General features: G+C 41.3%; 2 protein-coding genes and 1 long non-coding RNA gene across 14 annotated transcripts in view; 2 read left to right on the top strand and 1 right to left on the bottom strand.

Annotated features, from left to right (window-relative positions):
• Positions 1–66,932, top strand: part of SPTLC3 (serine palmitoyltransferase long chain base subunit 3) — a 175,073-nt gene extending 108,141 nt beyond the window's left edge. For 9 of the 10 annotated variants that reach the window (XM_080588398.1, XM_080588394.1, XM_080588395.1 and 6 more), the window contains 11 exons: positions 13,298–13,489; positions 15,028–15,182; positions 15,909–16,057; positions 26,540–26,664; positions 28,851–28,944; positions 39,553–39,658; positions 46,965–47,184; positions 49,321–49,447; positions 62,880–63,015; positions 63,981–64,110; positions 66,462–66,932. In XM_080588398.1, the coding sequence (XP_080444524.1) occupies positions 13,298–13,489; positions 15,028–15,182; positions 15,909–16,057; positions 26,540–26,664; positions 28,851–28,944; positions 39,553–39,658; positions 46,965–47,184; positions 49,321–49,447; positions 62,880–63,015; positions 63,981–64,110; positions 66,462–66,575 (1,548 nt within the window). In that variant the 3' untranslated portion in view covers positions 66,576–66,932. The other variant, XM_080588392.1, reaches the window with a different exon arrangement.
• Positions 66,933–83,025: 16,093 nt separating this feature from the next.
• Positions 83,026–97,375, bottom strand: LOC308193009. Of its 2 annotated transcripts, XR_013949305.1 has the most exons (4): positions 97,240–97,373; positions 94,112–94,346; positions 88,854–88,937; positions 83,026–85,694 (listed from the first exon to the last, which is right to left on the bottom strand). It is a non-coding gene; the product is annotated as an uncharacterized lncRNA (long non-coding RNA). The 2 variants fall into 2 exon arrangements; XR_013949304.1 differs by lacking the exon at positions 94,112–94,346 and having other exon boundaries at positions 97,240–97,375.
• ISM1 (isthmin 1) lies at positions 96,237–140,077 on the top strand. 2 transcript variants are annotated; one of them, XM_080587151.1, is made up of 7 exons: positions 96,583–96,715; positions 97,194–97,675; positions 119,683–119,919; positions 128,889–129,156; positions 132,109–132,252; positions 135,046–135,135; positions 136,772–140,075. In XM_080587151.1, exons 1-7 carry the CDS (start codon positions 96,706–96,708, stop codon positions 137,287–137,289), a joined length of 1,749 nt encoding a protein of 582 aa, XP_080443277.1. In that variant the 5' UTR covers positions 96,583–96,705; the 3' UTR covers positions 137,290–140,075. The 2 variants fall into 2 exon arrangements, with proteins under 2 accessions (XP_080443276.1, XP_080443277.1); XM_080587150.1 differs by lacking the exon at positions 119,683–119,919 and having other exon boundaries at positions 96,237–97,675; positions 136,772–140,077.
• The last annotated feature ends 4,102 nt before the right edge of the window (positions 140,078–144,179 follow it).

The raw sequence follows: 144,179 nt of genomic DNA, 5'->3' as shown, positions 1-144,179 counted from the left end.
TTGAAGGATGGTTGTTTTTAACAATTCATTTTAATATCCCTTCCTATAGAGTTGCATGCCATTTCTGAGTACAGTTGTGCTCTCCTGAAATCTGTTATTCTGCTGTTCCATTTCCTGCTTTTCCTAAGTCCCTTGATTCCTACCATTTTATGATCTTATGATCAGTATAAATGAAAACTTTGAGTTAAGATGCCCTAATGTCTACTTAAACTACTTCCAAGTAGTGTTTTCAGTATTATTTTTTAATTTGGCCCACCGCAACAGGGGAAGAAGAAATAATGTTAGAGGTGAGAGAGAGAGAGAGAGAGGCTTGTGAAGTGTCCATATCTGTTTTTTGTTTTTGTTTGTTTGTTTGTGTTTGTTTGTTTGTTTGTTTTGTTTTTTTGGGGGTTTTTTTTTTTGTTTTCCCATTAGTGATGGAACTATTCATCTTGCGTGTCCAGAAACTTCTACTCCAGAAAATTACAATTTGACTACCACGTCTCTCACTTTCCAGATAGGCAAGAGAAAACACTGACCAAGGCTTGGCATGTTCAATACAGGCGCTGACTGGTGGGTTGTTACATGTCTATGTGTAATTTACTCCAAGAACGGCCAAAGAGATGAGTTACTGCTGTCTTTCCTTCTCTATGTGGATCTGGATCAGTTTAAATTATCAAGGTCAGATTTTCCTGAAGCTTTCAGAAAAGCTTATGTCTTGAAAGACCTCAGTTCTTCTGTCAGGTTGAAATTGGTCTATGAATTCAAAAGCTCTTAGAGGGGTACTTGCAAACAGAGGGGAAACATGAGAACATAATCCATTGTTTTCTTAGAAAAGTTTTAAATTTTTCACATCCAAAAGCTAATTCAGATGAGTTTTTGCTGCTTGTCGTGCATTTGAAAAGGCACCTTCCTTTGAACCAAACAAAACATGTTTCTGTCACTCCTTTCTTTCAGTGTGCTTACACCTGACTTCTGTCTCTTGAATTTCTGGTGTTCTTTTTCCTAATCCTTCTCTCTTCAGCCAAGAACCACAACTCCCAGATGTTTGCCTCTGGCTAGATGTGTATCTGCTAATGAAAATCAGTACCACATGTTGGGATGAGGACTTCCCTTGTTGTATATATCTAGACTTCTATAAAACCTGAGGAGAACATTTATTTAAAAATAATTTCTGCAAATGTAGAGGAGGGAGGTTCAGATGAGAGAATGCAAGCCATTCTGATCTTCAGCATTGCATAATTAGTGGAACAGCTTATAAAAAGAATTTTATTGCATGATGTACTGAAAATAATCATGTACAATTTATTTCTAGATTATTTTTTATTAATATTCAAGTAATTGAAGTAGAATACATTTCACTATGAGCTCTAAGATTGAGTTAGCCAATTTAATAATGGTTAATGAATGTCATTACAATCAAATAGGCATTAAGAAGTCACCAAGGAATGGATCATCTTTTCAAATTATACCAGGAAGAAATTGGAATTAGTGGGAATAGAGTGCCTCTTGGAGGACTTATTGTACCACCTCTCGTATCCTGGAGGAGTCCTGTGATTTCCTCACAAGTACAGAGGTGGAGATTACTCAATCATAACAGATTGAAATCACCTTTTCTTAATATTAAAAAAATAAATAAAAATATAGAAGCATGTTACTGTTTCTGCTGTTTTTTAGAAACAAAACAAAAAAAAAACTGAAGAAAGCAATTCATTGTAATCTGTGAAAATACACAGCTTTTCTGCATTAGGGCACAAGTGTAAAAAATATTGTATCGTACTGTATTTGTGCCTTAAATGGATGTAAAGATTCTGCAGAATCGTGTCAAGTTTCTCTCTTAGACTTTTTGCAGTATTGTGATAATCTTATTTATTGCTCAGGTACCTCTATTAAGATATTTTAATTGCTTACCTTCTCATATTTAGCTGTCTCACTCAACTTTTCAGTATGTAACCAATGTATTTGTACCTTATGAGAAGCTGCAAGTGTAGAATTTGTTATGGTATGTTTCTTCTCACTACTCTTGTGCTATGAACTGCGGGATTTGAATATAGTCAGTGGTAATGTAAACTTCACAGTTTTTCCCTAGTTCTGTCTCTTATTTAAAAAATATAAAAATAAAAAATTGGAAAACCACCTCCATTTAAGAGGTTGACGTTTCTCTGAAATACACATTTTATTCTACAGAATATTCTCCATAGTCTACAGAAATGTTTATTTCCATTTTTGTAGTACTGAGTAGTACCATGTCACACTCATATCTTAATTAGTCAGCAGTTCTGTTTCTGAAGGGATTTCTTGCTGTAGTCTTGAAAGCAACACATGAAGAACTTGTGTAAGCTTCCTATAATTGTATTGTTTTTTCTGCATTGCTTACAATTTCAATACATATTTTATGCAGTGGTACTCATGTGTTTGATCATTTTCTAGATCATTTTTCCTCCCAGATATTTTACAGCAATGCTTGATGATAGAGGCCTTGCAGCCTCTAAGAAATAATTACATTGGGACTGGTATTGTATACCATCTTGTTCAGATTTTTTTTTTTTCAAAAATGTACTGATTTGAGTTTGTTAGCAATGAATTTCAACTGCAATCCACCTTTGGTGGTGTTCACAATTTATTCAAGTGTTGACTAATAAAAATTAGCCTGTTTTCTGTACATGTTGCATCTGGGCAGCCCTGATCAGGGAAGAAGAAAAAATGTACGTGTGGGTGCCTTCGCAATAGCACAAGCCAGATTGTTTAATCATGACACTTAAGGCCAGATTGTGGTGCACAGTTGATTCTAGTCACTTCTCTTGCAAAGAAATCAAGAGGCTATCACAGGATGTGTGGGAAAAAAAAAAAGTGTAATGAGTAATTTGGAACAATTTAGGAAGTATATTAAAAGTATGAAAAGGAGTAAACAGGCTACAGCTTGCTTGCATAGTTGAAATGGTGGAAGCCATTCCTATAAAACTGTTTAAATATCCATGTGGAATATAGCAAGTTGAATTTTTTTTTTTATGGTAGGTATTAGTATTATTTTAAAAACAAGATAGGAGTTTTGAAAGAAAATGACAGACCTTCAATAAAATCTCACTAGTTGGTGGATCCAGGTTACTCTATAAACTTCTGGGTTTCTTGCAACATAACTTGGACTGCAACCGATCTATCCTCATGTCATGTTGTTACATTAAATGATACACTGATGTGATCATGTATGCCAGTTCTGATGCTGGCTTTGGTATGATCCATCCCAGTTTAATTATGCCATGAGCACTACTGCCAAGTTGCCTAACTATTGTTTAAATGAATTCCTTTTGTGTTGCTTAAGACAGTTTCTCTTGTGTTTTAAGGTGTCAAGCTATTCATTTTCTCAACTTTTTTCACCTCGTGATATAATGTGAGACTATAGCCACCTTTAGTGATGGTTGTCTCTCATCTTCCTTAAATTCTTCTATCCTAAAGCTCTGTTTTTTTATTATAAAAATAAAAAGGTTATTTTGAAACCTTTTTTTTTTTAACTAGAGCTCCTTTTGGATGCTCCATTTGAATCCTATTCTAGCTCGCAAAAGGACATTGTCTACCAGTTTTGCTTTGTTTTCCTACTGAGCTTTTAATTACCCTACGAAGTTAGCAGTGCATCCTGGTTGCCTCTTTTTGTTCTAGAGAAAATCTGTTTTTTCCCCATCATTAAATCTCTAACTTTTCGATTCTGGTATTTCATCTCTCTCTTTCTTCTTTGTCCATGTTATGCTAGGAGATTCATATTTAAATACCATTATAAAAAAAATTAATTACCTTGGAAGATATGGCATAAATAGTAAAATTTGTCTGATTTCATTAAGAAAATTGTCTGATTGTCTGATTGCATTAAGAAAATTGGCGATGATTTTCTATCTTCACTTTTCTGAGATATGATAGATAACTCCTTGCAATAACAGGAATGTCTTGCAGAGCACGTTTTTGACTTAACCTGTGCATTGCGTTCAAAATAAATGGACTAATGTGCAAATTATTCTAATGATACAACTTTGAGGTAGGAAATGTGAATGCTGTAAATTGTGTTCATGATACTTTCATAAAGGACCCAGTATTCGGTGCCTCCCAGAAGTCTTCATCAAAACTGGTTCTGTCATCTTGGGAGCTAAGGGTGGCCTGAGACTTTCTGAAGCTTTAACACATTAAGTTTGAGCCTTGTTGCATATTTGGCATGGGAAGTCCAGGGACACATCCATTTTGATAGGAAATGAGTCTCATTATTAAGCTGTTTCTTCTTGTCTCCTGTACAGAATCCTGGTCCCGTTTGAAGCCACTGTAGTTTATAATGGGAAAGCACTGGGATCCAACACTGATCCAGTCATGCAAGTTACCGCACAGCATTTGGGAGTTGGACCCGATGATCTCTTGAGGTCCTTTAAAACCCCTACAATTCTGTGATTCTGTGATCTGTCTGTTCACCTGTAATGTTTTCCTCACAAGGGAATTTTGTGGTGAGAGCAATGTGATGATAGTGAAAACACTTTCTGGTGTTTTTTGCAAAGTCCGTATGTGGGAAGCTGAACTGGTGGATTGCTTCACATAGATTTTTAGCGTAGAGCCTGCACTGGGCAAAATCACTAACAGTATGGTTAGATAATATCAAGTATCTTTCTATTCAGTTACATTTTCAGTCACAAAAATGTGTAGAGACTCCGCTGAATGACTTCCTAAATGATAAATCATTTGTGGAAGGAATTTCATATGTTAGTAGATCACCACTAGTGTTGCACAGAAATGGAAACCCTTTCAAGTAGTACCACCTTTGACCCTTGTTTTTTTTGTTTTCTGCCATTCATTCTTAAAGCCAAAGCCATGAGATATGAATGATAGGGAGAGATTCTGAAGTGGCCAGGCAGTGTGACTCTTGTAGTTCACTATGAGCTTTAGAAATAATAGCAAACGCTTGCTGCAATTCGACGCTAGGAACTATGCCAGAATTCCTGTAACCTAGGCGTCTCATCTCGTTCTTTTGTCTGATTCAACGTGTCTGGCTTTCTACTCTGTAATTGCTGTAAGGTTAGGAAATACCTTCTGGTATGTGTAAGTATCTCCCTGGTTAGTGAACTTCACTGTTATGTCTCTAGTAATTTAAAATTATTAAACTTCATCTTTGCCCTCATCCCTTCCTAGTTATATTGAGTCCACTTTGCATTCTCCAGCAACAATGGCAAGCAGAGTAATAGCTGTATCAGGCCTTTTACATACTCCTTTTTAATTTTAATATTTCTTGCTATTGCTTGTAATGTACAGATATAAAGTCATTAGAAGAATGTATTATGTGATTTTTTTTCCCTGTGTACTGTTTAATGTGTCTTAGTTGGTACTTATCTGTTTATACAGCAATTTCAGAAACCTACAGCTCAAAGCAGTGTTTTCTCAGATTTGTATCCTGCTCCTTGTCCCCATCATCACATTGTGCTTTCATGGTTTGCTACTGGCATGAAAACTCTCCAAAGAAATTCTTGTGTGTCCCAAGTCTGCGTGCATGCATCTAAACTTCTCTGCTATAAAGATATGTATGTGGTTTTTCTTTTGACAAATACTATAGTACTACCTGTACTGTACTATAGTACAGTAATTTGACTTACTGGACTAAATTCATAACAGATGGAAATTTGCGGATCCATAGATTTTTGGGAAAACTGCACACAGTTTACTTAGTAGTTGCAAATAACCATTCATTGATGCCAGAATGTACAGTGCCTGTAATGTGTGCAGGGATGGAAATACATATCCCGACGCACCAGGCTAAGAGGCAACTTGAATAAGGACGTCTGCATAAAAACTTATAAAGTAAGATGATGAAATGTTCACCTTTCAAGTTCATCTCTGCTCTAGTTTAGACCTGTTATGACTGTTGTTTCCAAACTTTTGCCAATTTCTTTTCTTCCTAAACCTTATGAGTAAGAATTCTTTGTCTTCTAGCTTCCTATGTTGCATTCAAAAGTATTATTTTATCTCTTTTTATTCCTTATACTGTACAAGGAAGCTGTTTCTAAAATGCTCCATGGTGCCCAACACTAGCTCTAATTTGTGATAATGTTCTAGGGGAGGTAACTAGTGACATATAAGGTGAAACTCCAATTCATTTTGTTGAGAAAAGGCTGAAGTCAATTTGAGTATTAATATGCTATGAGATTTTCTTCTGATATTAAGTAGCATGTATTCTTCATGTAGATTATTGTTCTTACTACAGGCGATATATCTGATAGAAAGGGAATTGTAAAATTGAATATGGAGCAAGTGTTCTTCACAGCAAAGTACTTAGTCCAAAATCTGTGTAGTAAGGATTTTTTTTTAATTTTATAACAATGTTTTCTATTTAACAGTATATTTTGAATGATCCTGTCATTCACTGCAGTAGTTTTGTAATACTTATGTTATAGTTGTCTTTGCAGGACTCCATTAATTGTTGCTGTAAGAATTTATTACAAGGTGAATATCTTGGAGTTCCACTTGTGCTTAACTGAAAAAGTGGTGCAAGTTTGGGAAGTGAAGACCACATCTTCTCATCCCTTTTTTTTTTTTTTTTGCTATTTGCCCATAGTATGCTGTCATGAATTTGTGCAAGGAAGCTGGAAGTTCTCAGTTAGTCATTAGATATAGATTGCAGTTGGTTGGTTGGTTTTTCAAGTGATTTCACTGGTGAATATGAAAAGTAAGGTGAAAGGACTCAAGCTTTGTACAAGCACAAACTGGCAGAGCAGAACAAGCAGCAGCTCATACTGCTTACAGGGAGCAAACTTTTCAGTTTCTGAGTTGTTAGATTCTAAATCTATAGGAAGTTCAACAGCATATGGATTCCCAAGTTGCTCTGAAGGTGTCTTAAATTTCCTAAGTCTTTTGGACAGTCTTGGACATTTTGCTCTGTCTTTAGCAATTGCTTCACTACCAGGTGTATTATTTTTTTTATAAATTTCAGTGGAAATCAATAACCAGTCTAAACAAGGATTCTGCAGACACAGGAGTAATAACAAAAGTGTGGGTTTTTTTGTTCTGTTTGTTTTTTTGGTTTCTATTTACAGTTTGTGTGAAAATTACACTTTCTTGTGGTTTGATCACATTTTAAGAGGCTGTGGCCTTCATTTTAGCACCTTCTAGACATCAGTTTCACAATTATTTTTAATTTAAGGCTTGTCTGTACAGCTCAGTAAGCTGTGAGCTCATTGTGTAGCCATTTTTTTTAAATTTTTTTTAGAGACCTGAACCCGTAAATTGTGAAATGTATTGTAACAGAGAAGAAACAACATGCTTACAGTAAAGGATATCATTACCAATAACTGAAGAGATTTGTGAAATGATCTCAGTCTGACAATATTATATTCATTATAGGAAACTTCTGATTTTCATAATCTGTTTTCCTTTTTCTTTTCCTGAGGACTGCATGCAGTCATTAAGTATCCCACAGTCTCTAATGGATGCTGAGGTATGGTGTTTCTGGGAGAAAGCAGTAGTTGTAGTAGGCTCGTATGGAACAGTTTTATTCTTTGAGACCCAGCTTTCTCATGACAATGTTCTTCAGGGTACAGAGTTGCACACCAGCCACTTCAAACTCTAACTATCCAGTGGCAAGCTCTGGGTGGGATTCAGGCTGACCTTACCCTTCTCGTGGCTGAAATGTGACGCTGTATTATCCCATCTTCAGCTTCTGCTCCAGGAGGGTACAAGCCTCTATAGGTCCTGTGTCCTGCCTGCCATCACCATGTGGTTGTCTCACACATCCTAGGACTCCTAAAATCACCTGCATTTAGAGTCATTCCCCAGATTTTTTTTCCAGTGTTAGGAAGGAAATGTCTGTTTAGAACTAAACCATCTGCAAGCAACCAGATGGTGCATCAGTGATTATCAGTCTGTGCTCCCATCAGTTCTCGGCTGTAGCAATGCACTGTCACAATTTGCTCAGGATTTCAGTGGGTTCCTGAAACCTGGCAGGTACTGAGCAAATGTGGCTATCATTTGGTTCATGGTTTTCAACATCTACACCTTTCATATTCATGTCTGTCACAGAAGTTTTATATGGATCACTCAGCTTGCATTGCCTTTTTTTATATAGGTTTTATGCAACAATGTGATAACATCTGATCCAGAAACAGATTAAACTTTCTTCTTAAACCGAGTGAGAGTAAAATAAAGTTTCATCTGTTTCTGGATCAGTTTTTATTTGTTGTGGAGAATTTATATTAAAATACAGACTTTTTTTATTCTCCTAGTAGTTTTGCTTCAAGGATATAGCTATCTGTGCCTACTACTGCTGTATTGGAAGTGACCATAGCAGGGCACACTTTTTTTTTTAATTTTTTGAAAGGGGTTTCAAAAAGCAGATTACAATTTCTGGATTTCTTTACAGCATATGTTGCCTCTACAGAACAGACTTGTGTGAAAACATGAGCACTTGGGTCCTCACAGCTCCAGTCACATGGGTGTATTCCTAACTTATGCTGGTGTAAGTGGTTACCTCTTTGCCAGTAAATTATTCATGGCCAGCACACAGATTCAGTAGTGTCACACTATGCCCATGTTGTTCAGTCCTAGCTCTCCACTTCGACATGATTCTGGCTCATGTTGACTAGCACTCTCCCAGAGGCTGCAGGACCCAAATGAAATGAAAATGTCCTTCCTCACTTTCTGGGTAGTATAAACAAATATTTAAGTACTATTCACACTATTGCATAGATATATTTTATTTTTCTTTCCTAATGGAAATCTCATATTTTGTAACTCCTCCTTTTAAAAGTGTTGCCAGAAGCGTGCTTAGACTTTCACATTAGTTTACGTGATTCTAAAAGTACTGTTAGATTTGTTGTTAGTGTTAATTTCTCCATTTTAAACCTGAGGGGGTTAAGAGGATATTCTTCATGATAGAAAAGATAGAAATTGTTTCAAAATCATTTTGCTAACTGCAGAATATGGGGATATAAGGTGTATTGCATTTAAAGCTGTTTTTATTGACTGTATTGGCATCGCTCCTGTTGACTTCATTGCCATTAAAATCTTTCCCAGGAATTCTCTTGCTGTGAGTATCTTACTGGAAACCACTTTGCAACTGTGGTTTAAAGCTGCTGCCAAATCTGTCGACATGGATTCTGTATAACTGTGCTGCACACAGAGTTATGAGCTGGAGCTGCCAGTATGACCTTCGGTTGCAAGAGAGCAAAAGGCAGTATGTTCTAGTAAACTAAATAGACTCAGCACAAGGAAGGTGCATATTATAATCCTGATTGTGCTGTTGGTTTCTGTGAAGCTGATGAAATCCTAGATTTGTCAATCTCAGTGGTAAAATATCTGTTCATTTTGAATTTCATCTATAGCCTCTCTTTCTTGAGTGTCTTTATAACTTGCATTGGTGGATTCCTAGCATTTGTGCCTAGAAAGTACCCTTTCTTTGTTGCAGACTAGTGAGTGACTTTTGATTTGGAATACTGGCAGAATTTTTTTAAGAAGCCAAGAAAACTTGGATTAGCATATCACAAAGTACATTCACTCAAAATTTGTAAAGGAATACAAAAATAAAGCTGCTGAATAACTCTGGGCTGCTGCTTAAATTGGCATTTTCACCACAGAAATGAAGGGTTATAAATAAGATACAAATTTTGAAAAGGTGAGCAAGGAGTTGCAGAGAATGAAGTCCTCCAGGGACTGGAGCTGTGCTTTCACAATTTTTACCAACAGTCTGGGAAAAAAGGGGTGAGGAGAAATAGGTGATAATAGGTGTTGGCAGTACAGAATTTTTCAGGGTAGTGGAAGATAAATTCTGGATAACAACAATCGCAGAAAGTTCTCATAGTAACATTTGATAAAATGGTAGAAAAAATTACATGTCACTAAATAAAAAGCAATACATGAATTGGAAGAGGAAAATGATCCTAAAATGCAAAAATAGCAGTGTGCTCTAAAAGAGGTGTTTATTGCAGCTAAGGAAGGATATACTGTAATCACTAGGGATATTTCTGGAACTGAACTGTTGGAAGAAGGCAGATAGAATGTCAGAGATCTTGACAAAAGCAACAGAAAACAAGCCAAAGCATCATTTCCCAATGTGTAAATTGACACTGTGCCCTCCAGTGTAGTGTGTAATTTTAATTCCCTTACCCTGCATTACAAAAAGGTATTATTGAACTAAGCAGAGTGAAGAGAAAGTTGAGCATTATAAAATAGATTATTCATTTTTTTCCTATGCAAGAAGAAAGATTAATCTAGTCTTAAATAGATTAAGATTCTTCAGTTTGAAAAGGACAAGTGGAGAAGCAGAAGTCATTTGAGTAAGGAGAATGACAGCATAATTTCTCGAACAGAAAAATTGAATAGAGGGCAGTGGTCAGAAAGTAAATTATCAAGTGAAATTTATCAGTCATATAATAAAGAAATATTTTTTTTAAAGATGAAATCAATTATTGAAATTCACAGTTCATATCCACACTATTTGTGGGTTCAAAAGTGAACAAATTCATAGTTATCCCCTGATGATGCAATTAATTAAATGTGATGACAGAGTCTTAAGTTCATGAAACATCCAAGCCACAAATTGTTGGAAGTTAGGAGAATATACTCAAGAAAGCATCATTCCCTATTTTTGCTTCTAGAATCTTTGCCTTATCTGCTAGGACTGGTACAGGCAGGGCACTAGAAAGCTCCTCTTTTCTACAGATGTTCTTATGGATAGTAGTATAGTTGCAAGTGTACAATTCAGCAGAACACCCAGTGTGTAACTAGTGATCTCTGAATCGCTGCAGGCATTTGTAAGAGATGTTGTATTGGACTGTGGTGCCAGCAATAACCCAACTACATCGGCCTTTGCGGTCTAGGTGCTTAAAATTCACTGTCTCTGATTCCACCTCTTTCTTTATGATAACATATAAAAATCTAAGAGTAATGTAATGCAAAATGCCAATTCAGTATTCATCCACTGACCATTTAGGTTGACTTAAGTTGTTGAACATCATGATCAGTCAGTCCTACCTTTTCCCCAGTGCCTGGATTTGAAGTTCTGCATAAAAGCATCCCAATAATCTACTCTCCAGAAGCAGCAAATCCACTTACTTAGGTTATTCCAATGCTTGCACTCTCCTATTTTATTTTATTTTATTTTGTTTTGTTTCATTTTATTTTATTGTATTTTCTGGGACTCCATGAATGGATGAAATGCCCTCTGTTTTCCCCACTTTAGTTTTTAGATGAGATGTCACTTTTTCTGAATTTGTTTTCCCAGCCTTGCACTATTTGAAGACTGTTGGTTTTCATCGTTCATAGACTGTCATGTTTTAGAAAATTTGGGTCACCATTTGACGTCGTGTTCAGTGCTTTATTCCTGTTTATGTGCCATTTACTACTAGCTGTTTGTATTAAGAATAGAAGGTGATGATGGTTACATCTTTAAATATATATACCATACTGACTGTATAAACCAGGAGCAGCTGAACGCAGAGCATTTTGTTGCAGAAGAGAGTTTCGCAATGCAGGACTCTGATATAAGCCAAAGCTTCTCTGCTCCTTTACAAATAAAATATATAACTGTAAAGTGTATATTAATAAAATTGCTAAACATCATGCTAATTCTCTCTTCTGGACTAAGGTTCATTATCACATCACCACAGCTTGCCAAACTACAACGTCAATGGAATTGCCATAGATGACCATAAGTATGCTCTTAGCCTGTGGCAAACATAAGGTAATGGGGCTTAGCTTAGTCCTTGATGGAATTTTTGTGTCGTAGCGTACACACAGCTCTTGTGGCTTACCTGAAATATGACTTGACCAGGTGTTTAACTCACTCTCATAGAATGTTTTTCATGGTAAATGGGTTGTCCTAAAAGAATAATTAGCTTTAGGTAGAGGTGCCTGTGCAGAATTGCTTCAAAGGTCTCCAGTCACAGGGAGAGAAACAGCTCTGCGTTCCTTCTCCCTCACAGGGTAGTAAGTCTTTCCAAAGTCTGTATGAGTTTCTGTTCACCATCACCCTGGAATTTTTTTCCTTTTTTGGGTTTCTACAAAATCTTTACATTCTACCTTTATTTTGCATTTTTTGGGAAAACACTGTAAATCCAAGATTGGACAGCAAGCTACAATTGAAATCAAAATCTTCTGAAGATAAAGGCAGCTTAATGCAGTATGCTAGGTCTAGCAAGTGCAGTGAATTTATGGTTGTTCTTAATATAATTACTGTATTTCAGCTTGCTGCATTGCATAAATAATCTTTTATTTTGGCTCATCCAACCCACAGGCAGTAATGGATTAATACTATTTCTTCATATGATTGTAGACTTTGCTTTAGAATATGCTCAAAAATTGTCCTTTTTTAACAGAAGGATTACATTTTTTATTATTTTTTGAATTGGCAAGTTGGACATTACTAGAAATTAACAGGAAAATGCCGTCATATTTTGTGGAAATAAGGGGTTACTTCTATTTCAAAGAACAATCTGATAAACATTCTGAATATAGGTTGGTCTGAAAAGATTGCAGTTGAAAACTTGAGCTTCTTTCACTTGAGAACTGCCGAAGTTTTAGAATATTTTAGAGACAAACTAATTTTGTCCACACATGGTTGTAAATTTCTAGGAGTCAGTCACAATAGCATGATAAATTCCAGCAAACAAAGAGTGCGCATTTGTCCGTGTGTGTTGCCTTTTCTTTTTTGTCGTTTTGTAATACCCTTAGAAGTGTGGAAGAGGTAATTGAAAGTATAATTAAAGGCATTTTTGGAATTGGAACAGAAGTGGAAGGCTGGGATCATTGCTGTTTTGGGTACTTCCTCAGATCTGAAGAACAGTATGGTGAAGGTGCCCTATTTTAGGCAGGATTTCCTGTTTATGGGTTAGCTGCTGTAGCGGGTTACACAAGCCTTCCAGAAGCAGCGTCAGGCCCAGTGTAGGTGAGTTTTCAATGCCGCCCTTCCCTTTTTATAGTTTGGTCTTGCAAGAACAGAGTATTGTGGTTTGCATTTAATCACCTTTGAAATAATTGTCCAATTAAACAATAATATGTTGCCAGTCTTTCATAAGTTTCCAGTGTTTCAAAATAGACAAGGGAGTGGTGCTGAAGACACCTGCAATTGAAGACATTGATGGAGAGGAGAGAAAATGGAATATATTTGCAGTGCTCAGTAGCACCAGCAGTGTTAGAAGCCCTCTCCTTCAAGTACAAATTGCATTATCTGATATGGTGAGAGGTCTAAATGCCTCTCCTGCTTTGTTGTATATTAGAGGAAAAGATTTACTTCAAGGTTTACGGTTTTGGTATAAACTTTGATCAGCTGAAGTGTTATTAATCACAAGTTTCTGTTCTATATTTTCAGAAGAATGGTGTGTCAAATGGAACTCTCTACAAAAAAACATTTATTGAGCACTTTGAACAGGCACCAATGTATGTTGCAGTTCTTACTTTCGTGGGTTTTGGAGTGGGCACAATATTTGGCTACCTGCGGGATTTTATGAGAGCCTGGGGACTAGAAAAACGTAACATTGCTGAAGAGAGAGAACAACAAAAAGTACGTATAAGAAAGTATGTATGTATCCACAGCTGAGTTTTCCACTGCTTGCAAGTTATATAGAATAACCTAACAAAGTAACAAGTAAGACATCTTTCATCTTGGAGAAGAGCACTGTGTTAGGGATGAGAGGAATGAGACACACTGCAGTATCATTAAACACATCTGTATGAATATGTACATATATACATATATAAAAAATCATATTTTTTTTATCTTGCTCTAAGAGTGTCAGAATACTGTCAGCAGAATAGAATCTCAGTGTCTTAGTTCAATTCACAGAAAAAGAAGACTCAGAAACCCCTTATTGTTAACTATATCATCTCTCTATATCTCTTCAACACCCATCTTTCCTTGTGCTATCTGGTTGTCTTACCTTGTCCTTTCTAGCAATAGGCAGAACTAACGTCTTTGTGATTGCTCACTTATGTTTGTCAAACTGCTGGTCACAAAGCACTCAGGAATCATTGTCCCAGCATAGAGTCAATGGCGACTGAATTCTTGTGAGTCCTGACCTAGAAACATTTTCAGTCTGCATAGTCTTATGTAAAATTTGCACCTCAGCAAGTTCAATTGCATTCTAACTTCATCTAGATTTTTTGCTGCTCCACCTCCTCCGTGCTGTTTGAACTGTGACTTACTATAGCACCTGGCATAATAGAGGAAAAAGGTAAATAGTGTTACTGTTCCTCTTACAGATAAAATTCCCAAAATAATGTTTTCTGATTTGGCTTCTCAAAGATGCATGCACTACCAAATGAAATATAATGGTGCAATCCTTATATGAGCATTCTCTTGGAATATCTTTTTCAATTCACTTATTTTGGCCATTCATGCACTATTTTGATTTCAGACATACTAGTTAAATCTTGACACCATCCACCATGTATTTACATGCTCAGTTAATTCTCCAGTCTTCTACATATGTAACTACATGCCATGTTATTTTACCAGTCCATTGTATCTAATGTCTAACACGGCTATATTTCTGTTTCATATAAAACTTTCTGTTGATTCTGTACCTTTCTTTTAGTTTAATTTTCAAGTTAAAATCCATAGACAGAAACTAATCATCAGACAAACTCATCGTCATAACTGTTTGCATGTCCAGCCTAGACCAATAATGCCCAGACCATTTGGACTAATTTTAACCTAACATAGCCAACATTTAGTGAAATACAGTGAGATATTTCTCTGTTTTCAATCTGCTCTGCACATAGCAAAATGTTCAATTTGAAATGTTTGGATTCTCCAAGTGAGAGTATCATGACTTCATTTCGAACATTCCAAATATTGGAGTGGAGAATTAGGCCAACTTGTGGACCATATTAAGTTTGTTGTTTGTTTGTTTTAAAAAAAAATAGTAGTTCAAGGTAATTAAATATATTTGCTGATTGGAGTTGTGACATAGGAACATGTGGTTGTTATAACCCTCTGTTTACTAATGAATCATTTTTTACTTTGTAATGGGAATGACTTGGGTTCCTTAGCAGAGATTTTTTCCTAGCAACATAACCCTGTGCATGTTTTCAAACCAGGATTTTGTGCCACTTTATCAAGATTTTGAGAACTTTTACACCAGAAACCTCTATATGAGAATACGTGATAACTGGAATCGTCCAATTTGCAGTGTCCCAGGGCCGCAGTTTGACCTCATGGAACGTGTTACAGATGATTACAACTGGACATTTAGGTGAGTCAGTTTACACTCTGCAGGTGTCAGCTTCTTAAGAATTAATCCTGATACATCTGCAAAGCACAGAAAGGTGCATCTAGCCCATAATACCTAAATCCTAGATATATCCGTTGGTGCTTTTTTTTTTTCAAAATCAACACAGTTCTGACTATCTGTCCCTTTTCTTCTGAATATTGTTTGGCAATGCAATGTGGAAGGCACTGAACTCTATCAGAAGTGAGATTTGTTTGACTATGTCAGCACAAGTAAAACAGCTTATGCTTCATTTATAACAGATCTTTAGTCAGAATATTGCAACTAAGTTTGTTGTATCCCTTGGTTAGGATTTAAATAATAATTTCTTGCATTGCATAAGTGCTCCTTCTAACTTGCATAGTGAGTCTCTGGCAGTGAGTTTTAAGCAGTTTACAACTTGAAGATTTCAGTATATCACAACTGTTATTGAGTTAAATGATATGAAAATTTAACATATAGACAATTTGTAGGTTGGCTACACTAACAATGATTTTTTTGGTTTGGTTGGTTGGGTTTTGGTCCATGAAATTGCCATTTCACCTGGCAAAAAAGGGAAAGGCTGGAAAAACTTGTAGGATGTTAATGATATAAGGATTGTCAATTCCAAATATGAACCTGACAGTGGAACAAAATTTGGGATTTTTTTTCTTTTTGTTTAGTGAGCGTGGGAGGGTTGCAGCATTCTTTAAAATTTGCTTTGATTTATAGGTTCACAGGAAGAACTATCAAGAATGTAATCAATATGGGTTCTTATAACTACCTCGGCTTTGCAGAAACAGAACCTAATGCTTTGAAAACTGTAACCAAAGAGTTACAAAAGTATGGAACAGGAATCTGCAGTACCAGACAAGAAATGGGTGAGTAAACAGCTAAATGGCCATTAAAGTTTCTGTAACTGTATGATTTTTTGTACAGGTATCTTGAAGGAACTGGAAACTTAGAGAATTTTAATCATATCAACAAGTACTTGTTTGACTATTAACAGTGATATTTTATTAATTATCATGTAAGGATTTTTTTTCAAAGGAGAAAGTATTACTCTTAAATATTACTCTAAAAATATTACTATTTTTTAGAAAAGTAAAAATTTCCAGTGTGCATGTAAGGAAGAGAGTCCGGAAGGTTTCATCTCACTTTTTTGAGTTGATATGTCCTTTAAGAAATAAATGTGTTTTCACTTTCTAGGCTGCATGTGGTGTTATCTTCAATCCTATATTTTTATACAAATCCTTTTACCAAACCATTATTAAATGTGGATATGGTTATGCATTTCTAATAGTGCAATCAGCCTGCATTTCAGAGAAAGCAATTTCCATCCACGAAACTCAGGAGGAGGTTTCCCTTTAGGCTTTAACTTTCTTGGGAGCTGTCAAAAGAGAACGGTAGGCTTCACAGCATGGAGAAGTCCTTTATAGACTTATAGACTTTTTTTATCCAACAACCTGATTTTTTTTTTGCATTTTGTATCTCTCGATGCAAATTTTTTTCCTTCCAAAATCTCATGAAAAACAAAAACTTTCTCATTTCTTTCTTTTATTTTGTCTCATTTCCAGACCAAAAAAAAAAAAAAAACAAAACAAAACAAAACAAAAACTTGTCATTACTTATCTTGTCATCATGGTTTGATTTTCAGTAATAAAATTGTCATTGACAACACACTAGGAGGGTTTAGAGATTGACCCTACTTTCTTTTTGTAGGTGACCCATGTGGTGACTGCAATATATTGTTTAACCTGAATTGCATGCATGCTTGAAAGTTGTCACCACTACTAGTCATCTAAGGTATTCAAGGAACATTTCTCTGTGTCTTTTTGCCTTGAATTCTATTTTGTCTGAGAATGTTTTCGGTTGTTTTCAGTACTTCAAAGAATATGTCTGGTGTTTGTCGTTCTTTATCTTTTGCTTTTGGAATTCTTTGATTTGGAAGACTTGCAATGACTTTTAGCTTATCCTTAAAAAAAAAAAAAATCTGTCTTCAAATATTAAGTCATAGAATCATTTCTGTTGAAAAAGACCTTTAAGATCATCAAGCCCAACCATCCACCTAACGCTTCAAGTCCACTGCTAAACTATGTCCCTGTGCACCACACCTATGTGTCTTTTAGATTTTACTGCTTATCTCCATCTAGTCTGTTTCAACAGCCACAGTGTGCAGATTTCTAGGACTTTATCTGAATTCCTGTTCAATAATCCTGAAGTGAATTTTAGGGAGCAGATGCGATGAGAGGATTTATCAAAATAGAGAAGCATTGTGTTAAGACCTGGCTTAAGTCACATGGAGGAGCAGTCATAGCATTTTCTCCCAGGCAGCTAGTAGAGGTCCTGTGCTTCTGTGGTCAGTGGAGAGACCAAAGTGCTGTGCAGAGCAGTTCTGCACAGTGGTTACTTCAGTGGCCCTGGCTCTGCTGGAACCTATCTCCAATAAATTTATAAAACAACTTAAGGAAAATAGCTGCTTGTTACCAGTGTGGATACCCTCTTTCTTTTCCCCACGTGTGCTGCTTCTTCATATTCAAGCAGATTTGAAAAGTTCTGTCTAAATTTCTTCCTTTGCTTGTTTTATAATATATGCATACTCTTAGAAGAAAGGGAAGGGTTTGCTCTCTGAAAGGTTTCTTCTTTAATTACGTGCCATCTTCATCTTAGTAAAATAGAACAGAATGATTTTGTTCTTGGGCAGATAACATTTCAAAACGTTAACTTGGCCACGCAAAAATAACTGAAGTGAGGTATGAATACAGTCAGCTGTAGGAGCCTGTAGACTGTAAATTGACTATCCTAATTCAAGGAAGCACTTAAACATATTAGTAATTTCAACCTAATTGGCTTTAAATGTGCTGTTCTGCTTATGTGCATTTAAGGGTCTGGCATGCTCAGGGCTTTACCAAGATCTCTTTCAAAGCAGTGATAGGTTTCTTTTTATAAGAAGGATCATTCTGCTACTTTGAGAAGATTACAGAGAGAGGGGAAAATAAAAAATTAAAAAAAAAAAGAAAAGAAAAGAAACACAATGATTGAGTGATGTTTGAAAGAATACATGATGATAAAACTGTCCTCTGTGGTCTAAACTCCCCCTTTCCTAACTGTGCAGATTGTGGAATGTTGTCACATCAGAATGTTGTTGCAGGCAGTTTGCTCTCAGAATAAGTTAATATGAAAGTTTTAACATATCATTTTTATATTTACAAAACACTATTTTATTAAGGAAATGTAGTGAATGTAAAACAGTTACTGTCTCGGAAAAGTAACTTCAGACTGTGTCTAAACATAGTTCAGAAATTAACTTCAGTGAGAACTGTGAAGCCCTGCTCATGTTTTCTCTAAAATAATTTTCTCTAAAATAATAATCCATACGCCAATTGAACAGACATTCCTGGTTAAGTACAAAAGCATAGGAACCTGATAAAAACAGATCTGACCTTCTAAATTTGCTCTCCATGAGAAGATTCTAGGCTTTTTGCACCATTTTTAATCCTGTGTTCTTTTTTAATTATACTAATAATAAATCACTTTCTTAACATAACAGTGTAATTTAAGACACATTCCTGAGGCTTTTGTGGGACTTGCAATCTGAAAGAAAAATATTTTTTTTCTTTTTTTTTTAGCCCAAGCAAACTGTCGTCCCTTAGGAACAAGATCTTAGGCTTATAAGTAGTAGTTCTGTGAAAGCATTAGCTGCTTGTTTGGTCAGAAAACAAACAAAATACTAGAAATAATTAGGAAGTGAACAGAAAGTTAACCATAGAATCTCCATATGCTACTATATAAAAGCATAGTTTGCTGTCATCTTAAGTACTTTGCGCAATTTTGGTCAAAAAGATTCAGCAGAACTGGAACGTGCCAGAAAAGGGCAAAAAGTATCATCAAAGGTCTCAAACAGTTTCTGGGTAAAGAACTACTGAGCTAACTGTCTTCAGCTGTCAGAAATGCCAGGCATTAGGCTTGGAAAGAGCCCGGGGGGAAATTACAGAAGTCTTCAAACTGATGTGTGACATGGAAGAGTGGACAGACTTGGCTGTCGATTCTCTTGCACTACAAGACTTACAGGACTTTGTATGAAGTTGGTAGGAGATTTCTATCTAAATACAGGAGGCAGCTCTTCAACCAGGAGTCTTGCAGACCTGAGGAACTCATTGCAAATAAGGTTTTAGATGCCAAAACTTAACACTTCGTTGAATTCCAGGAGACACAGGCTATGTACAGAGCAGCACCATTGATAGCTACAAAAAATACCAGAACTCTTATCTGATTAAGGATATCCTTTTGCTGAGATTAGTTAGAAGCTGGGATGCTATTTTTATGTATATATGTGTGTATGTATATGCTTTTCCTGCTTTCGTTCTTCACCAGACATTGATACAAGATGACTGTCAGATGAAAAGTAATGGGCTAAGGGGACCTTTCATGTGGCACAGTGCATCTAATACTAGTTGCTTAGCACTATTTTATGTAATTAGTTTAGTATTATTGCTAATGTGCGTATGACTATTGTTGTACAATCATTAACACTGGACCTGTGGACTAGCAAATCATGATACAAATTTGACTTGAATCAGGAATGTGCACATATTCAGATTTCTATAAAGTTAGACATTATGATAAGGGTAGGGTATAAGGAACCAAGGAAACTGTGTTCATAAGGTTAGTAACCCGTCTGTCTTCAGCTTTTCTGAGGACACAAAGGTTAAAAAGAAATTAAGGGAGGAGACTTGAGAAACCAACAAGAAAGTGGGGCACATATACTTGGAGCATGTCTTCTTAGAGCAGTAGCTTGAGTGAATGTGTGAAAGTGGCTATCTGCGGATGGCAAAAGATTCTAGCATCATGGTCTGCTTAGAGGTGAAAGACTTTTTTGTTCTGCAGGGCATATGTGATGGAATTAGTCCCTGAAGGATTTTAAGGGTGAAAATCTAAGTATAAGTGGAATTCTTTAGGAATGTTCAGAGGAGGTGGAGATGTAGAATGAGGACCTTCTTGGTCAGAGGGACAGGCTGGGAGGAATGATAAAAGCATTTGTGTACAATGGTAAGAGCGTTCTGAGGGCATCTGGGAATGGCAAGGTTAAACTTACTGAAGCCAGAGGAAAAGATGTTGCATTAACTGTCTGAGGTGTCAAGGGAGGATACAAGAGAGACCTGCACCCACCATACCTGACAAAACTGACCATGGGCGTAATTTAAATTAAAATAGCTTTTTGCCAGCAGCAGTCTCTTACAGGTGCAGAAAAAGTCCATTTTTCATTTGACTAGCTTTTTTAGCATTTGACTAGGGAATCAATTTGGACAGGAAAAAGTAGGAAGTTCTGTTTTCCACTGTTACAGGAGTAAAAATTGGATCTGAGGCAATAATTTTTGAATGCTGAAGGATCTAAGTAACTAAAAACCACCTACTCAAGTAACTGGAGTACTCAGAACATTTAATTTCATGGAAATAATTTCAAGCAAACTAACAAAAAACTGTTTTATTTGTTTTAATCTTCTCAGAAATGTTATTTTTAGCATAATAAAAACACTAACAAATAGGTATCCAAATAAGTTAGAAATAGCATGTATTCCCTCTATATGGTGAAAAGAATGACAGCTTGAATGTAAAGTCTTTTCCTTCCTTGCAAATCAATGCATTTTAATGGCTAGAGTGGGAGTTGGCCACTGCTGGAGACAGGCTCACAAGCCTTTTGTCTGAGCACATCCTGTCATTCTTATGTTTATGGTCAGACTTTTCGATGGAATGTAACTTCAAATTAAGGGGAAATTATACAAATGTCTGCAAAATGATTATTTAAAGCTGTTTCTCGCTTGCTGATTGCAGATGAGAATAAAATCGGTAATTTAAAACTTTTTTTTTTTTTAATAAAGCAGATTATTGTGCCTTAACCACTCCCAGGCTTATTGCCAGGGCTGTGACAGGGCTGTCACGTGAGCAGCTAGTAGTTCTAGTGCTCTATTTATCTAACTCACCATGATTCCTTATGGAGATGATATACATGAGTAACAGGAGCAAATGTATCATTAGTGCTATTTAAGCAGCCAAGCAGGATTACTGCCTTTTTGAAATCCTTCTCCTGTGATTAAGTCTTGGACCAAAAGACAAGACGGAGCCTGCACAGAACATTTGCAGGATGATTCATTCTGGAGGGCATGGTTAGGAGCTTACCTTTAAATGCCGACCTTGCACTTGGTTGTATGGTTTTTTGTTTGTTTGACGATTTTTGATATTTGATTATCCAATTTCTAAAAAGCAGATCAGAAAGCCTGTGCCAACATTTAAATTACAAAGGTAGCTTCATCCCCTTCACATCCTTCCGTTAGGTTTTAAGGCCTAATAGGAATTTCTAGTAGCAAATTCAAGAAGGTATAAATAGTTGTTTTTTCTTTTATACCATTTCATAGCTTTAATAAAAGCAAGGGCCCGTTTTAAACTCAGTACTGAACACACAGAGAAATAAATGGTTCATTTTTCAGTTAGGAGGAAATGATAAGGAACTAAAGTTCCTATAGTTCAGAGTTTCCAGCTAGAAACTTAAGGAAAAAATGCGGTCATATTAAATGAGAATTAGTGTGTATGTATATTTCATAATCTCAGCTTTCTGGTAGGACAGAGTATAGATTAGGAAACAGTTAACAAGGAATTTTCCTTCTTTGTCATCTGCTACCATCATTTTCCTTTTTTTGCCTAGCCTCCCATAAATAACTGATGCAACTTACAATCAAAGGGCCAGGTTTGCTTCTGGTATTTCACCACTGCACAAGAATGCTTTGTAAAGCATGATTAAGCTCCAAACGGTCTGATTTCCAGCAGGTAGAACTGAAGGCATCAGGAGTAAATAAGGGTTGTGTGGTCTGTTTTAAACCTAAAAGATCTCCAATATATAGTGTTATCTATGTATGTACAGATATTTATACAATTAAGGTGCTGCTGTCCATTCTCTGGCACTAGACAGGTCGGACTTCAGCTGCGTTTTTATAAAGGTAGACAAAATCCAAGAAAATGAGAAGATCCAAACTAAACTAGAAGTTTTGTTAAAATCAATCTCTTTTCTGAGAATAAGTAAGTAACACGGGTAAATTATTGGATCTGTGACACCTGTGTTATCTTTTTGGTATGGAAGCCCCATGAGCAAAATTAAGAATATGTGAACACTTTCCTTTATTTCAAATGCTTCCTCAAACCCCACTTCTTTAGGGGCTCTTTCATACACACGCAGTCGTAAATGAGGCATTTGCATAACACTGCTATGTGCTCCTCTGCCTCTCATCACTGCGTATCATCCAACAAGTTTAGGCTTTGCTCCTCTAGTGGGCTCTGTGTGACAGTGATGCCATCTGGATCATCCAGTTTTGTAGAGTTATGTGAAAAAGTAATACACTTACTACATCTTCTTTCTTCATCTTCCAGTAATAACTTATTTAATCTTCCTTTGTAAAAATGTGTATGTTTCAGTAATTTTTTTTTTTTTTTATCTCTGACAAATACCTTACCAGAATGAGTTTGTGACCTGAAGTTTCTAGTGTGGCAGGGACGTTTCGGTGTCTTATTTTGTTCCCCATGCAGCTAAAGGTACCTCTGACAAACCATCATTTTCATAGAGTAATGGTTCTTATTCTCATTGACAAGTCATATCAGGATTCCCAGTTGCTGTTCATATGTGGAATTGACTTTTATGGGAATCTGTTCTTTTTCTTTCAGTGGCTTCCTGTTTTTATCAGTGTACTCAGCTAGCTTTTGTTTATCTTGAAGCAAACAGACATTTTCCTTTATTCCTTGGGTTTCAGAAATCAAAATGAGAAATTGTATTAAAAGATACTGCTGCCAATATTCGCAGTTTAACCAGTACATGTCATTGGTGTGTAAGAACCTGAAAAACTTTATTGGGCAGAGTGAACAGTGGTATTACCCGCCACATTCAAGCTGAAGGAAGTGTCAAAGCTCAATAATAAAATATGTGGACTGGGGGAAGTGAATTTTCAAGCTTTTTGTATCCACTAGACTGACCGTGACTTTCAGTCCAAGAGCGTGGGTAAGACTATGAAAACCTGCCCCAGCAGAGTATGGTTTGTGTTCCCTGTCCCCAAAATGCAGTGGCAAGTTAAGGGAAGGAACTAGGTCACCAGCATTTGAAAAGGAGGGGATTTACTTTGAAAAGGGTGGGAATCTGCAGAGGCAGCTAATATTGTGAAAGTTCCCACTTTTGTTAAGATCTTTGATTTTACTTTCCATAACATCTATATAATCTTGAAACAAAACACCTGCTGTCCTCTATTGCATATAATTGTTCACGAGGGAGGAATAACTTTCAAAAGAAACTAATTTGTCTCTTAAAGGTGCAGGTAGGTTTCTCTTTTTATTTTTTACCCTAAATCTTTCACAGTAGGATGATGTATATTTAGTTATATCCCATTTCTTGGGTCAAACCAAGCTGTAGTCAATGTAAAAATAAAAAATCAGAGCAAGTAGAGTATGGGGAAAAATTTCTAATGTCTGTATTTATGTATAGGACAAGTATAGAAGGTATCCATTTACACAGTGTACCTGTGTATTAATAACGATATACCTAGTATACCAATTTGCATTCACTAGGTCATGATGCTGGTCTGAATCCAGCACAATAGAAAACGTTTTCATGGTTCTGATACCTGAGTTGGTACTGATAAGGTTGTGTTTAATGAAGACCACTGTAATTACTGTCTTTCTTATGTAGCTTGAGACATAGCAGCTTGTGTCTGTGGGAAGTTCCTTCAAATCAGATTCGCATCAGTCTGGTAGTGCTGCTTGTGCTTTTTGGGGTTGTTTCTGTGACCAACTGGGAGTGCTAGTGGACAAGTCCTGTTCCAATAAAGCACATCTATTCTCTCATTTTTCCCCCAGTGGAAATGGTTGTGATATAATTGTTGCAGTTTACATGGTGCCCAAGGAGTGACCTGTGATGGAGAAATCTTCTGATGTGATTAAATAATTGCATAACTCATTAAATAAATACCCCTTTTACTCTAAAACTGGGAAAATGCACTCTGGTATGCTTTTTCAGATCTGTTCTTCCCAATGTATATGGCTATCACTAACCTGCCTCTGTCAGTATGGGTATTTATCATATTGCTCCTCCAACACCTCACCTTACCCACCTACCACCTACAGTATTCCCATTCTGATTAAAGTAATTCAAACCTAGGGCTGATTTTGCAAATCCTTGTCATTCAGGTTTTGGTGTTGCTAAACCAACCTCTATTGATTCCAATTTGTAGTCCAGGATTTGTAGACAATAGTGATATATGGTATCATCTGTGTTCAATGTGTTAAGGTTAGTAGATAATAAGTAGGAATAGGTCACTTTCAGAATGTCTGATTCTTCCGCATCACGCAATCATTAAAAATGGGTCAAAAGTGTGCTGTTCCTTTCTGGTTCATCTAATAGATGTTTGACTAGAATAATTTGTAGTGAGTCAGGCACTCCTCATTTGTAAAAACAGAAAACATGTTGCAACCCCAAAAAGCAATTTAACTCCACCCCAGTAGTTTCAGATTTACCCCTGGTAGAGTCAGGGACAGTTTTCTCATGCTTTAAAATGACTGCCTTGCAAAGCATGCACTGCTTGTTTCTCATGCTTTCACAAACCTACTTCTGATTCAGTATGTCAACACAGTGTGGTTGGCTCCAAAACTTTCTTTTCAAACCTCATCTTCCCTTCGTCTGTCCATAGCCATCCAGTGACAAAATAGCATCTGCAAGGAGCACTAGTGCAGTTGGAGGGAAAAAATAAAACACAGAGCTAACTAGAAATATACCCTGAGACCTACTGGGCTTACAAGTCAAGGCATAGAGCCTCCCACACACGTGGTTGTGACCTGTCCAGCAGACAGCTCAATTCTGAAACTGTTTTTGTGTTTTGTGGAGCTCAGCTACTAAGCACTGGCTGTTTGCAGGGCTGGCACATATCCATGCACATTCTGGGATCTACAAATACAAAAAGTAGCCATCCTTGAGGAGCTTCATGCACAGTCGAGCTTCATGCACAGTCAGCTCACGTTTACTGGAGGTTCTAGATATTTAATGAGGAAAAACTAACAAAACCACTACTTTTCAGCTGCAACGGCTGAGTTAGTACTGCTGCTGCCATTTTGGTTTTGTTGTTTTTACTGAGCTTCCCTCCATGAGATAAAGGTAAGATCATCTTCCTAACTTGACATTCTTGTCAAGGCACTCAGACAAGCTTCTGCTTTCCTCCATTCTTCTGCCCTTTGGCCATCACAGTAAACACAGATTTCTTATTCTCATTAATTGTAATTCATTTTACCTATATTATTGTGACATTGATTTGTGCATCTCAAGTGAGGTGAGATGTTCACTTCCTCAATATTTTCTTCTGTTCCCTGTTTATTCATAGGAGAAATGCTGTCAGAATCCACAGGCCACTCTTTTCTTTCCCGTGTATCACCCTGTAAGAATTCCTCTTGCCTTGCTACCTGCAATGCACAGCCAGCCAAAGACTAGAGAGTTGGCAAGCTGAGATGATTCATTACTGTTCAAAGTTAGTTGTTATCTTAATCTCTTTAACACTGCTCCCCTGTTTGTTCCCCTTTGTATTTTGTTGTCCTCCTTTGTGAGTTGGTGGGGAAAGATACTGCTTTTGTTGGACAGCTGGAGCACATTTTTGATTCAGAGCCTCCAGGCAGTAATATTAGATAAGTAACACGCAATAAAGAAGGCTCTCCAGTTGTTGCCTTGGCATTTGTTTGACTGATGAGAGGGAAGAAAGAAGAATGGCTATCACTTATGAAGAGTGACATGGCTTCTACCTTTCAGAGTACAAAAAGACGGAGAAAGCTTTCATTTGTCTATCCATATAACATCATCATTAAAAATTTTGTATACATACAGGCACACAAGAAAAAAATGGAAGAATTTAGTTGTAATTTTCTGCTTTCTCATCCAAAAAACACTCAAGCATGTTCAAGTTGTTTGTCCTACGCTTCCTGTAAAAAGGAGGAGGGCTTTTTCCTCACTGAGGGAGGAGTAGGGAGAGGAAGCAGAAAATGACTCTTCAGGATAAACTACATCAAAAGTTGTTGCTGTGGGAAATGGAAGCTTTTTTTTCCCCCAAAGCAACTGCTTTCCTACCTTAACAGCAACAATATTTTTAGCACTAGTAATAGCTTGTTTGCATCCTTGCTTTTTCTTGTTTTATTCCACATGCACCAGATATAAATGGAAAAACTTAATTAGAACTAAAAAAAAAAAAAAGGTTAATGACAGTCTTCTCGACTGTTCTTTTGTATGTTTTATGTCCTTAGAATTAAAAACTTTCAGTCTAATGAGATTTAAGCTTCTTTGTATATTTCTGCAGGTACCTTAGACAAGCATGTAGAACTAGAGAAACTCGTGGCCAAGTTCCTTGGTGTAGATGATGCTATGGTGTTTGGCATGGGATTTGCAACAAATTCAATGAATATTCCAGCCCTTGTTGGGAAGGTGAGTACTTCCTGAAGGAACACATGGAACTGTTGTTTATTAATTGTTTTAACAGCAGTATTCTGGGCAAGCATTAAGCGGAAAGGCTTGACTGAGAGAAAAAAAGCATGATATTGGGAACCCCTGGGTCATAATACTGATGACTTTGTGGCTTGAAATGTGCTCCTTTGTCATATTTTCTAGCTCTGGGTGTTCCTATCACACACATCTAGCATCTGGTTAGAGACCCACTTTGTTATCCAGATTCTCTTAACCAAGTTACCTCTTCCTAAAAAGTGAGCACGTTGCCTCCCATGTCTCAGGTGTTGTTGGATGAACTATTTGGGACTGTTTTTTTTTTTTTTTTTTTTTACTTACTTGCACATAAATTGAGCAGGAATAATTGTCCAGATGCCTATGGTGAAAGATGGTGATTAGGATAATTTTTTACAAACCTTTCAGAAAAGACATAGAACAGTGTTCAGCATTCCTGATTAATGGATCTCTGGCCAGCCCCTGCAAAGAAAGCTGGCTGTGAATGCAAGTCAAAAGTTGAGGCAACGTGGCAAAAGTTGGGTTCTTATTTGATGTTGAAGGAACCTCATCTTTAATTTGGAGTACCTAACACAAAGGCATGAAAATTTATCATCCCATCCCTCACAACTCCTGACATAACAAGCTGATATACTGTGCCATTAGCTGGGAAAGTTGGTATCACCTCTTCAGGTCAGACAAATGTGAAACAGTATTTCCCTCTTGGTGGAGATGGAATGAACTCACTGTGTAGTGTATGATCAAGATTTCTTCTAAAGCACCAGGCAAGAGGTGAAGTCACTTTTTCACTCGTTATTGAAGAAGAATCCAGCTTTCACAATAGACTTCTAAAATACATATGTACAAAGATGGGGCGGGGGGGATGTTTCTGCTGCCCAGGACTTGAACTTCAGTCTGCAATGTTGCTGGAAGAGTTGTCCAGTAATTTCATAGGAAACAGATAAGGACTAATAGAGGTAAACTTATGATATTGTAGACATACATAACAGCATAAAATAACTTTCCATCACTTAGCTCTGAAATGATTTTCCCTCACTTAGCTGGCCTCATGTGGAGACTCAGGACTTTTTTGGAGGTGGGATATTTAGATACAAGTGGCATAAAGATATTGCTATATGTATTATGTAGAATATAAATATAGTATATATTAATATTATATATCATTATGAAGTGTTATGTGTTGCAAGTATTATGTAATTACCATGTGTATGGGAGATTTATTCTTAAATTTCCCCTATAATTAGCCTAGCAGCTAGTATTTTCTTGTCAAGATGCACATACCTAACTCTTACTGCTGATGCTGTATACTAGTATTTAGGCAGATCTGTGTACATATCTCTCATCCAAGGCATAATCTGTGTTTCCAAAACAAGTATTTGCCTAATGTTGTATTGTCTTTTGACTGGGTAATGAAACAAAACAATACAAGATGTACAATAGAAAGGAGAACTAAATTAGGGTTCCAGCTTGAATTTCAGCTGTGAATGCTGACTCTTGTTGATATAACATACAAAGTTACTTCTCCTGCATTTCTTATATTCCAAAAAGAAAACAAGTTTTCATCTGAGTTAATTAATGAAAAATATACTACAGGTGAACTGTATATTCATTTACTAGAGGGAGAGATTCTACCTGGTGCCTAGGCTCCACTTGTGTCTTAATGGAAGTGGAATTTATGCAGCAGCAATCCAACCTGATCTTATTTCTGTAGCTCAAAGTGTTGATGTCAGTCCAGCCTCAGCATTGCTCCTCCTTACATTAGTGTCATGCAGCAACTTGGGGTGGTTGGCTGTATTTTTCTTGAAACACATCATAGACTTTAGACAGATGATAGAGGAACCTACATCACTTGATTTTCCTATAAAGCAGTTGATCTCTGTTAGGGTTATTCACCACTTTCTAGTTACAGGAAATATTTGGCCCCTTTGCACCTCCTGGGAATTCCTGAGAATCCAGTTTTTTTTTTCTTTCTGCCTGCCTTTGCAGTGGGTCTTTGCTCACTCATAAAAGTGGCAGAAATTCCAATTCACATATAATACTTACAGTTTAATTGGTGCAGTGCTATATTATAGAGATAAATGTATGCTGAAATACACACACTTGTCAACAGCCTCCCAGTTCATGCAGATGCTGATTGTACTCCTTCTCCACAGGGCTGCCTCATTTTAAGTGATGAGTTGAACCACACTTCCCTCGTTCTTGGTGCGAGGCTTTCAGGTGCTACTATTAGAATCTTCAAGCATAATAGTGAGTATTGAAGTTGGAAATGTTTAGAGACAGAGATGTTCATACCTCAAAGGCAAGAGTGCTTTCTTTCAATGCATGCTCTGCTTTCTGTTCCCAGATAATGCTTTTATCCAGGCACAAGAATTAACTGTTCAAGATTAAATGATTTTCGATGGGGGAGAAAATAACAGTGTAAGATAATAATTGCCATTGTGCATGATCTGGGACATCAGGTTGGATCTTAATTTTTGACATCTGGAGTCTTAACCTCCTTGTTGTCTTTTTGACATGCTGAGTGACTGTGTGTTGGCATAAAGGTTGTATTGTTATTGTCACTACAGCAAAATAGTGTGCACAAACTTACAGAAACGTACTCTGTGTTTCCTGCCTCTGTTTCTAGCAGGTTCAGTGCAACCAGAGTTACATTAATGTAACATTCCTTTGAAACAGCTACCCTGAATTTCTGGGGGGGGGGGGGGGATTATACCAAAGATGTAGATGGTTACATTAAGAGCATCATCCAAATATTCTTTGAAGTATAATTTTAGTATAGAAATCACACTAACGCAACGCATTAACTTTGCAATCACATAATTATCTTCTAAAATACTCATGCTTTTTAACTTTTATTTAGTTAATGCTGCTGTGGTCACAGTCAGAGACACTGTGACTGGCTTTGATGACAAGAGCTTGTTCTTTTCCCTTAATCCCCATTGCGATTCCCCTTTACATCCCTACTGCTGCCACCAGGCAGTGATTGCAACAGAGGTTGAGAAGCTAGAGGAGTGGTGAGGAATGAGAAAAGAGGTCTGATCACCTTTATTAATAACTAATACGGTCGCTTCTCTTTACTGTGTTGTGTTCAGCCCTGAGGTGAGCAAAAATGAATTATACATATACTGTAAAAGGCCTAAGGATCACTTGGAATGAAAAGCACACTGTAATTATAGTACAAGGTGTTGTTATAATTAATATCTATTCATAATTTGGGTAAGAAGCAATTCCTGAAGATCATATAAGAATTAATGATTGTGTGTATCAGAATGTTTTTACAAAAGTAATTATTCATGTATTAGCCTATGGCAAGCCCCAACTTGTTCCATTTCCACAAATTTAGATATGCTAGGCATGGTGCTCTACCGGTCTTCTCTCAACTCTTCCTTAGTTTGTTTGGTACCTTATCCCATTCAAACTTAGGTTTGCATTACACTTTGTGGGATGATCTATCACTACCCAAATCCAAATATTCTCAGCTTCTCCACCCATCTAGTGCCGCATGCAGCACAGCTGGCTTGTGCTGCTTCCCACAGCATTTCAAAGAACATTCCAGTTTAAGGAGTGTATTTCTCTCAGCTGCTAGGCAAGCAGTGAAGACATCACTTTGGGCTGTCATTCTCACTTTAAGAAATTCAGTCTTTATCCATCCCTCAATATTTCATTCCTCTCCCAAGAAGCCGTTACCAACCAGCCTTTACTTGAGCTAATGCCAAATGAAAGTTGATGTTCTTTTGTGAATAATGTGTGACCCTAGAAATAATAGTTACTGGTCCAAAAAGCATCAAACCAGCACTGGAAAATTTAGACAGTCCCTTTGAGGGTCTCAGCAAACATCAGTGGAAGCCCAGTCAATGTTGCTTAGGAAAAGCTCATTGTTTTCTAGGTTAGAGATCTGATCTGCCAAAGTCAGTCTTGTATGCTATTTCTGAGTTAACAGCTTAACTTATTTTTCAAAATGAAACTGTGAAAATTTTGCAAATACTCTTTGAAATTTGAGTGACATCTTTTTTCATCACAATTTTGTAGCCCTGGAGTCTTATCCTAAGTGGCACTTAGAGAGCACTTTGTGTGAAGAAGCTTCACACATTCTGGCTTTTTCTGTCAGCCCACTGTGAACCTCTCCATGTTTCCATGGTTAGAAAGTTTCTTACTTTCATTTATTTATTTATTTAATCATACCCATGAGTCATGCATCAAGAAATCATCCTTGTCCAAAACCAAGAAAACTACTTGGGAGCACCTAATGAAAGTGATCGAAGGTAATTTTAAAAGGATTTAAAATGTACTTCTTTAAATAGTAGCTAGTAAACTTACAAAAGTTACTGCTACAGAAGATTGTGGAAATGGACAGGAGCTTCAAAAGGGATTAGAAAAAATCACAACCAGAGATCCATATGTGGATATTAAAAAAAAAAAAATCATCAGGGATGTGTCTTTTAACATCCCTAAAATGTCAGTTGAGATTAATGGAGGAGAATGAGGGGAAATGACCATACAAAGCGCCCAGGCTAAATAGATCTCTGATTGCCACCATCAGAGAACAAATACTGGGCCAGATGGACCTTGGTGTGTGGGATCCCCCTGGCACTTTGTGGAAGAGAAGCAGAACATCCTTCAGATATCCTTGACCACATCTGTAAGAACAAGTCAAGTCATACTATCCATTTCAGGTACAATTGTCACCTGCTATCATCAGCAAAGAAAAAAACATTGTTTTGTAGCTTTTAAAATTATATGCAGAAATACATTTATGAGCCTTTTGCTTTGGGGAAAATAGGATGTGTGTTGGGGGAAGAGAGCAGTGGAAATGATAATCTGGCAGGACTGGCTTTGTGTAGGGTGCGCAGTTTCACACAAAATGAAGCAGACAGTATTGTTCTCTATGGATGTGTCAGAGTAGTATAATAAAAGTCAGTAGAGCAAATGAATGTAAGGGGATACATAGCCTAAACTACCTTCTTATGTTGGGAGGGTTCTTTTCAGCTGAATAGGTACTTGTTTGTTTTGTTACATCAGAGTTGTGTTGCTTGTGCTCCCAGATGATTATTCTCACTCATGGATATACAGGATATATACTGGTGTGCAAACACATGCCCAAAATGTCCAACTATGTTAGTACTGTCATTGTCATGCTTACAAACAGGAATTAAGCCATTATCTGTGTCATACTGCTTGATGAGAAAATAAGGTTCCTTATGCTGAATTGGCCCTGTGGATGAATAGAAAACTTTGTACCTTGAGTTATCACCTGAAGAACTTTGATAAGCATTAATTTCAGCATCAGGTAGTCATGCGTTTTGTCTTTTTAAAATCCTCCTCTGCATTCTCATAGAAAAGGTCAATACCCTCCACCTCCTCCTTTCCATGGAGAGGGGTTTGATGTGTGCCTTTTCATATAAAGAAATCAATGATCCTTTAAAGAGCTTGGCTCCTGGCATTAACTGCAGGATGTTACTGTGTCAAAGGCTTGGCTAGGGCCCTTTGTTGAGTGGTTGGAACAATTTTCCAGCAAGGCGCAGAAGAAAAGAGTAAATCTGAATCCTATCCCAAAGAGGATTAGGGCTTAATGTGCTTTTCTTTCTGGCTTGTAAGTACAGAGCCAAGTTGTCCGCTGGCATGAGTTGGCTCATCTTCTTTGGAGCTGTGCCGAGTCCCACTCGCATGCCACTTGACCCAGTATTGCCCTGCGCTACAGACAACAGACGGGATGCCAGGCAGTACCACCGCTGGTGCCTGAGACACGCTTTCTGTGCAAGAGATTAAGCAAACAAAAAAAAAGTTTAAATCAGGCAGCAGGTTTTGAAGTTACCTTTCTACTATTAGAATGCAGCTTGAGTAAGCAGGCTCTTTCCACGCTCCTTGTTGCTTATATCAGCCTCTTTTGAAATGCTATGTAATACCTTTGATAAGGCTGCCTCGAACATATTTACTTTGGCTCTGACTTCCTTAGTTGCATATGTATAGAAGAGACACTGGGAGAAAGGTGAGGTGTGAACGTTTGATGCAGTTATTATAAATGGTTATCAAAACGAGGAGGAATAATTATGTAACAATTTAGCAAAGCAAAGGTATATTTTCTGAACCAGCTGCTTCCTGAATATTGTGCAAAAACATGAACAGGTGTGTGCTGGTAGCCTCCCTTTCTAACAACCCTAACACTGTAAATCTCTCCCCTCCTTTTTTTCCCCTTATAATAGTAAAACTATTTTCAAAGAAATCATAGGAAATCATGTTTTATTACAAAAAGTATTTCACAGAAAATAGAGCAAAAACTGCTATTTTAAATCTACTATTGCTACACATTCATCTTTCAAAGGCTGTTATGTAGGTGAGAAGGCTTTCAAACCTTAAGGTGAATAATAGAGCAAAAACGAGATGTGAATCTGTAAATCTATTTTTATTTGGACGTAGGAATGTGCCCTGCATCCTGACTGCAGGTGAACAATCCCTTCCTTGTAAACAGACAGGAATTTACAGGCTTGGATTGAGAGAACTGCACAGGCACATGCCTACAGGTCATCCAGGAGAGAGAAATTTAGGAGAATACCCCAGTCCTATAACTGAGAAGTACTGAACATCCCCTTCCTATGGGCTCTCACTAGCAGTATTTCTAGTCTTCGCCCTGCCAGGGTCACAGCAGTGTGCCACAAGGTATTTGGCCTTTAAAGGATTTCTGCTCCAGGGATCTGTGAGGTTTTGTGGATGTTAGCAGCAAAGCTCTGCTCCCTGAAGCCCCTGTTCTGAGGAGTGGGGGTAGCAGTTCTTTTTTAATTACTATTATTTATTCAATTGGATCACAACTGAGATCCTTGGGTTACATGTCCGTGCAGTTGGGCCTGATTTGCACCAGGATCTTTCCCTGTAGGTGGGGACAGCACGGTAGCACAACACTCAGGAAGAGTCCCACAGCCGTGTGAGGCCAGTTGGTGACTCACAGCTTTCCTGTTTCCTGAAGGTAGTCATAGCAAAGACTGAAACCTCCCCTCCACCATCTCCATGGCATTTGGGCAGTAACAAGGCCTTTCTAAAATTTCTGCTCTACATCAGCCAGCCTTTTTCCAGTCTCACTGAGTATCACTTAGGTTGTGCTGCCAGTGGAATGAGCTGAGGTACAGAGGCAATCTTGGGGTCACCTGCCACATCACTAGGATGTTTGTTGCTTAAAAATAAACACTCTTTTCTCCATTTTCTTTTCCTTTCTATTTATTCCCAACATTCTTCTGTAGAAATAATACTTTTAGAACATTTTTTTTAACCCAGTAGCAGGAGCTTTAAATCTGACTAGGTTTAAGATGGAATTGATTGGGTTAATAGATAGGAGTTATAGGTTGCCTTTCCAGACAGATTGACTAAGAAGGTTTGTATCAGGCCTTGTTTCCTGGGCAGTGATTTGTTTAGAAAGCTAGAAAAGAGCTGCATTTCCATCCTTGAAGTGAAACTGTGCAATGAGCACGGCCCAATGGCCAGTGTGCAGTGGGAGGAGGGCAGGAGACGAAGACATCTCCCCACCTCCGCGGCTGTAGTGGCCTGGCTTTGGTTAGGTGTGTGCCAGCAGGATGTTATCCCTACCACACCTGTGCTCTGGAGAGCCTCTCCCACCCTCCCCAAGTGACCCATGTGGATGTCCCTTCAACTATGTGGGGTTACACTCGTGGGTGCTTTTGTTTTCTAGTCCTGGGAAAGATTGACTTACCGCCTGTTGTTTTTGTATTTCTAAGACAATCTTTTATTTATATCATAAGTTTTAAAGCACTTTTTCAGAACCTCTGACCTTTTTCTTGGATAAATATTTGCCAAAATCTCTTAACCTTTCCAATAAAACTTGAAAACCAAAACCAAGCAGCTAACCATTAATCAGTTTGCGATTTTTATCAAGGGTTTTCTGTCGCAGCAATTCTGGGCCGTATACTAGCGTCAGGTGAGAGCGTATCTTTGTTCATTCAGTGAACAGATGAGGGTGTTCCTGACTAACTACATCCAGGTGAATTCTGTTCATATTAGCTTGTATGAGGACATGCTGTACGAGACTTAGGATTTGTTTGTTCTTTCTTGTTCTACTGCATTTTTGCCTTATAGCATCAAGCAGCTAAATTGCAGTCACATTTTCAGGGTTAGATTTGCAATTGCTTGAGCAACCTGTGAGAATGTCGTGACTACTCGCAGAAATCAGGCCACAGGGGAAAAGAAAATTCCAGTTCTCTTCATTGCAAAGGCACTTCAATGTGCAATCAGAGTAAGTGATACTATGAGGAAGGAAGGCAGTTGCGAGGCACAGCCGAGCACCCTGGGTAGATGAAAATCTAACCTCAAATCTGGTGCTTGAATCCACATCTGAAAAGTGAGGATCACGGTGGTACATTCCTACCTCCTCCTCATGGACATTGCAGGAGTGTTGTGAAAACAGTGAGGGTTTTTGGGGGTTCTCACGGCTCAGGTGTTTGATAACAGGTATGTGTCATGCAGGCATGAGCTGTTCAGGTTTCCATACAAAATCGTTCCTGCTTGGACAACAAGTGAATTTGTTATTCCAGATCTGGCATTTCTTGGTCCACTCAGTCAAACTAAAGCTTTGGAGTTTGGATGTGTGTGCCACAAGGATGCCTTAGAGAAAGCACAGCTGTCTGGAGTTGTAGTTAACACTGAAAGGGTAGCAGAAGGCCCTAATGTTCCAGTGCAAATATATTCTCTAGCTAAAAATTTAAAAAAAAGAGGGGGGGAGAATACAGTTACATGCCTTTAAGCAAGTAAACAAATAAAGTGGAGGGGAAACAACAGGGAGAAATTAATAAGTAAAAATTAGTCAAAAATCTGTATTAGTAAAAAAAAAAATTTGCAGTGGCTTCATATGAGACAGGTCCTTTTGTGGTTTTTTTTTTTTTCTTTGGAGGTGTAATTGGTCCTTGAATTTCAGAAGGGAGGGCTCTGTTCTAGCTATTACAGAGCAGGATGAAAGGCACATTAACCACTAAGGTTTTGTCCTGTTTGAAGCCTCTGGCCACTATCAGAGACAAGATTATTGCGCTAGATAGATCGACCGCAGCCTAATCCAGTTTGACATGTATTTCCCTGTGACACATACAGACGCTGCCACAGAGAGAAGACTGGTATATCCTGCTCCTAGTGTGCTGTGTCTGCTTTTGCCCTCTCTGACTTGAAAAAGCCATGTCTGACTTGCCACGTGTGAGCAGGATTTTTTCCTGAGCAAGTGCTATTTGCTTACACCCAGCTGTGTATTTCTTGGGGTTAAGGAGGGGAGTCTAAGACTGTTGCTGTGGCTGCGGTATCTACCATCTCCCTATACCACCCACAACCATTCCAAACAAAAATAATCCAAGCCGTGATTTCAGGCAAATGACTCCAAGGACACTCTTTCTGTTCAGAGCTGTGCCAGCAGTCAGAGACTTTTCAAAGTCTAGTTTTCACTAGAATGAAAATTGAAAACTTCACTTTTACAGTCCCACAGGTGACGTTTAGATCACTGAAAGCCTTGCAGTGGTTTCTCTTTGCTCTAGGGATTTGGAAGGAGGGGCAGCATCAGAGCTAGGCACTCGGGTCACCAATGAGAGGACAGTGACCAGGAAAGGTATCAGTGGGGGGAGAGCAAGAGAGGAGAGGCAGAAGCTGCAGCAGTGGGGAGCTGGTTGCGTGGGAGACTGGGAAGGGGCAGGTAGCCACAGTGTCTGCATGAACAACTTGCACAAGAGTGCAAAATGTGAGAAACTGACAATGAGAGTGGCAAGTGCAATAGGAAGGAAAGGAGAATGCGATAAGGGTAGTGGGAGCCTTTTTATTGTAATTAAAAAGGATTCGGCTGACATCACGCAGGAGGTTTTCAGCCCACGCAGAGGAATGGTGATGATGTCCCCAGCACTGTAATGTGGGGCTGAGGGGTGGAGACACCGTGTCTACCTGTGAGGAGGAGGCACATCGTGCCTGGGAGAAGGCAGGGGCCCTTGCAGGAGCCTGGAGTCCCACCTGCACTGGAGGCAGCATGACACACAGCCCGCCCAGGTCCAGGCTCGCCTTGACCCACTGGCAGTTTGTGGTGTTATTTCTGCTGAAGTAACTCTGAAGGATCCCAAACAAGGGTTGTGCAAGTCTCTATTAAATTCTAAAAACTGCAGTGATCCACAGTCCCTGCTTAGGAAACCTTATCCTCTAAATCCAAACAATATTTCAAAGGGATAAGGTGGAAACTGAGGCAAGGATAAGTTTGGTTGTGCTTTGAGTAATTAACCAAGTGAAATTCCTACCACCACCTCCTGGGCCTGGTGAACGGTCATTAGCCTCTACCACTGAAAAGTCTGGGCTAGTGATGGTCAAATGAGGAAGGACAGTTATTTTCCCCATAACTGGTTATTCAAGATGGACTTGTGCAACATCTCCCTCCCCCAGTCTAACCATATTTAATGGCCAAATAATTTGGTAGAAGAAAGTCATCTGGGGTTGCACTATTTCCTGAAACTGAATACATCCCACTGTTTGGAAAGTCCATGCACACAGAAAGCATATTTACTTTTTCTGAATAACAGAAGCTGTCTTCTGGAGGGCAGATTAAAGGCAATCGATTTTCTTCTCCTTTCAATTCCCCCTTTTCAAATGAAATACTACAAGTACAGAGTAAAAGGTTCAGAAAAATTCATTTGCACCTAAGCAAATTATGTGTTGGCTGTTACAGGCTTAAGAAAGTCACCCATATGTGTTTTTCAGAACGAGACATTAAAAGCAGAGTGAGATAGTCCTGATCCTGCAAGCAGGCATGTCCTTAACTTCAGCAGAACTGTCGTGGGTAAAGTCAGGCAAGCTCCTGCCTTGGAGAGGTTCTTCTACATCTGCAGTCCTGCATTCTACACTCATTGGGACAGAGGATTTATTCACATCCATGTACTTTTTCAAATAGCTTTTTAAAAAAAAAAAAAAAAAAGTGATATATGTTTCATAACTCTCTACCCTCTCCTCTTTCTTTTGGTGGACTTACGTGAAAACAACTGAATTTTCAAGCTGTGATTTCAGCTTAGAGGTTTGGTAAGCTGACTTTTCCAAAATCTGGACTGACAAGTAGACAGAATACTGAATTGAAGCACCCTGCATGATTCAGAGGGGAGTTTCAAAAGTCCCAAAGGAATTTAGATGACAAAGACAATTACATTCAGGGGAGAAAAGGAGGTGCCTAAATTTGAGTTCAAGACTGAATATCTTACCTCGTTTTTGTAAACCATGAACTTTGTCATTCTGCGGAGTCCTTTAATTCTCAGAACCGAAAAGGATTTCTGAATATTATCTACCCAGAAGAGAAGGTGAGCAGCTCTCTTTCACGAAACATGCTCAGTGGGGTTATAAATTCCCTTTTTAAAGCACCAAAGAACTTTTATTTCCTTTATTGCCATCTAGTGGAAACTGTGCTGTCTGCATTGCGTTATCCATAAAAGCATTTCCATCTGGGAACCCATCCAGTTGTGCAGGTGATTGCACAGTTGAAATAAGGGCTTATCATTTATGTGTTGTGCTGTGTAAGTTATAGCAAAGTCTTGCTAGGTCAAGAGATTACACTGTAAGGTGCAGAGTGGCACAGATTGTTCTGAGAAACGCACCTTTCACTGAGACCAGGACCTCAGCAAACATCAAGGTACCAAAGTGTAAGGGTTCAGGTCATATCCTGGCCATCTCTCAGCTCACAGGTTATTCGTGATGGACAGGTACTGTGCAAACCACCTGGTTCCAGTCAGGTGGAAACCAGGCTGTAGGTCAACTTTAATATAACTAAGGTTTATTTGCTTCAGCTGGAAGAATTATATTTTAAAGATTAGTTTTTTGCAATTTGAGGTAACAGTAACTAGGTTAAAGATGTGTTGCTGAAAAGGTGGGGTTATATCAGGAAAAAATGCCGTTCATTTTCCCAACCAAAACTTTGAGCTGATCTCCAGCATTCCATGGGGTAGTGTGAGCCTCTGTAAGATGTTCTTTGAAAATGTTTTGAAATGTCAGTTCAGATTCCTGAAAAGTACCGTTGTAATTCATTCTGAAGAGAGTTCATCCACGTGCAGACACCAGAACACTGATTTCAGCTCTGCACTGAGTCACATTTTGATCTGACTCTTGTTCCTGTGATTTTTTTCTTCTATGTTTTTGAAAACTCCAGTGGCTTTCTTTTCAGCATTTTATTAGATTATCTGCACTTAGACCTTGAGAAAGCAGGTAAATTTCTAACATTGCTCCAGGCCTCCTTATATCAAGGTCTTGCCAGTTCCAAGTATTTTGGCATCTAATTAGCATATCCATGCTGCGTACTTGTACCCACTTGTCTCTCCCTTTCTCATCAACAGTCTTTTGCTGGCTTTTCTTCCTGAGAAGGACATGATTTTTCTTGCTGCTATCCTGATGTGCTTCATGCAGCCTGATTCAAGCTTTTGCTGAAGCAGTGCATGTGATTCATGAGCCTTTGGTGATGCTGGAAAGCAACTGAATATTCCCTATTCCTATTCAAAAGCCTTGCGATATGATGAGTATCAGCAACCCCTACAGAGAATTGCTGCAATTAGTCTCAGTACTTAAGCAAAGTGGTTAAATTTTGTCTTTAAATAAAAATGTGTGCCAAGAATTTTTAGAAATTTCCCAGAAGGGGTGCATAACTGAAAGCATTTTCTAACTCTACTTATCACAAGATTGCATTCAGGCAAATAAAATCAATTATTGGTTCTTGCCTGCCAGCAAAGGAATTTTATCTTCAGAATACCTTTTTTAATGTGATCTTTTTCTGTAGGAAAAAGTAGTAACCGGTAGAAAAACAAAAATTTAATTTGAAAAATCTTTGTTAATATTTTCCTTTTTCCTTTTACTTATTTTTAAATAAAGATATGCAGAGTCTCGAGAAGCTACTAAGAGATGCAATAATATATGGCCAGCCTCGAAGCCGCAGAGCATGGAGAAAAATTATCATCCTTGTGGAAGGCATTTACAGGTATGTGTGTTTAGGAACATCAGTACTCTATCATTTCTGAGGACAGAATGATATATTGATCATCAACTTAGGTATCTGAAAGAAATCTGAAATGAATGGAGTTTACAAGAACATCCTCAGTGATCTTATAAAGCTGGTACTTTTCATTCAGTTAGTACCCTGTGGCATTACTCACTTCAGTTAGGTCCTGCGTGTTGTTCTGAATGTTGATTTAGTAAAATCACTGTGGAGCAGGATATGTACTGTGAGAGCAAGATAGATCATCAGCTGGTGTATGTTGTCACAGATGTGATAAAATTCATGGAGCTGTAGTGGGTGAGGAGTTTTGCAAAGCTGAGTTTTCCAGAGTTATGTGTTATGCACTAGCAGATTAAAAGACAACTGTGTCATTCCTAGTTAAGTTTTTTCTGCATGCCCAGTTCTTACCCAGCTGTTGGAAATTAATACCTCAAACTAAACACAGGCCAAGTGATACCAGCACCTTTCCAGTTATCAGTGCTGGATATAATGGACTCAAACTTTAACAGGAAAAACAATAACAAGACTGACTTTCAAAGAATTACATAGTGGTATTTCATTTCAACCTCAGTCCCTGAAGGAATTTGAATGAAAGGAGGTGTCTCTGAGAATCATCAGGTAACATCATTATCAGTGTAATTAACGAGCTTCCTAGTCAGATTGTTCCAGTTCACTAGTGGTGCATCTTACACCCAGCCAGAGGGAGAAACCATCGCCAGAGTTGGACAGCAGAGCAGAGGCGCCAGCCAGGCTCACCACCTTGGGCTTCATCCTGGCAACTGCTCAAGTCAGAAGTAGGTTGCTGGGGAGGTGGCCATGGGGCCAATGGACAGCACGGAGGGGGAGCCACTGGAGTCTTCAGAGGTTGGGCAAGGAGCTGGCCAGCAGGAGCACAGGGAGAGCTAGAGATTTTGAAGGGGAGGGAAGGGCTGAAGAAGCAGGGATCTAGGCAAGGCTACAGTGCAGGTGATGAGAGGGGGTGAGTAGGAGAAGGATAGGTTTAGGAGTAGCAACTCTAGCACTAGAGAGAAGGGAGGCAGGACCAATCGTTCACAGGACGTGACATGGTTTATGAAAAGAACCTTAAACTTTATATGCAGAGATTATTTCATGTGTTACTGAAATATAGTCGCTGCAGATGGACAGTCACACCATTTTATTGAGAAGTGGTAGTGCAGTTTAGCAGATCAGTCTTTTTCAGAAGATCTCTTATACAATTTCATGTCATCACAACTTCATAGTAATCAGCACTTTCTTTTTACCTAACATTTTCCATCTGCAAAGAGAACAAATCAGTCCTTATCTAAACACCTGTCACTCAGAGCTGAAACAGGTCAGCTGATCCAAAGCAGGCTGAACGTCCCCTTTCAACCAGAATAAACAGAGCAAAACTGCAAATAAACATAGCTTGGCACTACTAAAAGAAAGCTCAGATTTAAGGACTTTGATCATACAGAAATTAAGTGGACCACCAACATTTTACTGACAAATACTCCCATCAGTTACATGGCCTGCAGAAAATGCTCCAGCTGCTGAGCTTTTTTCACTTTTAAATCCTTTGCTCTGGATATTGACCACTAGGGAGGGAGACAGTAGATTGGTGACCACAGAGGCATAGATCCATTTAAGCAGTGGGACAAACCCACTGTCAGATAGTTGCAATACTCGCAGCTGTATTTCCAGATGTATATTTGGTATAGGGCATTGTATTGCTTTAGTTTTTGCTATTGATTTTCAAAGAAGATTTCATTCTCAAAAGTTTGCAGATCCATCTGTTAGGATGTGAAATACAAACATGTTAAACCTTAGATAACCACACCAAAAAGGAACTTTTTAGAGAGGAATTGGTGGTGGTACATAACAGTTCATAAGTCACCACTTTTCAATGGGATTTGACAATCAAATTATGTTTTATTTCTTTAGAGTCTCAGCCCTAGTATGTTGCTTCCTTCTGATTGCTAGAGAAATATCAGGCACACAGAATCAGATATTATGCTTCTTTGTTTCTACTTCATTTATATCACACTCACCTCTAAAGAGCTGAACAGTTTTAAGACCACTCATGTCCTGAATGTCAATATTTGTGAAAGGCATAAAGTAAATAAATAAATAAACCCACAAAGTTCAGCTCTCTAATGTCACTGGAACAAGCTCCAGCAGTAGCTAGGTTGGTTGGTTAGCTGTTTTCCTAGTCTAAGCAGATCAGAAATTGAAGATTGTGGTTTGGTTGCAAAGCAAATCTGCTCTGACTTGAGGGAGAATGCCTCCACACCCCACCGTGCCATATCCCTGCCATCGCTGCCAACCCAAGACACAGGCAGCTGGTCTGTCCTTACAGAGCGGCTGGGAACAGATTCACCAGCCATGTAGTCTAAGTAGCTAGTAACATTTCAAATGCAAAAGAAAAAGCTGGAGAAAGACATATTAGAAGTGCTCTTACTTTTTTTGTGCACATGTTCTTTCCTTTCTTGGCCCCTGATTTTAGAAGGACTAAAATTTTCCAACCCCAATAATGGCTAATGTTAATTCTCTTGCAGATTTGTCAGATGCCAAATCAACATTCATCTAGAGGATTTAAGAGGAGGCAGACTTTTGTTAACGTATTCTTCTTAAAACAGTTAATATTGCCTTTTTTTTCTTTTTTTTTTTTTTTCCCTCCCCAGGACTTAAAGAAGTTTTGCTCTGGGGACAACTAATACAGAATTTAAATAACTTGGTCAGAGCCATTCTCCAAGTTAAAATATCTTGACTTGCAAGTTTGGCTTGGCAAGTGTTTATAGAAATGCCTTTTCCAGAGATGCAAAAGAAATGCTAAGCTTTCCTATTTTAAATAAATATTGTTAAATGGGACACAATCGTTGTAATACGGTGAAGTCGATGATATGGAAAAAATTTTGCCTTCTGTTTGCATTAGGGGTATGTTAAAGTGTTTACTCTGCTCATATGCCTGGAGTTACCAGCTGGCAAAATTTGAAAAGGGTCGTTGTTAGCCAACATGAGCATTTCTGGAAATCAGACTTGCGTTTGAAACCATAAGCCACAGATTTTGCTCGGTTACAACCAAAGGCAGAATTGGCCCCTTGACTTGGGAAGCACCCAAGCTACATGTCAAATAAATAGCGATAAGTATATGATTGTTTGCTTTTTAATGTCTCTAGCATCTTAAAAAGAAAAAATATCATCAGAAGTAAATGTAACTACTAGTGAAAGCTAGTTCTTAAATTGGACTAGCCTAGGAGCAAATATATTTCATTTTCATTCCAAACAGAGAGACCATCCAGCCATCAATCTTCAGTACAAAAAGCATGAACAAGTTTTGGCAGTGTCCAGGGCATAAATTAAAGTGACTTGCGAAATCATATTTCTATTATTTAAATATCCAGCTAATGTTTTTCTTGGCTTCTACCATTTCCAGTTCAGGATTAATCAGTTACAGTGTTCTTACACGGTTTGTGGTAGACTTCTGCTCTCTTGCACACATATTTACCTAGGAGTCAGATAGGCTAAGGACGAGGGCAGGAGTTATGGGGCACCAGAAACTGATCGAAACAGATTTTTTTCCCCTGCTTTTAATTTAATTTGGGTATATTTCCTTCCAGCTCAGAAAATAGCTCTCTGATCAATTGGATATTATCCAGTGCCTTTTCATGTGCACTAGAAGTTCCTGGGGATTCAGTGCCAATACCATAAGAAATTTATCAGGGTTATTTTTTATTTCCTGGGATTAGATGACAGGACTTCAGAAAAGAATGGGGTAACATTTAATGTCTTTGGCCAGGGACCAGCATTAAAGGTTAACATTTCTATCATTTCAGTGTATGGGGTTGTATTTGAGGGCAGCGTTAGAGGGTTTCCCTAAACTATTGCTCTAAACTACAAAACGGAGATTGTAGCATGAATGTCCAAGGTTTATATGAGAAAAAAATCCCTAAAGTAAATATTAAAATGCAGTGCATGTATTTTGGGAGCAATAGGTCAGGAAAGAAAGAGATTTTCCCAAATGCAAACTAGCCTGATAGTAAACAGACAAGTTGTCAAATGTTGAAAGGACAGTGATACTATAAGGCAAGTTTAGGGAAGTTGAGTGATGCAATTATGAAGATGATAGGTTGAATATTGGTAAATCACTTTTTCTGACAGAAAAAAAAAAAAAAACTTTCAAATTACTGTAACATAGTAGGTTGTAGAAAGCTCTTTTCCTGAGAAGTTTCAAAAAAAAAAAGAAAAGGAAAAAAACTGCCAGTATTAGCAAGTCTGTATTCCAGGAGAGGTGACCAGCACAAATACACACCTCCTGTGTCTCAACGCACCTGCGTCTAGAATTCATCAGCTGCATCAGGAAGGATCTCAGGTTTGTTGGGATTGAACCAAGCCTCAAAATTAATTGATTCCCCAAATTTTGGGTTAGCTCCTCATGTCTGGAAGCAGATTCAAAATGAATGCATGCTTAAGCTCTTCTGCCACTCTCTGAGCAAGGGAGGTGAGGGTCAGCTGCAATCTAGAAGCTGTATATCCCTGCAGCCAAGCTAATAATTTCTACTGTGAGACAGGATGTAATACCACATAATGCTTATGTCTGGCCTGGGCAAAGCCAGCTTACGTTCATCTGCATACAGCTCTTTAGACGTGCACTGTGTGCTTGAGCAGATCTGGAAACAGATCAATAGCTTTGTAAAAGTGACGCAGCCAGACTGAGACAGAGAGATTACAGTTCACTTCTGGTTCTCTGGTTTAAACTCAGTTGACAGCAATATTTACTGAAGGATTCAGTAAACTTTCCATTTGGGCTACCCAAGGGGATATACGAAGCAAGTTTTATCTTGCAGCAATTCTAAACAGAGGGATGTTCATATCACAAGCCATCTCCCAGGGTCAAATGACCAAGAATCAAAGAACTGGGTAGGCACAGAAACAGCTTTCATCTCTGCCATCAGGAGGATGGAGGCCAGTTCAAATGGCAGCACAGAAAATGTACCTGAAGCCATCAGGGCTTTACCTATTCCAAGGATGTTTCAAAGCCATGTTAGGATCTCTGTCAATTATTGCAACATTTGTGTCAGCAGGCATCTTTAAAAAGCACTAACTCATCACTGAAAATGGCAAATATGCAGTGTTTGCATAAGCTCTGTATTTTTAATTTACCATTTTTGCTCTTTTTGAAGTTAAATGCTTTATCTCCCACCTGAATCTCCATAAGCCAGCGTGCTGTGATGCCTATGTAAATGTGGAAAAACTGTAATTCTCCTTCTCTGTCTAGCTGGTCTCCCCAGCTGTTGCTGGAAGGCGCAGGGTGGGATGCCTGTTCGTTTCCTACAGAGGAGCTCCTCGGCCCCACACTTGCTCTCTGACCACTCAGCCAGCCTACAAGCTGACCAGGTGGCCAAAAGCTGCCCTCCCTAGCATGTAGGATGCTGCATGCCCCAGCACAGCCAGTGGCTCGGTATAATTTTTAGCTGACTAATAGTTTGACTCTGGGTTATGTGAGGACTGCGGGCTCTGTCCTTGTACTCATTAGGAAAATAGCTGTGGTGGTTCAAGTTCCTTCTCCCTGAGCTGTCAAGTGCCACTTGGCTGCTGGAGCGGCTCTGTCCCCAGCACAGGGTGACAGGAGGGAAAGCTCAGTCCTCGGAGCTTGCAGCACAAGCCTGTCCACCCTTTGCTGCAAGCAACAGTGATGTTGATACACACACCCATAGCTGCCTCTTTTAGGGCTAGGCAAGATTTGCCAGCAGTCACCTGATGGCCAAAAATGTGCATCCAGGTGCACGCAGCCAGGCTCTCTGAGCCTGAACAGCCCAGGCAACCTGTGTCCCTGGCTGCTCCCCAGCGCTGGTCTTTCAAACTCATGCAGGCTTGCCGATGGGCAGGGAACAAATATCTCCTTCAAAACCAGGCTGTTTCCGAGCTTACTCAGGAGACCAAAGGATGAAAAGGAGGGCAAAAACTGTCAGTATTGTCCCAAGTGTCCAAAGCCCCTCCTGCCCCTTTCTTGCTGCACAGTGCAGCTTGAGTGTAAGGAAAAGAATCTGTGAAAGTCACCGGTCCAGGATCAAAAAACTGCTGAGAAATTATGCTGATGACACTGCTCTTTTTTCACTTGCCATTTGGGAACAAACTTGACATTTCTGCCTATCTGAAGCTCTTGTAGCACATGCAGTTGAATACGCTTTAGGTAGTAGCCACAGAGCACTGCTTTTCCTGGCACATGGCGCATTCACTTTGCGTTTGATAGGAAGTACTTAGCATTTAAAGACCTGCTCACTAGAGCTAGTGAAGAGAACATGTTTAACTCATTATGAAATGAATGCTGAGTGCAGCAGAGCGTATCCAAGCGTAGCCTTAGTCATCTCACAAAGGTTTTCAAGACATAATAGTCTTCACAGCAATTCTATTGATACTTCATTTTTATAGGATTAGAGTGCATTTCTTATGTCTCCCAGGGCTTTCATTTTGCTATACAGCTCCTCTGTGCCTTCTAACTTACTGATGTGATTACCAACAGTACAAAAGATTTATCATCTTTTCTTATTTCTAGAACTCTCTACACGCCATTAGTACACGTTTAGAATATTTCCATCCTGCATGGCTGTAAGAACATAAATAGAAAAAGAATGGAAACTTGTTTTTCCTTTTGAGTGCTAGGCAGCAGGCTGCATTTCCTGGAGGAAAAAAAAAAAAAAAAAACAGGAGCAGCAATTGTAAAGAGTAGATTTGAGCTACCTTTTCTAATCCCTGATTCTCTCCACTCTAAAGACTGGGGTGCTTTGAGTTATCGCACTGTCCATGCATTTCGTGTGGGCCATCTGATATATGTTAGACCCAACTCCTCTGCACTGGGGTAATTTTTCTCTAAAGCTGTTACCCCCAGATATCACCACAGTAGCAGAAGATGGATGAAGTAAGAAAGGACCAGACTGTGAATTATAGCAGTTCCTTATAATTCATTACAGTATTATTTTTTTTGTAGTGAAATGTAGTATGTTGCTTTGGATGGATATCTCCCCCTTACTTTATACCTTTCCTTCTCTTTTCTGTTAGCAATTTGGAAATATACAAGAACTTTTTAACTATTCTTCATTGCTGGAATTATAAAACTGGTTGACTGTTTTATATTCACCTGCAGTTGTGAGAAGTTTGCAATATTTCTTTGTAAATATAAAGTGAGTTTGCAGAAGATCTTCCATGGAGGAAAGTCTGCTATGCAATTAATGTCTGTTTTCTGGCCGTATTTTAAGGAGAGAGGGTGGTGCCATATTTGTTGTTTATCCATAATTCTCTTCCTCCACAGCATGGAAGGGTCCATTGTGCGCCTGCCAGAGATAGTCTCCTTGAAGAAGAAATACAAAGCCTACCTCTACTTGGACGAAGCTCACAGCATCGGTGCAGTGGGAGCAACAGGACGAGGAGTTGTGGAGTACTTCGGTATGAGTCCTGATGATGTTGACGTACTAATGGGAACGTTCACAAAGAGCTTTGGTGCAGCTGGAGGATACATAGCTGGCAAAAAGGTAAAAGAAAACACACATTTAACATCAAGGGGAGGAAAAGTACCTTCTTATTGTGTGATATATTTTATTATCTTTTCATATAGACTGCTTTACAGAAGCACAATTCTAAAGATAGTACCACTTTTGTCTGGATCCCAAATGCACATCAAACAGTCAGACTTTCTTATTTTTGTCTCATGTTCGTATTATGTAATTTGCTTGGGCAGGGTATTTCCGTGCCACCCTGATGATTGTTGTTTGTCTTGGAAATGTTTAGACACTTTGTGGTTGGCTAAATATACTTCACTACATTAATTTGCATGCAGACTGCTTGTTACTTTATTTCACATTTGTAAACAGCATGTGGAGCAATATTGAGAGATTAAAGCCACAGTTTCATCCACTGATAATAAAATTCCTGAACAGTTGTGGATTGTCATAGTTGCATTTTTTTAGGAGGATGGTGAAAGAGGGTTTACTGAGGGCCTTTTGCAATAGTAAAATCTGTGTCCTCAATTGCTCTGTTTACATTAACAAAATAACAAAACAATTTTCTTGTCAACAACAGATGTCGACGAAAAGTAGAGCTGAGCTTGTTTTAACTAGGAGTGTAGGAGAAGAGAAAGTATAATCAGTGCCATTGTGAAATGTCATCATTTTTGTTGCTTAGCAGAGATATGAAGTGGTTGTTGATTGTTTACTCTCTTCATACTCCATGAATGTATTTCTTAAGTAGATTGCTAAATGAGTAGGAAGCCTTTTTAGACAGTCCATATGGATGCTGTCAGGATAGTAATAATAAGGGTAGCACTTGAGTAGGACAAAATGGATATAAGAAAATACATAGTGTATATTTTTCACCATCTTCAGGGGGGAGTTCATCTTAACACAGACTATCATAAAACATAAGGAATCGACTTTGTTTTGTTTGCTTCCTGAATTTGTATCTGAAAATTCAGCTTTTATGAAGGACAATATGGCTAACATAGCTAGAAATGAGGGGAAGCCAAGACCTGTGAAAAAAAAGGTCTTATTGTATAACCCTAGGAAGTTTTCTTAAATGAAAGTGGTCGCTCTTCTCATGCCTGTGTTTATCACTAAGCTTTGCCTCAGGCTTCTGGGCCTTGGTGGCAGCTTCTCACCTGCATTCATTTCTGCCACCAGAATCTCACTGTGGCATTTTTTGCTGTGTCAGTAAGAGCACAGATGCCTTCTCAGCTATTTGGTTAAACCTTTAGGATTACAATTGCAATGGAGCAATGCATAATGTATATGAAGTTAGCTAAATCTTTTTCCCTAGCACTGGAGTTACAGCATAGACTCATACATGGTGTTTTTTGTTTGGATGGTTGGTTTTTGGTAATAATTTGTACCATTGTCTTTTTTTTTCCTTTTTTTAATCAAAGGCCATTTCCAAGCAGGCATCACCCCTTTCTCACTAAAATCCATTTAGCTTTTAGTGTGGTGACAGTTTCTCTGCAATTTGCACTATGAAATAGGAGTTGTCATAGCAATGATAGTCCTAAGCAAGTTCTGAATTCCTCCCCTATCCCTGCATTCAGGAGAGTTGCTGGTGCTTTAGATATGCCTACAGTACAGCAATGCTTTTGCTGAGACCACAGATTGTGCTCTTGCTTATACAAGGAAATGTTAAAGCACCTATACTGACTATAACGTGACAGAACCTGCCACACTGATGGAAAGCTTCAGTTCTAAGAAATGTATATGCTAATAGACAAATATAGATCCCAGTAAGGTTGCTTTTCCTGAGTTAGGTCTTGGGGCAGAGCAACTCTGCTGTTGTCATGTAGGTTTTAATTCATTCCCGCTCAGAGATGGACTGAGAGGTATTTTAAATGCAGCTGGTTGTTTGTTGGTCTTTAAATGATTTTGGCTCCTTTATAATAAGTTTCAGCACATAAACAGTGTTCTGTTCCAGAGCTTTGTTTCAGCTGTAATTGCCCCACTTAAATTGTAAAGTACTTGCACCTGCCTGATATTTCTTCAGGCTGCGTATTAACAGTAGCAGCCAAGAAAGTAAACCAATAACTGGTGAAACCTCTTTCTTTTGCATGTTCTCACTCTGCAGTAGTTAAGAGGGAGATCTGCTATTTGGGCACCTCAAAGCTCATTCATACTTTGTTTTGCTTGTGTAAGGACCTTGTGGACTTTTTACGAACTCATTCTCACAGTGCTGTGTACGCCACATCTATGTGTCCACCTGTGGCAGAGCAAATCATCAGGGCAATGAAATGTCTCATGGGACTAGACGGAACAACACAAGGTAAGCCACCCTCTTTAACTTGCATGTATTTCAATTACAACCAGTGCATCTGCTGTGTACAGGTGCACACAAAAGGTCATCCAACAGCAAACTGGTACAGTAATGTAATCCAAAGGGAATCATTCTACTGTACAATTAATACCCAGATCATCACATTTCCAAGTGCTATCAACTGTACTTTTTCTACACTCATTCACGTGCAGCAGAGGTGGAAATATTCCTGAATTCTGACACCAAGCTACCACCCATAGTCACCAGTCCCCTCTGATTTGCAGCAGCAACTTGGAAAAGTACATAAATTGCCCTTTGAATAGATTGTCTGACATTGAAGGAGGTGTTTAGAAGGACTTACGTTCATGAATGGGCAAGGTGCTGCCTGTTCAGCTTCTTTCTAGGTGTGAACCTTCAAAACTGCAAGCATCCCAAGCTTGGCACAGAATTTTAACGTGGGTATTGTACATTAAATACCGGTATGAGAAGATGATTACGATAGTTCTCACTTTATTCAGGCATTAGGTATAGTGTCCTGAAACTAGTTTTGAAGACTGTTTTGTCCCTCACCCAAAAAAATGGGTTAAGTCCTACCTCACAGAAAAGCTGTTGTTTTTGTTGTTTTGTTTTTGTTTTTTGAATTTATATAGTTTTTGTTAGGCATGCCTGTGGGTCACTTCATTGCGTAACATATAGATGAAGACACAGATTTTGCTCTGAATTGTAGTCTCTTTTATACTGGTCCAGCAGCACTGTGTTGTTTTTTCTTACCTTGCATAGGACTAACAGAGTCATTCTGTGTTAGACCTCCCTGATATGTTCTGCTGGGAGTAAGGTGGGAATGAAAAGGAAAAAGGATGCGTAAGAGGGTGTAAGACCACGTGATGCTGCTCTGCACTATTCTCTTGCAGTGGCCTAGGGTGGTTTTAAGCCATGATAGACACAAGACTATTGAGATGTTTATCACAGCCTTACACTGAGGCCAGAATTTCTGAGACTTCCGTGTAGAAAAGGAGGGATAGAGAATCCAGTCCCAGTGCCAAATTCTGCTGAGTCCAGCAACAAAGTGCAGCCAAACTCCAGTGCAATATGTAGACAACGAGGAAATGATGCTTTTGTCATTTCGACAGAGAAGTCAAGTTGGAAACTGTTGTTACACTCTGCGGGTTGAAAGGTCAAGGTTATGTATGCTGATGTCTACATCCTGTTGGTTCTAAGAGACCATGTCTGACGTTTCTTCTACCTTGGGGATTGTGTGTGCAGCCTGTCTTGCTGTGCTACTCCCTGCACTTGCTATAGGAAATGCTTGCCGTCAGAGGGCAGCCTTACACTGAGCCTTCCCATCAGCTACATGCTTAGGGCTGTCTTAGACGCCGCGTGTAAAATATTAAACATGCAGAGCGTTACCAAACCTTCAAAGCCTCTTACAAATGACCTTCAGCTAGCGTGATTCTGCATGCAGTTCAGTGCAGGCTAATAGAAGAACTTGGTTCAATACAGCCTTTTAAGCCGTGCGTGTCTGACTCTCTCAGGGCTAAAGAGGTCGTAGTGTTTTCTCTTTTAGAAACAGTATTCTTTAATAACATAATGTTTTTATTTGTGCACAAACAAAGTCTCCTACAAATGCTTTATTAAATAAATTAGTGTTCTATCAGTTCTTTAAAATTTGTCTGGTAATATGAAATGCAAATGAATAGAAGAACAAATTAATAAATCATATATCACAACTTAGAGTATTACACAAAGGCTAGCAAACTGACTATGATGTCTAAAAATGCTTCTTGTCCTTCTGAGCCAGACTCATTATTTTAGACTATTGGTTTTTCTTTCATGTGGGCCTTCCTTCATTAGGCTGTCTTGCTGACTAAAAAAAAAAAAAAAAAAGCAACACCAAAACACAGGAAAAAAATGTTGTGCTGGACCACACTACAGTGCTGCTTTGGCATACAGAAAGATGAAGACGAAGAGAGGAAGAGAAGAGAGAAAGCTATCTTCTTAGATAGTTTTGTTTCCAAGGACAATGGTGGTCTTGACTGAGTTCTTCTGGTCTGCTGTTATGGAAAATGGTGAATTCTGTGTGTGAGTTGTCCTCGTAAGAGCATGAGCCATGTAGCACAGACACCTGGTAGTGAAGTTTCAAGTGAACCAGAATTACCACAGGGTGATAATGAATCCTCTGTGGAAATGATCGGTAAAGGGAGTTTATTTTGCAATTTATTTCAGATGGCATTCTCTCCCAAAGGACAATTGGCGGAATCCTTCATAAGGACATCTGCCCTGATGGCCTGTCCTCCACAGGTCATTCCTGTAGGGGAGGGAGTCTTGCAGAAAATACGGACAAAGTTTTGGAAAAGAATGAAAATACAGTTTGCTAAAAAGTTACGTGTTATCTAGAGGGTGCTTCTTGAAAAGAGTTTGAAGTAAAAGGATGAAAAATATGTTAACCCAGCTTGTTCTTGTATGTGAACTTCATGACTGGCTCCTTCATAGGTAAATAGAAAATCAAAGGAAGGAAGATTGATTTGGTCTTTTAAGTTGCTGTTCTGAAAAGTCTTTATTCTGTATTTTCTATTATTTCACACAGTCTTCTCTTATTTTCCCAGATATCATGCTTTTACATTCTCTTGCATTTTCTGACAGTTATTCTCCACAGATCTGTTAAGCAGCTGATTTATGAAAGAGTAGGGTAGTTGAAATTATATAGTGGATAATGCCAGAGGCCAGAAATGCAGAGATAATGTTTGTGCTTTATCCCGGTGTGTATCCGAATGATTGCTCTCCCGTGTTTTCTTCCTTTATTTTCAATTATTAAGAATATGGTTGTTTGGAAAGTCAATTATGGCATACATTTCCAAGACAGGATCAGCATATTGGATGCATGACTACAGAATATGAATAGACATATATGTACACAAGGGATACAGCTTAATTACAAAGATGGTATGGTTTAACACTTAAAAAAAAAAAACATCAAACCTAAACTGTTTAGCTGGAAATTATCCACAACGAGTATGTTTCAGGCTGTACTTTTCTCGCAGAAATAAAAAAAAGACTGTCATTCCTCAGAACAAGTCTATATGTACGTATGGGCTTTTGATGACGATAAAAAAAATAATAATAAAAAAATCACTTCTTTCCCTGACGAGCTTTGGTTTCTTCAGGCTTTGGGATGAAGATTTGGATTATGATCGCCAAGATTAGTATTTTCACCATGTTTTTGAAATACCTTCTGAGTCTTGTGATGTTACGAGTGTATATATTTATATATATATATATATGCTTGAAATGAACAGTGAAAAACTTGAAGATCCACCAAGTGAAGGAGTATCTTGCAGCTCACTGCCAGAAGGCCTGAACTACACATCCCCCACCTGGGACCTGGGCAGGAGACTGGGGCCCTGAGCACCTGCATCCATCCTGCACTGTCAAGCATTTAGGGAGGTGAGGCAGAAAGATTAAAGAGAAAAGAGACTCTGGCAAGCAATGGAGACACCACAAGGAATAGAAAACAAGTGGTTAGGAAGGATGGAGACGGACCAAAATGAGATGCTGAGAAGATGAGCTACAGAGGCTGCGAGCAAAATGGGCCTGGTGTGGAGAAGGAGAGGAAGAGGGTCTGCAAATGGGTCTGCAAGCAACTACAGCAAGCACACCACTCTCCAAACTAGTTGAGACAGATACTCCTCCATCTTCTCTGGTCAGCAAACTGCTGTGGAAGTGTGTTAGCAAAATGTGTGCTTACCTTCCTTTGCAGCAGGAGATTCCAGTTTATCTGGGGAAGGTCTCATTTTAAAGCTTTGTACTGACATAACTAAAAAGGTAAAGAGAAGACCTGGTATTTCCCAAAGCAATCATCTGTAAATGTAGAATATGTCCCACATCAGTATTCGTGATGACAGTGAAACATTAATGTCATGGTAATGTGATCTGTATCTCTTACCATTTAGTCATCTTAAATTCAGTAAAAGAGATTGGGAGGTTGCTGCAGAGACCATAACCAGGTATTACCATTTCATTATTTTCCTGTTTTCTGCTGTGCCTTGAGAAAATGAAGTGCAAGAAATGTTGAATCAGGAGAAGGCAGTAGTTCCCTTAAAACTGATAGGAACAGTTGTTCCTGCCTGGCAGGTGGATTGGGGCCAGTATGACTAAGTCCTTTGTTTCTTGAGTGACTTTTAGCAGAAGAGTCAGAGAACAACAACAAAAATTGGAAATATATTTCCATTTTCATGTAAAATCATATTTTTAGTAGAGTACAAGTACTGGCATTTTTCAATGTCATGTTTTACAGGACTCTCTGATAATCAGCAACTGGTAGAACAAGACATTTATTCTTGGTAGTGTAATGTCATAGCTATTATCATAGCTGCTACAATAGAGTTGTTCAAAAGTGTATGAACTCCTGGCAGCTGTGTTTCCTTTAGTAATGTCATAAGGCAGCAAGTTCCACAGCTCAGTTCATGCAGTCTATAAAAAAAAAAAAAAAATCCCTCTTAAAGCTTTGTGGCCTTTTCATCTCAAATGTGTCTCTCCTCATTTATTAGGAGATATGGGAAGCAGAAGTTCCCATGGCAGTTACTCTTTATAATTCATAATATAGATACTCTCTATATGTTCTCCTTGTGGCTTCTTGTTACACCACTGGAGATACCTCAGGAAGCTCAGCAGCTGCCTTAGTGGTTTTATCCCCACAATGAGACTGTGGTTGACTCAGAGAGCTTGGACCCTGTGCAAATGTTCATGTGCACTTACTTGCGTGCAACACAGCCTCTCCAGCTGTGACCTGGGACCCTTTTTTTCCCCCTTCTGCCTGAGAATACCAAAAGCATATTTTTACACTTAAATTTGATAGGTAAAAAATAGAACCACTAAGCAGACAGAGTTAAAACTGGTAGGAAATGTAAAGCAAATTTCTTGATGGGTAATAATAAATTATAGTGACATAAAAAGCAAATTATAGCATTTCTGAAGGCTTTTTTTTTTTCTATTTAATGCATAGCAAACAATAATTCACCAAAAGCCATAGGCAGTTTCATATGTTTTTTATGGGACACTGCAAAATTTAAAGCCATATCCTCAGGTATCTGCTGTCCTCGTTGTGTTAAAAGCTAATTCCTGAGTTTGTTTAGACAGAAAGCGTTCCTTTAACATGTTAAAGTGCTTTGCCATTTGTGCTGATTGGTTTATCTTCTTGTAGCTACTAGTTTTCATTTTTGTTTGTAGCAGCCTGTGAGTTCTCACTTTTGAGCACATTCAGATTGCAAGAAGCTGCAGAATGCTGTTTTCTGTTTTGGCTTGGCATTAAAAGGATCTGCTTTTAAAAGGTTCCTTTTTAAAACATTTCCGTCTGCCTTAGATTTTTGTATAACTGGAGGACCAGCTTCTTAAAATGCTCAGTTTTCAACATTTTCCACTGCTATCGGTGCTTAGCAATCTTTTGAAAACATTACCGTTGCATCTCGGGGTCCTCTGTAAACTCAAAAACCTTAGTTTAACCATCACTGTAGTCTGGCACAAGCCAGCGCTGATACTGAGAAGGGCAGTCTTGGCTTTTCTCCCCCTGCCTTGCCCCTTATTAGTGCCCCTTTTCCATACTAGCATTAGTGTTCGTGCAGCCATGCGATGAACTGAATCAGGGAACTGATCTAGCTGAAAAATAACTGAAGTCCCCACGAATGGTGAGCCTACAGCCAAACCATTTCCCCGAGCCAGTTGACCATATGGCTGGATGAATCCTAGTGCCAGGACTTGAACAGCTTGGAGTCAAGGGGAACGATCCCTTTCTCAGCAAATTAAATTTGTGCCAGACTCAACTGATCATGAAACTACAGCAGTAAGCTTTAATGCTGCAGGCTACCTAGCGACAGACCCCTTGAACCTGCTCAAAACAGTTTGCAGAATCAGTCCCTCTAAAGTGTGGCTTTTGACTGTTCCCTCTCAAATTCTCCTTCTGCTGCTTCATTCTAAGATGATTGCTTCTCTGGGGTCTTCATCAAGCAGAATGCTTGAACCATGGCTTAATTTTGAGTAAGTTAATATTCCCAATAAGCATGTGCCTACATTTAGAGCATTTAAGAAGCTTTATTCCCTGCTTGCTCAGCGCTGGCTCCATGGCTAAGGCTCCCAGTCATTATGACGGTGAAGATGCTAATGATGATAATATGTTGTCGTGATTGTTACTTGTCTGAGCTGAACATCACAGATGTTCTCCCAGCAGTGAATGATGAAACAGAGTTAAATTCTGCCACCTTTACTTGAAATGAGTGAGACGTGCTATTCCAGAGGAGCCACCTGCCATGTGAACCACCTCCTAAAGGAAGCCAGATTTATCTGTGGAGGGTCAGTTGATCTGCACAAGCAGGGGCTTTGGAGTAATAGTGTCTGCAGTGGGATTTGCAAGAGCTCTGAGGATTGACTGAATCCTGCCTCATTTGAAGTCACTTTTTCCATAGTCAAAGTTAAACCAGTGCCGAGTCCTTTAGCAGATCCTGTCTGTGGATAAGTCTCCCTGTGTTCATAAATAAGCTTTAACTGCAGGCAGAGCAAGGATGTGACCAGACTGCGAGCTTTTCTGCACACCCTGCCATGCAATCTATCTGATGACTAGCAGCCTATCCCCCAGTAAAGAAAGCCACACCATCCCCAGGGGCAGCAACACACCAGTCTCCTTTTAAGAGTGTCTTTGCTGCTGAGCATGAGAATCCCTCCCATTCCTGATGCTGCTTGCCACTGCCTGAGGACTCCAGCATTGTTATCAGCCTGAGGAGCACGAAGGAGAGAAGTGCCTTTTCTAACAGCATTCAGGTCATTGGCATTTCAGAAACACCTAATGTGATACAGATGGAGCACGTTGTGCACTGGCTGGCTTTCAGTGGAGGGACTGATGTGCTTTGTGATTAATCACCTCTGCTGGGAGTAAATAAGGCTCAGCCAAGGCTGGCTGCTCTGTCCCTCCTTTTGTGCAGGACACCAAGTGCTGACACTGTATATCTGAATACAGATAAGGTGCTGGGTAGGCACGGTTGACTCATTTGAGAAATAAGGCAAAAATGACAGTATATGTACAATTTCTCCCTTTTCTGCTTCAGTTGAAATTGCCACTTTTTCTTCCTGTAGTCTGATCTGGAAAGTGTTTTGCAGCAGTTCACAGTTAAAATTGGACTGACTAAATAAGTCCTTAAGGGCTTGTTTAGCAGTTGAATTAAGTTGAAATTACTAGGTTTATAGTTGGCATTAGACTGGAGAAGAAAATGTCTTCACTACTCCCCATTTCATAGCAAAGTTATTTTTTTATAAAGATTTTTTTTATCTGAGAACATATTTCCTTTAGGCACCCCAGTTTTATAGCATTCTATTTGTGATTTAATGCACATGGAGGTACATGTGTGTTACTCTTATAATGGAACTGGGGGGGGGCATAGGGGGGAGGAAGAAAAAAATCTGTCCATCTGCAACAGTTTAGTGGGGAAGAGCTATTGTTTTCCAAATTTATTTTTTTTTCAGCGTATGAAAGTTTGCTTTTTACTATCTAGTTTTTAGTCAAGGAGGGCAGGGAGCAGAGTTCTGCATCCAAGGAACACAGATTGAAGAGACGCTCTGACACCGGTATGTAGAAGTTTGATTGTGTAACTAATTATCTAGAAAGGCCCAATGAAACAACAGCTGGAGATGATTAAAGCAGGTGGATTTGTATCTTGAAGAGTCCACCATGTGCCAAGGAAAAGCGTGGTGTGGGATTATCTTTCCTGGAATGAGTTCAGGAAAAACAGCTCTCCTTCAATTAAAATACACCTGAGATCTTGATATGAAAGGCTACAGGTTGCTTATTCCTGTTTTCAATATACTGAGTCAGAATTTCCAAAGTTAGAAGCCTACAGGAAGAGTTCAAAGGTAGAGTGTTTGTGCAAGAACTGAACGCAGCCAGCTTCTCCGCTTATTAAAATCTTGCAGGAGCGAAAAGCAGACGTCTCTGGAAGAGGAAAACAAACTTTTGTTTCAGAGAGCTGATAGCTTTACTACCTCTTTTGCTGCCAGGATAAGGTCCTCGGCTGGCATAAATAGCAAAGCTCTGTTGAAGCGCGTGGAGCTGTGCCAGGTAACACCCGCCTGCAATCAGGCCCTCGGGCTTGTAGTCAGGATGCCTTCCTGCTGTCAGACTCCAGAGCAGCTCCTCACTGACAGCAGGTCTGTAGCCATCGCCCGGCGTGTGACCAAGCATCCACCGAGCCTGCTACTCCAAGTGGCTCTCTTAAAACATCTGCTGCTTCAAACAAATTATGAGCAAGCCATCTATCTTTTATCATTTCTTTCTCTCTTGCCATCTCTTTGTGTTTTTTCCCTTAAACTAAACCATATTAATTGTGAGCTGTAAAGCCTTCTAAAAGCTTGCAGAAATTAATGAGCTAGAACTGACAATATGCAATAATGTGTGTCAAATAAAAATATAATCAGTGTTTTTCCCAGAATTGCCAACACCTTAGAACTTTGCAATAAAACAAATATTTTTAAAGCAGTGGAACAAATGTAGTTTCTGAATTTGCCAGCACAGTTGCACTGTCCAGGTAAATAGTCCTGCATTTCAGTACAATCCCAATAAACTGGCTATGTTATCACTGTATGTTCCAAGTAGCACGAAGGTAACTTGTGAAGTTAGGAGTCCTTTATACTTCAGTTTTCCCTATTCATGTCCCTCTTTAATTCAGCTAATAAGAAGATGTAGAGCTCTTAATAAGGTTGTGCTCAACCTCAGCTGTGAAATCTGAAGCATTAGTGGTCTTCATTTTAGTTAGCTAAGGGACAGTTTTCCCTGCCCAGGCTTCGTATTTTCTTTGAACATATACTCTGTAGTGGTTCAGTTGTTATAGGGAATATAACTACCTGGCCATCCTACATGCTGTGCTATATGCTATTTGCATAGACTGTGGAGTCTGAAAATCCTGAAGAATTTTGCAAACTAAGAAGTTTTGAACAAATATATTTACTATCTAAGGCTCTGATCCTGTAATTAGTGCTGCACAGGCAAATTCTTGCCCTAAAATAGATGCAGTTATATTGTTTTAGCTCTGACACTGCGAATTTTTGCTCATAAAAGGAGGAGGTTAGCAAGAAGACTATAAGACTCAAGATCACAGCCTCAAGAATCAAAGAAAATAGCTTTTAAATACAATGCCTGTGATTAAACATACCACAGTGAAATTTGGACTAAGATCTGATTCTAAACTGAATTCCATCACTCTTACGCTGATTTAATCTGCAGTGTGGGGGAAAAATTGGGCCAATGAGACCAAAATAAACATTTTGCTCAGATCCGCCTTCTTATCTGACATTGGAGGGTCCCATAAAGGAAAGAAAAAAGCATTGGGGTACAGTTACAAACTTTCAGGTTTTTATTGCTCTTATCGGGACAGCCTAGAAGATGGCTGTGTATATGGTGTGTGTATGTGGTCTTTGACCACAAAACTTAACATGAGAAAGGAAAGTGTTGACACTTGGTAAAGAAGTAGGTTCCTCCCAGCCACCCACCCACAAGTACAGTGTGTGTAGCAATAGTCTCCTAATGTGCTTTTTCTCCCTCCAGATATATGTGAATGCTCTGATCTTTTATTTGGCTCTTTAATGCATCTCTGCAAGTGACATTACTATTTTGGGCTGTTTCTGAAACATTGAAGTGGCTCTTTTGCATCAAAGTTGGCTTTCTTCGAATGAATTCCATGGGGGTTTTCAAAGGGGAATCCGTCCCATCACAAACTGGTTAAGGTTACGGATTCAGCAGGGTAGAATTGGAAAAGGAGGGAGGTGTTCGACACTTGGGGGGGTTGCCTGAAATTCCTCTTTCAGCTCTAATGTTTCTTTTGCTTTGGAATCTAAGTTCCTGGTACCTAAAACAAGGAGAGACAAAATGACCAACTGTAGGCCGTGCGCATATGGTTTGATAAATACCGAACTGCCTGGAATCTTGCATGGCTGACACTTTGTTTCCAGCTTTGTGGTAAACAGCTGAATAGAAAGGAGAAGGCGGCAAGTATTAAACTGCATCCGCCAAGAACATCTGCATTTATGAAAACTTTCCCTAATTGAAAATCTAGTAGTTTCAAATGCTGGAGGCTGGGAGTTTGGAAACTAGCTTAGGGGCTGCTAAGATAGCAAGAAGCAGCGGTGATTTCGAGCCCCCAGTCGAGGTCACTCCTGCACCCACCTCCCTGTAATTTGGGCACTCAGGAGGTGCTAATAAAGTCTTTATGAAAACTCTCTCTCCTCAGACACGTTATTCTGTAGTTCTTCTCTAACCCCTTTACTTAGCCATTCTCCCCTACCCCCATCTCTTCTCCTCCTCCTTAATATTTCCTCCTGGTTCTTTGAGATCTACTACACCAAAAATATTTTTGGAAATACCACAGACTATTGTTTTTATTAGTGACTGGAAAGCTTTGTAGTAGGATGCTTTTGTGTTTCATTTGTTTTCCTTGCTCTGGCGCAGCTGTTTTTGTTTTAGCAGCATTAGAGAGATGGTTAAACTATTTGTGGCCTTTTCTAACCCAGCGGATCTCTTCCACTGAAAGTTTTAAGCTGAATGACTGAAACTGTAACTAACAGGTTGTCTGTGTGGGCAGTTCGTGCATAAAGTTACAAATGCACCAGTTTTATGAGATCTTTTAATTTGTTCAGCAAAACACTGATCACTGTGAAGCAAGTCCCAGTTTCCCTATAAATTTCCCAGCCAGAACATCGACAGAACCTTGACTCGGGAAGATACAGAACAGATGAAGCAGTAGATCTTGTTGAAACCTACATGCACTCAGAAATGATTAGTGGAGAAGAAGTTTCTGTAGGTGTGGTGACTTCTACCTGTGCCAAGAGGGAATAGGAAGAAAAGCCACGGCAGTAGCTCTGGCAGAATGTGGTCGGAGGACGGATCTGCCAAAGATGGTACATTGCAGACGTAAATGCCTAACTGGCTGTTGTGATTATAAAGAGGAAGATGGGACATCAGCAAATAGGCACACAGTCAGAGAATGATGACAGCAGAAAGTAGTAAATGAAGAATGAAGTGAACAAAAAGCAAAGGAAAAAGGAAATGGACAGTGAAAACAAAGTACGTCTGCACAAAGGCAACTTAAAAGCAAAGGGAAAAAGAGGAAATAAGTTGTACTGGGGACTTCAGTGCTCATGTCTGGTGACATGATCAAAGTGATAGTGAAAGGATGGGCTGATGAACAGGAGAAACAAAATACAAGGATGTAGCTGAGATGTTGTCCCACTAAATCCCACTCCTACCATGCGTTCTCACCACCTCTGCTGGGCAGGTGCAAGGACCTACACAGTGATAACGCTTAGAGAATTAATCTGCTTGACAGCGGTGTGGTTCCTTCTGGTCGGGTCAGGCACGTGAAGGACCTGGCTTGATTCATTGTGTGGCTGCATGAACCCAGGACTGGTGCTGGGGGGGCACTGGGATGCAGCAGCGTGTGGGTACCGAGTAGGTGGCACCATCCAGGTAGGTGGTAGGTACAGCATTAGAAATGCAGTGCCATCAGCCAGCTGATGAAATATGCAGGTAGAGTAAGGAAAGGGCATGCTCTAGCCCCTGTCTGCAGTAATGATGAGTGTGGCTCTTCTCTTTTGTATGCAATGGGTAGGGAGGTAACTGTCCTTGTCAGAAATCACCTCCTTAGTGACACTGCAAAAGAAACGGCTGAGCTGACTTTTCAAGCGCACTTTTCTCTGCTGGTTTTGGCCTTATTTTTTCTTCACTAAAAATACTAGTTTTCAGCTCTCCTGTTGGTTTTGCTGGGAGATACATCTCTGGATTAGTGACTGAGTGAGGCCAGGAACAATGCAGGGTACAAAATTTGTGTCTGAAAGACTTGAATGACTTAAGTTTGTTGTCAGATTGTGATACTGAGGAAGTAACAGTAAAATAAGAGGACACAGGAACTGAACAGCTGATTTTTAGACTCTGTGTCCTTTTAAGAACTAACAAGAAAACTCGTACAAGAAATGTTAAGGTACTCTGTAACTTAAGTTTGCGTCTGGGTAGGTTCTCTTGTTCCCCTTCTTTTTCATTCCCAGTTTTCCAGCCTACAATTGCACTAGCTGCTTAAAAGGAGGAAGGTAAGGCTTAGTGCTCTGTTTAAAAACACATACATAAATAAACAAGTGTGAAAACATCTTAGAAACTAGAGACCTGTTGTATGTTTTTCTAATGCATTTGTGCAAATAAGGGCCAAAATACAATGTTTCTTTTTCAGGTCATATTTAACTCTTTTCTGCGCTTTGCCTGTCTTTTCCTTTTTTTTTTTTCTTCTCCCCAGTTGAGGGTCCTCCTTGACATAGCAATACGTACAGTCATAACTGCATAGAATTCCACAACTTACCTAATCCGTAAATGCTTGCATGTAGCCAAAAGTAGTCCTATGGATGTAAGTGGATGAGTTATTTGATGTAAGTGACAAAATGTATAGGAGGAATATTCAGTGTGCACCTCTAGGATATGGAGAAAGGAGTAGGAAGCATCACATGGGATTGCCACACTTTCCATCTCAGCATTCCTCATTTACTTTGAAAAAGAAAATGAGAAAAAATTGTCCTTGAGCTTACTGTAGGAAGTCATTCAGAATGAAAAATTAGGAGAACTAAGCAAGGGATTACACATGTAGATGCATGTTATTATAACTGGAGTTATGCTGAATATTGACAACACACTATAGAATATCAGGCTTTGTGTAATAAGAGTTTATTGAATGCTTTTCATCTGCCTGAAAAACTGAGGGAAAAGGAAGTATCAGTTTGAGCTGATCCAAAACTCAGTGTTTTCTACTTTTAGTTTTATTAAGTTTATTTTTTTATATTTATTTATTTATTTTATTATTATTTATTTTTATTTATTTATTTATTTAAGTTTTATTATGGCAAAAAAAAGAAGTGTGTGCACAGAACTGGCTAAGGTATAAGAGTAACCCTGCAGAATGTCATTAATGAGAAAATATATAGATATAGTGACATATGTATCAAGGTCTCTGTAGGCATACGTTGTTTTCCCTTGTAGTGAATTGTGTTGGGAAAGTGCATACTCTGTCTATATGTCCTGCATCCCTAGAGACATGTAACTGCTTCTCTATGGGTGTGTGTCATTCAGCAGGCTTTATTCAGTGCAATACAATAAAGGGAGTTGTTCACAAATACATCTCCAGAAGACATGAAACAAGACTTCCTGCCAGTGGAAAGGCATCTCACAAGTATGGAAGTGTCAGCTGTCTGTCCTACAATGCCATAATAATCAATATAATTGCACTTTGTTCATTCTGTGTTTTTCTTCTGAATCAAATGGTAATATATATATTTCAGCTGAACTTTTTGAACTGTTATGGCCCTGTTTCCAGGCTGTTACTAGATTCCAGTTATGATGTTTGCACTGACTGTTCTCCTGACTGACACATTTCAGGGCTCCAAAGAGTGCGCCAGCTAGGGAAAAACACAAGATACTTCAGAAGACGACTGCACGAAATGGGCTTCATCATTTATGGCAATGATGATTCTCCTGTTGTCCCCTTACTCCTTTATATGCCTGGTAAGATAGGGTAAGTACTGAAAACACCTTGTAAGCAAAACCAACACCATTCAAATTTATTTCAAAGTTTATTTCATATGAACTGTGAAAAATGTAGTTATGTTTGGTAGATGCTTCACAAAACAAACATACTCTGTTAGGTGATTTCATCTTTAGTTACGTTCTATTTTAAATTTACCCCTAGACATAATTTTGAGTTGTTCCAGTATGCATCATCTTAAAAACTTCCTGTAACCCTCTTTATCTTGCTCTGGAGTAACACTCCTGATTACATTTTGAACTTGGATTTTTTTTTTTAACTATTAATCCTTAAAAGAGACATATTGCCTTTGAAGTATGAATTGTTTTTGATGGATGCTCTTTATCTCCATCTGATACTTGAACACTTTGCACAGAGAAGTTGTTTTACCGTTCAGTACCCATCAAGCAGCACTTATGGACTGACTGAGAAATGTGTAATGTAACAGCCAAACTGTAGAGAGCCTTTGCAGGTAATTTAGGGTGGTTATGTGCTTTAGGTGTAGTACACACTATGCAAAACGTTCCTAATCAGGCAGAGTAATTGTGAGAGGAAGGAAACCATCACACAGATTAAGTCCTGTTGATGTGCTGGAACACAGCTCTCACACCTTCCAGAGGCCCAGCTTCTTCAGTGCTTAGGGACTGCTAGTGCCCACAGGTTTTGATTTGCACTCAAAACCTTTGACATAAATGAATTGGATCTCTTCTACAGTACGCTTTCTGCCATCATACTGCCAGTATTTGACACCCACTTGGCTTCATGAGCTGTTAAACAGCAAAGAATCTCAATCCCACTGGTAAAATTCTGGCTCCTATTGAATTCAATGAGACTATTACCATCCACTTCAATTGAAGACAGGATTTTACCCATTGTTTTATTATACTTGAATGTTTTCTCTTTGTGGTCAGTTTATTAGCGATAATTTACTCTTGTTTTTTTCTTCTTCTTCTTAGGGCCTTTGCAAGACGCATGTTAGAAAAAAATATCGGGGTGGTTGTGGTTGGGTTTCCAGCTACTCCTATCACAGAATCCAGGGCTCGGTTTTGTGTGTCAGCTGCACATACACGGGAGATGTTAGACACGGTAAGAACAGCAGATGTCCTGCTGAAATTAACTTCAGATGCAAAGGGGGTTGGGAGAAGCTGTGTGTCTGTTACTTTGAATCTCAATAATTCATTTTTACTTCTGTTTTTCTGGTCTTGTCACTTGATCTTTAAAGGCATTTTAGCCTTATATATTTTATTTTTAAAAACAGATTATGGGACAGTTAACTTGTTATGTTCTTCTATTTCTAATAGTGACCAAGCCTGCCACAACTAGTAAAGACCTACATGAAAAGTACAGCAAGACAAAAGTTAACTGCTAGGTCAAAACTGTCAGAGTAGGAAACCTGAAACGATATGGAAATAATTGCAAATCAGTTTTTCCATACCATTTTTCACTCTGCAATTCAAGAAACACGTGGAAATGTAAAAGTGCATGGGACAGCCTTGGGGGTACAGGTAGCAATTGCAAACAGTATTTGGAATGGTTTGAACCTAATGAGGTTTCATTGGTGCTGTCTGGCCTCTCTCAGCTCTGTATCTTTCTCTGACACCAGAAATACTGTTAAGATTATGTAGAGACTTCCAAATTAACCCTCCATTCCAACACACTCCGAAATGTGTTTAAAATAAACTCTTTGAAATTTTCCATCTCCCCTTCTTGCCAAAGAGGTTTTTGGCCTAACTTGATATACGTTCTTTCATTCTCAGAGTAAGCCGACTTAGAGGCAGGCAACACAAAGGGTTAACAGTAAATTTCAAGCATTCTTTTTCTTCTCTTTGCACAAGTATGATACTCAAATAAAAAAAAAAATCACACCTGTGAATACAGAAGGCATTTGAGTAGAAGATGGCACTTCTTTATGCAGACAAGCATCTGTGTCTGCAGAGAGCCCCTGGCTCCCATTTGCATCCTGAGATTCATATGGAACTTGATGGGGGAGCCCTGCCTGGCTGACCAGCTCCCATGCCAGTGTAGACCCCTCTCAAACAACATTGAAAAATCTGCTTTGCATGTGTGCAGTGCAAAATTCCTGCCGCTCTTAAAGGTGCAGTAGTTATTAGCAGGGCATAATACCATAAAGATAAAATTGCATAGAGCAGGGCAGAGCTATGTCCGTGTGTTGGTCATTGTCGTCATTTACTGTTTGACAGTGTGGATTTTGGCTTATGTAACTGGTAACAGGCAATGAGGTTGATCTGAAGGTTAATCTCTTGAGGTTGCTGCTTCGCTTTGCTTCCTCACCCTCCACCCTCAACTGTCAACTCCATTACTTTTGTAAGCTGTCACTGCATGTTCTCTTCTGCTACCGGCACATCGCTGCTTCCTGGTACAAGTGAAGGTCTGAAACACTCCCCAGCTATCATTCTTAAATGTGCTGTGCTTGTGCCTTTACTATACTAACTGTGGCATTCTTTAAATGTCCTTATACTATGGGAGAATGGAAATGCCCTGAGTTTAATTACATGCAGACGGAAAGGTTTTTTTAGGGCAAACACTTTGTGAACATTCCTAAATCCAGTGTAACAACAGGTAACAAGCACAATGAAAACTTCCCTTTGGCAAAATTTGTTTTGAATCTTGGCTTGGAACTAAGAAAAAGAAAGATCCATTTAAAGGGCAAGCTCCCAAGAATAACTTCCTTAATGACTTTGAAACTATCTCTCTGCATTAACCATCACTAAAATACTCCTTTCCGCTCACAATCAAAATTGCTGTTTTCCTTTTCAATGACAAAAGGTTGGCAGCTCTTGAGCATGGTTCAGATGCTGCAAGACACTGAGCTGCTTCTCTGTGGTCTAAAGTTCCCTGGCTACTTTTTGAATCTGTTGAGAGCTGAGGACACTGCTCAGCAAATTGCATTACAGTCCTAATGCATTATTAATTATGCCTGTGATATTAATACAAGAAAACAATGGAATGCACTAGAAATACCTGAAACTGTACAGGGTATTTTTGATGACTGTGATCAGCACTGTGTGCTGAGTCCCATCCAAGAAAACATAGTGGCAACTGCAATCTTCAGGATCCATATGGAAGTGTTGAAGTATTACCTTACATATGCCTTTTTTGCAAGTAACGATAATTTTTTGTCTGGATTATTATCTCACCATGCTTCTAGAAAGTTGTTTGTTTTTTTTTAATCTGTGTTCAATTCATGTACTGACTGATAAACCATAACCTTCTGAAGGAGTAAATTCTGTTCTCACGGATGCTATTGTGCATCTATGACTGCATGAACATTTGCTATGGGAGAGTAAAAGCAAAATTTGCCCTTTCAGCTTTCTTTAACTGACGTTTTTATGAACTTGTTTTTCCTCTATAAAGTAGAAGTTAGTAGAACGTCATATCTTTTCCAGGAGAATTGACACAGTGTGGTGGTCTTACAGGTTTTGAATGCTCTGGATGAATTGGGTGATTTTCTACAACTGAAATATTCCCGGTATTCCAAGTCATCTCATCCTGAACTGTATGAAGAAACTAGGTTTGAACTTGAAGACTGAGTTTTCCACCCATGAAGAGAACATTATGATGCTATGAAAAGGGGGGAAAACCCTGAAACTAAAAAATACAAATGCATTTCTTCCCTTCTAAGGACAATTTTTGTTTCTCAGTTAATTGAAAAGAGGGGAAGCTTTGTCGTTGCATTTTATTGTATCAAATTTCTGTATTCAAGAGACTGAACTATTGATACAGATTTGCCTCCCCAGGAGATCTGTCCTTCTTGCGGTATTTTTGATGCAGAATGAATGCATCCGTTGATCAAGTTGCTAGTGTACAGCTTTTGTTATGGCCCCTTTTTATGAAGAGGCTTCAGATAGTCGTAATTGTGACTGAAATAATAAAGTTTAAAAACTGAATGGATTCCAGTGTAGTATGATGATGTAACTGAACTTCTTCAGTGAAATTGAATTCTGTCTGTTGAAGAGCATAAATCAAGCCATCGCTGTGGATTGCTACAGAGGAAAGAGCAGAAAGTGACCTCTTAACTAATCTGTCCTATCATGCCTTTCTCCGAGGACAGAAAATGTTAGAAGAAGGCAAACGCTGAGAACAAGAAAAGTAGTTTCATCAGTTGTTTCTGACAGCAGATTATGGGAAAGGGAAATGTCTCCTTCCTTCCACAGACCCTTTCTCTGCCGCTTAAATACACTGTAAGCTTCATAATGTACAAAATTTGGGGCTTAGAAATAAACAGAAATGCTTTTCTTCTAACGCATTTGACCTACAGCCTTCCACATCTTATCACAATGAAAGTTCTTCAGCAGGCCTACTCCCTTTTCATGTAGCAGTAGTAAATAATTTTAATAACCATTTAACTTTCCCGTAAAAACCTTGATCAAAACAGTCAGATACTTGCAGTTCACAAACTGCAGATGACATTTAAGGCCCCATTCTTAAGTTTCTTGAACTACTTACGGGCTTAATAAATTCACTAGCAAGTACATAATGCTGAAGCTGGTAATTACACAAAATGTGAAGTTCAGGATGCCATAAGCAGTTCTGTCACCTGTTAAACTGAGAACTCCACCATTTCTAAATGTGCTAAGGTCATCCACTTAATAACATTTCTTGAAATATTCTTGTCTGCTTTATGCATGTCGGGTTGTTTTACTTGTCTGGTTGCAGACTTTTTGAATGGTTTATTTTTCAAATAATTGATTATGTCATCTGAAGGGAAGATGTCCTTGTTCTCTTTTCCACTGCTCGAGTGACAAATGCTCAAAGACACTTGAAGGAAATGTTACAGCCTGCAGTTTCCCTGCAATGCCTGCAGCAGCATAATCATAAGCCTTATGTGGGCTGAGTAGTTTGAAGGAGATTGGAGGCTTTTTCCCTTTTTTTGCTGTGTTGAAAAGCAGCTCTACAGCTTTAAGAATAAACTCCAAACCATTCCACGCTATCAAATGTCATTGTAAACACATCAGATGAGAGATGTTTAGCTTTCTGTTGCACAGATGTACCACACTTTCATGTTCTCTTGAAAGCTATGGTGTAAACTTAACCCACAGCTGCAATATTAGATTTAAGAACAGAACAATTAAATTGCGGAGTACCAATTACACTATATTACTCCCTGCTTGTTAAAGCTGCTTTCAGGATATAACAAGGCTGATTGGTTATGAGGGCCCATTTTTTGTTGGATTTTTGTTGTTGTTGTGCAAGTTAATAAAAAGCCAGTGGTGCTATAACTTTAAGAATTGATTACAACACATTCCATAATATCAAATGTCGGCTTTAGGAAACATATATCAAGGTCTGGGGGAGGACTAAGTGGTGTCATATGATTCTTCACTCTGGTAGACGGACTTGAAAAACATTGCAGAGGTTCAAGGGAGCAGTGTTTGTGGATAAGAGCAAATTCGCTGTATAAATATTAGAATACTGAGACACAGGACAGAGAGAAATTAGGAAAGGTGAACTTTGTCTTTGAATAACCTGGCAATTTGTGATTTACAGCTTTGTTACATGCAGGGTGAGTGCACTGACTGTGAAGGAGATGGGTTGAGATATTTCTGCAACCTGTTCCTCGAGGAAAAGCACTGAACGTGATATATTGCGTTTTGATCTCTGTTGCTGAACATCTGTGGCCAGATCCTCAGTTGACTTCTGACCTTCCATCTTGGGGTATATGGCCATAGTTTATATTTCAGCAAACGTTATTACACATGCTGTTGCAGGCAACATGTTATTTTCCTCAAAGAGAGGTCTGAGATTGATTAAGCTACAGAGTGATCACTTTTTGTCCCCCTATAGGGGAATGTTTTCTGTCTAAAGCCGAATTCCTCCTGCCCTCAGAACATTACTCTCTCTCATATTAAGGAGACAGGACAGCTATTTTTCAGAGTCTGTCAGTTGATTTATTATATGCTCTTTTCTGATTTCTTCCATCCTTTACACATTAGAGAAAGTACAGGCTGACTATCCCTGACTATCCCTGAGCGTGGGCAACATCTGGGGAGAAATCCCTGCTCCACTGGTACAATAATAAAACTCCCAGGAACTCCAGACTCTTAGATTTTCCCCATGAGGCTTAGCTATGGCCTGGCACTGGCTTTTCCACCAGTGCAATTTCAGTGGAGTTTTTCCAGATTTACATCAATTTTAATAGATTTAGAGATCAGCACTTGGAGACCCAATTTTAGCTAGCTTAGGAAAAAAACTGGTGGAGTATTTATTAGGGAATTAGCACGTGTAGCATAAGGATCACATTTCCTAGAATATACTCCCTCTTCAAGCAAGCATGTTCTTATGAGATGTAGTTCTCTATAACTGTTTTAGGTGGTTTTGAAAAAGAACTGCCCTCAATAAATAAAACTTGCTCAAGTTGTCACATTTTAATCCAGTGGAAACGTAAGTATGCACATGCTAATTTTTTGTTGGCAAGCTGCAATTCCAACATCTTGTTATCCTACCTAAAATCATGATTGACCTTCATGCTAGGAGAAGACTCAAGTTGTCTTTTTGACAGAGTAAGTGAATTGTTTGCTTTTTCCTGTACTTTTATCCCACCTCATCTTTTAGAAAGCCTTCATTTCCTGAGCTTATCTTGCTTGTCAAGGTTGTTCCCTCATCCATTTCTCCTCCCTCTTTGCAATGTTCTTCCTATTCTGCTAGTTCGCATCCTCTGGGTCTCAGGGAAAGCACGCTGGCAGCTGCAGAGGACCTGAAGTGTGAGTATCACTTGGCTGTGTAGGCACTGCCTCACTCTGCCTGTTTTTCCTGGTATCCTCATCAGCTCCTGCAGACTTTAATCTTTCATTTTCAAATAAAAGTTTCTTACTGATGGTGCTAAGTTTCTAAGCTGAACCACATCTGCTCTGAATAAGCTGTTGAACCAAGACTGAGTTTGATCTTCCACTGTAGATCAGGTTAAATCTTGCTTTGAAGTCAATGCCATTGGTTTAAAACTGGTGAAACCATGAGAGGGACCTGTCAGTATGAGGTGAGCTGCCTGCCTTTGTTTCAAAGGGATTTGAACACTGACATCTCCAGACTATTTCACAGTGGCTGCTCTTCGCAAGGGACCGTGATATGGGATTGGATTTATTTAAGGTAGGATTTGAATTTTCTTTTATTTATTTATTACCAAAGCGTGTTTGGTTGAAGTTGCATTGCATATCTCCCAGTCCTGCTGAGACAGGGAAAAATAATGATGTAAGTAAAGTAATTTACACTACAGGTGTTTACTTAATTGTGCATTTTCTAGCCTGCTTGGAAATCCAATAGAGAATCTTTAATATTTGATCTGCTTTTTATTTGTGCATAAAGTTTAATTGTTCTTCAAATTAAAATACAGATTGGGACCAAATTTTAAAGAAACCACACCACCAGCTGAGAAATGGCAGATGTCATTCCAATATTGGCAGCTGAACTTTCAAGCCTCCAGATGCCTTCTAAGGAGCTCAGAAAAGAGTATCTAGGTGTTTTCTTTGTTTACTCACACATCTAATGTTGTTTGTGCTCACTGCAGATCAGTCACAAGATAATGAGATTCTCACTCTGTCCCTTAGTGGGAAATTGTGGGTCTCTCAAACAATTTAGGAGGAAATTCTTGTCTTTAACGCCAGAACGGCAACTGTGAACTGGGGAAAGAGAGATGCTACACATTGTGTGATGCCAGTTTGTATATGAAGGGAAGGCAGCATAGATAGGGTGCAATAGCAGATGACCCTGACACTTTGTACTCTTTTATGTTTTATAGATAATCATTTCTGTCAGATGCTGTACAAAGGCCAACAGCTATTAATTGTTCTCAATAGACCCGAGTTCAACAGCTTGTGCTACCAGGGTAACCAAGTTTGCAGTAGTGTTTGAGCCACCTTTTGTAACGAATACTTTTGATGCCAAAAATGGTTCAGAGGTTGTTTTAGTAATAGTAATGCACAGCTTTATTGATGGTTGTGATGCCCTCACTGGGCATCCTTGCTGGGATGCCAATGCTGCAGGTATGGTGACAACTGCCTGTGCTACCCTGCCAGGTGTAACTGTGATGTGGCTCCAGGACAGGCATGACAGTGCCAACTTATTTGCAGGTACAGAAGGACATGGCCTGTAGGTCACTCCAGCAGATGAGTCTCTTTCTGGCAAAGCAGCTCAACCAGAAGATGTACCCATGAAACCAGGACATTGTAGGAAGTCTAAAAGCTTGATTCTCAAAGGTAAGTCATGTGGTAACAGATGGAGGAAATGTTCTGTGTGTCACATGGAACAGCGGTGCCAGATGTGACAGGTGAAGCTTACGTTTCTACCATCCCCACTGAAATTGCCTCAAAGAATTCTCTGTGAACATGAGCTAACCCTAGTATTGTGTGGTGGGCTAAAGTATCCTCCAGTTCCTGGAACACCAAACTGATTTCTCATGTCATGGCAAAGCATTAAGTACCATCACATTTGTTGCATTTAATCTGCTCTGGCTCTATTTCCACTTCCAGCACGGCAGGCAGCAGGTCTATTTTGTCTGTTCAGAGCACAGCATGAAGTGGACAGCTAGGCCTACTGGCATCCAGTGTGCCCTCCACCACGGTCCATGGCACAGCACTGAGTGAATGCTTCTTGGCACAGGCTGGCTTTTTCTGTGCTGCAGATAGCCTCTAGTCTGAACTGGGATCCTCATCTATTGACGTCTCCAGCAGCTGCTCGGGAATAGCACAGAAGTGATGAAATCAATGGGGACATTACCAAAGCTTCGCTTCCCCTGTGTGTTTTCTGGAGCTTGCTCTGACACAAATATCCTGTGTGTGTCCTACTCTCCCCTTGTTACCACACAAACCTCGTGATGACTTGGCTCTGTGTGCAGCGCAGAAACTGTTATGCTCATTGCTGGGGATACTACTTTCATGTGGGAGCCGCTTTTCAAAACTCCGTAATACCGAGGATGCAGCTACTTGCAGCCAGGATGATGCATGATATTTTTCATAATTCATGGGCCACGTATGCATACTTTTGACGTTTCCCTAAGTGCAGAAGGTCCTGGTCTGAACTCTCTGACTCCCATTGCACACTCCAGTACCCATATTTTAAAAATTCCTCTTCTTGGCAAATCAATGTAACCTATGGACCAGAGCTCTAAGCTGGATTCAAGAAAACCAATTCTGTTCTGTCTCTTCTCTACTAAGTAATTGCAGATGAGACACATTAATGTTCTTTGCCTCACTTTTTTTCCTCTGTAAAACTATGATAGTGTTCCCAATTTATTTGTAAAACACTAAGCTGAACAGACAAGAAGAGCTATCAAAGAGCTAAGCGTTGTTATTATCTGAGCAATCTTTTCATTTCTACATCTCAGGACTTCTCCGTTAATCCTGTAAAAGTCATGAGTACTCTGTTTACCAGACCTAATGTACAAGACAGTGCAATAGTGAGGACTAATTATAAATTATAGAAAAAAAAATCTGGAAAACAAATTCTTTCAACATTTCCATTCTGCACAGGCTTTGTCAATGTCTTGCTCCAATGATGCCATTTGGATTAGGAAGCTTTATAAAATGTGAATTTATCTTTTCAAAGATTTGTAGCCAAGCCTTTCGAGTTTGTTAAAATGTAATTAGTGTCTGCTTGTTAATATGTTGTTCATTGATTTTTAAAGTACACAGACTTCAAAGCTAAAAATAAATAAATAAAAAGAGAGATAATTCAAACCAGAGTGGAACAGCTCGGACAGTTTTACTCTTTTGCCAGGATCCCAAAGCTGTTGTGTTCAAACAATGCCACAGTTTGAGTGGAAATGTGAAGATTAAATCCAAACCCTGCATGTCAGCTTTTTTGCAAATGACTATCCAGGATTTCACGAAAATGTCCAACCACAACAGATCAAGTTGCAGGGATTTTTATTGCTTAACAGTTCGTGATAGTCTCCTTTTTCTGTTGTGTATAACAGACCTATGCACCTAGCACCTAGTAAATATCAGTGGAAGTTTGGTACCTAACTCTGATAGGCACTTTGGAAGAAGTATTTGAAATGGTCAGAAGAAGAAAGGGTTCACAAACATGATGGACAGTTGCAGAAACTCCCAGTTGCACATCAATATGTTGTGGTATGTAATATGTAGGTGCAAAACATGATTTGATCACAGCAATAGAGGAAACAATGCAAGAGCTAAAGAGGCACATGGAGGTAACTTCAAATTCAGGAAGGAATTCAAAGATGTGATTGAGGAATGTCCTGAGAAGACTAGACAAAAACACTAGAGCACAAAACCTTCTGAAGAAGAAGGCCTGGAGAACAAACAGGTGAGAATTATCCGTGGGAGAACCCTACACAAGCACGAGAGGGAGGACGGAATTTGCTAGTGCAGGAGAGATGAAGCTGAGCAACACATTTGTTTTACTGGAGAAGACAAAAAGAAGCAGTAGCAAAGAGAAAATAAGGGAAACTATCCCCCAAAGACAAAATGACATGACAGTGAAGACAGCCAGGACTGAGACTCCACAGGGCAGAATGAGGGAGAAAATAAGACAGACTGATTTTCAGACAAGCAAGAGAGAAGAGGAGATCCTACCACACCAGTATGACATGGGTGTCTGTGACTGTAGACAGGTCTCTTAATTGTTTAGAACAAGGGAGGAACAATATCGAGCCAAAAGTCAGAGATGCCTTGTCTTCCATAACTAGGAATGTTAGATGTGAACCAGTGGCAAAGCAAGTAAGAAAAGCTGATGGTAACAGGAATTGTCTTTCTTTCAGGACAAGTGATACTGTGGAAACACATCGAGGATGACTCTGCCAAAGAGAGGGCAGTGCTTTAAGGTAGAGATGCCCCCATAGTTTTTCCAATGAATTCTTCCAGTCCTAATGGAAAATTATAAGATAATGAAAATTGATATAGGTCCTCATAAATAGTTCTGTGAAGGAAATTTGGGGATGCTTGATCACTGAGAAGTGAACATCTAAACCAGATACTTCTCTGAGGGTGGTCTCCACTTCGCCACTTGCGATACTAGCTTTCCAGGACCAAAATGGACAACAGAAAGTAAAGTCAAGTGTAAAATAGCAAGAAGCAGGCACAAGAGCTTTGATTTTCTTGCTGGGTTTTAACAGGCACGAAAAGAAAAATATGGATAGTAAATATAGTGGGGGACAATGGACCTCAAAAGAATAAAGGCATGCTGAAAGCAAAGTATTAATTAATTGCTGGTCCCAATATAAGAAGATATTTTTCTCTAACAAGTTTGAAAATGCCATTCACTTTGTTACTGCAGATTTACTGTGGGATGCCATCCATGGTGAGCACCAAAGAAGGTCAGCTGTGCGATAACAATTGTAAGCCTTGGTTTCTGTATTGTATACGATGTAAGTGTCCTGGTCTCTTCCTGTTCTTTGAAAACTGAGGGGCCACCTAAGATTTTAAACTGCTTCATAGTTATCCCAGACAGTCCTGACAGGAGATGTATTTAGTGAGAACACTTTTCCAAGTGGTAAAAAAGAAAGTGGAAAAGGGTGGAGAGAAATCACTGCGATCATGATTACCCAGTTTCTTTAGAAATTGCTGTTTGTAATAGTCTTCCTATCTGAGTGATCACGTGAGGCTGCAGGCATGGTTGGATTTAAACAGTCTCAGTAGTAAGTCTTTGTTACCTCGGTTCTCTTTGACTCAACCAAGAGCATAGATAGAAACATCTCTGTAAGACAGAATATAGAAGATCAAAAATAGAAGCATGGTTTAGTTATAGTAGCTTTCAGAATAGGGGTGATGATGATGACCACGAGGGAGCAGCAACTGCTTTCTTTGATCTTCCTAAAGCCAGCATGGTTATATGTCTATGGATTTGTCCATGTTGCAGCACACCAAATGTCACACCACTTAACTCATCCACGTAAATTTAAATCAACAGGAGCCAAAATTAAGTCAGTAAAGAACTCAGAATCTTTGAATGCGGAGTCAGTTCAGATATTCTCTAAGTCAAATTTGATTTTAAAAATTATCTTAGTGATTTGCATCTCAGAGGCATAGCTGCTGGGAGCCCTGGGAAAGAGGAGTTAGTAAGAAGAATGCTCTCAACCCAAATGGTTAAGTAATCCTCTCAACCAGGGTGAGAGAAGTAAGCTCAAATTTTGTAGGTACAGGACAAGTGGCAGATCAGCAAAGAAAAGCCATACTGTAGTAAGAAAGCAGAGGAATAAAGTGAGAACTGCCAAATGGTGCAAACCAGAGAAATGGTGCAAAGGTAATGAAAGCAAATTGTAATAAGTCTGTTAGCCGTAAAAAGGGAAGCAAAGAATTGAGTCATGATGTAGTGGGGTTGGTGAATTTACTGCATATGGCAGCAGCCAAAAAAGGCAGAACTGGCTATGAGTGTGGGATGCAGCACTTACTGGCCTACCCTTGAACTAGGACCTGCAGCACTGAGATGTACAAAGCAAATGAGTAAGGAAGTAAGAAAAGCAAAAGTCAATGCTGAAGAGATCTAAAATAATTTAGGGAACAGGACATAGTATGGATCCAAACACCCTGAAAAACATCAATATGGGGAACTGAAGACTTTTAAGACTGACCAAGAGCTTGCTTAGGCAAAACATGATGAAAACTTGCCAGTGGAAGAGAAGTTGTAAGGTGGGTCACAGTCAGTCAGCAAAGGATTAGATAATACACTCAGGGGAATAACGCAGGGATAGAGTGATGCAAGGTGTAGGGGATTGGATTTGAGGACCCACGATGCCCTGTCCAGCTTAATCATCTACGATTCCATGGAGACAGCAGTGAAAGACCTGCATTGTCTCCCTGAGAACTAATTTTGTTAGGTATGGGCTTAGGTCACGTATTACAAATAGGTCTCTCTTATGTAGGATTCTAGTTTGGAGTTTGCAGTGATTGATGGATTCATTAAAATGTCATCGCTGAAACAGACAAGAATTTTCTATTTAAAAACAAATAAATGACGACAGAAACAGAAAAGAAAAAAAAAAGCCTTCTGCTTTACTTGTTGATTCTCTCTGCAGCTTAATATGGTTCAGGAGACTGCTTGATGAGGGGGAGAGAGAGAGAGAGAGAAGAGAGAAGACAGGATAAGCAAGGATTAGCAAGGGATATCAGCATTTCATTCAGATCTTTGGCTACCTGATTCCTTTTAAAATCTACCTCCCAGTATCCTTCTCTTTGTTTGTCTGAACATCACATTAACATCATTCCGGTGCTGAATAATATTTATACTGTGATCTCCCATTTGGTGTGGAAAAGGCACTTGGCCAGGTTCTCAGGTAGTTATACCAGAGCTTTATCATACAGATGTAAGCAGAGTTGCACTTGAAGATCCAGCCCACCGGATTACTGCTTGTACAGCTGTGCTGTCTTTTTAATGCCAAATTAGTCAGTATAGAAAGATTTTCTGCACAGAATTTGGCTGTCATCCCCGTGACAGTATGTTATATCTTCAAGTAGATCCCATGGGCCAAATTAATTCTAGTATTCTACTGATGTCACTGATGTTACCCTGAGCGTGAATTTGGCTCCATTGTTCTAAGGCTAATAGAGATTTTTTATAATGAAAGTGGATCATAAAATATTCTCAGATTTTCATCTGGTTTTGCTTATAGTAATTATCCTTTCCTGGAGCTGAGTAGTAAAGAAAATATTCATATTCTCCAGTGTCTGGTATAAATTGCAGTGCTTGTTTGCCGCAGCCCAGGACACAAGTTACAGGCAGAAATTGATGCATTTACCCATGTGCATATGGCCAGAGTTAGTCACTTTCTGCCCATGAGAAAAAGCACAGCAAAGGCTTTTGAAGGTGTCTAGTATCAGTGCTATATCAATGAAACGCATTGGCTTTCTGTGGCTTTTTATACTTCAGAAGGAAACTGTTCTGGCAACCAATGCACCAAGATAACATTTAATTCCAACTTTTATTATTAATGGAGATAAAAGATGTTGTTCTTCATGGGTTTCCATATTTTTGAAATAATATAAGTAAGGCCTGCGGAATTAATACTGAAAGAGGGAGCCAGCATATTTTTGTTGTCAGCTTACACCCAGCTAGGCCAGAAAAGACTGGGATGCGTTTACAGTAATATCAGAAGAACAGAGGAGTTATTACCGATGGTTCTTTCTCCTGACTTGAAATATCACTGTAGGTGTGTGCAGCTGTGACTTAACTGCTATGGTTTTGGAGAGAGATGCTGGCTGTCTCTGCCTGGCTACTCTTGGATTGCATTTGCTATGTATTACAGCTAATGCTCTCAGATGTGTCTTGCTTGATGTCTGCAAAAACATCAGGAATCAGAGGAGCTTGCTTGAACTAAAGCGCCACTGTTCAGCACAATCTTACTGTTACAAATTAGAGGAGCATCAATGGAAAATCCTAAATGGATATAGGACATGTCCTGAAACGCCATGTAAGGAGTAGAAGGAACTTTATGTGGCATAAGTTGCTTCAGAACAAATCTTAAGGCTCAGAGTCTATAGCTGGAGCCCTCCATCTCTCTCTAAACCAGTGTGACTCCTCATATATTCTTGTTAAACAAATCTTTTGGTCAATTTTAAATTGTCATGGAATATTCACTGAAAAGGATTGCTTGTGATTTACAAAAAGACACCAAATATTTCAGGACTTTGACCTCCTCAACAAATGTTTAAATAAATAAATGTGAAACTGATGGTTATGGAGCTGGTACTGCCTCTTTAGCTTAGGAAATCTGTCTCTCTAAATGCATTTGAAGCTTCACCTAGGGAAACCAGCCTTCAGAGTCCACAAGAACTGTAAGAAACCATGGGGTGGACTGAGTTCTATCTATCTGAGCTCAGTGGCCTCTACCCTACTGCACTTCAGCAGGGAATTTGGCCCTCTGGATATTTAATGAAGAATAAAGACCAGTTCTACCTCTGTGGTGTTGAAAGTGGGAGTTATTCTTGAAACAGAAATGCTGATATTGGATCAGCTCTAAAAGTAGTGGTGAAGGCTATTCTGTTATTATGCAATTTTCTTTTCTTTCTGTTGAGAGTAGGGGTGGAAGAAAATGCAGAGATTGACCCTGCACCCATATAAATAGCCTATCTGTGAAAACCATACTTCTTGATGAAAGGAAAACCATGTCCTAAGCAAACAGATATGATGTACGCTAATAACAGAAAGAAAGAAAGGAAGGAAGGAAGGAAGGAAGAAAAGATGGATCTCTAACTACGTCTTTGTTCACAAGCAGGAGGGAAAGCAGTTGAATTTACTGTATGTTTTCTGGAAATCTATGGGAGTCTCTTAAAGACAGGTGATTAACTAAAGAGCTCTCTCTCCTGCTGGCTTTCTCCTAATATAATATCAGCGTTTAAGTATCCTTTTTCCTCTAGAGTTAAGGATCTGATTTCAGATGGCTTTAGTGTTAAAAGACAGGCAGACGTTTCAGTGGAATAAGTTCCCCTTCAGTGTTTGTGGGAGAAATGTCAACTGGACATAGGTACGGGTACTTCAGGGCACACTTCATGCTTTTCCTCAGAGCTGTATCTACTGATAAGGTATCTAGCAACTCCCTTTCTTTGCCATCTGTTTACCTGTCAGGCCTTCTGAGAGCACTCTGTGACTTCAGTGCAACTCTGCTGTCCCATAAAAATGGCTCCACGAATTCACAGCCTGAAAATACAGAAGCGTGGAGGAGATAATTCCTTTAATGGTAGGAAAAAGGCTAAGACTCTCTCTCTGAGCTTTCAAAATTAGATTGAGGGAGGAAAAAAATAAAAAAAATCTGCTTTCGAAGACAGTCTCCCAGTGATGTCTCCATGTAGTGATGTTCTGCTGAAGGATGAGCAGTTTGTCTCCATTTTTAACAGGTGTGGTGATGCCCCATTACCCTTAAAAATGGTTGAAGCAAAGCTTTCCTAATGAAACTCGAAACCAGGAGAAACTGCCTACTTCAGGAGATCTAATAAAAACCTGCAATTCAGGCACGTTGTGCTGATATTTGCAAGCTGGGGCCAGCTTTAGTGCGAACACAGGAAATTTACTGTAACAGGTGGAAACCAGGTAGTGCTTGGTAATGCCACATCATGCTGCTGCTGGAGTCAGTGCAACTCAGTAATTTGACATTGGAGATTTTAGATGGATGTAAATTGCAGAAATTTAATGTAGTTCTAAGGAAGCCGAATACATCAGAATCAAAACCAGGACTGATTGCTAATCCACAGGAACAAATGCTATCCATTTCCATGCTGATCTGGTTGAAACCAAGAGTTACAAAATTGTTTCCAAGCCTCAAGGCCAAGATTTTTTCTCTTGCTTATAGCAGTCTGTACTTTATATCAACATCTCGTTTTGAGACTCTTGCTTCGTAAGGTACTAGGGAAATTCCAGAAACCTTGAAGTGAACAAATGTTTCATTATTTTAAAAGGATGATGGAGCTGACCCCTTTTTCCCAGACTCCTCACGTAAATATAGGCTAGTTAACCTGACATCAGTTCCAAAACAACTGCAAGAAAATCAGATGAGCAAAATAGTCACAATCTAGTTAAAGAGATGGTGACATAAATGACACCAGTCAGTATAGTTTTGATATTTGCAGTTTGTATTTGTACAAAACAGTTCTAAAACATTGCTACCTATGATATAGCACTTATTAAATAACTAAACTGATGGATCAGAATGGAAAGGTGTCAGGAGGGTATTTTTATCAAGGCTCTGCAATGATTCTTTCATGTCCCTGGGCTATTCATTATCGATATCAAGGATTTGAAAGAAAAATAAATAACTAAATTAGCTGCTGGAAAAGTTGCAGATACATCATAGTGGTAAATAAACAAGATGGGTCAAGTCTGCAAGGCAAACTGCATCACTTGGTAAACTAGTCTCCTCTGAACATGTGTTTTAAAACAGCAAAATGCAAGGTCATATATTTGAGAACAAAGGCTACAAATGACAGTTTACATCCTGGAAGCAGTGACTGTGAAAGCCTTGGCCCAGATACAGGCTGTGGGCTTTGTCCGTGCATACATGCAGACATACATAAATCCTGCCCCAGCCGTTCTAAAATCTGTTTGTGTTAAATTTATATAATCGGTCGTTCTTGTTAGCCAGACCGTTCAGTTCTCAGCCACTGTGCAGACTTCAGTGAAAGTTTGGCTCCTTGGGACAATTTTTGCATTTTCCCAATAGCTGGGAACAGGCAGGAAGTATCCAATTTTGAATTGGAAACTTAGTTGGTGCTTTTTGATCTGAAATGCCTTATCTGCAGCAAAGATCCTGCGATTGTGAACATTGCCACTTATCAATTACCTGATGAGGGGTCTAGTTTCAGGGCTGTTCTGCCAATTGTAAACGAAGAAACAAGGCTGTGTAGCAGACAAAATGTTCAAAATATCACTAAAGATCTGTTGGATAAATGGTGGTCTTGGATTGGAAAGATCATTGTTCTCTTGAAGCTCGTAAACCCTTCAGGACTGAGCAGCTCATGTTGTTCTTCCTTTTATATACCAAAGAATTTGTCAGGTATTCAGATGGTAAGAAATGTCAGAGTTAAGGTTATCTGTGCAACCTAAAGTCATTTCCCTTGTGAGACGGGATTAAGCCTCTCATTGCATGACCCCTGCTGATTTTTCCACAGGTCCTCTTAATGATTTTCCACTTGCCTTTTTTTTTTTTTTAATGCAGGCTCCTAAATTCTGCCTGACTTTTGAAAGTGCAACATAAGCTGTAAATCACCAGGGTACTCTCGGAAAATATAATCCTGTTGGGTCATCACCAAGCAGGTAAGCTGCTAAAAGTAAGCATCAGCCAGCCCCACAGATGGGGATATACCACAGGTAGGGATCCGGAAGGGATTTCCTTACCCTCTTGGACCTCCCACCCTCCCCCATATAACACCAGGAAGATATTTCGAAATCTGAGTAGGCTGGAGTGGAGAGGGCTGATACTGGTGGTGAGAAGAGCTTCTTGGCTCTGCTGCAGGGTGGGAATAGGACAAGCTATGATGCGGGGTTCTGTTGGTTTTGGTTTTCAGTCCATAAGCAGAGTGCTCAGCAAAAGCAGCCTGGATGTTACAGTGCCCTTCGTGAATGGTTTCTGTTAACTATAGGAGAAGCTGCAGCACTCTGCACTGAAGACTGTTGTGTCATTTCTATGGAGGTGCTAACTTGTAACCCATAAACTGGATACAAATATTGGAAAAAATATATTCTTAAGCTCTAGAAATCATCTTGGTTTTCTCAAGCAAGTAGATGTGACAATTTAACGAAGTATGGGCATGACAGCCCGCACCCATGCAGACCGTTTTCCTATACTATCTTCCGAGCTGCTTTGCCCTGCTCTAGCACTTGTGTTGCAGAGGCAGGAAGGCTCCTGGATTTCCTGTCTTTACCCAGTGAACACCACTTAGCATCCAGCCAGAAGTCTTGATCAGTATGAAAACAATATTGAATTTTGCGGGTCTCATTTATTTAAGAGAGTAAAACGCCTTTCTTTTCGAAGTGCTTCTCTTTAGCTTTCATTTCCTGTGCACAGAGTAGCTTTGTCTTGAGTACAATAATTAAGTTGTTGACCTTCCTTAGAGGTCAAACGTAGCTTCCCTTTAGAGACAGATAAAAACAAGCAATAATAGATACTTTAACTGGTCTAAGATACTTGCTCTGCATATCTGTGATGTTTCTGTAATTTTTGTGGATATTTTTTCCCAAGATAATTCAGGACAAGATGCTGTCGATCCATTTATTTTGGTGGTGGATATGTGGTATTTATTCAAGTAGTCTTTTCCCCATTCTTTTTGAGGTGAAAAAATGTTTCATTGTAACTACAATGAAGAGCATGATCATGTATGCTCTAATGATAATGTTTCATGTGATTTTTAGCATGGCTTTTTACTCTTTTTAATTACTCTTTTTTTTTTTTCCACTAATTGTCCCAGACTGTTTTGTGTAGCTGCTAGTGTTCCTAGCAGCCCAAGTTGTTCTACATTGTATATAAGATCATGCCAGCAATTCAGCTCACAGTAGCTGGGACTCTATGAGTAAGCAAGACATTTGGATTATCTGCTTAATCTCAATAAGTTTTATTAGTGAGCTTAACTTCTTTTATATAGAAGTTAGAGATCTTGTCCATGGTATGGAAGCTGGGGGTGGAGGGGGGGGGGGAACCACGTTATCCTTTACAAAATGGGCAAGCAGTAGAAATCCTCACACGTGGAAGAAACCCATTCATTCCAGTGATCTGGGGCTTTATTGCTGGTCTGTGCTAATGGCCATAGATGCTGGGACTGAACAGCATGGCAGAGGAAGGAAAAGCTAATATAGGCATTCCACCACCTGTACTGGAGCAGGCTGGGCCAGCCTTAATACTTTTGAATTCTTAAACCTTGTGTTCTAAGCCCTCATATTCCCTATAACCTTCTCTTTCCTTCCAGAAGCCTCCTTCGGGCCTTTACAGCTCCTTCTTTCTCATGCAGACAGTAAAATTAAGTCTGAAAGTGCAATATGCATATGGCCATAAAAAAGTCCAAATGTCTTAGAAGCAAGAGAACAAAGTCACATCACAACTGAGACCAAGCATTCACTCCATCTCTTATTCTTGCAGCACTTTGTAGCTCTGAATACATGAGCAATCCCTTCCTCATTCACCAAAGCCCTTAAATTCATGCTACTGTCCCATCATGGTGAATTAAAGTTAAATATGCCTTAATGAAAGGGGGGCTAAGTGGAAAAAGTCAGGCCAAAGCAAAGCATCTTTTTTGTTCAAAAGTAAAAGAGCAATGCTGGTATCTAATTTTGGACCCCGGGGAAATGCCTCGACACTGAAGTGGTCAGCACCATGTAAAAACTTAGTGAGAGACTGGCATTCTCCACTGCCTACAGTCATTCAGACTTGGGTTGGCACCCCTCAAAACCCCTAAGTAGAAGCTATGGTTGCAGTCCTTTCAGCCATTTTAGGACTTTGTAGGTAAATGCGGTCCAGCGGCAGCAAAAGGCAGTTCTGTTTTTAATAAAGATTAAAAAATATTTTTGAATGACCCTCCTTGTTCCTTACTATTATACGGTATTAAAATATAACAGCGCAGCCAAGGAGAATAGAAAACAAAGAGAAAAGCCTTTAAAAAAAATTCCACAATTTTATATCCTTTCCCTACTAACCCACCACAGAATTCAAGGGTGGGGGATTCGAGGGCTGAAAGAATCTTCATATGGTGCCAAAAATTCCCCACAGATCTCTCTGGTCCCTCTGCGTTTGGCTATTTAAAGCAAACACATTGTGTTTTAGATGCTAGTTTAGATCCATTTTCCATATGAGGAGGTGGGATGTAATTAATTAGCTGTTCTTTTGATTTCTAAGTATCACATGTACATTGCACAAGGGCATGTACTTTCGACAGAGGCTAGAAAAAGGAAATAAAATACAAGCTGCATCGCTTAAGTCTTCTTGGTACAAATGATGGATCAGCAGGGGATTATCATGTGTATTTTATTGCTACCAATGCTGATTGAGTCACTTGAGTGTTAATACAAACCTAAAAAAAAAGTCTGGATGAAATCACAGTAACAGTGTTTAAAGTGTTTATTTTAGTCATAATTGCACTGTTTTTATATAAAGTCTTTGATCTGTAGGTTGAAAAGAGGCAAAGCAAGTAGTCCACAGTAGAAGTAACTGAAGATAAACTTCTCTGTAGAGTTTAAGAAAAAAAAAAAAAACAAGTCCACAGTCAGATATGCACTTGGACATATACGGCGGGGAGATGAAATCCAGACTCCAGCAAACCAAAAAACACAGCTCATTGCCATTCCAGCTAATGAGGTCCCTTTTCTGAGGACATGGTATGGTTCACTTGCACAAGCCCTTCATCATCTTCATCTCTACCTAGATACGCTCTTGTATTGGGTAGAAACATACAAACATTAGCACATGACTGCTCTTTTCTTTACCTTTTTCTTATGCACAGTTTTCTGAAATGATTGTTGGAGGGTTTTACACAGGCCAACTCTCCCCAAGCCCTCTCTGAATGAGCAGAGGAAAAGACAGGTTCCTGTATGGGGTATTTCAGAGCCAGAGCCTACCCCAGTGGCACCAAAATGCTCATGAATAATTTCCCTCTGTCTCAGCTCTGGGAAGAAGCCAGGGACGCTATAGGCTAATAGGGGCCTGTGTGAATCCTCCCATCAGTCGACTGTCCCATGCGCTGCTGGTATATGTGTATGTTATTACAGAAGTCAATCACACTTTAATGACAAATGTTTAAAAAATTAAGCTATAAAATTCTTAACTCAGTTATTAACTTTAAATGAATTGTTTAGGTTGTTTCCTCCCACGCACCCCACCCCATTAACTTATTCTTGAGGGAGATGTATTTATGGAGCCATGTGCTTCTCACATGGTTGAATCTAAAAATAACTACAAAAAAAAAAACCAAACATTCCAGCTAAAACTTAATTTAAAATCCATTCCACCAGCCTAACACAGACTATAACTGGTTTCTTAGACTGGTTTCTGTATTTGTAATGATAGCCTTGACCAGTCTTTTGAGTGCTGATTGTTTCTGGATTTCCCATACTCTACTACCATTTAATAAGATATATATGTATATACATTCCTGAACCTAAGAACCCCCAAATTACTTGTGCAATAGGCAAACTTATTTTCTCTCATAAAAGCACATGTGCACTGTGGAGATGGCAGTCAGTCCAGGTTTCTTGGTTGTTTTTTTTAATTGTTTGTTGGTTTGGGTTGATGGGGTTTTGTTTTTGGTTTGGTTTTTTGTTTTTCATTTTTGAGATGTTGGTTGTATGTGTTTTTTTGAGGAGGGAGTGTAGAGAGGCTTATCAGGCATTGAAAGCAGTGAACTGTTTTTCCCAGGATCTTTTAGGCAATGATCGACAGATCGGATGCTTCAAAAGGTCTGAATCCTTATGGGTCAAATCCCTCTTCCGTTTAATTCAGTATGAGTTTTGACACTCATTTTAGAGAAGCCAAAACTGTAGCCCATAATGGACAATTATGCAAGCCCTGGATGAAAGGATGTTTTCTCCTTGCCCTAGATAATTAAGCCAAATGAAGAATCTTTCCATTCCCATCACTAGTTTATTTTTTTAATTGGTTTTGAGATGACTGCATCCTGAGCTCCAAGGACCGAAATCCTTTAGAACGGAGATCTTCAACCTGAGGCTTACGAATCTGTGGGGTAGCAACAAGCAGCTAAGAAAAGCAAATGTATTGTCAGTAGGCTCAGGAACTGCCCAGGGATCTATATGTCTAGTGAAAAAATGCAGCAATCCACATTAAAAGCAAGATGGAAAACCACTGATTTAGCTAATGTTATGCTATCAATGGAAGAAATTTAGGTCTCATAAAAATGCTTAGATTTGCGGAGAATTTTTTTGTTCTGGTTTCAGCTTTTTTTCAGTCTGAACCCCTCTACTCATTTCTACAGTGTTAGGCATTATTTATGAAAAAAGCATACTCCTTTTTGCTTTCAGATGTCATGTCATTTAACGATGCTGCTTTGTCTCCATCCAACAGTACAGAGGAGGTCATTTCCCTTTGTGTAAAGCAGTGGCTATTTTAATGTGACATTATGCTGTCCACTGGAACGTCTACTCCGTTCTCTCCTCCTCGTCCTTCTGGGTCCCTTCTCAAGTGGCAAAGTTCCCTCGACCCTGGTTGTCATGTGGATTTTTTCTGTAGCCGGTTTCTGGTTTTGAGACAAAGTCAATGCCTGACGCGCTGGCTGAAATGACAGCAAAAGAATATTTTCAGCATTATTTTCTCCCCAAGCATCACAGCTTTTTATTCTGAGTGCTTCTCCCCAGACAGTTCCCTGTTGTTCACATTGGCACCCAGGCTGGTAGAGTTCCCTTAGCACAAAGCAGTGTGTGGGAGTATTTTTGCCATGTTGTTTCTGCTAGGTTCTTCTACGTGAATTTCTTCATTGCCGTGTTGTCTATTTGGAATGGAATTTGTTCCTGTTTTCCCTCAGCTTTATTTAGCTTTATCAGTTTTGTTTCATCTGCCAAATTTAACACATCACTTCTCAGCTTCTTCCCCAGTTGTTAACAGGTGTGGCAATCGAGAGAGCTTTGCTCCAACTGAAGACTACTTTGTGTGCGTGTGTTGTTCTACGGGTTGGGATTTTTACAGTTTAAATTGTTTTCAGGCAGTGGTAGACTTTTGTCCTCTCTGCTATGACTGTTGAGTTCATAAGTAATCACTGGTAGGAGTCTTTCTGCAGGGCTGAGTAGGCTTTATCTCTTGCTTTGCTGAAACAGCTGAAGAGAGCTAGTGAACTTTTATGTCCTGTACCTGCTTTACACATAGTTTTTCTATTTCAGTTAGTATTTTTTTTAACCGAAGCTGTTAAATTAGTGAAAGTCCTGATGAAGGTGAGATATCAGCAAAAGGTGCTTTATACTAGTATAGCTTACTCCTGTGAATTGGGATGTCCTCTACATGTGCATCGTCTCTACCTGCAGAGAGGGGGCAGTTGCACCACAGCATTTAAGTACACGGGTTTCATCTGATACAAAAACGTGTGTTGTTTAGACTCAAGGAACTGTTGGGAGCTAAAGGGGCAGAAATCCAATTTAAAGCATTTCAGTAAATGCAAGCTAGAAACTCTCATTAGCACAGAATTATTTGCTAGTGGAATTTTACCATTGTTGGAGGGGCTGCGGCGCGGGCTACAAGAGGCAGAAAATTCAGAGTTAGGACTCCCCTGTGCACCATCGCCTTCTCTGCGTGCATGTGCTGGAATCAGTGCTCTGTTGCAACACAGTGGGGCTCTGGGCCGCTTGCAGGTCATCTGCCCGGCCCAGTTTCTGCAGCCTCAGCTGACAGCAGTGGCCTCCAAGCTAAGGGTACCCTGCAGCAGCAGATGCCAGCGCAGACGAGGCTCCCACACGCAGGTTTTTGGCCTCTCCAATGCAGGCGAGCCAGCGCTGCCGGCTGCGAGCGCTCAGAGCGCAGGAGCCGGGAGCTGAAGCCTGCAGCTACCGGGGTTTGTCTTCCTCTTTGGAGCTGCTTTGACTTCATTTTGTAATTACGAGATTAATCATGAGAGCAGAATGGCTGATAACAGTCCAGGCTCCGCTCCCCCCCAGCCTCCAGTGATTAAATACACAGGCAAAAGCTTATGCGTGGCTCAAACTCAGCACAAATCCAAGGGATTAGAGGCAGGTATCTGAGGACAAAACCTGGCTTGCTGTTTGGCAGGGACAGGGATTTGGAAACCCCATCCACCACCACATCCATGAAAAATCAAAGGACAACAAGCAGTAGACAGAAGTTCTGTTCTCTTTGAAGCGAAGAGCTGCCAAAATGTTCATGTCAGGCTTTTTCTCTCTCTCTCTCTTTATTTTTTTTTTATTTTTTTTTTTCCTTTGGACAGGCAGAGCTGGGTTGTAGCTGAGCTGCTCACGACCTTGTCTGCACCCAGGGAGCATCCAAAACCGAAAGTGCAAAGGGTTTATTGGGCACGCATGTGTCTGGGTGAGCCCCGCGACATGCTGTGTGCGTGTGTGGGGGGGTGTTGAAACTTCTGATGATTTAGAGCATTTGCTTCAGCATCTCATTATTTCCATTAATGAAACTACTGGCAACAAGGTAGTCCATTTTTTTTTTCATTTGGTTTGAATTTCTAAAAAGCATAATTTCAGCGATTTTTCTCCGTTCTTCCACACACAAAAAAAAATTGCTTTAGACAGGAAGAATTTTCTAAATTGAGTTAGACTCGAATCAAATAAATGAAAACCTATTTTTAAAAAGCACTGTGGTACTTTGCATTCTTAAAAAAATTCTTGTATTCCCACTTGTTTTTCAGTAAACTTTCATCATTCTGTTTAAAGTTCTGCAAGTGTGAATATTCATATTTCAAACATCTGGCTTGCAAATCGAGCATTTCAGAAGCACCATATCCTCGCTTACTACAGAATCGTCAGTAAAACTTCAGCAACAACCAGCTCTTTTCCTTGCCAAGGGCTGGTTCTGCGTTATTCACACAAATAGGCTTTTTTTCCATTGACTGGAATGGGAGCAGAATCCATCCTGAAATAGTGGCCCCCGGGTTTAATCCATGACAAGAGACAAACAAATAGACCCTTTGAAATGAGTTTTATCTTTTGTGCCCCATTTGTTGTCTGAAGCAGGTGTCAATTGGATCTTTTCCTGTCTGCCTGCGGTTGAAAAGCAACATGTTGTACTTAAACCCACTTGTAAATTGTAGCGTTTTACAGACGAACCCCCCTAGGGATCTGCTTAAAAAAACTGTTTGAGGTTAAACGCCAGAAGTCAAAAAGGGTTAATTTGTTTTTTTTTTTTCCTTTTTTTCCCTCTCTCTCTTTCAATTTTTCATTCTGTTTCAGGTTGTTTCTTGTTTAAAAAAGATCTCTTTAGTGTCTCCATATACAGTAAAAAAAATCCTTGGTGCACAAGGTCTGATCCTGCCTGCACTAAGTTTCATTTATTTGTAAATCATTGGAAAGAATTCCCTTTTATAGTGGGACCAGTCACAAACTTTCTAGTTTCTTGAGCCAATAATCTTATCAACCACCTGCTCGGTGGGTTTAGCACTAGGAACAGCTTGAGTGTTTCTTAACCTGGTGAAGAGGCAACTCTGGAAGGAAAACTGGCAGGGGCTGGCCCGATTGCCATGCCATTTGCTCAGACCAGGGGACTATCCGGAAAACAACCACCACCAGCATCTTCAATAGCAACAGTAAGCCCATACGTCCCACATTTTAGGAAAATGGCATTATGCATAAAAAATGCACTAGAAACATATAAACTATGAAGTGATATTACGGCATATAAGGGACAGCAGTTACAGTCAGCGCAGCAGGATAAAGACTGTGCTTGATCAGAGGGGGCTATGTTGTTATGCAGGGATGCTTACCATTTTTCCACCAGTCCTTCTGAAGCCTTCCTCCCTTGAGGATTTGCGTAGTTACACCACCTCCTGAAGCTGATTTTCACTGTGCTGGGATGTTATCAGTAAATACAGAAGAAAGAAAGAAAGAAAAAATAAAAGTAGTTGATTAGCAGCAAATAGCTGTCTCAGACAGCAAGGTGGAGCTCCAGGTATTGCTTGTTCTGTGCCGTTTTGCTGCTATCTTCAGGGTAGGTGAGGAGTGAACATCTACAGACAGGTCAGCTGCCCTGAACAAACACATGCTTTGATCTGCAGTGTGTCATCCATTCAACCCACTCTCCCTTGCTCCCTCCCAGCCCTGTGGCTCCAGTTTGGAGCAATTTATCCAGAATGTCTGCCTCCAGCAGGACCAGGAAACACATCCATGTGAATTCCCTGGGCACTGGTGGGTGCCCCTGCTTTCCTCCCGCTCATCACCTGCATGCACCAGGCGTCAGGTGTGCAGAGGCTGCAGATGCTCTGGCACTTTGTGCTCTGGTCACCTCATCCAGACCACTGAGACTTTCACGTCCCATCGTGGACAGCAGGTGAAGCTGTTGCTGTCCAAACTGTGTTTGGGAACACCAGCGATGTACACATTTGTTTCCCAAACAGTGTGTTTGAAGTTGGGTAGCAGAGGATGTTTTTCTTAAATACTTGAGCTGAAAGGCCCCAGATTCTCTCTTTTATTTTTATTTTTATTTTTATTTTTATTTTTTTTATTTTTATTTTTATTTTTATTTTTATTTTTATTTTTATTTTTATTTTTATTTTTATTTTTATTTTTATTTTTATTTTTATTTTTATTTTTATTTTTTTTTCCTCTCCATTGCTTTATTTAACATATCATCATCTGTTAAAGGGGCATTTCAAATTAATCCCATTCTCTATTGCCTGGGATATTTCACAGGGACTCTACCACTGTTTGCTGTTATGAATTTAACTGTTGGTTCTAGGCTATCGCAAACCTGGGCTCTGCTCTGTTAAAAGCTGTGCTAACAGAGGGCACAAAACCCAGCCTGCACTTTAGCTCCGGTGTTAGGAATATCTAAGCCAACTGCCCATCTTTAGTCCAGTACAAATGAATTTGCCTGAATCCTCAGCAACTTAAAAAAATAAAATAGAGAGAGAGAGAGAGAGAGAAGGGGCACATGTACTGGTTTAAATGATTTCTTCACCTGCAGTAATAACTATGAGCCTCTTCCTGCTGTTTCCTTGCAGCATGCCAAATGGCTGTGTAACAGATATGCCTTCACTGAGCACATTGCCACAGTCCCTACAGAAGAGAGGTTTACTTCCATAAGAGCTTTTTTTTTTTGTGTGTATGCGTCTCAGTGAACATACATGTTTTGAAAGACTGTTGCTAATGTAGCAGATCATTCAGACATCTCTGCAGGGATTATACCATTTGTCATTGGGCTTGGACTTGGGGTACCAATGGGCTCAGCATCAGAGCCTCAGAGAAAGAGGTAAATAGCAGGGGAAAATCTGTCCTCTTGCTCCATGTTTCTGACACTTTTGTTAAACAAAGTCTCTCTGTAATGACAGGACTGTGGCATTTTTCCACTTGGTTCAGTACACAACGTGACGTACTTCTTCTGAAGTATTCGCTGGAGATTCCATTATGGAAAAGAAGAGGATATTTATCACTGATGCTGTTTAGCTCCTAAAGCACTGGCTCGAAACTGAGCCGAGACATGTCAGTGTAAATTCAGCACTCAAATGTTACAGGCGTTAGAGTGCAGGATTCATAAATGGTCATTTTACTGATGTGGTATACTTCTGACTTGCCAAAGCACTGCACAAAGATATTAGGAAATCCAGAGCATCAGCCATCAAGGAGAGGAACTGATGTAGTAAGGAAAATAAAATATAACGCCTGAAGAGCCCCTAACCGGGAGGCATAACCAGAGTGGCAAAATCTTCAGCCCTGCCAGCCCAGCAAGGGGCTCCAGCACAGCGCCCTGCCTCTCGTGTGAGATCAGCTGTGCGAAGCCAGGTGACACCACCTGAAGCCACCAACACATGAGCTATATTCTATATATGTTCTCTGTAGGAATGAAAGGTTCCCTGCAATGGAGGTAGCTAAACTGTTCTTTTGTTTGTTTGTTTTGGGGGGAGACAGCCCTTCATCTCACCCACCGTCAGTGCATCTGCTGTGAAATCTTCCTTTCTCTTCCCTATTGCAGGGCTGTGCGTTAGCCGCTCAGCTGGCTTTCTGATTTGTTTTAGTTTTTAATTAAGTTCCCCACTTCCAGTGTCACAAACGTAGCCCTGAAAAAAAGGCCAGTAGCAATCCAGCAGTGTGATGGTTTTGCTGGGGAAATAAAGGGGTTGGAAACCATAGGTGTGGAAGGTGTGAATTGCTCTACTTATCTCTCTCCTTTTTTTTTTTTTTTTTATTATTATCAGAGATGCTGCTGATCTGCTACACCACTGAACACAGGACAAGACATGTCAGAAGTTTCTGCCCTGCTCAAGCCTCGGTCGTACAACCCGTTTCCATCAGCTGGGCCAGCAGAACCGAACCTCCTGGCTGTGCTCTCAGCCCCACCAGATGTGCTTGTGTAAAGCTCCTTCTCTGCAGCACCCGCTGCCATGCACCCGCAGACGGCCTGCGTAGGTATGCGCAGGGTGAGCTGTCACCTTATTCAGTATTAAATGTAATAATTTAAACTTAATGATGAATTTGGCCGAGCCAACTTAACGGATGAGCCAACTTAATGGGTGAGCCAATTTAATGCCTCTCTGCTGCCAAACTGTGAGACTGCCTCCCCGCTCCAGGCCGCAGGGCCGGCTCTGCCACATGCCTGGCACTGCAGCCAGCAAAACCGCCGGGAAGGCATTCGCCTCGGCTGAGGGGCTGCGTCTCAACCAAGGTAACTCAATCAGGTGGCTGAGCCTCGCAGCGCCCGCCTCAGCTAAAAACCCATGTCCTTCTGCAGCAATAAAACTGCGCTTGCGGGAAAGGAGTTTGCTGGTTTCGCTGTGTTTCTCTAAAGAGGCAAAAATGCCTTGTGGCAAGCGCTTCTGAATGTCAGCAGAACTGAGGCTCTTTGGGCACTTTTGAAAAATGTTGCCCAGTATGCCGATTCCCACAGCCCCGTACTGCCGCATCTTGGCAAATGCTGCAGTGCAGTTGCACATCATCAGTACAAAAATGTGCAGCATGTTGAAAAGTGAAAATGTGGGCGAGTGGAAAATAAACAAAATTCGGTACTAAAAAAATAAATAACAGGTGGGAAACTGGGCCAGACTGTTTTCTCCATTTCCATATTCCATGATTGAGACTTCTCATTATACGTTTCTGCTTTTGCTTCAAGTTTTAATAAAGTGGCCGCTGAATTTCCAGCCTGTCACACGAGGCACTGCAAAATTCAGAAATCTTGACCCAGCCATTAGACCCAGCTGGTGGCAAAATATGTAGACGGGAAGGAAAGCGCTGGTCTAGCAGAGGCAGGAAAATGGAGACCCCTAAGCTAATCAGTTATTTTTAAAAGACAGTGGTTACTATTCAAGTAGTAATTTATCGAGATAAAGGAACCATGCGTCACAGAAAGACCTACGTTGCCTGCAGGGGAAGGTTATTCTTTTTTCTTTTTTTTTTTTTTCAAGAAGACCCTTATGTGTGCATTTGCAGCTTACAGCTAAGAGGTTGGAGCTAGAAGCTAATCAGCCATTCTGTCTCCTATCTGCTGATCTGCTGGCGTTGGGGGAAGGGGAATGTGGGCAAACAGGCATTAAATTCCACCGGCAGGCGACAGGAAGGTATTCCTTGATAAGGAGCATCCAAGATGATGAGCTGTAAAGCAAAGTCCCTGTAAGGAAGCAGGGGAAGAGGCAGGCAAAGCTTTAGCCATCTGTCTCAGCTGGCCTTGCTCAATGCTCGTCAGAGCAGAGGTCACCACCAACAATAATAACCCTCGAGAAGCCAGACGTATGCTTTCCATTCACCAATAATCTACAAAGCATCTTAGGGTGAAATCCTGGCTCCTCTGAAGTCAATGGGAGCTTTGCCAACGACTTCAGTGGAGCCAGGTTTTCATCCCAGATAATTTTAAAGCAACCCCCGGGCTTAAAGATAAAACGACAGCATCCTGGGAGTGGGCGCAGGGAGGAGTGAGCTGAGGAAGGCTCTACTAGCCACGTCTCATCTGAAAAGCTGTCAGTCTTACAGACAGGACACCTCCACAGTCCCGAAGCAATACCAGGGTTGGCAATAAAGGGGCAAAGTGGACAAACAGGTAAGCACCAGCATCCTTTAACCACCAGGACGAGTGGGGTGCAGGGCCCCACTGAGCCGTGGTGCTCTGACAAAAAAGGCACTTCACAGTGCTTAATCTGGCACTGCTCCCACCTCTGCCTCCTCCATACTTCTGAGATAAAGCATAGTCAGCGCCATACGTTGTGTTATATCATACTGTATTTTTCCCTCTCTCTCTCTCCAGCCACTCTCACAGTAGCCTTGAAGGACGTCACCTCGTGGCACTCATCCAAAACAAGGATTTTTCACACTTGAGCAGGTACAGCTAACATACTAATTATTTCAGCCAACAGGACCACCCAGACTGCAGTGTCATTTGTCAGCTAGGCAATGCTTCGTTTTTCAGGCGTGGCACTCGTGACACCAAATGGTGAGTGCCTTCATGGTGATGTGGTGGGGTTTGCCCTGGAAAGTGCAGGTGCCAGGAACACCAGCAAGCAGGACATGCCAGCTAGGACGTGGCAAATCCAGCCCCAGCTTCTTGCCCTTGGGCACTGAAGGTGTCACGGTGACCATGAACAACTGTTGTGCAGTTTTTGTTGATGGGACCATGACCAGAGTCCTGATGGACCCCGGAAGCACCTCCCCAGGAGAGAGTCCTCAACATGTGGTCAAGGCCATGACAGGTACAGCCGTGTCTCCCTTTTGAAGCTGCACAATGAGGAATGCAGGATCTGCGGGGCTTGGGAGAGGCAGATCAGACACTGAGCTACTGCGGCTTGCTGACTCCTCACACCCCAGCCAAGCTGCACTAACAGTCCACGTAGTGCACTTGTCCTATAGGAAATGTTTCATAAAACATTAATTTAACCCTCTTTTGGTGAGCGTGGGCTCAGTGTGTTTCCTTTTGCATACACAAGAGGCTGGGAGTGCTGCACCCCGCTGAGCACTGTCCACCTCTAACTTTATTGTCAGCAGGAAGAGAAATGGAAGGGAGAAGCTGGAGGTGGAGGGGCGAGGCTGTCGAAGGAACACCCACCTGCTGATGTACCTCCCTGATGGGTGCCCATAACCACATCCTGGGAGCAGCGTGCCTGCAGCCTGCCAGTGGGTCTCCTCCCCAGGGCAAAGCCTGCCTTCATTTTCCAGGGATCAGATGGTGGCTGCCTAGCAAGTTACTCGCCCAGCCCGGAGAAGTTTTTCCCTTTGCTTTTGAGTACATCTCCCCTACAGGTTGTGATTCCGTCATCTGGATTCATTGAAGAAGTCATCTGCTGATATAACAGTGTTTGTGAATTGAAATCAGCATCTACAGTGCCCACGCACACACTCCCCGCTCTGGCTGCCCAGTCCCCCCAGCACAGCCATGCAGGCAGTGTCACCATACACCAGCGCCGCTTTTGTGCCAACTTTTCAATGGGAAGAGGCTTTGGTTTCTCGCTGCCATCCGCTTGCTGCTAATAGTAGCTCTGCTCTGTCCCTAACTGTCTTTCCACAAGAGCTTAATGCATAAAACTTAATGTCCCATGAGGAAATGCGCACCAGTTCGGGCCCATCTCATCTGGATTAAAGATGTCTTTTGGTTCAGTCTTTCATAAGGCGAGGGAGAACTTACATTACCCAGAGCTCAGCAGCAGACCCATGTGTGTTTTTCACCAGGCTGTCACTTGGACTGTTTCACATTACAGCCTCCCGTCTCTGGCCATCGATTTGCACTGGTGAGCCCTGAGATACGGAATTCCCATGCCAAGTTTCCACTTTGCTTCAACAGCTGAGATCCACTGACAGCCACAGGGTTAGGGACAGACCTTTGTACACCTGGAGGGCCATTCTGCTGCCTTTTTTCTACCCGATTTCACTAGCCTGCCTTCTTAGCCACCCCCTGCTTCATGCTCGCTGCCGCTGGCATTGCCTGCCCGGGGATGCAGCTGCCGGCTGCCAGGATCGCAGCGATGGCAGCAGGAGGAGAGCCCAGGCCAAGTGATGACATCTGAAGCACATCAGTGTTTTTATCTTCTCAGTGTTTTGATTAGCCCAAGGAATGTTTGGGTTAAAAAAAAAAAAAAAATTCTAAAACCACGTGACAGTCCCACAGGCTTTTATGGCTTTATGTAATATGGAATAGCTCCATATGATTTCCCGGCGTATCCGCGAGCACTGGTGCGATATCGGGTGTTTCTCAACGAGAGATTGCAGAGGGCTATTCCTCACTGCAATGCACATGCGAGTCCCTACCCTGTGCAGTTGTTTGTGCGCATAATTCCTGCTATAGTACTAATACAGACCAAGTTTGTGGATTAAAAATCCTTAAATCTGAAGGGTTGGGTTTTGTGGCTTTTGGTCGCATCTTTAACGATAATTCAGTGCAATTATTTTAACCATATTCCTGTCTGATGGCTAATACTTTACGGTGGTTATCATTGGAAGGGAAACCTATCCTGGAAGGGTACGAGACATCGTTCTGACTCAATCATGACCGCAGCCTTCAGTGGCACCAAGACCCGTAAGAAACCTCCCGCAAGCTCTGACCGCTTGCGCCCCAAACCTGCCAGATTCCTGGCGTGCCGCATGCAGAGGCTCTCCTGTCGTGCCTTGGTCCCTGCTGCTACTGCTCTCTGCACATCCTACCCTTACGTTGCGGGAACACTACTGAGGGCATCGCTCTTAGGCTGAAAATGTTTTGGGGTGGGAACGCTTCTTCCCCATTTGGCCATTTCGATACCAGTTGAGGTGCCAGCTGTCACACACACCCCTCCGCCACACACCTGCCCAGGCCATGATCACTTGTGTCCTCATTTTCACATAGAACGACCTGAATTGTGGAAGAGCAACCTCAAAGATGCCAAAACTCCCTTTTTTTTTTTTTTTGTTAGGTGACTTTATTTACGCTTCAAGTATATTTGAGCTGCGTTTGTTCCTGTTACAGCGAGCTGGACCGTCAGCATTCGGAAGGGGCTCGGCTCCATCAGCTCGGGTGCCAGGATCCTGACTTGCAGCAGGTGACAACCTAACCCTCACTTTCACATATTTCCAAACATAAGTTACTTTGCAACTTGGGTTCTTCCCACCTGATAGAGACTGTTCTGGTTGCTTTTTTTCCCCACCGCACTTACGCAGTCAGCGAAGGGGAAAGCGAGGAGTGTGAAATGCCCGAGCCCGAGCCCTGCTGGGGACACGGGACCAGCGGAAGGGGACGGGACGTTCGAGCACAGCCTCGTGCCCACCGGGCAGCGGTGGCAGCGCTCCCGCAAGGTGCAGGGTGCCGCCGGGTGCCGCCGGGTGCCGCCGGGTGCCCTGGCAGAGCGGGGCTGGCAGAGGGGCACGGCGGGAGGGGAGCGGGGCGGGGGGGCGACGGCAGGCTGCAGCAGGAGCTGCGGAGAGGGAGAAGGGAAAGGGGGGGAGCAAGAAGGGGGGAGGACAGCAGGGGAGGGAGGCAGGGCAGTATAAAAGCATCCGACACACACCTCTCCCGACACAGAGCGAGGGGGCGAGAAAGTTGCTCTGGAAGCAGCAGCAGCAGCGGGAGCAGGAGCAGAGCCAGCCGCTCGCACACACGCGCGCACGCACGGTGGCAGGAGAGAGTGCGGAGCTGCCCCTGCCAGCACTAGGGCCGCTGGAGGAAAGAGAGGAGAGATGGAGCCAGGTATCCAGCTCCCAGGGAGGGCAGGCAGCTGAAGCTCTCGCAGCCCCTCGCCCGCCGCCCCCAGACCCCGCCGCCGAGCCGGGGGCAGCGCTCCGAGAGAGGAGAGCAGGAGGAGGAGGAGGAGGAGGAGGAGGAGGAGGAAGGGGGGCGGCGGGGAGGCAGCGGGGCTGCCCCTCATCCCGCAGCCCTCGGGGGCAGCTCGCAGCTGCCCCGGGACGGGTCGGGACGGGGCTGGCCGGGGCGGGCGGGGGCAGGCGCCTCGCCGGGGGTCCCGCGGGGAAGGGGCAGCGCCGGGGGGGGGCGAGGCCACCGCAGCGGGGGGAAGCGGCTCCGGGGGCCACCCCCATCCCCCGGCGAGGGGGCAGGCGACAGCCGCCGGCTCCCTCCTCCCCGCTATGTGAGAGCCGGCCCCGGCCCCCCCTCCTCCTTCCCTCCCTCCTCCTTCCCTCCGACGGCCCACGGTGCCTCTGGCTTGCAGGGCCGCCCGCAGAGACGCCGCCGGCCCGCGGCCCCTCGGGGGCTACCTGCCGGCCCCCGCCGCCGGCCAGCGCCGGGACTGTCGCCGCCGTCGCCTCCGTCGCCGCGTCCCGCCCCGACGTGGCTCCGCCGTGGGGCTGCGGCCCCCCCCGCTGCTGCTGCTGCTGCTGCTGCTGCTGCCGCCGCTGCCCCGACGGCGGCGCGGCCCCCGCCGCCCGTCCTGCGGCTCCCGGGGCTCCGGCGGTGGCCCCGGCGCCGGGGACGGTGGCGACGGCGGCGGCGGCTCCTCCTCCTCCTCCGCCTCCTCCTCCTCGGCCGCCGCCGCCGCCGCTGCGGGGCCCTAAAGCCGCCCGGCTCAAGAGGATGGTGCGGCTGGCGGCCGAGCTGCTGCTGCTGCTGGGGCTGCTCCTGCTCACCTTGCACATCACCGTGCTGCGCGGCGGCGGCGAGCCCCACGGCCCCGGCAACCACAGCCAGCGGCAGGTGAGTGCCCGAATCCCTCGAAATCCCCTCCCCGGACCGCCCCCCCCGGCGCGGTGTCTCCCCCTAGGGGCTGAGGGGAGCCCCGGGGGCCGCACGGCACGGCTCGGCTGGGAGCCCGGGGATGGGGCAGGGAGCGGGGCAGGCACCCGGGGGGGCACCCGGCCCCAAAAGTGAGTGGGTGCTTGGGACCGGGCTGCTCCAGCCTGCCCACCCCCAGACACCGACGGGGAATTGCCAGGCAGAGGTAAAGGACTGTTTTGGGTTCTGTTTCCATGGTTTGGAGAGTGTATTTTTTTTTTTTTTTTACTCAGGATCACATTTTATTGCCGTTTGAAATGGCCAGAGACAGCGATAAAGGGCTAAGAGGTGCAGAACCATCCAAATCCCAAGGCACAGCTTGTAAATAGCTGGTCAGCTGCATGTGCCGAGGTCAAGTTCTTCCCATTTCTCTGCGTCCAGGTGTTAGGAAAGAAACAAGCACCAAATCACGCAAGGCACTGACAGAAAACATATAATCATAACCAGCCCAAATGTGCATAACCCCTTTTATCACTCCTAAAAGAATCACGGCACCAGCAGAGAGTTTTTATAAAAGGTGAGGAAATAGAGAGTAATGAGCACCGTTTGTGGCTGGTGGGCCCCAGGGTGCAACCCCTCACCACAGCCAGGATTTAGGGTCTGGGGGTTCCCCAGCCCGGTCCCAAGCAGGGATCAGACCCTCCTTGCACGGAGAACCCCGCTGGCTGTGGTGGGGATCCTGCCCGGGAGTCCTCACCCGCGTGCCTCGGGAAAGGGCCCAAGGTGCCGCCACTCTTTGGGGCTGCAGCTTTATCGCTGGCCTGACGCTCCAGGACATTTTATTTTTTTGTTGTTAATATCTTCAAGATTTCTGGTAATAATGTTTTATAAATGATGCTTTCTTTCCTCATGGGCACTTGAAATGCCTTTTAAAGTGATGTTCCTTGGAAAAGTAAATTTGGAGAGGTTTTTTATGAGGTGTTTGCTATCATTAGAATAACCCTGAATTTGCCTTTTCTTGACAGGCTTGTAACATAATGAGGGAAACATCTGGGCAAGTGGGAACTCTGGGTGATGCCGTTTCCCTGAGGAGCCCTTTTTAGAGCACTATTGTAAAGTTAAGGTGAAGCGGGAGGAAGATCAGATAATTGTCCTCGGGTGTTGTCACACTGTCTCATCAAAATCTGTTGATTGGTGACTTCAAGAATGTTTTTCTGTCCGGTTCTATTTTTTTTACAGATAGCTTAATGAAAGTCTGTGCCTTTAAGCATCGTGATAGCTTTAGCAGTTCGTGGTTTTTGTCGTGTTTTGATAGTTGTCAAATTAAAATTTTTATATACTTCCCAGCTGAATTGATTCTGCAGTTACGTATTTGAGAGAGCGTGTCTGTACAAGACATTAGGGGAGGAAAGTATATTGATTAGAGCAACCAGTGAAACAGATGGCAGTCGATCCATTTTTTTGTTTTATAACTTTCATGGATTCCTTCGCTAGCCAAAAAATATTGTGACCTGCTTCAGCAAATGGAACCCTGACAGGCAGATGCTTCCATTCAGGGCATCGCAATAGAGACCTGGCTGGGAGGTTTGCACTGGTGTCCTCAGATTTTGGGGCTGAGTGATTTCTTGGCTGTTACCATGGGTCGCACTGAAGTGAAATGAAAAACACTAGTGCATTGCACCCACAGGTAAAGAATTGGTGTGGAAAGTAAAACTGTCGGTACACGCAAATGGGCATCCTTCAGGTTGTTATCGCTTATACGAAAAAAAAAAAAAAAAACTATTGTTGGTTTAATATAAATTTCATATGTGGTACAGTGAAAGTCTGCTTCATGTGTACAGCTGGCTAGCTTGTCACCCTCTCCTGCCAGACATGCCAGAAAGTGCCAGGTGTTCAGTCGGTGCATGATTTGCCGTGTTCCTTTCTTCCGTTTTTTCTTTCTTTTTTTTTTTTTTTCCTCAGTCTTGCTATGTCTGTGGAAAGAAAGGGTAGTGAGAAGTGATTAGGTCAGTGTTTCATCGGATGAAATTTTGTTGACCAAGTTTGTTGCACACATCCTGGCAAACCCAGAAAAAAACTACTTTGTGCAGCAAGTGCTTGGAAATGGGTTTTGACAAGGCAAATTTGTGTAAAAACATACTACTGGTAGAGTTAAAGTGTTAGTGTTTGTTCCTGACTAATACCAAATGGAGGGCATGGTATTTTAGGATTTGTGAAGTCAGTTTGCATGAATAAAGCAGTCAGAACTTGGTCCTATGTGTCTGAAAGAAAATATGAAGTGTTAGTCCCAGTTAAAAAAGAAAAGAAAACCAAACAAAGAAGCAAAAACCTAGCATACCCTTGAACCTTTTCCCTTAAAGTTGGTTCAGAAAGAATCCTTTCTAATCTTAAAATAATGATGGAGATTCAAGTACTCTAAGAGACTTGTGTGCACATAGTCAGATTCATAATGGGAGGAAGAGCTTCTCTTTTTGCCACTCTTGGTCCTACAAATGATGGAAGGATTTTAAGAGGATAGGCTCGGAGAATTTACTTATTTATTTATTTTGCCTCTCATTTATGTTTCAAATGCTGATAGATGAAAGAAATTCAAATAGAACTTCCATCCTAAAATTAAAAAGTTATTCTTTCCCCACTCTTATTTCTACTTTTGGTGCCCTTCCCTGTGCTGTGCCTGTCCCTGGAGCTCCTGGAGCGTTGTGCCCCTGGGGCTGGCTGTAGCGGAGCAGCAGTGAGGAGAAAAGTGGAGATGTACTCTGCTGGTGCTCTTTGGGCCGGGTGAGATACAGGCACAGGCTTCCTCAGTTCGCTGCTGCAAAAACAGTCACTGGACCTCTGCCTTACTGCAGTATTGTGCTGCTGCTAAAACTGGTTTTATGGTAAACTAACAAAAAGTGGGAAATCCAAATTAGAGTTGTAAAATATCTGGCAGTTTTGAGTTATGAGAGGGAATCAGTTTTTTGTTTGTTTTTTTCCCTCAGTCAGCTTTTATCCCCTTCTTCTATCTCCACCAAAGAAAAAAAGGAGGTTTTTGGGGTGGGGGTGGGAGAGGGAGGGTTGGGAGATTTGTTTTTTGCCAGTGAGAATTCTATTAGGTACAATTTAATTAGCAGACAGGAAGTATTTTGGAGTACGTTTTTTGAAATAAGCATAAACATTTTCTTCTGAAAAAGAGCAAGTGAAGCTATTGTTAAGAGATGGAAAGCTGCTGCTTGGGTATGCTTTTATCTTGTGACCCAGTTCTAAAACTAATTGGAAGGCCTTCACATAACATTTGAAAGGCGTTTGTAATACTTTATGATCGTCTAAAATCTCCTCTGCTTTCATTTGAAGAGAAAATAATTCGTCAAAAAGTTTATTCCCATCACTTCTAATTTTTCCATACCAGGCACTGCACACCAAGAAAAGCAGTGTTCCCACCCCAAGACAAATGACCCCGTAGGTGAGGTAACACCGCCACCAACAATACGCGCCGTAGCACATGAAGTCAGATTCTCCACAGCGGTACTTGCAGCAGAATTACGTTAGCACGAAACTCGGTAGTTGTGCATAAAACTGGGGCCATAAAGGAGTATGTAACGTGAAAAGAAGCACAATGCTGCGAACAGCTTTTTAATTCTCATCTCCATGCTCCTTGTCCCTCTCAGTGGGCATGCAGGCAATTGCAGCATGCCAGAGATGGTCTCTGAGCCCTGCAAGTAGAAACACGTTCTGCTGCTTACAAACATCACTCCCCAAGTCCTGTGAGGCATCTTACACAGGTCTGAACTCCTAATTTTCTCCTAAGATCATCAGCTCAACATGACGAGAAGTTTGGAAAAGGTGTGCTGTCTGTTGCCTTTCCCGAGATGTAGTTCTGTGCTTTTAAGGTTTGGATGTTCCTGCTGGCCCGTGCACTAGATTCATGCAAACTGCAAAATGTTCTCCATTCAGATGCAGCAGCGTACTTCAGCTTTGTGGCTTTCTCAGTCCAAGCAGGAGTGAAGCTGTTTACTTTGGGAGAGTTTTAGACTGAGCTTTTTAAAGCTTTTTGGAGCTCTGGAGCTTTACATTCGGTTAGCTCTAATAGGAACTGGTCCTCTAAATCATCTTTGAAAAATTGTTGATTCAACGTTTTGCATTCACGTTTCCCAGACTGTCCCTGGCCTATATAAGACGCCGATAGCTGACTACACATCATATATTTCATAAGAGCACTAAACCCTCCTCTGCCTTAAGAGCAGTTTATACATTACACAAATGACTTTTAGAGCAGGTGTCTTATGAGTGAAGCAGGCTGATACTTTGAAAACCCAAATCTCTTTTGGTGAGGTTGTTACTCATCACAGAGGATGTTCTGTTTCGTGCTTTTTGACAGTGATAGTAAAACCTGTCTGTTCTCAGCAGGCTTTGCTGTAGAGGTTCTTAGCTAAAGCTCACCCTTACCATTAGCATATGTTCTTCCAGTTAGGCACTAAGCCTTGCGAATGACTTACACCATGTGCACTTCATTCACTCATGTCCCAAGGGAGAGAATTATGTGTGCTCTTTAGTGGTTTTGCTAGTGGGCTGTGGCTTGTTCCAGGATCTAGGGGGAAGGAAGGGTGATTAGCTTTACGTGTGCTGCTGCTGCCGCATGTGTGGAAGCAGAGGATAAAGCAGGAAACAAGGGTGAAGGAGTGAGACCGCTGCTCCGAGTGGAGCATTTGCTCTTGTCCGTGGCTCCTCAGAGAGGTTCTTCCACTTGCCAAACCTGGCTCCAGGAAAGCTCCAGAAAATATTAATTAAGCGTCACACCTATCCCATTGATTCATTTCCCAGCAAACAAAAGCATCCCTAGTGGAAAAGAGCTGCCACACCTTCAGGGTAGGATGTGGGAAGCCTTTTTAGTACCTAAGACTACTGCTATAATTTAGAACAGGAATCCAGGAATATTGTATTTAGTTATGGCTGCAAGGGGCACTGTGAGGCAGGTACAAATGCCTTTTTCTACATTAGATTTGACCAAGATGTTTGGATGAGACATATTTTGCTGAACTTCTCTCCAGCTCAGCAGCTAACAGTTATTGTACAGCTCATCTTGAGTCATCAGTGATAAATACCTGGCATTAAATCAGAGGGTGCATCTCAATTTTGTCTCTGCGACTATAGCCCAGAGCAGATTTTTCCTAGTGCCTTATACGGATGAGTCTATTGTAATGTGTTATTTCTGTTTTGAGCAAGACTTGGGAATCTTTTCCCAACTCTTTATAGTATCGGGTTATTTGTGTAAAAAAAAAAAAAAAAAAAAAAGTGGAGTGCACATTGTCTTAAATTCATGCTGGGGCTTTGCTGAGAGTGGTTAAAAGGAAGCCTGCTAACGTGTGGCTCTGAGCCCTACAAACAGGGTTGGGTGGCTGACTAACAGTAGTAAAAAGAGTGGTAGGTTTGAGTCTGGTTCCTGAGAAGGTCCAGAGCCTTAATGATGTTCCTTGGTGACGACTGGAATAGAGAGACAAGGCATGGGTACAAAGAGATCCTGGAAGGAGCAGGGTTGGCACTTATGTTGGTTCACCTAATGTGGGCAATCAGCGCTAGCGCTCAAGTAGCTTTTATTTTGCAGCCTTTGTTCATCGTGTAAACAGAAGCCCGTTCTGCGCAGGAAGAACACAGCTAGTCCATCACAGCTATAGCAGCAGTATGACAGCAGTACAACAGTGCAACTACTGACCCTAATTGTTATCTGATGGGCACAGAAAGCTCTCCTTCGCTCCTCCTGCTCAGGCTGTCGGTCCTTAGGTCCAGCTGCACTTCCCCGCTCTGTCCTTCCTCACACCAGCTGTCCACAGAGACAGGAGGCCTCGGCTTGGAGCTCTGCTGTTGGCTTGGAGCTCTGCTGTTGGTCTTCACGGCCCCAACAATTTCATCATCGTTTTACTGTCAGGCAGGAGCTGGTCACTGTGTATTCCCCTGTGATTTTATCACACACGTTACGACCTGCTAATAGGTAACCCATCCCTAGTACTTAGAGCTTCAGCATGCTAAGCTTTTCAACACCTTGCTCTGCTTTGCAATTGTTTTGCTGGGGAGAGATCTGTTTAACCAATTCAAGCAGTATTAAATGTAACTTGGGGTCTGTGTTTTGAATTCAGCAGTTGTTCTTTTGTCTGCATCTGTATATTGATAACCAGTGCCTCATTGTTCCAAAATGGGGAAAAACTTTAAAGAAAACAAGGAGCAGTGAAAGATTAGGTGAAAACTCTGGCTGCGTTGTGTTGCAGCATCTGAAAACCTCACAAAGTGAAGTGCAGAGGCTGCCCGTTGCAGAGCTGCCCAACCTCACTTCATTCTCTGTTGGACAGAAGTTCTCTCTGGTTACGGGGCCGCGCTGCAGTCCTCACTGGAGGTGAAAAGGCTGCCTGGCTCACATCGTCCAGTGCATCATTGTTTGCTGAGTGGACCAGGCACGTTGTGGCACAGCTCTTGCTTTCCCCTGGGAAGAAGCCACCTTCTGGCCATGGTTCCTCTGCCACCGAGCGGGACAGAGCCCGCCCGAGGAAACCCTCACAGGTCAGTAAGGAAGTGGTGCCCGGCACAGGCCCTGCCCCATGCACATCTCTGCTGCAAAGCAGCTGCAGCACAGTAACCACAGGTTTCTGCTCAAAACATCACCGGTTTTAGTCCTGCTTACTTGATGCTGAAATGCCCAAATCAAAACAGGGAACAGGCTCCCATGCACTCACCTTGTGTGAGGCAGTAGTAGTGATAACGATGCAGACTACTCTGTCTTGGCCTTCCCACAGGTTTGTAGATATTCATGCTTAACAATTTCCTTATTTTTTTCTTTTTCCTTTTTTTCCCCACAATATAAAAGTGCACAGAATGCAAGCAATGGTAGGAAATTGTCTTGCCATTCTCTTTTGATGCTTACATTCTCCTAAGTCATTAAACAATCTTGAAATGCACTCACACTTCAAATATATATGCAGGCAATTTAGATGTTTTCTTACACAAACATAAACTATAAAAGTGAAGCAAGCTGGTTTTTCTTTGGGCTTATATCCTGAAAGTATAGTGACAGACGAGATTTAGGGGCTGTGCCAGGTTTAAGTATCAGAGTTGGCTGCTGCACACTTTTCTGTGCATTTTACTGGTCTTCCATGTGAACGCCTGTGGTGGTACCCAGCTGTACCTCACTTGTGCTGTTCGCAGTGTTGTTTGGTGCTTGTTTGGCCTGCTTTGCTAGATTCATATCTTGCTATCTGCCTTAAGACTACACTAATCAAAAGCTCTTTGAGTTGACTAACTTATGTTCTCCATTAAAGCTGACTTTTTTAAAGCATTATTTTTCAGTAGTAGCAGATCTAGGTCAGTGATGCATTTTATTTTTTTCCTTTATTTTTGAAATCTCAACCCAGGCTCTTTGTGGTTGAGATTCTTTTGTTGTTGTTGTTGTTGCTTGCAAACAATGTGTAGTATAATAGGTCTCCAGGCATGAGTGGAGGCTGTAGGCACTGTCACAATGGATAATAAAGTGACAGCTTACAGCAGAAAAATAGAAAGTGCTTTAGTAAGTTGCAAAAGGAAGTATTAAATAATACAGTGATTACTGTTGCATTGTAATACCCTTGTGCCCTCAGGATACTGATTTTAAAAGTTTTCAAGACAGAAAATGCCAGGTTAAAAGTCACAGTTGAACACATTTGGATGAGTAAGGCTTCCAAGAAATAGAACACTGAGCTCATAGACCCATCCGTAAGAGCAGAGCCTTTCCAGTGCTGGTGTTTCCATGTATTTTCAATCTGAAATACCAGAAAAAGAAAGAAAACAAAGCAAAACGTAACTTATCATTGTAACAAGTGATGGTTTGCCACATTGGTCAGTTGTGCAGCAGTATAATACTTGGTCAGAGGAGCTGGTGTGGGCGGTTCCTTTATCCTTTTGCCCTTGTTTTTCTGTGCTTGGAGTAATCATAGTAGTGGGGCGTATTTTTGTATTCTTCCCTTCAAGCTGGCAGCAGGATGAAAGCAGGCCTGGAGTTGTTCACCTCTAAGCTCTTTTAGTCTAAAGATAATTCGGGTCCGTTTCAATTTATGGAGGTGCTCATAAAGATGAGAGAGGAAAATCAGAGATGAAATCTTTCTTTCGTCAGTTGCAGTGGGTCCGGTCCATGTTGAAAGGCAGGAGAAGTTCAAAGGTACCTTGGCTTTTGCATCTCCGTGCTAGACCTACGTTCTCAGTGTGTTTAAATTGACCTTGTGCCTCTGACTTCCATGAAGCAAGAGGAGTCAATGACTTGTGCTGGCTGCAGACCCAGCCAAAGTTCCTCTTGGATCTGAATATTCCACAACTCATTTTTTCTAAAGAATTGACATGCGTGTAGCACACTTAATCCGGACCTCCATCCATGAAGACAAGCTGGGCTTTGGCATGTAGTTTTCTTCTGATTGCAGGAATCTATTTCCATCCAAAATGTTTCTTTGTTATTTTCATACCCACTGAAATATCTTGGGCTGTTTTGTTCCGCAGTAGCTCTTCTTCCTTGGAAAGATTCTCTTCGCCTGCACAGCTGTTGAGATCAGCACTTGCGACAATACCATGAGTGCAGTGTATCTGTATAAACCACCCAGATAATGTTTTTCTTCATCTTTTTCCATCCCTCTTTACAGTACTGCTCTGAAAAAGCAGAGTCCTCCCTTTCTAAGGAAGAGGCACTGGGTGGGTGCTGCCCTCGGGCCGGGTTTAACTTCCAGAAGGCTTCCTTCAGGCGTCTGGCCTTTGCATTCCCGTTGGATTGGGTATTCGGGTATCGAACAATGCACACTGTCGTTGAAACACCTCTTCTTGCACAAGCCCAGGAAGGCTGAGTGGGAGGCGAGGTCCTTTCCCCAGAAGGTCTGTGCTGTAGGTGCGATGGAAAGGCTGCCAACGGAGCATAACGTAATGGAAAGAGCAGCGAGGAGGGCCTAGTGACAACACAGCTATTTTGGGTGATAGTCTTGCAAAAACACCAAATAGTTTTAGTATCTTTCTCACCTAAAAGTAAGCCATCAGCAGCAGGTTTAGCCATGAGGAAACCAAAATTACTCCACTGGAAGCAGTTGCCTAAGATTACTGCAGGTGTATAAAAGCATAAACTTGCTTGGTTTTATCTGCCACCTACATATCAGTGCAGGATTTTAAAACCCATGTAAACTGCATCTAGATATACTGTTACTAATCGGACATTTACTAATGTCTTTTTGCACAAATTACCCAAACAAACAAAATGGGTTAATAGTTTAAACAGATTAAAACAAAAGCTTCTCATTACATTGACATAACATTTATAATTAGAAAAAAAAAAATAGAAGCCAGAGCTAGCTAGCCTGGATTCTATAAAACCCCACCAGAATCATCTCCTACATCAGATGAGTTGCTTATACACTCTTTAATTTCATACCAGGAAATTACTTAGCATCTACTTAGTGGTACAATAGCAATAAAACTGCCCGTGCCTTTAATGTCTGCGGATACAACTCTTATCTGAAAGTGTCCTTTGAAATTACCTCAGTAATCGGCCTGGAGTTGTTTAAGATGCGGTGTATATATTGGTGTTTTGTGCTGCTGATTTTAAGATTCGCTGGCCTGAAGAAGTCTGTAAAGGTTCACTGCACAGAGCAGGCTGTAACAAAGCAGTTAATGATTCTTGTGACATCAGTGCTGCCATTTCAGTTTATTTGAATGACACTGGCATTCTGTCTTAAATATATCACTTTTTATTAGTTTTGGGGTTTTTTGTTGCCTTTTTTTTTAATTTGGAAACCAACTAGATATTAGGCATGGGTATGCATCTTAGCTAAACTATAACCTAACAAGTCCATGCCTTTTGCACTGCAGAGCACCCAGAGTTTTTCTAAACACGTAACCACAGTGATATTTTTATAAAGGAATGTTCACCTCATGGGATTTTTTTAAGGTGTTCTATTTTTTTTTCCAAGTTACAGCTTCACTTTATTGTACATGATGTCCAATAAAAAAGATATATGTCTGTGATTGGACTTTGAAAAAGGGCCATGGTGCCTATTCCATTTAAAGGGAATGAAGTCAAGCAGTAAATTTGCTGGTCGCCCTTTTCATATTGACTGTATCTCGGCCAGCAGTTGGTCTTTGATGTTGTAACAATAGAGCAAAAGCAGAGGAGGAGGAGGATTAGGACCTCCATAATATAAAAAACAAGTCTGCATTCATCGTGATTTTTACAGAGCACAGTCCATGTCTATTGGAGGTTTGCAGTGGTCTGCAGAAGAGTGCTGCAATCTTAACATTTGCAGGTGGTTTACAATTCATCCATCATTTCTACTACCATCTCCTCTTAATTCAGAGTTTGTTTAGGCTTTCAGCATTTAACTTTTTCTGTCATCTTATTCGTTCCTACAATAGGAAAACAGATGTACGTCAGGATAGAGCTTCTGGAGTATCATTTTCCTTTACAGGGATTGATTGTCCTGTTATTTATGAAAGGCTAGCTGCAGCTGGCCAATAGAGTATCTATTCCTCATCTTGTGCTTTAAAGTCCAAGCTTTTATTGGGAAAGAATAGAGGGGTTGATATGTCTATGCTGAACATTTGTGGAAATATATTTCAAAAGGGAACCTAGGGCAGCCACACCATGCCTGTGTCTTCAGATGTTCTGGAACAATAGCACCAAAGGTTTCAAATGAACTCTTTAGCCTGATAGAGCCCTGGAGCTTTTGATATGCATTTAAATGGTAGCAGTGCTAGCTCTCGCTCTTGATCAAAACACGCAGAAGGAAAAGGGTCATCCATTTCATGAAAATGCATAAGGTACCAAACAGCACTAAATGCTGGTGAGAATAGGTAGACTTTGAATTGTGGGAAGAGCTTGGAAAGAGCTGAATAATGTGCAGTGCACCATTGTGGTGTGCGCGTAACCTAGGGGCAGTGAGACGCAGGGTGCAGGGTCCCCAGTGACACGGTGGTGGCAGCAGCAGCGAGCCCGGTGCGAGGGGATCAGTGTCAGAAGCCCAAAGGCAGCTCTTAAGAGACACTGGGGATGAGCCCAGTGAAGTTGCTTTACTGCACCCAATCCCAGTGGCTCTGGCTTAGGGCATGAGCCTGCAGTGTCCTGACAAGGCACAGCGCCTGCAAGCTTCCCTACCAAAGACACCTGGCCCAAGAAGCAGGGGGAGGAAGAGGCCAATCTGTAGTGCATTTGACATCTTAAGACTTGATTTCAGGTTGGATCCTGGTCCTTCTGGGTGTCCAGATGAGACCTGTGAGTCCAAACTCATGAACAGGTCGCCAGCTGAGCTGCAGTAGCTCTTTAGCTGCCTTATCCCACCTTCATCCCACAACAAATACAAGGTGAGTTGTACTCATCAGCAAGGTGCTGGTGCCTCCACAGAGCTGAGCAAACAAATCCTGCCCAGGGAGCTGGGCTCTCAGTGGGGTGATTGCATCCCGTCCTCGGACAAAGCTCTCCAAGGACTCGGTGGATACCAAATGTACAGCTTTTCAGTGAGGAAGCTGGTCTTTTATTTAACATCCACCACAATGACCATTAAAAAGTAACATCTGGTGCCAAAAATACACACATGGTATTTCTGTGCTCTGCTGTATGTCTCCTTCATCAGGCCCAGATACAGCAGTGTCTTAGCTGTCTCTGCTTTCCCCAAGATGCCAGCTGATGAAAGCAAACTACGTGAGGCTCAGCCAGCATCAGATGGGAGCTCTGGGTAGTTAGAGGCATTGCTGGAGTTTAAAAGAGTTTGCCCTTGAGGGATCAATAATTCTGAAAAAGCTGCTGAATTCAGTGGCAGGGAGTTTGATTCTTGCTCTTCTTTGATCTGACATTCATGGCTTTTTGAATAATGTAAGGCATGGCTGCCTTTCTCACCTACCCATTCTTCTTTCTTCTTCTCCTGCCGGTCTTACAAGTAAACGGATCTTTTTTTTCTTGTATTCTCAGGAATATAGCTATCACAGTCCTTACATCAAACTAAAATGAGCTAATTAGTTGCATAACATCAGAGCAAGGGCCAGTTTAATATCACCTCTCTGTTGTTTTTTTTTTTTTTCCTCTATTCCATTTAAGTCTTTCCATAGTAAAATCCAAGAGGAGACTGCAGCTGAAATTGTGCGTTTGCACACATGTGGAATAAGTAGGGGAAAGAGCTGTATATGCCAATTCCCCAGCACACACTGCTGCTGTTGGTAAAAAGAGCTACAATTACACTGCAATCGGGTTATAAACCCCATAATACTCCCATGACAATCATCGCAGTTTACTGGTAAGAGCCATATGAGGAGAGAAGACATCTCCTTAGCACAGTTAAGTAGCTGGAAGCGAGTTCTGTGCCACAGCCTGCCAGGAAATGCTCTTCCAACCTGCTCTGCAGCGCACGTGCTGTGGACACTTTGGACTCTCCCTTTATGCAGAAGCAGTTCTTCCTCCCTGGGCGCTGGTGTATCGTCTAGGGTCACAGCTCCGTCCCTCTAACGGGGGAGGCTAGGACATCTCAAACCCAGGCTGCTCATCTTTCCTCCTCTACCTTGCTGCAACATCTGGCTGCTGTGGCTAGCCTAGGGATGGTTTTGACCAGCAGCTCCCTACGGTTTATTGTCAGTGGCATCTGGGTGGCTTCAGGCACGTGGAACGATTATAACAAGTTTGAAAAATAAAACCGTTTTCTAAGAATAGCCTAGAACTAACCAGCGATCGTGGGGTGGGGGGAGACAGAAATGAAGATATTTTCTTTTCACGTAAGTGTCAGATTCAAAAGCATCTGCCTTGCTCAGTGCATGTATGGTATTCATTTCCTGTCTGCAGTCTATTGGAATGCCCCCCGAGTCGTTTGAAATTGAAAATCGAGTCATGCTTCTTTAATCAGCTCTAGGAAATAGTCTCCCTCCCTTACTATTCTCACAAAATGTATATATACATGCATTGAATTTATAATATAAAAGGCCCACATTTCTCTCCAGGGCAAATCCTTTCTCTCTCATCTCTTAAACAGGGAAGGGTCCTCAAATTGTCTTGTCATGGGGCTGCGCATCTCCTTGCTTGCTCTTCTTCCCCATCATGTCACTGGAGGGAGGCCTTTCTCTTGTCTATCTGCTTCCTCTCCTTTCTTTCTCTTGCTCTGTCATTAGGGCAGTTCACAGCGATGTAGAAAGAGGGCACAATGCCCGCTGATGATGCCTTGACAGACAAACACAACAGTTATCGCGCTGCGTGTGCAGACGCCATTTATGCTAACGACTTCCAGTTGCTCGTGTATCAGTCTCCAGCGTTTTCTGACGGAGAGCCTACAGCAGCACCCCCAGCCTCGGAAGAGCTCTGCTGCAGGAGCAGAGGTGCGTGATCCCGAGGCAGCCGCTCAGGTTTCTGCTGCTGTTTCTCTGTAAGCTCCTGGGTGTAGTAACAACCCCTTCTATAGAGTGCTGTAAGGCATATACTTGGGGCATAGGTATTGAATATAAACAAGCGCTGCTTTTCCTCTGCCTTCACCCTCTAACTTCCATCAAAACAAAAACTCGTGTTGGTGGGGAGTGCAGCTAACAGAGGGTCTAGTAAATTATCTCACAGTGCTTCGATGGCATGTGTGTTTTGAGCATCAAGACCAGCGACTTGCCTTTTTTCAGGCACAGAAGTAGTATTGCCAGAAGCACAGGAAACATCATGTTTTTGGAATATAACACTTGTCTGCTTTCTTGCTTTCCCGTTATTAGCTTTTGCTTATGTGATGAAGTCATCATGTAACTTTTGGTCCACAGGGACTAAACACTTTCTAGTCTCTAAAAACATCTGCCAGCTAGCACAGCCAGAGTCACAGACACTTTTGAAAGCATAGGGTGGATATTCAGTGGCATATAAGAGGGAGACACAGAGGCTGGGAATAGCTGTTTCTTGGAAACTAACGGCTGAAGGCAACTTTGAAAATTGAAAAGGTTTCAAGTAAGGTTACTCTTTTGGCTAGGGAGAGATGAAAACTTCATTTATTAAAGCTGGTTCACCTAGTGAAATCCTAGCTACAGTGATTTAGTGGAATAAACTTGCAAAAGTACCTAGTTTAAAACCCATGAAAATAATTTCAGATGTATGTTTGTTCTCTTTCATTTACACTGACTTTTTGTTTGCTGGCCTGCAAAGCCTGACCAAAAAGTTGTATACAAAAAGTATTAATACTCTGCATATCCTTTACTTTTGTGGTTTTGATTACAGCTTAAGGCAGAGTTTCCCATTCTCTTGGAACTGTGTGTATAAATTAAGATACAGATTTCAAATGATGACTTCAATTAAATTTAGCCATGGCATAAATTGATTCTGTTTAAAACTATATTATGCTACTGATTTTATGCAAGGATTTAATAAAGCCCAAAAGAATCAGTACTTTCAAAGAATTTGCATTTTGGCATCACAGGTTATATGAGTGAAATAGTTGGCTTGCTCTCCAGTTGTGCATTCGCCTGTTCGACTGCTAAATCAATGAGTCCTGCATGGAGAGCTCCAGCCAGGCGGTGATTACGGGGAAGATCATCAGAGTCATGAAGAATGACTAAAGGTTTACCACCAGCTTAGGCAACTGGAAATATCTGTTAACTACAAGCAAAACTTGGCACTGATCATCTGTCAAAGCCCTACATAATTTTAATTCTGTGCACTTGGCTGTCTCATGGATGGCTGAGTATCTGCTGAAGAACAAAGCATCAGTGTGTACTGTGTTAGAAAAATTTGCTAAAGGGCCTCTGTTTTTTCCTGCAGACCTTGAATTATAATCACCATCAAGTCCATTTTATTATCAAAGTGTTTATACAAACTGGCAGCTCTTCACCTCTAAGTTGAGCCATACTGTTTGTATTTTCCAGCTGAAAGAAAACACGAAATACAAGCAAACAACAGAGCATGAAAAATAGCTGTGCTGTGAAATGTGTGTCCACAACATGTAGGAAAAAATTGCCAGATCTGAGTATAATATGGTTGGTTTTCTCCTTGAGCTCTGAGGAAAACAATATTGACTGCCAGAGCAGTTCGGCTCCGAACCTAGTGTTTAGTAATGCTGTGGAAGAGACGGGGAGCCTGGTGAGAGAAGCTCACCAGACAGAGGCCGAAGAAAGGATGGACCAAGGCTCGATGATTGCAAGCATATGGAGGCTGTTTATTCAGCCTCAGCAAGGGAGAAATGGCAGTAGGGCTTTTCTGCTGCGGAGAGTCCTGCCGTAGTGTTGGGTATGTGCCGCAGAAGAGTGGTCTGGGACTTACTGGAGCTTAGGTGGGAAGGTGGCCTCAGTACCACTGCCCCTGCATCTCTGCAGACATAGCATAAGTCTCAGCTGCGTGCTCAGCTCTCAAGATTTTCTGTGGAACTAGGAGGCTAGAATTTTCTAGTGAAAAAAAAATAAAAATAAAAAGCTCTGATTCTGAGATGAGTGTGCCCAGATGCTTTGAGGTGCTGCTTCTGCTGTACACAGCTCCCAAGAGCTATCTCAGCATGCATCAGAAAACCAGCAGCAGTAGGGCACCCCCAGCTACGTAACTGCTGCCGCTGGCACCCAGCGTTTAACCTCCAACAGTGACTGCGGATCACCACTTCCACTCTGAAGTTCTGCTGTCCTATTACAACACTGTTTGCAGCTCCTACAACTCCTGTTCATCACAGAAACAAAATCAAAAGCTCCACAGCCCCAGAAGCTAATGCATCCCACAGCAGTACCCTGTGGGATGCCTGGGTTGGTGTCTCCATAGCCATCTAGTCATACATGCAGGTTAAAGAGAATGGGATACAATGTCATTTTACTAATTTTTCTAGACTGAATTGAAATATTAAAAAATAGACCACGCTAAACAGGACTTGCTTTTTAGCGACTGTATCAGCAATTCGTCTTCTGTATGCACAACGCTTAAAACAGGTGATAGGTTTTGCAGCCACTTTGTGAAAACGGTTGTGTACTTGCAAGCCAGTGTAGTCCATTTTAAATGATTTATGAACCGCGGTTATCTAAAATGGGCTATTAATTACTGCATCAATTAATTTATGTGGCTTTCCAAAGATAAGTAAGTCTTTCACCTCACTGACGGTTGTGAACATGAGGGACAAGCATGCTTTAAGAAAAAGGCGAGTGTTTCAGAATCTGGGTGGTTGATGTGCCACACCTCTGGTGTGACTTCTGGAGGTGGGAGCTGTCAGTGACTCCTTGGAGCGAAGGAGCTGCGAGGCTCAGTGCCACCACAGAAATTAAGTATGAGCCTAAGTGAGCTGCCTGTTTTATAAGAAAGCCACAACAGAGCTAGGAAGAGAACGTGGGTCTCCTGACTGCCTGGACTGTACGTGGCATTAATCATAAAATAAATTCTCCTCTGTGTATCTCCGATAATGCTTTTCAGCTGTTAGCTGCACTGTCTGCTTACCCAACACTGTCCTCATACGTCTTCATGCTAGGTCACATGCTGCTTACACTCACGATATAAGAAGTAAATAAATAAAGCCCAGGCGTTAGATCACCCAAGTTCATTACGGATCTTGGATCTGCGGAGGTGAAAGTCTCATGCGGTATCCCGGTGCGTTACTCAGCCTCCCCAGATGGGTTAATTTTAAAGTGATCATTTGGCACTAACCTGGAAACACACGACAGCCTTCAAAATCAAAACAATCTGTTTAGGCAGGTGGGAAATGAAACCAGCCCTAATGGCTATAATGATTTTCTGTGAAGGCCCCAGGCCTCATTTTGTCTCTGATAGCAATATAATCTTTTATAGCGTCTGTGAAGTTTCCTAATAAATAAATGTTCCTCATTCCTGGTGGTTGAAGATGCTGTACAGGTGCATCATGAAAGTGCATTGACAGACTGTCGGGTTTCAATTCAAGACCTCTTGTCAAGATCATTTTACAAGATATTTCAAAGGAGTATACAAGAAATAAAAAATAAAAAAAAAAATAAAGGCAGTGTAGCCATAGCAGGTATTTGGTAATAGATTCCCTTTCTGTCTGGGAGTTGTTAGGGTTATAAGCGGCATCAGTTTTCCCAAATTCTTTCAGCTCCGTAATTAGCAGTGCTTGCAAATGTGCCCTTAGCTTGGCAAGTGGGGAGCAAATGAAAGAAGGTGAGTAAGAACTATGAAAGACAGAGAAAGAGCAGCTCCTACAGAATGTTTTCTGTAGGTCCAGCCATTCCTCACCTATTCCCTGTCTTGGTTGTTCTTCCAGAACTAGAAATGGGATTAAGATAAAGGGGAGAGGAAGGAGATGGATTCCTCACTTGCTAAAAATGCAGGGGACTTCCCTTTTCCCCTAGTAGGGTATTTTTAGAAGTTCCAAATTCTGTTTAATTATCTATGGGAAAGAGAAACAGTGCACTTCCCTGCAGCTCATGTCTAACATGATAGAGGTAGAAACAATAAGGCAGCAGTGGACAGAGCTAAAATACCCATTTAATTATTGAAAATTTAAGCTGCAGTATCAGGCAGGAAATTTTACCTGCATGCAGAGTTGTATCTTGGTGCCTTAAACCATGCCATGGTGTAAGTCCCACCGGGATCACCAACTTTTAAAGTTATCCTCACGAAATGCCTGTGAATTGTTCTTCTTCCCTGGTGTATAGGTAGACACAAATATATCGATATGTGGGATTTTAAAACAAATCGGAGTGACTTCATCAAGTCTCGTGTTAGTCTGTGGCAGAGATGGGATAACGATGCTTGGGGTCTGCTTTATTTTTTCTTGCACGGCCCAACTCATCTGTCACACTCCACCCTGTACAGCTTCTGCCATGAAGGAGATGATAGATAGCACATTTTATCTCTGTGCTCTCTTTTCTAATGTATTTTAACTGTGCTCCCCATTTGCCACTTCTTCACAGAGCCTAAACCTAGCAGACAAGGGGTAGGGAATTATTGCCCCCCCCCTTTTTCAGTGATGACTATGGCAGGGTATGTTAGTGTGTAACACAAACAGCGTGGCAGATTCTCTCTATAGGGTTTATTTCAGTGCCTTGTCACACAGCTATGAATAATGAGTTCCTGCCCTTGTATACTGTCCACACTTAGAATGCTCAGAAATCCTAAGCTGTTTTCATACTGGGGACTTCCATAAATATCTGATCCCGCGGGGACGGCAGAATTGTGGCTGACAGCAATCATGAGTAACCCCTTAAAAGTCATCCTAATGGAAAGTTTAAAAGTTATGAATAATCCTGTTAAATGAAGGGAAAAAAGTGATTTATCTTAAAATATTTAGAGCAGATGCATCATTTGAGCAATAAACCAATGATGTGCCTGATTTAGAAATGTCATAACTTCAAAGAAACTGAGTCAGTAGTTCAGAATGAAGTGACATTGCTTCTGAAGCAAGGGAAGCAACCCCGCTTTCCCTAAAGCAGTCGGAAATACAAATTGTATACACCCAAAAATAAATAGTGTGAAATAAAAACATGTGAAATAACTTAGAAATAAGAAATTAGAAGAGAAGGATAGCCCTCCCCAGGTTTTCATCTGTTAGCTTTGGAGCACAAACACTGCTTTCTTCAGAAGGCATGCTGGCACTGCAGTGCGGACACACTTTTCCCTGCTGGGCTGGCCTTGGAAGAGCCATCCCCTGAGTTAGTGCCATACACCACTAGGCCCATGTACTGCTCGTCAGGTGCAGTGCACGCTCACTTTTATTGATGGCAGCCTCTGTTACCTTCCTACCAGAAATAAATGTTTCTAGTAATGTTGCACATTAGCTTAGACACAGTGCCAAAAAATGATTTATCTAAAAAGCAGGCCTCCTATTTATTTTAATGACTGAGAACAAACGGTCTTTTGCTGGTGGTACCGTGAGCAGACGATAGCTGAACCTGTCGTGTTGGCTGACAGCTTCTGCTGCAGTCTGACACACAAGGCTCAGTGTGGGCTTGCCCTGGCCTGAGAGGGTCTGCAAGAGCCGGCGTGGCTTTTAGGCAGCGGGTGCTCTGCGTGACCTCTGCCATGCCTGACAGACACTAGTCCACCCCGTTCTTACAGACAGGCTCCACATTCTCCCCAGCACAGTCTGCTCTCAAACTGTGTCTGGCTTGAAGAAAAAGGCGGAGGGGTGACCTCATGGCTCTCTACAACTGCCTGAGGAGGTGACGTGCAGAGGGCAGCTCCAGTCCCTTCCTGGTAGCCGATGACAAGACATGCGGTGGCAGCACAAAGCTGTGTCAGGGGAGGGTCAGGCTGGGTGTTAGGAACAGTTTCTTTGCCGTGAGGGTGGTCAGACACTGGGACAGGCTTCCTAGAGAGGTGGTTGATGCCCAAGCCTGTCAGTCTTTAAGCGGCATTCGGACAATGCCCTCAATAACATGCTTTGACTTTTGGTTAGCCCTGAAGTGGTCAGGCAGCTGGACTTGATGATCTTTGTAGGTCCCTTCCAACTCTAAATTCTGAAGTTGTTTTTCATGGTCACTGCCATTAGAAACGTGTTACTGATGTTGAACCAGCACCTCCTGCTCCTGTCCACCCTGAAGATGCAGAGGTCCATCTCTTTCCTCGCTGCAGCAGCCCCTGGCATGGGGCAGTTTTGATGTCCCCTCGGTTTTCCTTTCTAACGTTCAGCAACCCCAACTCAGTCAGGCTGTAATTAATGACAGTCCCTGCCCCAAGCAGCTTGGTAGTGGGCCCGATCAGCCTGATGTCATTACTTCGCCATGACAATTTTCTAACTAACTCCATGTGATATTCCATCTGTTTGACACTATTAAAAACTTTTTTATATAGCCCGTATTATTGTAGTTGCCGAGCTCCCCACAAACATCACAGTGAGGAAGGGAAGTGCTGTTATCCCCACCAAGGCACAGACAGACCGTGACCTGCCGAGATCACACAGTGAGTCTTATCAGGGAATTAAACGTAGAGCTCTAAAGCCCATGGCCAGCTCTCTAGCTGTACGGTACGTTAATGCAGAGAATCAAGATGCTCCTGAATGTGCAAGCAAACAGCAAAAGTATGGAATCGTATGTGAGAATTTTATTATTTTTTAATAACTTCTCACTTTATTTTTAATAAAGGCAAGATTATGTGTGTGATACCCCAGGAAAAAAAAAAAAAAGTAGTTGAAAACACCACTTTTTTGGTTCCTGTCTGAAGTAATTTAATAACGGTGCAATTACTCCTTGTTGTTGGTCAGGCATAGCTGAGAAGCCATTTAATCCTCATGCACCAAGAAGTCTGAAGTTAAATTTGGTTTGATAAGTGTTAAGTTAAAGCACAAACATGTGGGTAAGGACCCTAAAGTGAGCTAAGTGGCCGTCAGTTTTATTTCCTAGAACTTGCAGCGATGGCATTTTCTTTCTACTTTACATTAAATAAGGTGTGTGTTAATGGATGGCCCACCAAAGGCATCCCAAAGCCTTGCCTGGTCTGTAACGAAGAGCAGCATTGCTGTTTTGGCGTTCAAACAACGCAGTTAGGAGCACAAAGACTTCTACCACTGCATGCGTACACTAACTTGGAATGAACTTTGTACATCTGTGCTGTAGAGAGATGTTTAGTAGCCTTTTGGTACTTTCAGAGTATAAATATTCTGATCATGAAAACACCAAGAACATACTAATACTACAAAATCTGCTCTTTGGTCTTCTCTACAAATGCAGTGCGGTGAGAGGGGGAGAAGAGAAACGCCTTAGCTTTTGCTTGAGATTTGACTTAGTCCCAGATTAACTCTTAAATCTTGATTTATTTAACTCCCTGAATATCTTCCTGTAATGTGCACAGATTACGTTGTAAAATCTCTTCAAAGGTCAATTTAGAACAGTCTGAGCAAATAAACACAAAATAAAAGGCACTGGAACTGCTGTGTATCTGAGACCTTAACAAAAGGTATGCTAGCTTAATTTGAGCCAGGGGAGCTGAATGAAGATTGTGTTTAACCAGATATGCTGGCAAAAATATGCTTCAGAAGAGCCAGAACCACATGTGGCCATTCCACTTTAATTGTGCTTGTTTTAAAAGATAGGTCTTTAACATTTACCCTATCCATGCTTGCTGTATCTTTATGAACTGAAAATAAAAGCTCCCCAGGCAGTCATACTAAGACCTCAAACTTAAATTTTTTCAGCTGAGTCAAAAGCAAAACCTGTGTTGAATCTGCCCCATGCATTTTTTTCTTTTTTTTGACTTGTCTGCTTTTTTTTTTTTTTCCGAGTCCCCAGGCCAGTCCTAACCCAGGGAGAGAGTGTTTTGATACTAAATGTATCTTCTTGGTGAGGTCAAAGGCAGTGGCAGCAGTGCTACTGGTTCGAAGGCAGCCTGCTGTAATAAACTACAAAACCCAAAAGTACGCTCAGCAATAACAAAAGCATTAACCGCTGACCCACAACTTGGTGAAATTCAATCCCACCATTAGGCAAACATGAAAATGAGATCCCAGAGGAAGGAAGGTTCAGATGTTCAAGACCAGAGAAATTGGGTGAGGAAGACAGACAACTAGATGGAAGTTGCTGCAAACTGAGGAGAGAGAGAGAAGCTGCCAGCTCAACACAGTAGGATCTTTGAATACCATAAATTTCAGCAAGAACTTAGCACTGTTTTTGCTCCACTCTGGAACAAAGCAAACTGAAATGCTTAGTGGCAAAGACATCCTTCCACCATTTTAGGGATGTGTTTAATCTGATACAACTTCATTTCACAGGGATTGCTTCAGATCTTCATGTTTCCAGATTTGCGTTAATTAAACATTTGTGTCAAAGTGCAGGTGTCACTGCAAAGCTGGAATGTTCCAGGAACCTGAAAGCCCCAAGCACCCAAGCCTGACTCAGTTTTATCTTGTGTCAGATGGTTACGGTTTTGCACCAGCGTAACTGAGTATATTTCAGTAAGAATCCAGTGCCAAACTCATGACACCCTAGAAAATACATGGTAAATCTCGGATGTTTAAGAAAGTAGTGGTGGGTCTGGATGCTATAAGGATTTCTACCTGCAGTCTGCAGCCACCATTAGCAGGAAGCTGGAGATGGGGGTACTGGCAGGACTGCACCTCAGTTGTTGTTATAGTGCGTTGTTTTTTTCCCAGAACACACTTACTGCAGATGACCATTCTCCTGAAGACAGCTTTACCCTGAACCCCGAGGACAGAAGAGAATACCCTGATCTTCAGGCTGCCCACCGGCCATTCCCTAAGCAGCGATTCAGGCAGGAAAACGGGCACACGTCCTTACAGAGAGATGGACCCAGATCTTTCCTCCTGGATCTCCCAAACTTCCCTGACCTGTCAAAAGCAGATATCAATGGGCAGAATCCCAACATTCAGGTACAAATTTTCGTTAGCATGCGATGTTTTGTGAAGCTACACAAGATCATTTTACTGAACCAAGTGACCTTTCAGCCTGGCTTCCATGTTGTGCAGTCAGTTCCCTGCCTCTCTACCCAAGAGAGATTATATGTGCTCTCTGTCTGAATGCCCAGATTTCAGGTTTTTTTTCTGAATTTTTCTTTGGATATTGTTGATTGCAGAATGTAGATATCAATATAGACCTATTTATGATACTAAAGCCATCTTTGCTTTTGCATTTTGGAATATATTATCTTTGATATTAAATGGGTATTTTAAATTCTGTTTTCAGCTCTCCATTGTAAAGTTTGTTTATGAACAAATTCTCTTTTAGCATGCTATTATAAAATACAACCATTCCCAAAGGTTTTAAGAAAGTATGTACTTAACTTTCATCTTAAAATATGGTCCTCTGTATGGAACTAAGACTTAAAGTTAATTTCTGCAGCAGCTGCCTGGAATAAAAAAAAAAAAAAAAGTTGTCTGCAAAGAAACTTTGTTATATGTTATTCCTCAAACTATTCTTGGGCTTGGAATGGCCTCTTGCAAGCCACTTGCATCTTAAAACTTCAAGGATTAGAAAGAGGAAAAAATGAGTGATTTGGTTTTAATTCAGAGCCTTAAAGCAAAATTGGCATTAATAAGCAGTCTTTTTTAACCAAAACAATAAATTGAAATGTTGTTCTGCCTAAGATGTGCTTATAAAAACAATACGCTAATAGAACGAGTATTCTGGTTAAATAAATTCCTGGCTTCTTATAGTCCCCCAGCCCACAAAATTGCCATCCTTTTGATATGTCTAAGAAGTACATACTTAAAGATATAAAAGATCTATTCGTGAGAGAACAAGCTGTCTCAAGTCAACGCTCCATTACTTCATAGATGGCTTGCAACGTTAAGAAGTCTAACAGCTTTGGATCAAGTGCAGGTCCAACATTTGACAGGCCAAGGTAGTAAACATGTTCAACATGTGGTGCCTGTACGCATCCTGCACGCTGGGAGAAGCCTTCCAGAAAGCCTTAGGAAGGGAAGGTGGGGAAGCTGTAGGGGCCCCAGGTTGTGGCAGGAGGTGAATGGTGTAACATCACCATTTGAACAGTATGTAAACCACGAAGGAGGAGAAGAGGAAACAAAATCCTTCTCTGATTCATGACAGCATTTAACATTTAGACCTAGGGAATAGATAAATGAGTGGAGGATGGAAACATTTCCCTGGCTTGTCTTTACAGTAACTACTTCTGCTATGAACTCTTTTTCCACCACCTGATGCTGGAAATGTGTCAGCCAACTAAGTCAGCAGTTTTGCTGGACTCTGAGAACTGGAAAGCCTAGTCCTGTAAACTGGAAAACATTGGGCAACATTAATAACAGAGCTCTTACGCACAAGGCTCAACTCTTTCCGAAATAGACTCCTTACGTTCTGCTTTATATTTAGTCTGCTTACTCAGGTGCATAAATAAGGATATACAGAGATTCCTGAAGTTCCTGGTTGACTGTCCTACAGCAGTTCAAGCATTACTGAGATAAAGCTGCCATTAATTCATTAAAAATTCAATGAAAGTTTATTTCTTTGCTTGAAGGTTATAAAAGGTGGTCTGCTCCTGTGGGGAAAAAGAAAAAGATGTATAGTGAATTCTTGCTCATTAACCGATACTTTACTTATCTGAATGGAAATAATGACACTTGTTGACTTGCAAATTTCTCATCATCTGTTTGGCAAGTGAAAGCAGAATCAATACTCATTTTTCTTTTTCACAATGGCTTCGGGCTCTGTAAGTTGCAGTTCTGAGGTTGTTAAATGAAGAGCCTTCATAGGACCGTGATACACAGGACGCGATTTCACAGTCATGAACCAAACATCTCTGGAGATCTGATCTATTACGTACATGCAATGTAATATACAGCATGGTTGCATTTTGAATGAGCACTGCTGGGTAAGCAGGAGGATACAAACTCGGTTTCTGCTGCAGCTTACATGGTTTGACATCCCCGATGGCTTTGCATCCAGCCCTCCACATGCTACGTGCAGTTTAGAGACAATTTGTGTGGCTTCTTGGGAAGAGGGGCACTGGCTGCTCCAGAGGACAGCCACCAACCTAGAAAGTGTCAGCTCACTGCCAGACGGGGCTCCTGCTTGCAGTTAGAAGAGGACAGGAATATGTGAGTGGACATAACGAGCAGTAAGTGGAAAAAGCATTAGAGGCAGCTGGTGAAACAGCAGCAGGGGACTGGCTGTGAGACATCGAGCCAGCCTCTTGCCTCTTTATGACAGGAGTCAGGATAAAGGTGACCCTCGTATTGCACAGTATAGCAGTGCTGTGAAGTCCATGGTACTGTAGCAAACTAATATTTTGTGTCCCGGGATTTGGTTGAAAAGGAGGAAAAAAACCAACAGCTGTGTGTAATCCAGTACAATGGCCACATTTACCTCTCATGGACTCCACAGCCTCTTTGCTTTTTACTACTACTAGTCTGTGTAGACCAAAAATAACATTTTAAAGGGAAATTGTACCTGGAAATTTTAAAAACCTAATAAACAGATGTAAAAAATCAGCCTAAGAAAGCAAGTTGAAAAGATACTCTGGTGAGTTTTCTTTATGACCATTCCTTCTCTGGTTTCCTGCAAAAAGTAATTGCTGTATCATGCCCAAGTTGTGTTCTCTTTCAGGGAGGAAGTGGTGGATATCAGAACACAATCACAGGAGTTCAGAAAATTAACATGTCCCTAGGCTACTACTGTGTTTATCAGGTGATAATCAAATATAAGTATAGTGGACTGTCTTGCTGCAGTAATGCAAATGCTGTTTGACTCTATGCATGCAAGACCGGGATGACACTTACTGGTCGTTCTATGGTGTTCCAGCCTTGTTAAATCTTGCAATGTTTCAAGGAGAGTTTTATGCTTTAGCACTACTTTTACACTGGTTGTTTGAGAGTAACTGCAAGGGCTGTTGTTGTGCAAAGGAGGGCTGTTTGGTCTGAGGTATTTGATTTTCTTTTTTTGTAATTTCAACTATTCTGTCAATGTCTGTAAGGCTTCAGCAAGAGCAGATGATTACAGAAACTGATCACACCTTTTCTCTGGATTTCCTCACACGAAGAGTACCCCTTTTGCATAGGTTTGCACTCATTTGACATAAACTAGCTGAGGGATGCTACGAAGACCTTGTAAATGCAGGGTTGTTCAGAGAGGACAGACTTGTTCCTACTTGTTCTAAGTAACACAGTAAAGCCATGTGGGGGATGTAGAGGAACCTGCTTATTTTCCATTTCTGATGTGTTTTTTCTCATCTCTTCCAAACAGCCTTCTACAACCTCTCAGCTGTCCTTTGAGACCCTGGGCCCTGTGTCTTCCACCTTCCTGGCCATTCCTCTGTTTGGAACCTGATGCCTCATCATGCAGTTGAACTTTTTCCCATGTCTCTCCTCTTTGCTTTTCACTCCTGTTTTCTCAGGCTTCTCTAGGTAGAGCGCTGCTCTCTGTTGTCCCACTGCTTTGCTGCTTTCCTAGCAGCGCTGGGCACCTTGACAAATGAAGAAAAAAGGGAAAACTCCCTATTGTTTATCAGACAAGAGCTTTTTGTTGATATTGATCCTTTTTGAAGATCTTGATTCTTGACCAAATTTTACACCCAGTATACCTGAAATACAACTGGGTGAGTTCCAGCAGTGATGATTGACAAGATGGGTTCTGAGTAGAAACAGAGTTAGGTAATATTCCTGGCCTAAAAAATGTGTTGATGTGGCCTGGAAACTGAACTAGAGGAGGATATGATTAAACCTGTTTTGATTAGTATCCTCACTGTGAATTGTGGCATTAGTAATAATTGATAGGAGTGATTCTAAGGCAGAAAAAGTTAATGCTGCCTCCTTGGTGACATGTTGCATGAGGCCTGTGAGCCATATTTGCCAGTCATACTACACTAGTGCTGCTTTGTTAGGTTTATTTATTCTGTTTGATATCTACTCCGTTTCTACCTTCTCTTAAAATAAATAAATAAATAAATAAATAAATAAAAAATAAATAAAATAAAGATTAAAAAGCTCCACACAGAACCACTAGGAAGATATGGAATACAGAGGAAAAAAGGCTGTAAGATCTGCTTTAAAAAATAACTGCAGACTTCAAAGTAACTCTTTTCCAGGTTCATCAGTACCCATTCCCCTCACCTCCATCCATATCACATGTAGTTTTAATTAAATTTAATTAATTAATTTTGTTTTATTTGATGTATCTTTAAGATAACCTTTATATTTGTCATTTGAAGCTACTGGCTTCACTGCACTGGAAAGCAACGCCCTGTCAGTATTGTCACAAAAGGCTCAGCAATATCTCTAATACTGACTTCTGACCAGCACTTCTCATCCCTAATCTAGCACAGTAAGAATTGGAGGGCTCCAGCAGGTAGCACTCTGTTCTTGTAGTGCTTCTAGGGCTTAATTCTTTGAGATAGTAGCAGCGCAATTGTCCCTGTTATCAAACTAAGATGTGGAAAAGCTGAAAGTGCATTGTTCATTTTGTTGTTCCTCGGGCTGGGTCTGTACCGGGGAGAACTCCCTGCTCCAAAGACCATCTGCCTGGTCAGTCTGTGTGCTTCACCAAGCTTGCTGCAGCACCAGAGCAGAGCGTAGCCACACCAGGAACTAGCTAGTCCTCATGGTGAGCTGGAGGGATTAGTCTTGGCAGAACAGAGTGCCAGAGGGCCATGCTTAAACTGCTTTAAATACAGAGCTGTTACCTCTGCATGTCATGGTGTAACAAGGGCTCGTCACAGAGCGCAAAATTCAGAGCTGGGCTTGGGACCAGAGTTTGAATTGTGGGATTCAGTTAGGCCCATCAGAAAGTGCAACCAAGAGTGACAACATATAACACAAATGTTAAATTTTGAGTCGTGTTGTGTTCTTTGCTCCCAGCAAATTTCAAAGTCCTTCACTTTCCTTCCAACTAGTCCAGAAAAGTGTCATGACATAACCAGGAGTAACTTGATATCACTGCTGATACCATTTTAGCTGAATCGTTATGTGGTGTAAACCTAAATTTATCGTTTCAATACCTTATAATTAACTAATTTCTGTTCTGCTATTATACGCACTGCTGACTTGCACACCCACCTTGCAGAATGGCAGGTGCTGCACTGACAGTTTGCATCAGTTTCACAAAGGAAACAGAGGATAGCCTTGTGGTAGACTCCATGGCTTGCACAATACTGCAAGTGTAGTTCTTCCTGTAACATAATCTTCCAGTTGCTTAGGGCAATGTTTACACCATCAAAGTGAATTCAGAAACGTTGTCTCAATAAACAGGACAAAGCACATAGAACTTTTTGTGCACTCCAGCAGGCGGGGATAATATTTATCTTCTGTATATTTTTGGCCAGGAGAAAATTGGATGTTGGTGTCTCAAGACATCTGTGCTTGATACACTTATTTCATTAGAAATTCATTGCAAATCTGTTGTTTTAATGTACCTATGCCAATTGTTTTTAACAATTTTTAGAGGAACATCCTTATTTATAGCTCAAACAACCATAAAAGAAATGGCTTCATTTTAGGCTTGAATACTTCTGGAGATGATTGTGGATTTATACAAGAACCATGTTACCACAGACGTTTTGGGAAGTCTGACAAAAAAATAAATAATCATCTTTGCAGTTTTGATAATCACTGGAAGAAGAAAACAGGGAAAATGAATTCTTTAAAGCAGTCTCTGTGATAGAAATACTAAACAAGATCTATTTTTTAATTTTTGAGAGAACATATTTTTGTTGGAATAGTTACCCAGCATGAAAGCTTTTCCAGAGCTGTTTTAACCGCTCCTTTTTCATGACTATAGTTCTAGATCCATTTTCTTTTTTTCCTTTTTATAAACAATCCCCAGTATAGAAACCAATCAAACAAGATACATATTTGTGTATCACGTGTATGTATATGCATAGTCATGGGCTAATGCTGTTAAGGCTAACTCTCCAGTACCAGGAAGAGTTCAGTGAATGCTAATTTTTCAAATTTTACACTGGGATAGGGGAGCAATTGCTCTCCTGAAGAAGCAGCTACTTCTCACACCACCACCCTAACTCTTGGGCCATATCATGGTGGCATTACTGGTGGCATTACTACTATTACTACTACTACATGGAGCCATTACTGCTTACCAATCTCCTCACAGCTGTCAGAAGGTGCCTTAGAGTTAAATGGGGCTGGGCAGAGTGTAGATGAGTCCCTGAAAATGAACAGAGCTGGAGTCAACTGAAGTTGTCTTTTTTAACTTTTCAAGAGTGACAGTTCAGGCAATCCCAGGACTCTGTAGAATTTCTTGCACTCTACGGTTTTAAAGCCACAAACAAAAAACTTTGTAATCAACGTTTAAAAAAGAGGAGGGAGGAACACTGGTGCTTGTCAGATTGCCACACTGGACTTTGCTTTCGTTACGTACATTTTTAAATAGGCTATTTAAAAAAAACTGCTTATGCTGAGGTGGATCTCTCTTGGTCCCTCCTCTCCCCAGACCTCTCTTCTCTTTGAGATAAAGGGATTATTAAATGGAACAAGGTCTCAGGCCTTAACTGTGTCTGGATCATGGTTGACAAAGTATCGTGGTACTGCAAGGTTGGTACAGTCATGCTGGAGAGGAAAAAAGACAAAGTGCAGGAACTACTCCTCCCCTGCCCAGGTATCACTGCAAGAAGTACTGTATGATTTCACATGCTGCTGACAACCGTGCCTACCCCGGGCATGAGTCACCCCGACAGGCTGTGGGTTCCCAGTTTGCTCCATGTTGGGTAGCTCCAAGCCAGACAGAAAGGACTTGGAGCTTTCTGTGGCACAGTGTGGTTCCTCACACCTTGTGTGCTAGAAAACTCATTTTAAAGGCCTTTTTAATAAGCCAACTCGGTAGTAAACACAGGCTGAAGAAGGCTATCTGACTGCACAGACATTGCAGTCTTGAAAGTTAGTTAGTGGCAGTGCTGTTGGAGGTCTGATGAGGTCTCATGAGCCTGAAAGTCGCTTGCCTCGCTGCCTCAGTGTAGTGCATAGCCCAACAGAAGTTTGGGAAGTTTTTTCTGCAAACCCTCTTTTGCTTAAACTGAATCAGCATCTTGAATAATTATTTTAAATCAAATCCCTTTGTTTCTTTTCATTTTACCTGGCTGAAATAATGGGAGCTTACCCTGACTCGCAATCATATAACTACAGTTTACCAAAGCAAATGAAATGATTATCAAGTGCTCCATGCCTTTTTTACGAGAGTTTTTTTTTTTTGGTTTTGTTTTTTCCCCACTTTGCTGAGTCATTGCTTACAAAGTTAATGTGGTCTTAAAAATACTTGCTACCAAAGTACTAGAGTCATACTGATTTTCACATGGTCAGTACCAAAGTCCTCTGACTGGCCAGTGGTACACAGTGTTACCCACTCAGTAACATCATTTATTTTCACTTATTGTGAAAACTGTTTTGCTTGGGTCGATGCAACAATTTTGAATCCCTGAACTAACCCTGTTGTTTTCAAACTTATGAAATACATTTTAATTCTTGGTCTGTAGAAACTGAGGTTAATGAAGTAATCATTCTGATTCCACATTTAATCTGGGAGTAACATATCTCTTGTGTAAAGATGATATTAGGCTGACAACTGCACTTTCCCTCGCTCTTGCTCTTTCTCCCAGTGAGCTTCGTAGTAGCCTCAAAGTTGTTTTATTTCAATATGTCTCTGTGTATGGTCAAAAGCAAAGCATAAAACAGATGCAAAGTGTCCTTTCTCCAAAAAGGAACACAATTTTCCTGGAGTAATGTCTTGAAAGACTCTTTTGTGAGTTTATAAATCATGAAGAACACCTTTGTACATATTAAACATTATGGGTATATCTGATATTCACTTCTGTATCATGTTTGTTTAACCAGTCCAATATAATCACAGAAACACACTAACATGAAGCATCAGAGCATTTCGTGATTTATCTGTGGTCATGCTGTGCTTGCACAGTTGCGTAGAGCCAAGGATTCTGATGGCTAGTTCCTATTTCTACCTAAATAGCCACCTATATGCACGCAGAATATTTATCCAAGAGTTTCATAATTACACATTGTTCAGCATAAGCCATCAGGGACTCTCCCTGTGCAGAATTATATTTATATTCATGATGTATGTGAGTGAACTGGGCAGAAAACTTTGAATCTCACCTCTGGGTTCTGCAGAAACTGTAAATGGACTGCATATGATTTTACACCAAAGCATAGAAGGAGGACCCACTTCAGCTGGCTCAGCAGCAAGTGATTTGTATGGCACTGGTTGAAAGAGCTGCTGGCTCCCATCGCCACAGACAGTGGTTTCTCACAGCAGTGACATCCCGTGCCGTGGTGTGATGGAAGTGCGGGTGCTGCGAGGTGGGCAGCGTGAGGGTATGGCTGAGCTGCCACTAGAGGGCAAGGCAGATGCAAACACCTTGGCCCCGCGGAGACCCTGGGCTCTGTCTTCCACCTGCGGACCCGTGGACTTATGTAGCCCTGTGCTGAGTCAGTCCCAGCCCTCGGAACAGGCTCTGCATGCTGGTGTGCTTCATGCTTGCCTCAGATTCAGCCCCAGCATATTTAGAGTAACAGGTTTCGTTTTCTTTCTCCTGGTCATATATGTCCAGGTTTAAACATCTTTCCCCCATAAGGCAGAAAGTTCTGCTGCAAAGGTTTTAGGCACAGCATGGGTTATTATTTTGCACGGTATTTTTCCTAGCCTTTGTTCCAAGGTCTGATTCAGCAGAGGTAGCAGAAGGAATCACTCAGCCTCTGCATATCTCTGGGCTCAGTAATCCACATATGGTTTAGAACAAGCTAACCCTACAGTATTACACAGCCCCTTTGCAAGGCAGCATCTCATTTGCCTTTGCCATGTAGAGGGTTTCCCCGTGACTAGGGGCGATGCTGATGGACACTCCCGTCTGTTTTGAATCCCCCAGGTTACCATTGAAGTGGTGGATGGCCCTGACACTGAGACAGACAAGGACCTGCAGAAAGAGAGCAGCAAGCCTAGCTGGCCAGTCCCATCACCCGACTGGAGAAACTGGTGGCAGAGGTCCTCCACCTTGACTCGCATGAGCAGTGGTGACCAGGACTACAAGTACGACAGCACTACTGAGGACAGCAACTTCCTAAACCCTCTCGGTGGGTGGGATAGTCATGCACCCAGTCACCGAACGTTTGAGTCCAAGGAGCAGCCAGAGTATGGTAAGTTTGCGTTCCAGGCCTCTTATGGGCATCTTGGGATTGTAAAATGAGTTTGGGGGAAATGAAAATGGTGAGGCATTGCTGAAAGCAGGCCAAACAAAATAGAATTTTTCAACATGTGGCTTTTGTTCATCAGCTTTTAAATACAAATCTGTGCAGATGCACAAGCTGTACTGTGGTAGCTACATTCCACTAGTAAGTCTATAATCTTGAAAATCATACCAGTTATCCCATAAGAGGACCTTTTTTTAGTCCTAAGTGTACTTTTTTAAAAAGCAAAGGAAACAAGGTTTCATATTTATTTTTAGAGTAAGGATAAGTGCAAATTTAGAATCATGCAGTGGTTTGGGAACTAAAATATAATCATTGGATAAATAAGTAAGATCTAAAACGTGGTAGTGTTTGGTGGATACACAAATAAGAAGAATTATGTTGGTGCATGTGTGGGGAGTGGCATATGCAGCAGGAACATTGTGTATTTGTGTGTGTAATTCTCTTCCAGATGTGTCATGGCGAAAACAATTGTTTTCAGCTTGTTGCATGAAACGGTTGCAGAAACTAGAAACAGAGAGGAGCTACATTTATTCACTGCCCCATTGGGGTGTAGCTATCCACAGGAAAAGGCTCAAGGGAGATGAATTAATATGCGTACCCCAGGAGCCACAGGTAGCTTACAGCCTCTTAGATTTTGTTTTTTATGCAAATAAATAAATAAATAAATAAATAAAATTAGTTAGAGCAGGGTTTCAAAGCCACGGTATTTTTACCCTGGCACTTGTGTTGCATCACCTAGATATTGCAGAGTGGCTGTCTTGCATTGTTTCAGTCTTATTTTTCCCTGCTTAAGTCCAAGAGCCTTAACATTAGAGATGGCCTTTCCATGGAATGTTGTATTTAAATGTATACATATGTATTAAATTTTGTGGCCAGAAGATTGAAGTCTATCCCTTCTTTTTGCACCTGCATTTAGTCATGGGCACACTTTGTTGCCAAGAATTCATGTATTAGGTAGTTATTCATTTAGGCAAAATAAAATTTCTTTCACAAATAATTGTAGTAGAATTAAAATAATAAGAATTACAAATACAAAAATAGGGAGAGCAGGTTGAGATCCAGCTGAAAATCCAACTCTGTATATTTAATATTAGATACTGTGTGTTTCATGGTGCAGTATATACACTATGTAGGCAGGCCTGAAAATCATCCTCGAGCTCTCTGCCATACACCAGTGCACCCCGCTAATTGCAAGAGACTCCCGGCCTTATGACTAGTGTGAAATGTTGCATGCCATTGGCTTTGCCAGGAGGATGCAGCAGCAGATCCTGTCCGCTTTGATGGCTAGTTCCAGCCAGCAGACTGTTCGCACGTTTTACCTGCCTATCACCCTCACCTCACCCCTGCCAAAAAGCACCCTGCGGTGCTCTGCCTGCCCACCCTGGCCTCCCGGGCTGGGCTCTTTGACAAGCATCACACCTGTTCACCCTCGCTCTTCCTCGCCAGCCACATGGAAAAAAGATTCAGTCAGAAAAGGGCTGGAAAGGAAAGCAGGGCTAGTAAGGGAGGGCAGATTGCATTTTCCTGAGAGGTCGTATGCCTCTTCAGACTTCTGCAGTGCCCTTCTGTTGGCAAAGCCCAGAATCATGGCTCTTTGCACAACGATTGTACTGCAGGGACCATAATTCCACCCACACCTGACCAGTGGACACCTGGTCCAAGTATGCTGACATAGCAATCAGCAGCGGTGTAAGAAAAGGAGGAGAAACACATAAGGTCCCTGCCACAAGGAACTCGCATCTAGGCAGCTCGCTACGAGTGAGATATATAACCTTCCCATACTCCCGGCAATAAATGTTTAATAGCACCCCACAGAGTTGTCGTCAGTCATTACATATGGTACAAATCAAGTTACGTGTTCTACTAACCAGCTCAGGAAGCCCACAGACAGCATGGCAGTGAGGGGGGAGCAGGAACTGCGTGTAGTACGGGGGGCTGTGCAGGCAGGGATCTGTCCCGTTATCGTGCCTGTGCATACACGGTCAGCCTATAGCTATGGAGAGAGACAGACCTCAGCTGGGGCGGCTGAAAGTCAGGAGGCTGATGGGAATGAAAGTGAATCAGGATTGGTCCGTGGGCTGCATTTGGTGCAAGGTAGGGTGTGCAGCCGTTAGCTCAGCAAACAAACGGGTCTAGCTCTAAGGTGTTTAGATACTCACAGTGCCACCGAGCCTCAGCAGTACAGACTTGGTATTGTTTGTCTTGGCTGTCTACCAGAAGAGAATGAAGTCATGTTTCCTTATCAGAAGGCTTGTCCTAGTAAAGAATCAGATTCGATGTTATTTAAAAATTTGGATGAATCATTACAAATTGTATGTTTTGATGGGTGCGAGGTGAATATGCAGACCCCTATATTCATGGCAGTATTCCTGAATATCTGTTTCCTGTTTAAGGGACTGAAGAACAAAATTTGCAATTTTCACACATGACCCTCAGCCTCCCACAGTCCGACATTCATTCTGTCCTAAAAATTAATAAAGTAAGCATTGTTGTGCTATTTCTGTGTGTTTTGAAGCAAAGAAAAAGAAAACTTAATTCATCCTGTGCCTGATTAGTCTGTGGTCAGAAAACATATTCCTATATACAGGGAAATGATGTGAATAGATGTGTACTGTTAGTTCATGACCCAGCTTTGCAGCTGAGGATTCTCAGCTGCCAAAAGGTCAAAAGAGAAAGGAAATATTTTTTCAAATAATGCTGCATGCATTTCCCTGAGGAGCGTCAAGTGTGAAAACCGTTTAAACAGCAGGCTTACGCCTGGCATTCAGCCCAAGCTTCAGGTAGAGACATCTGGATTCCATTCTTGTTTTGCCTTCTTAATAAAAAACACTACACAGTAGTTTGGGGTAGTAGGAGTTTTGTTTCTTCATTTCCTTCCTCATCTTTGTTCTTGCGCAGATTACATTGATGGTGAGGGAGACTGGAGCCCGTGGTCCCTTTGTAGCGTCACCTGTGGGAGCGGCAATCAGAAGCGGACGAGGTCCTGTGGGTACGCCTGTACCGCCACAGAGTCACGGACCTGCGACAGGCCAAACTGCCCAGGTTTGGTTACACCCTCTCAGACTGCTAGCGGAAGGGGAGTGGGAACGGGGGGCAATGGAGGGGGAGACAGGCCCTATTGAACGCTAAGCCAAGGTCCCATTTGCTTCTTCGCTAGGTAGGAGTTTTTTTGGGAAGAGGCAAGCTGGTTTTCAAGGGCATTTGTGAAATGAAATGGCAGGTTCTTTGCTAGTAATAATGTACTGCTAGTTGCAGTCTACTATCCCCTGGGACTTAAAAGACGAATACAGGGTTTTTTAGATTATGGCAGGCATTTTTGTTCACAGTACGTTTTGTATTCCAAAGGGTGTAATCTACTCTCATGAAACAAATTTGTATTAACTTTAGAGTTTCAAAACAGCCATGCTAACTGTTGCCTCAGTGAGCTCATATTTTGCTGGGCAGTGAATAGATGTGCCTGTGTGGTGAACAAATAGCTCCCCCCAGTTATATGGCTTTTAAGTTTTGTGCCTAACATATATATAGTTACTGTAAGACTCCACATATATTAATATGAAAAAAATACTTTAAATACCTGGTTGTGTTTGACCTAAGAGATTGTGTTTTTATTGGGCTACAAAACCTCCTGTCCTAGAAAGTCAACATTTATGTTAAGGTGGAAATGTCATCTCTCTTGCCATGTTGCTTGGTCAGTTGTAGAGAATTATAAACAGCGAGTTTGGTCCTGCAACAGCTGTGCACAATGAGACAAGGGAAAGTGTAATTTTGGCTTGAATGCATTCAGACAGTATGTCCAAGACAAGGAGCCTTTCCTTAGCTCCTACCCAACGGCTGGCACAGACATTTAAATGGCAGTAATGGAGGTGTCCTTACCACCATACAGCTTTTGCTTTGCTGAAAGCAGGGCTGAGCACTCAAACCTACAGCATAAAAGTTTAAAGCTGCTATGGGAAACTTGTCTCATGATGTTCTTAAAATGCTACTTCAGGCAAGTTTGCAGTGCAGTGATGCAGTAGATGCTACAATGCATGGGCTATATGCAGTTTCATTACTTCCCACAATAAAAGAGAAGTAAAACACATGCCATGGTGATATACATTTCACTGAGCTTACTTAATGATATAAAACGGCAAAAATTCTTAAACTGGAGGTCATTTTTTATGGGAAGTGAAATATCAGCAGTGCTGGAGAAAAGAGGTAGGAACCTTAGTAAGGCAGCTGGAGAGAAGTTTCACTCACAGATAGATGTGTGCATTCACTGCAAGATAGTGACTGCTAGTTCAGCAGAAAAATACTGCTGGATTTTCTCATACATCCTGAAACTTCAATAATAAGGGGTTAAATCCGAAAGAAAGCATGTAGTTCCCCAGCTATATTCTCCAGTATTTATTATCAGCTAGCATCAAACAGTGGCAAACTTGAAAGAACATATTATGTCATATAACAGACCCCCAACGATCAGCAAGAAAAATATATTCACTCTTTGAGGCTGTGCTGACATTTTTAAAATGACAAGGGCAAAGCTCAGCTTCTACTGTTTATAATTCCAGCAGTGAATTACTGCCTTGTAATGGATTCTTGGGTATCTATTATTCTGCATCTACTGCTGGAGTTAAGGCAAAACCGTATGATAATTTTATTGAAAAGCTGCCTGAGGCTGTTTTGAAGCTTTGCAAGCCACTATTATGCCCTGGTTCAGGGGATCAGGAGAAAGTTCATTGGAGACAAGATGGATGGTGAACAGACTTCATTATTAACCATATAGTTATCATGTATTAAAGATCTTTCTGCTCTCTGTAGAGGTTTTTAAGTCAAGGGTGAAAAAAAAAAAAGAACATCGTTCACATACTTCTTTGAAGACATACTTTTTTTAAGGCTACACAGCACAGACTGACAGACTGGGTGACATGAGGTTGGCAGGCAGGCCAAACTAAAACAGCAGTGAAAGGATGCATACTTTGGAAGGATCCTTTAATATATTTTCGGGTTAAGTTATGTTTCTCTCTACTGAGAGCGGATACTTAACTGGAGATTGCTGGAAGATCCTTATATTTTAAGATCCTATTATATTATTTTATTGCGATAGCTGGTGGGGAGTGGGGTTGATTGGCGAGGTTATTTATCTCTCAGCTACTCACACCTTTCAACTCCCTAGCACTGGGGGAGATTGACAAGTGCCATTCTTCTTGAAATAGCATCTTTCTTCCTTTGTACTTCCTGAAAAATATTTGCCCACATATAGATATGAATTTATTCACCTGTCAACAGACATGTTGCTCTATTTTAGGAAATAAATGGTGTCTCCTCTAGACATCATATTCTAGCCAATGCTTTATAGTTTCCATTAGGACACACGGATTTTTTTGTCAGTGACTTGTATTACATGCTCTCAAGACTATGCTGGTCACATAAAGCTGACCAAGAGACTGTTTGTGAAGTCTGTGCAGATGTCCTACCTGAATTACTGGGAGATGCTGGCAAGCCTTGGGTCTAAAAGAGGAAGAAAGAAATTTGTTTTCCCACCTCTATTTCTGCACCGGGTTCATAACTAAACAGTTTGTTGCTTAAATATAATCTAAATTCTAGAATTTGAAAACTTTTTACCTCAGGGCTAAGCTAATGCTTTAAAGGAGAGGTTAGCTTCATAACACCACAGATTGCTTGGTCATTATACTTTTAAATGAACACCCCCCTCCTCAAGCAACATCTTCAGATTACGTCCCTGCCAAACAAAAGCAACTTGCAGAACGAGGAGAGAACAGGGTGGCAGGGAGACGGTTGATTTTGTTTTGTTTTAATAGGAAAACACCATCACCATTAACATGTTTGTCTTAGGGATAGAAGATACCTTCCGGACAGCTGCCACAGAAGTGAGCTTACTGGCTGGAAGTGAAGACTTCAATGCCACCAAACTGTTTGAAGTTGGTAAGCAGCCTAGTCAATCTTTCAGTAATAGATAAGAAACTTACTTAGATTTTCCTTTTTTGACTCTCGCTGTGGGACTAAGGTTTTAAGTTTATCGTTAAATGTGTCAGTAAAAATTGTCATTTATTATCTTGCTTAAGTTTATGACCCAGACCTTAGCTCATTTCCATCATTGAATCTTTCTCTTCTTAACTCTTAACAAATTTCTGTGACTCTTTTTGTTGTAAAATAGTGAGTCTCTTTCCTAGTTCTGAAAAGTGCAGTAAGTCTCAACCCTAATGGAGGGAGAAAATCAAACACTGTTTAGCATTTTGCTGAAATAACCTTGAATGGAAGATACTATAAAAGTGTTTTAGATAGTGCTGTCACATTAAAATAAATGGGGATAGCCAAAACAATTTTGTAGGGCATGATCTATCTAAAACTTATCCCAATCTCTAAAACATTCTTTCCAATGAAGCCATAGTGTGGCCACTCTTAAACACTGTATGCTGGACTAATTGGATAAACAATGTACTCCAGCACCTCCTTCCTATGGTGGTAGAGCACTACGTTTAATGACAGCTGGGATACAACTCTTAAAACAACAAAAAGAAGAAGAAGTACAGATTACTAAGTAAATATTTTGCAAGAATGTTTGCTCAAAGAGCTTTAGGTCCCAATCTTTGCCTTACTCCAGAGTCCTGTTAAGTAAGTGTGGAGCAAGATGTGCAAGGCTTTTTAAAGCCCATAGCACGATACAGACACCTTAAACAACATTTCACGTAGGAGATCTTTAACCAGATTCTCTTAAGACTGTTGCAAAATAATAAAATGTCAGTATTAAATATGCTACTAGTGTATAAATCTCTTTAATCCCAGCTATAAGTCATGGCTCTGGTACCACGAAGTCCTCCTAATGTACAGACTCTCTGATACTATGTCACATACGCTCGTTTAGAATCTGAATCACTTCTGGCTGCATTTGTGAGAAGCCAGCCAAGACGTCAGTCTCCATGTTTGAACTACAGCTGCTTGAAATACCCCTTCGGGAAGATGCAGACCAAAGAGAAAAAAGTATTTGCTAGTTAAAAGAAAGACTGAATTAGGGCTTAATAACAAATTTTAGAAAAAATAATCCAGGCTTTGCTTGCCATCTTGATATTTCCAACATCATGAGAAAATCTTTCAAAATCTGAATCTGCTGTTCTTAAAAGGTGAGTGTGTGGACTAGGGCTTTAAACCTAAGACAGGCTTCAAATCCCTGTACAAGTTCAGGGAACGGAATTGCCCTATGTCAGTTCTGTTGCTTATAAAGCCGTGTAGTTCCTCTTGTGCTGCATGGGCATATCAGAGGCTTAGTTAGAATTTGCCAGGTAGAAGAACTGTCAAAAATTCATGCTGGCATTGGTACTGCAATATAATTTGGAGTAGCGATGCCTGAGGCCCTCAAAGTCAGTCACATGTTTGATTTCTGTGTCTGACAAGACAGCACATTAACACATTGCAGGCAGGGAGGCAAGCTTTTCTTACTGCCCTTTCTTTCTTAAGCAAAGTACTGGTGCTGAACAGTAATGCTTTACTTATTTGTCATGGTCATATGAACTGGGATGCTGCATAATGTATCTTAAGTTTTCCATTTCCTGTCCTTAAACAGACACTGACAGTTGCGAAAGATGGATGAGCTGCAAAAGTGAGTTCTTGAAGAAATATATGCACAAAGTTGTCAATGATCTTCCCAGCTGCCCATGCTCCTACCCCAGAGAAGTTGCATACAGCACTGCTGAAATCTATGATCGAATTAAGAGGAAAAACTTTCGCTGGAAAGATGCAAGTGGCCCAAAGGAAAAACTGGAGATCTATAAGCCCACTGCACGATACTGCATCCGCTCCATGCTCTCTTTGGAGAGCACAACGCTGGCAGCTCAGCACTGCTGCTATGATGATAATATGCAGCTGATTACCAGGGGGAAGGGGGCAGGTACACCAAACCTGATTAGCATCGAATTCTCAGCAGAACTCCATTACAAAGTGGACATTCTGCCCTGGATTATATGCAAAGGGGACTGGAGCCGATACAATGAAGCACGGCCTCCAAACAATGGGCAGAAGTGTACAGAAAACCCTTCAGATGAAGACTATTACAAGCAATTTCAAGAAGCAAGGGAATACTGAAAAGATTTTCCTCCTCTTCAGGCAGAAAGTAGCATTCATTTCCTGGATGCCAAAGAACTGATAACGGCTGCTGCATTATCTCCTTGACAGGAGTTGATCGGTTTCTTTCTAATGAATGTATATAGTTGTAATATAATACATAAGTATTTTTCATAGTGTGTGTAATTTATAAACACATATCTCTCTATCTCACACACACCTATTTTTGCATACAGACATACATAAAATTTGTCCTGGTAAGATTTTATACTGCAATAATGTTCATTTAATAACATGCATTTCATTTTGTTCCCGAACTATAACATAAGTACGAGATGGGCGGGTGGGGAGGAGTGGAGCGGCTGCCATCACCATCAAGCCCAAAGCCCCAGCTGAGCAGGGCACATATTTAGAAGTTATTATACACAACAGGATTGAAAAATGTACTCTTCCATATGGGAATGGTTTACAAGATTAATGCACCTACAGCATCAGTTTTTTCCATAATTGATTTCATGAGTAGTCAGAAAGGAAGATTTTTTTTTTTGGAAGGCTAATACTTAAAAGTGAGTATAGTACCTTACTAGCAATTCTTTCTTGGAATTCTTCCTGTTACCCTCTAGCTCAGGTCCTTGCTGTCCATCTGGGGTAGACCTGCAGGGAGGCGTAGCTGCAGTTTTCCTGTGGACAAGGAACAGTCCCAATGCAGTGGTTCTCCAGGTGTCACGAACAGCCCATTCCTGGAGACTTCTCAGATGTGGAACTACAGCTGACAGGGCTTATGTCTTACGCTGGGGAGCAGACCTTGAGGGCAGCTACCTGTAAATTAAGCGTGCTGTAAGTCTTTGGAGGAGTGAGGCCACAGAAGGAAATCATGTCAAAGGCAAAAAGAATCACAGTTACTTCTCAATTTTTAATATGAAGAGTGTTTAGATCTGCTTCTTTCTTTCAAGAAAAGAAAGAAGTTTATTTTTTAAAAAACAGGAAAAGTGGAATATACATTTCTAAGTTCCCTCAGACAAAGCATGGAACCAGCCTCTTTTCCCCTTTTTATCATATGCTGAGTGTACAGTATCCTATAGAAGAACCTATTCTTTAAGGAAGCTGTTTGGGAGGGACTATGGTGAGTTAAATTTCTTCTTTTTTTTTTTTTTAAAAAAGCTAGCATTATTTTTGTAAAGTATTTATTGTATTATAACAATAACTCACATATGGGATATGTCTCTAACATGAAAGGCTTCTGTAGATGGAACTCGATTGCCAGGAATAAGACTGGTTTTTTTAGGCAAAGGTTTTACTTCCAAATTTTTATAAAGTGCACGTTTACATACATAATCCTGTAATTAAGCAGCTGATACCCGTGTTCTTATGAAAGATAAAAATTACACCATGGGTAAATAAATACGTACAGTTCCATCCTTTAAAAGCCTGTCTTGCTGCAAGTCAATGTCTTCATTTGGAAAACTAAGGCTAAATGTCACTAGAGAAATGTGTATTTTCGGGTTATGTGGTCTGATGCCCATATGTGCTCTGCATGTGAAACCTCACACAGCAGTACAGCCAATCTTGCATTACAGTCAATCTGAGCTAAAAGATTCAAGACAGCCACAAAAGACAATTCCCTCTGCTACGTATGTGGACGCATATTTATTGTAAATCTTTTCACTACCTCTGTTGGCCTTTCAGGTGCTGGTTGATTGCAACTTCCCGGACAGACGTGTGCATGTTCCCCCCAGCATTAACTTATGCCTAAGTCCGCTGAGTCTGGGAAGTGTCGGGCTTGTGTTGGTCTGCCCAGGTGCTGCGAATCAGAGGGCTAAAAAGCAGCCCGGGCCTTGGACACCCACTCTGACCAAATGTGTGGCGTGCACGCTGCGAAGGCTCTCCCCAGCTCTGCCAGACGTAGTCTGACAGGCTGCAGAGCCTCGGCACTGTACTTACGCTCCAGATTTCCAGAAACACAGCAGTCCAGGCAAAGCTACTGCACATATGCAACGAGAACTGATCTACCGAGGTAACTTCAGCAGCTGGAAATCTTTGCCAAGTCATCAGATCTTCCCAGATGCAGGCTCGAGCTGGAGGTCGGGGGAGACATGGAGATATTCTAGCACTAGCTGGTAGTAACAAAACATGGCTAGTTGAGCAAGAGGGTAAACATGGGGATTGCCCCTTAATTTTTATAGAAACCAGGTTTTGTAAATTCTTGCAAGGTCATATGAAGGAGCCTGTAGCTAGCTGAGCCAGTTAAATTGACAGCAGATGGATGAAAAGCATAAGCAACTCCAGGATCAGTCAGTTACTAGGGAAGACAGGTATTTTCTGCAATATGGGGGAGAAGGCCCGGCTTTTTAGTTCACTTAGCAGTGTGGGGGAACAACAGTCTCAGGTTTCTCTGGGAGGGCAATGAGAGGGCAGTCACAATTTTTGAAATATAAAACATCCCTGCATTTTATAGATTAGTAAATTATGGTGCTATTGAGAGATGTTACTGTACCATTAAAACTGATCATAACAAATAAAGTGTCAGGGAAGAGGAAAAATTATTCTAATAAATGACGCACAAAGTTCAAGCCTTACCACTCATGTTTTGCCAAGGTTAGGAACACTGAAGGAGCCTAAACCACTGATAAGGACATACCAGGTTTTTCATAGCATTAGTCTTGGAGCACACATCAAGAGAGTCGTCACACTTCTACAGTCTTAAGCAATGGTCTTTATTAAAAACAAAGACAGTGCTATCTTATAATAAATTATGATCCCTTTGGCTGCTTTTTTCTTTTCTATTTTTTAATCTCCTTTCCAACAATTGTACCTGGAATGACTTTGAGCAGTAGTCTTTAGCAAGGTGTTGGAGTTACTATGGCCAAATTTGGCTCAGTCTCTCAAATTTCATGTCAGAATAAGACCTCAAGAAGGCTTTGTGGTCTTAGGTTTGTGGGCACGGCTCAGTAGTTAGACGAAGCTGTTTTCATGTATCTGAGTTACCACGGAACAACCATATTCAAAGACCCAACCAAAGATATGAGGGGGATTGAAACAAGCACAACTAAACAAGGCTCATGGTCTCCACAATGAGAAACCCTCAGAGAGTCTGAAGTAGCCATCCTGATTCCCAAAAGGAAACCCAAAACACAGATTTAACAGCAACTCTCCATATCCAAGCAGCTCTGTTTACCTATTTCTCATCGGCAAAGCCAGAGTAAGGTGTTTTCACCTTGTGGCCACTCCTTCTTCTACAGTACCTTTCTCTAGGACCAGCACATCTGCTCATGAAGCAAAGGAACTAGTCAAGTCACCCAAGTTATTTTTAACTCTGCTCTACCAACAGAGATAGATTACTGCACGGCTGCAGATTTGAGTTGGCAAGAGTGCCTTAAGCTGGCACCGCTGCTGAGAAAGATGTGTGGAGCAGTGCCCCGAGGCGGCCAGAAATGGATTGAATATGTACCTTTGATGGTTAAAAGGATGAGTGGGCCTGGCTTCACATTGCCTGGACAGCTGCTGAGCAGCAAAATTCCACTAACACAACCCACAGTGATGCATATGGGTTATAGGACAATATAGCGAAAAACAAAAACATACACACATTCATGAATCCCTACAGTTCTGCATTAGTTACCAGCTGCATTTTTCCCCCTGCTGTGCAAAATGGTTAGCACTGTCAACACAATGCATTCTTTCACAAAATGCTGGTGAGTTCACAGGATCGCCTTCCCATATATAGCCTTCTCATTGCGATTGTAGGGTTGGTTGCGATGCGATGGATAACCGATGCACCTGACACTTTTGTCTAGTTGGATTTAGGTGACACCAGTGATGATCATGTTGCTTTTTCATCCCCAGCAGTGAGCTCCTCCTGACCATTTTATGGGCAAGGCGGCTCCTGCAGCCCGGTGCTGGGTAAAGCTTTTGGGTGTTTATCACAACTGTTGGTGGAGCAGCAGAGGGGCCAGAGCAGCAGGGTGAGTGAAGGGTTTACAGACTGCAGTCACAAGCAACCAAAAAGCCACCACAAACCCTCTCCAGCACTAGATCCTGCGAGGCCTTTGGGCACATATAAATCCCACCTGCAGGGCAGCAGTCATGGAGGAAGGCTGCAGACCGGAGGTGAACAGAATCAGATCTCCTCATGCACCTGCACAGGCACGGCCATGGCCCTTCCCCTGCCTACACGCAGAGCGCTGCGGAGGGAGTGCACACGAAGGGGGAAGATAGCAGAAAAAGGAGGAGAATTCATCCAGCAAACTGGTGCAAGTGTACATTGCTGCCTGGCTGCATGGCATTTATGTGACAGCTGACAGAGCATGTGTTTTTCTGTCACCAATTCCCCCCTCCCTTCCCTTTGTAACTTTTAATGGAAAAATGTGTGGGCAGTTTCCATTCTGCCTGCACTGTTTCAGACAAATTAAGGGGTTGGCTAAGCAATCACTGGTTTCGTATTTCATACAAAATACACACACATGCATATATTTATATATCTATGTAAATTTATTTAGGATATCCTCTAGCCATGCACTTTATAGCAGCACGTTGCTGAGTGTGATGTCTGCAGGAGCAGACCTACAGAGGAGCCCTCCCCTTGTGGCCTGCACAGGGTGATGAGGCTATTTCTGACCTCGCATGGGGGAGCTTCACCAGGAAGCTGAACTGGCAGAAGCCGTTCCTCAGCTCTGCCTTTTACTTTTTGAGTGACAGGTTTATTCATTTTTCCTTTTCAGTCGCACTGCTAAAGCCACATGCGCCTTTTATGACTGTGCTAATTTTCTATCAGTTTAGGGAGTTATAAATTTTTTCCTGTGTTTGTTCTCTATCGCAAGAATGAGGCGGGGGGGATTTTAACCACATGGAGAAGCCTTTCATTCATTAAAATGCACAATTTATAAGGGATTCGGAATGTTATATTCTGGAAGTGATAGCAACATGACACAGGTCAAATCAGCCAAACCCAACAAAACAAAGTGTGGGTGGCTCTAGTTTTCAAAGGAGTGCTTGAATAATATTTCCTTTTTAAACGTGGGCAAACAACACTACATGTGTTAAATGTCAGAATTTGCTGTTTATTACGGGCCTGACCAATACTTTGCTTAGAGCTGAAGAGTGCGTCACTCCGTTGGCTTCAGGAGGGCTCTGGTACGGCTCCGAAACATGCCTAAAGCAAGGGACAGCATCTGCACGCCGTGGTGGTAGATGCAGGATGTGACTCACAAAGTTTGGGGAGGGGGGGAAGGTCGGGGAACCAGATCCCACCCCAAACACCCTCATCCAGGCTAGCTCCTGCCTCTGCACGGCTGTGTTCAACACATTTCTTTGCCTCCAAACCCAAAGCTGCAGCTGGGCCCCATCTCCACGGCCTGGGGGCAGCTTGAGGAGACATCGCTCAGCCACACAAAATGGAGCAGGGGTGCAGGCGGCCCTAGGAAAAGCCCTATGGCTTCATAGGGATCTCTTGGCCAGGTAAGAAGATGGGGAAGATGCAAATGTACTTGCCAGTGTGGATGCAGGGATTCCTGTGTCCCACCATCCGCAGCAGCTTTTTCTGTCAGGCAGTCACCAGGAGCACGTTCAAAACACAATACGGCCTGGCTTCACTCCTCCTGCCTGCCAGCAATGCATGAGGGCAACCTCAAGCAGCTTCCAGCACTGCTCCCACCAGGAGGAAAAAGTCCCGGCCTCCGCAGCGCACCCAGGCCTTGATGGCAAGCAATGGTTTGGAGACACAGCGAGGTCCACCACTGCCTCTGCAGCAGTAACCGTGTCTGAAGGCAACGGTGAGCTGAATTCAAGGCATTGGTTCACTTACACAACCTCGTCTTACAAACTACCCAGGAAACACAGAATAAGAGCGTATAACAAGCAGATGCAGTTGCTTCGGTTTGGGAAAGAAGATGCAGTAGCAGGAATAGAAATGACTTCTGGCTAGTGAGGAGAGGAAACAACAGCACATTAAGTTATAAAATGGCCTCATTAAGGTGCACCAAAATTTATAAGAGCATGTGGGTAAAGATATCCTAAAGGAGGACGGCCTCAGAGAAGGGTAAATCAGAAGGAACAAAGCAAGTCTTGCAAAGGAACCTAGCAAAGGAAATGCTGAAGCAGTGCCTACCTCCCCGGCAGGCTGAGGGTTTCCGTTGCCTGTCCATAGACTCACAGACCCATTCCCAAATATTTCACCATGTGTTGGATCACCACTAGGTACACAACACCAGAAAAGACGAATTAAAAGGTACAGCCAGTAGGTGAAAAGGGAAGAAAAGTTGCTGAGCCTTTTTCCTGAATAACAGCCCAGATGGGCTGATGCTCCCAGAGGCCACAGCGCAGTGGTAGCTGCACCACAGCTTTTAGCTGTCCACGAGAGGTTGATGGTGGTGGTTAACCTTGACAAATAACTATGTTTTGCCCTTGACCATAGCGGCACAGCCATCAGTACTCCTGTAATTTTATGCGGCTTTTGCTTGAGAGGTCAGCCCCCTTTCTCTCATGCCCAAAATGAGACCAGATCAGCCAGCTGTACAAGAGGAGATCTGCAAGGCCAGGGAGTCCCACAGGCTGTCAGGTGCACCTGACACCTCCAGGCTGGTAATTATACTGTGAGCTGCAAAAGCCTCTTTAACCAGAGCTGAGAAAGGAAATAGCAAAAGCTGATAGAAACCGGGAGATTTTTCCTCCCAAGAATTGCCACCTGTTTCTTCCAAAAGATTTCCTTCCACAAAATTTCCCACCACTTGCAGCAGGCGTAGAGCTGCTCTCCAGCCTCTTCAGAGGCAGGGCCCTCCAGAGAAGTTCATCTCCTCATGACGAAAGAGGAGGGGAAGAGCAGCAGCTGACACCCCACACACAGCTCACCCCACCTCCACTCACTTGCCCTTTATGTCAGCTTTGCACCATTGCAGTCGTGCACAGCACAGGTCCAC

Source organism: Anser brachyrhynchus (assembly GCF_964034855.1).
Source record: "Anser brachyrhynchus genome assembly, chromosome: 3".
NCBI classification, from domain to species: domain Eukaryota; kingdom Metazoa; phylum Chordata; class Aves; order Anseriformes; family Anatidae; genus Anser; species Anser brachyrhynchus.
Note: the sequence above shows the minus strand (reverse complement) of the source record. Positions and strands in the feature narration are given on the sequence as shown.

Excerpts from the sequence above, each read along its gene's own strand:
- ISM1 (XM_080587151.1), top strand. Across the intron at positions 97,676-119,682 it reads GCAACCACAGCCAGCGGCAG|AACACACTTACTGCAGATGA; the intron begins GTGAGTGCCCGA and ends TTTTTTTCCCAG. Across the intron at positions 135,136-136,771 it reads CACCAAACTGTTTGAAGTTG|ACACTGACAGTTGCGAAAGA; the intron begins GTAAGCAGCCTA and ends GTCCTTAAACAG.